Here is a 125529-nt window from a genome sequence, read left to right as displayed (position 1 = left end):
AGCGTGTATCACCGTGTGGGGACCGCTTGCGGGAGGTTCACAAACCGAGCACATCTGTGTTACCAGCACCCAGAAAGAAGGCAGGTCCAGCCTCCCAGGAGCCCCCCCACCCCCAGCTTGTGTCCCTTCCGGGCCCCGCCCACCACCAAGGGTAAAGACCCACGGCCAGAGCCCCGGGCGTCCTGGCTTCCAACACCACACCGGTTTGTCACTTTTTTAGCAGCTTTATTGCGACGTGACTCTCACGCCACACAATCCCCAGCTCAGTGGCTTTCAGCACGTTGACGTGTGTACCACCACGGCCACCTTCGGAACGTTTTCACCACCCCGCAGAGAAACTCCGGACCCTTTATCCATCACCTCCCGCCCACCCCAGCCCCCTGGCAACCCCTATTCGGCTGTGTCTCTGTGGGTTTGCCTACCCGGAACGTTTCGAGTTAAGCGGAATTGTCTACTCTGTGGTCCTTTGTGCCCGACTTCTCTCACTTAGCGTAAGGTTTTCAGGGTTCACCCATGTGGAGGCATGTGTTGGTACAGACTGTCTTTGTACCTTATATAAATAGAAGTATGTCATATGTCCTCTTTGAGTCTGGCTTTGGGCTCTGTATTATGTCTGTGAAACCCTTGTCTGCTTTCTCCTGGAGGCGTACGGGATTCTTCTCTTCTCTTTCTTTCTTTTCTTTTGTTTGCTATATAGTATTCCGTCGGGGACGATGCCGTAACTGATCTGTTCGCTCTCTTTCTAAGTTTATTTGTTTTGAGAGAAAAAGGGGTGGGGGAGGGGCAGAGAGAGAGAGAGAGAGAGAGACACACAGAGAGAGAGACTCCCGAACGGGCCCCGTGCTGTCAGCACAGAGTGGGACGCGGGGCTCGATCCCACAGACCGTGAGATCGCGGCCTGAGCCAACATCAAGAGTCAGACGCTCAACCGACCGAGCACCCCGGGCGCCCGTCACCCGTTACCGCTCTAGACAGAGCTTTCGGCTAGGTGCTGTCTCAGGCTGACACGAACAGAGCTTCTCTGAACGTTCTGGCCCACGCCTTTTGTCGAACACTCATACCGTGTCTCTGGGCGCACGAGTGCGGGCCCCAGGGCGTTTGTGCGTACCGAGATGTCAGAAACCGCGTTCGGGGTGGCTTACGGCACACCTGGGGCTCCCTGGCTCCCCGCCCCCCGCTCTCAGCCGCCGACTCGCCAGCCCGACCCCGTGTGCCGTCTCCCCACCCAGCAGCCCCCACGAAGCCCACACGGGCCGCAAAGGACAAGGGCCCGGGGGTCGGTGTTTTCCTTGGGCTGTGTTAGCACGTGTGGTTTCTCGGACCCGGCTCTGAAACTGTATTCCTTTCAGAGGCCAGAAATACTCCGGCGTGGCTTGCTCTAAAAGGGGAAACACATTTTAAAATTCCAATCTGCCCAGGTCTTAGAATGATTTAGAACATTCCAGCTGTCGAGAGGACGGCGCTCACCAGGAACAGTGACTTACAGTCCCCGGTTCCCACTGGGAGTCCTGACTCCACTCACCCCCGGGATGCAAAGCGTATTTCGGGGGGTGGGGCGGGCTGGGCTAGGGTTATTCCCACTTCGTACATGAGGAGAGTGAGGCCCAGAGGCGCGGAGCCACTTGCCCGAGATCACACAGCTTCTAAGGGACAGAGCTGGAACCAGAGCTGGGGAATGACGGCGCCCGCCTCCCCAAACTGCCGTGGGGCGACCGGGGCCCCTCTGAATACAGACGCACCGCCCCCGCGGAAGGTACGGGAGGGACCGTCTGTTTCTCCCCGGCTGCTCCCCGAATGGCTCCTGCCTTGAAGAAGTATGTATTTTCGGAAAGCTGAGGCTTGGGACCTTCTCCAGCCCACCCCCTCTATTTAACAGGTGGAGGGGCCGAGGCCCGGGGACCTGGCTCTTTCCAGGCCGCACGCACGCGGCGTCGGGGGGGACCTCTCAGCTGAAAGCTCTTCCAAGCCCTCGGGAAAGGCGGGTTTATGGTTTCGAGGCCAAGGTGCCCTTGTCCAGGAGCTCTAGTATTCCTTCCTGACCCCAGGCCTTGCTCGGGACCCCGGGGCTCGGCTCCCGTGAGGACCGGCCCTGGCCTCACGAGAGAACCAGAGCAAGTCTGATGCTCTGGGCGGTCTCCCGAGGCTCCGGGCTCGCCCCCCGAAGGGGCGCAGGTGGGGGGCAGGCAGGAGGCCAGGATCAGGCCCCCGGGGTCCCGCGGCAACTCGGGCTGGGCACCCTGACGTGCCTTCCAGAAAGACTATCTCTCTGTGGGGCCACCCGCGACCCTGCACGGCCATTAATATTTATCGGGCCTGAAAGCCGAGCCACTGGAGAGGGGAAAACGGCCATGAACAGGTGGCGTGGTGGCTGGCACCCCGGCCCGGGCTGTGGGCAGCTGGGGGGGCTTAGCGGAGGGGAAGGGGGCGGGTGAGGCGGGCTGAGCGGGAGGCCACTTCCGGGGGCAAAGATCTAAGAGCAAGGCAAACACATGGTCAAGGAAGAGAACATCGCATTATAGGAAGCGGCCGGGTGCGTGCGGCCAGAGGGTGGGGAGGAGTCGGGGTGGGGGGCCCTGGCTCGGGGTGGAAGCCGAGGTTGGGGGAGGGGCAGCAGAGGCCTCCCCCCTGCTCCCCCTCTGTGGGCGCCTCACATCTGCTCTCCTCTCCGCTGGAGCCCGCGTGATCTTTTCAAAAGTGCAAATCCGGCCGCGGCCTCCCTCCTACGTAAAACCTCCTTCTCAGGTTTCATGGCTCTCAGGTGGTCAGACCCCCTCTTTGCCGGAGCCTGAGCAGGTCCCCCGGAGACCCGAGGACTCCGCTTGGCCGCTTCCGCCCTCCCGGTGCTTTGGCCTTTCTAGGAGGCACGACGCGCTTGGCCTCACAGGGCCTTTGCACGTGCTGTCGCGGTTGTCGGGAACGGGAACTTGCTTCCCTCCCCTCTGTGCCTGTTTAATTCCTGCCTGTGCCAGACATAAGCCGTTCCTCACCCTTCTCCTGCTCTGCGGGCAGGCCCTGCAAACTCCATACCCCAGCTTCCCCCGCCGTGTGACTACCCGCTAGGTTCAGCCAATGGAGGCCCTGGAGGGAGACCCAGCGACGGACAGAGAGAGAGGCCGGGTATTTCTTCCTTTCTCTTCTCCTCTCCTCTCTCCCCTCTCCACGTCTCTCCCTCTCTGCTTCGGGCAGCGTCTCCAGAAAGGGCATATTTCTGCTGTGGCTCCAGTAACACTCCTCTCTGTCCCTCCAGCCTGGGCGGGGAGGGGGGAGGTGACAGCAGCTCTCTGTGGTTCCTAATCTCCTGCTCCTCTTACAACGGGCTTATCACTTTTGTAACCAGGTCCCTTCATTTAATCCCCTCTCCTGAGCCACCTGGGGCGGGTGTCCTTTTCCTGATGGTGCCCGGTTCATCTTTGGGTTCCTGAGGGAGGGTCTAGACCTCACGGGAGCCCTCTCTGGTCCTCAGGCCTGGCTCGGGAACCGCTGGGGTATGCTAGGTGATTTCTTTTCCTTCTGGGCACTTCGTGCCGTTCGCAGTTGTGAATTCATGAGTGTGGTTATTCGATTCACATCTGTCTCCCCCCACCCCCACCCCCAAAATTTGCAAGCTCCGTGAGAGTAAGGGCCAGACATTTGTTGTTGTTCAACACTGTATCTCTAGCACCAGAACCTAGCATAATGCCCAGCACTGACGGGGCACTCAGTAAGCATTTGCTGAAGAATGCACAGATGGATGGATGGATGGATGGATGGATGGATGGATGGATGAGGAGAGATGTGAGGAATTCATCCAATCAGAATCACTTATTCTAGGTGAATCTTTTTTTTCCCCCTTTCTCATAAGGTCACTAGATAGACCGCTTGGAGAAACTCATCATTCATTCATTCGTTCAACTATGATTTATTGAGCACCTACTGGGTACCAGGATGAATGAATGGATGCGTGCATGGGTGGATGGATGGTTGGATGGATGGATAGATGGATGGATGCATGGATGGATGGATGGATGGATGGATGGAAGGAAAGAAGAGGGATAATGGATGGGTAGGTGGTTGGCTGATGGATGATGGATGGATGGATGGAAAGAGGAAGGATGGATGGATGGATGGATGAACAGATGGAAGGAAAGAAGAGGGATAATGGATGGTTGGCTGGCTGGTTGGCTGATGGATGGATGGATGGAAAGAGGAAGGATGGATGGATGGATGGATGGACAGATGGAAGGCAAGAAGAGGGATAATGGATGGTTGGCTGGCTGGTCGGCTGATGGATGGATGGATGGAAAGAGGAAGGATGGATGGATGGATGGATGGACAGATGGAAGGAAAGAAGAGGGATTATGGCTGGTTGGCCGGCTGGTTGGCTGGCTGGCTGGCTGATGGGTGGATGGATGGATAGATGGATGGATGGAAAGAAGATGGATGGATGGAAGGAAAAATAGGGGATGATGGATGGGTGAGTAGCTGACTGGATGGATGGATGGATGGATGGACAGAGGGAAGGAAAGAGGAGGGATGACGGATAGATGAGTTGCTGGTGGGAGGAAGGAAGAATTTACTCCTCGAAAAAAAAGGAAAGCAGCAAGGGAAGACGGACAGGCTGCATTAAGATAAAAGATACAACTATTCTTTTGAGGAGAAGCACAGGGAGGGGGGTGGCTGTGCTCACATGGGACCTTTGTCCTGTGTCCCTGAAATATGCAAGAAGGCCAGGCTCCGAGAAGGGAGTGGGCAGGAGAGGTAGCTTCTGAACTGAGCTCTGTGACCCAAAATTAATGGCTTGGGTCTGAAGAGCCCATTCCCAGCCATGACTTTGAGGCCAACAGGGTGTGGCCGGTAGTCCCCGGGCTGCTCCAGAGACTTGGGGCTCCTGAACCGGCGGTGTCTACATGCATCTGGCAGCAGGATGCAGAGGCAAAAACTGAGACAAAACAGAGACCTTGGAGCCCCCGGGCCCCCATTATCATGGACAGCATTTCCCTTGACCCCAGTCTCCGGGGCGCAGGGCAGAAAGTCTCCAGCTTGAAGAGCCCCAGGATCGCCACGAGTCTGCTTGGCAAGCTGATGCCTGGAGTATCCGGGGACCCCCGAGGCAGGGGGCACGGACCACAGTTCGAAAAACACAGATATCAGGGGCACCTGGGCGGCTCAGTCAGTTAAGCGTCCAACTCTTGATTTGTGGCTCAGGTCATGGTCTTGAGGTTCACGCGTTCGAGCCCCGTGCCGAGCTCTCCGCTGACAGCATAAAGGCTGCTTGGGATTCTCTCTCTCTCTCTCTCTCTCTCTCTCTCTCTGTCTCGCTGTCTCTCTCACTGACCCTCCTCCACTCACTCTTTCTCAAAAATAAACTTTTAAAAGAAAAACAGGTTTACACGTTTTGTTTTGTTTTTTTTTTTTTTAAAGAAAGAAAAACACTGACATCACTGGGTCTCAGATCGTATCAGGAAAGAGCGGGGAGGGAGGCAGGGGGGCAGTACGTGCTTGAACTTGGTAGCCAAGGACCGGGGTTCAACTCTGACCCCCTGAGCCTCCGTGTTTCCACCTGTGAACAGGGCACAGTGCCCTCTCTCGGTGTTGATGTGACTACTACATACAAAACACCAGCAGAGAGGGTTCCACACCCAGCAAATGTCCAGCTCCCAACACATCCACCCAGTTAAAACCCAAGAGCACACCTCCGTGACACCAGACGAGTTCCGGAATTCACAATTCCGCGGCTAACCCCGCACAGTGTTACTGCACGCCTCAGTGGGGTCCGACACGACACCTTGAACCAAACTCACGGATATTTCTACAGCAAAACATGTGAATCTTCGCGCTGAGGCAGGGAAACAGAGGCTATAAACGGCCTCACGTCAGTTCGGGGCAGATCTCTGTGACCGATCGGGTTCCGCGCAAACTTCGTTTCTCGAGCTTTTGCGATTTGGGCATTTCCGATGAGGGGCTGGGTCCCGGGTCAAGACACAGGCGACCCAAATGATTGCCACGGTAGCCTCGCTGTTGATGGAGAGGATTACACCAATACTGTGCAAGCAAAAGCTTGGAAAACACGATCTGCACGTCCACGGAAAGAAGACAGGACACCGAGAGTCGATGTACCTGCCAGGGGGGTGGCTTCCTTCTACAGGTGGTGGTTTCCTTCTTTTTGTTTACAGGTGTTTTGTATTTTCATTCTACCATGAACCGTGCATATATATTGGTTTGTGATTTTTTTTTTTAAATAATAGGAGCTTCAAATCTTTAAAAAAATTTTGATGTTTATTTTTGAGAGAGACAGAGGGTGAGCCGGGAGGGGCAGAGAGAGAGGGAGACACAGAATCCGAAGCGGGCTCCGGGCTCCGAGCTGTCAGCACAGAGCCCGACGCGGGGCTCGAACCCACGAACCGTGAGATCATGACCCGAGCTGAAGTCGGACGCTTAACTGACAGAGGCCCCCAGGCGCCCTGGGAGCCTCAAATCTTTAAATGCCCACAGACTTGGTGACATTTCACTCTGGGGGGGCAGTGGTGGGCCAGGGGTGTGGGGAGACTCAGGAGCAGATGGGCACACGGGCCCGCTCGGGTCTCCTCTGGGGGTGACCCAAGCCCCCTTGGCTTTGTTCGCCTGAGTTTCGCTTTCCCTCCAGCCTCTGAGGAGATGCTGGCTTCCCCACCAGCGCAGGCCTGCAGGCTGCAGGGGTGCACGGAGCCCAGGGAGGAGGAGAGACAGGCCGAGAGGCAGGCGGGAGGGTGGAGGGGGGGGCAGGCGGCAGAGGGGCCACTGGGTGGGAGCTGCTGTGCCACAGCCACCCCTCCGACAGGTGGCCTGCCATCTGTTCCGACTCCCCACCCAAGCCACGTGTCCAGCCCTCTTGAGTTTAACTTTGGCTGTGCACGCGGCCTGAGTTCATACAGCCAGAAAAAGAACTCGCTGAGCGCGGGCCGGGCAGAGGACGGATCGCGGGTCGCTTGTCCCCTAGGAGCGAGGCTAAAAATGACCAGGGACCTTGGAAAGTCCCCGTGCTCAGGCCCTGACCTGCAGTTCTCCGTACTGCGTTCCCCGAGTTTAGCCTAAAAGCTTTTCAGAGCTGGGCGCACCCGTCGTTTACCTGACAGACACTGAAAGGCAGGCCCAGAGAGGCAAAGGGGATCACACAGCTTAACATCGGTCGATTCGCTCATTGATTCCCCGTTTATCAACTGGGCTCCCTGCCGGCTGCAGAAATAAGGCCTCGGGGAGCCTATAAATCCAGCGGGGAGACGCCATATAGACAGCAAAATTTAACAGAGTTCCCTAGCCCTGCCCCTGAACACCCGAGAGAGTGAAACTCTCTGAGCCTCAACGTCCCCACTTCTCAGAGCGGTGGTATGAAAGGTCACCGCCCTGGGGGCTACGGGCTGGTCCTTTCACTCAGCTTCCGCATCACAGACTTTTATTTTATTCTTGGGACAACCTTGTGCGGGGTCACGATCATCGGCCCTTTGCAGATGGGGGAAGGGACACGCAAAGGGTTTTGCCAGCAGGCGCGGGGCAAGCCCAGACACAGACCCGAGTCCCTTGGATCCCCAGCTGCCCCACCTCGACCCTCTGAGGGGCCCCTCCTCCTTCCTCTCTGAATCTGCCTCCACCCTGGAAGGGAACATGTTGGAACCTGTCACCAGGGCAGGGCCCAGCTGTCACCCTCCCAGCTGCTGGGACCCTGGTGTGTGGCCGCCAGGGCCAGGACACCGGGGGACGCCGGGGGGGGGGGGGGGGCGGGGAACGCGTGCAGCTTCTGACCCACCCGAAGCAGGGAGGGAGGCCGGGCAGGAGCCACAGTTACAGCGTTCTACCCTGTGCTACTCTCTGCCCCCTCGCAGGCCCCTTCCTCCAGGCAGCCGGCCCGGCCTGACCCCTTGCTTCCCGCCAGGCCACGTACCTCCCCCACACTGGACCAAGGGACGCGCAGAGAGCCCTTGGTGGGGGCTTCCGGGTGGGAACTGCCTGCCTGGAAGGAACCCCAGGAGCCTGACACCGAGCCCGGGATGCACGGCGGCTCGTCAGTGCGTGCTGATTCTCACAAGTCACCGTTGCAAGAGTGCTTCGTGAGGAGGCACTGAGAGCCCTGAGCTCGTGCCTGCCCTCCGGGCCTCCCATCAAAGGGCAGGTGCTCCTGGCACAGCACTGCCCTTGCCAGGCAGGATGGTCGGTGGGGAATGATTGGCTGACGTTTACTGCGGACATCTGTGCGGCCACGGGCTGTGGTCTCAGCCTCCCTGGGAGACGACGACCTTGAACCTGGAGACACACAGTAACTGACACAGGCCGAGAATTCAGGTCGGTCACCTCCGAAGCTACGTCTGGCCCGCTGGGCTCTGTCTTTTTGAATAGATAGCTATTCTGGGCGGGCTGGTGGCTCTGGAGTCCGGTTCGGCCAGCCCTGCCCGGGTTGGGGGGGGGAGCCTCTGACCTCTGGGGTCCTGCCAGTGGCCTCAATCCTCAAAGCTGTTGGGGGCTCCCCAGCAGCTCATCCAGACAGGGGCCAAGAAGGGGAGTATGGTGGGCACTCGACTGGGAAGGTCCCATGAGGGGACAAGGGAGGCCGGAGGCTGCACCAAGGGGTGGGGCCCGGGCCTGGACACCCCCTCCCAAAGGGCCCCAGGACACGCAGAGTGGGAGCCCTTGAAACGGACGCAGGGCCTTCCCTCCAGTGCTCAGGGCCCTGGAAACACAGGGAGAGGGAAAGGCAGCCAGCTGCAGGGGGGCGGGGAGCGGGAGGGCCCGTCCCGGGAAAGGCCTGCCTGCCAGGCCCTGGCCTCCCTGGGCCGAATGCCTCTTCCCACCGGCCCACAGGCGCCAGAGCCGGCCTGGGAAGGAGCCGCGCCAGGTCAGGGCAGGCCCGTCCCCTCCTTCGGGTCCCCGCCCTGAGAAGGGCTTTCTTCCCACCAGAGCCAGAAGCAGACAGAGACACCAGAGAGAGGCAGAGACAGAGAGCTACAGAGAGAGACAGAGCTACAGAGAGACAGAAACAGACACCAGAGAGAGACAGTCAGGGAAAGGCAGACACTCATCAAAGACCGAGGCAGAGAGAGAGAGAGAACAGAAACAAAGAGACAGTAGGAGGTACAGAAACAAAACGAGACAGATACAGAGACAGAGATGGATAGAAACAGAGAGAGACAGAGACATCCAAAGACAGACGTGGGTGCACAGACAGACAAAACGACCTCACCTACATGGTGAAACACAGAGACAGAGATACAGACACAGGGAGACACACACACACACACACACACACACACACACACACGGCGACCCAGCACCTCCCCGACAGAGACCTGTCCACGGCCCTTGCCAGCCTGTCACCCGCATCACCTCGAATCGGCCCCTTGTTGGGGGAGCAGCTGGTGTAGACCCTGGGGCCGTCCCGGGGGCGGTGACCCGAGACTGCGGGTGCCCCGGCCGCCCAGACCGTCCCCGACATCAGTGTTGTACGTTCTGACCCACACTTGCTCGGGCCGATTCCTTGCACGTCAGAACCCCGGCTCTGCCTTCGCCCGCTGACAGACCCGGGTCAACGGACAGCACCTCTCGGAGCCTCAGTTTCCTCCTTTCCAGGTGGAGAGGGGGTGGCCGTGGACCCGCCAGGGGGAAGTGATGCGCCTCAGCAGGTGCCACCGGGCTGACCGCCCCGCCGTGCGGACATGTCTACACCACCAGCATGAAGAATGCCGGGGGTCAGGCCCCCAGGGTCCAGACGGAGGCCTGGCCACCGGTCCCAGGGAGGGTGCGGCCTCGGGCCCGGGTTCTACACGGAGCCTCCGGGTCTGGGCTCTACGCTCCATCCAGGGTATATCAGGGGGGTCACAAGCCTCGGGCAGCAGGACCTCCTACGTGCCGGCCCCGCGGGCTCAGCTTGGGGCAGACTCAGACTCCGGGCAGAATAGAGGGGCTCAGCCTGCCCCGTCCGGAGAACGGGGACCAGAGTGGGGCCAGGAAGGACTGTGGGTGTGGGGGCAGGGACACACAGCTGCTTTTCTTGAGCCGATTCTACGGAGGCGCGGTGTATTCGCTAAGACGGGTCTGTTTCAAGTAAGTTCAGGGGCACCTGGGGGGCCCAGTCAGTCAAGCGCTGACACTTGATTTCGGCTCGGGTCATGACCTCACGCTTTGTGAATTCCAGCCCCACACCCGGCTCCGAGCTGGCAGTGCGGAGCCTGCTCGGGATTCTCTCTCTCTCTCTCTCTCTCTCTCAAAATAAATAAACTTAAAAAAATAAGTCAAGGCTGACACCCGTATACACCTGTGTGGCCACCGCCCCCATCCAAACGACACTTCCGTCACCCCCGAAATCTTGCCTGGTGCCCCTCCCCGGCCCCTGAAAAGCACTGATCTGCTCTCTGTCACTGCACGTCTGGCTTTTCGAGAACTTCGTACAAACGGAGCCACCCGCACTCTCGGGTCTGGGTTCCTTCACTCCGCGTCGGGTTTCTGAGATCGTTCCGAGGCCCCGGGGGACTCTGTCACCCCTCCCTCTCTGTGGAGGGACAGGACCCTGCCCCACGAGGAGCACGGCACGCTCGCCCTGTCCCTGCACATCTGACCTGTTTCCGGTGTGGCTTACCAGCTCTTGGTGTCCACACGCGCTCTCGTTTCTCTCGGGTGAAGGTCTCGGGGGGGGAATTTCTGGGTCACGGGCAGGTGTGGCCCTTAGGCCAATAGCGGGTTTGGTTGCGGTTTCCAATTGTCTTTAAAATGGGGGTGAAAAAGTGGAAACAACTCAGACGCCCCCAAGCAGGCGGATGGATAAACAAAACGGAGTCTATCCACACGGCGGAGCATTATTCGGCGGTAAAAAGGTGCGAAGTCCTAACACCCACTACGGCGTGGCTGGACGGCGCAAACACCCCGCTGAGCGACGGAAGCCGGACACACAGGGAGCGCCGTGGGGGGGTCCATCGGCGTGAACTGTCCAGAACTGGCGAATCCTTAGAGCCAGAAAGCAGACCGCGGTGGCCGGGAGTTGGGGAGGGGGCGGGGGTGAGTGCTGCTGGGCACAGGGTCTCCTTTCCGGGTGATGGAATGTTCTGGAATTAGGTACAGATGTGGTTGCCCAAGCCGGAGAATGCCCCACAGGCCACAGAATCGCGCATATTAAAACGGTGAAGGGGCCCCTGGGTGGCCCCGTCCGTTAAGCTTCCGACTTTGGCTCAGGTCACGTTCTCACGGTTCGTGGGTTCGAGCCCCGTGTCGGGCTCTGTGCTGACAGCTCAGAATCTACAGCCCACTTGGGATTTTGTGTGTGTGTGTGTGTGTGTGTGTGTGTCTCTCTCTGCCCCTCCCCAGCTGGCACACTCTCTCTCTCAAAAATAAATAAACATTTAAAAAAATAAAATACAATAAAATGGTTACAATAGTGAATTTTAGATGATGTGAATTTTGCCCCAACTTTCAAAAGGGGAGAAAATCTGGCAGGAATAACGCCTTCTTCACAGAAGAAGGTGGGGAGGGTGAACAAGATGGCCCACAGAAGCACTGAGCGCAGGGCTGGGCACCCAGTGCCCAGGATAAAGGACTGAGATGTTCAGGGCTCTTGTCTGCTTATTCCCAGGAATGGCTCTCTCCCCCGGGCCTGGAACATAGTAGGTACTCAACCAACCGCCTGGCACGTAGTAGGTGCTCAACCAACATTTGTTAACCCCGAGTAGCTAGCTTTCTGACCACGATCTCCCCAGGCCCTCAGGCCAATCCCTGCCAGGAAAAAATGGTAATGAGCGTGTTTATAATGCTACTCTGACCTTCACGTTCATTATCTTCAAGAAATCTTCAAAACAATCCCATCCGATGGGAATCTTTTAACATTTATTATTATTAATCTCCCCGTGTTTACTGAGAAGGAAACCAGGAGAGGTTGAGGAACCCGCCCAAGGTCAGCCACCGACCGGCCCAGGCTGGCAGACTTGTGAGCCCGTGGGGCTAGGTGAGCAGGCCGCCACGGTCAGCCGGCCCGCACCCCCAGGCAGGACACACATCTGGGGGGCTCAGGGCCTCCACGGAGGGGCACATGTGCCCCGGGCCCCCTTTGCAGGCCGCCCTCTGCCCTCTGGAATTTAATAGATCTGAGGGGAGGGGACGCCAAGCAGTGTCCCTGTGAGCTCCCAGCGGGTGGCAGGATGTGGCCTGCTTGGGACCACCCCCCCCCCCCCCCCCCCCCCCCCCCGCCGAGCCAGGAGGAAGGACCGCGAGGCGGCCTGGCAACAGGAAGTTCCCAGGGACTCCAGTCTGTTCCAAGTCGCGGGGAAAGAGGAGGTAAGGAAAGCATAGCGAGAAATAAGCCAGGGAAACCCGCGTGCGTGGGCGTCTGTCTCCAGGTGGCCAAACCTCTCCCGTGGACTCAGCCATCGGCCTCTCGTGCCCGGCCCTAGGTGGCCACCTCGACCCCCTGGCGGTTGTCCCGAGACCTCGCTCTTGGCCGCGTCTCAGCCGCGCCGGCCCCGCCCCACGCGGTCATACCACTTGTCGCCTGGATTGGAGGCCGGTGTCCCGCGGGGGCCTCCCCTTCCCCACCCCACCCCCACCTCCCGCTGCCCTTCACACACACACACACACACACACACACACACACACACACGGGCTCCCCCCCCCCCTCCCCAGCCAACCCATCAGCACGCCGCTGCCCCACTCGGCCTTCCAAAAAAGTCCATTTTGCTCACATCGCTCCCTTGCCCTCCAACCGTCTGTGGCTCCCTGGTGCCTCAGGGAGGCATTTTGGAGATGGGCTCCACGCAAGGCCTCGAGCCAGGATTTCTGGATTTGCATCCTGGCCCAGCCACAGACGAGCTGAGCGGGGTCAGGCAAGCCACCGGGCCTCACTCCGTCCATCTGGAGAATGGAACAACGATGGCGCCTCCGACACCATGTGATCGGTGTCGCTGCTCCTGCCCCATCACGGCGACGTCTGCCTGTTGCCCCCCGCCCCTCCAGAGGCACACCGCCTTCTATGGCTCAGCTTGTCCCCCCAGCCTGGCCCCCCGGCCCGCGGGGTCGCCCTCTTCTGCCTCCCGATTCTCTGTGGGTCAGACAGGCAGGCGGGAGCCAAAGCACTTGGAAACCTTACTGAAATGCAGATTCTGGGGGCGCCTGGGGGGCCTCAGTCGGCTCAGGTCACGATCTCACAGTTCATGAGATCAAGCCCCGTGTTGGGCTCCGCGCTGACAGTGCGGAACCTGCTTGGGATTCTCTCTTTCTCTCTCTCTCAAAATCAATAAATAAACTTAAAAAAAAAAAAAAAAGACATGCAGGGTCTGACTCAGCGGGTCTGGGGGCGGGGTGGCACTGAGATTTCCATCACCTAGCCCGGGGGGCATCCTGACTCAACAGTCCTGGGTCCGATCGCCCGGCACCGAGCTAGCGGGCTGGGAGGCAGAGAGAGGACAGACTCAGCCAACCACTGCCCGTGCTGTCGAGGGCACGGCCCCTCCATCAGTGGGGGAGGAGTCATACGGCCCCTCAATGGTGTGAGTCCTGGCTGCCCCCCCCCCAGAGCAGACCCGGGCTGGTACATAGCCGGCTCGAGGTCACTGGTCAGATTCAAGGGCCATTATGGCAGAAAGGGCGCCTTTGGGGGGTGGGGATGGGGGGGCTCTGTCCATCCCCAACCCCAGCCAGCAGCTCCATCCGTGGGCACAGCTCGGCTGCCCCTACTTCTCCCTCGCGTGGGACCCCGGGCCTCCGGCTGTCTCCCCCGCACCCCACCCCACTCGTTCATCCATTCTACATCCATCCATTAAGCGCCTGCTGTGTGCTGCAGTGACATCCCCACTGCTGCTGTCCCCACAATCGCCCTTCTTGGGACATCCTTCCCTTGCTCACCTGGGATGGGCCGTCTGCCCCTAAGTGTGAAAGGATCTGGCCTGGGTATCTGGGTTGCCCCAGTGCAATCACGAGGTTCTTAGAAGAGGGAGGCCAGAGAGTCAGAAGCAGAGAGAGGGAAAATGAGGCCGCTGGGAGGCTGGCTTTAAAGACGGAGGGCGAGGCGGCAGGCCAAGGAAGGCAGTGGCCCCTGGAAGCTGGAAAAAGTAGGCGCACGGATTTCCCCTGGGGTGCCCAGAAGGAACGAGCTACGCTGCCAGCCTCAGCTGGCCCCCGAGACCCACGTCAGGCGCCCGACCCGCAGCGGCGTAAGAGGATACGTCTGTGATGCTTGAAGCCACCGTGACTGTGGCCGGTTGTCACAGCAGCCACAGGACACTCGTACCCTGCCCTCGACGTCCCCTGGGGTCCTGACCACACCTCCCCTCCCTTCCCCGCCCCAGCCTGCCCAGCGCCGAGGACTGAAGGAGAGCCCACACGGGGCCTCGGCCACCTCTGGGCTCCCGTGCCCTCACCGGCTAGTCCTACTAGCTTTCTTCCCCTGCCTGCCATTGTTAGCCACTTATCACGCCTCTGCATCGCACCTCACATCTAATTGGAATTTCCTCAAAGGCAGGAAACCTGATTTAGGGCTCTTTGTCTCTCCCACAGCACCCGGTGCAGTGTGGGCTTAGCCGGACCACACGCGGCCTCCCCACCCTCTCGGCCCTGGGGTCGGCCTCATGCCCTCTGGACGCAAAGCTCCCACTTGTTCTCAAGCTCAGCACAGCATCAACGAGAAAGTCACCTCTTCCGAGAGGTACTCTCGGATCGCCTCCTGGAGATGCCCCCACGTAGCATGCCCCCCGCTGGAAATCATTTCGTTTATTGCTTAGGTTTTTTTCCAGAACCTTCTTGGGGACAGCACTGTGCCCCCGCTGAGGGGGGGAATCCACAGCGCCCTCACAGAAAGAGGACGACCGATGTCCCTGCTTCTAGCCCAGCCCCACCTGACCAGCTGGGTGACGTTGGGTGAGCCGCGACCCTTCCCTGAGTCTAGGGGCTTCGTCTGTAAAGTGCCAATGACAGCACCTGGCTGTCAGGACGCCGAGGGCCAAATAAGACGCCCAGGCTGGTGGCCCGACACGGTCCCGCCCACAGCAGGTGACCAGTTAACGGCAGCTCTTGTTTTCACCAAGGTGAACCCCGGCCCACTGCCAGGAGGAGGTGGCTTTCCCTGGCAATGGACAGACAGCCCACGGCTGTCCTCTCCTCCTCCCTCCAGCGGGGCCGAGGGTCGGGGGAGACCCAGAGCTTCCGGGCCCCACCACTGGGCGGGGGCGGGGAGGGGGGGCACTCTCCCGGGGAGCCGGCATTGCTCAGAGCAGGACAGGGCCTCGTCCAAGGTCACGTAGCCACATTGCCCACCTGCCCTCCACTCTGGTCCACGGGGCAGACAAGCAGGGCTCAGAGGCATCTGGAAGGTGGATAGAAACACCCCAATCGGTCCCCTGTTCGGCAGTAACGGGAATCGGACGACAGCTGTTGTCAAAGGTCCCCGGGCTCCAGGCATGTGCGTGGGCACAATGGTGGGGGGGGGGGGGGTGCCGGGTGTTGCTGGTGGTGGGACAGAGGCACCAAAGAGGCTTGGGGGCTCAAGAGGTGTTTTCCCCAGTCACCCTGGGGCAGGAATCAGGTTGCTGACCCCCACCTCCGCCCGGAGCCCTGTGCTAAGGCCCCGGCCGGCTTCTCATAGAACCACCGGGGCCCCGTCCGGATCCAGGCCACAGGGAACGCGGACGAGCCTAGGACGTTTGGCGACAGGACACGTTATGTGGCCTTGGCTGGGGTTTGGAGGCTGCAGGGAGGCAGGCCGGGCCCCTGGGGTATCGTAGCCTTGAGCCACAGAGCCTTTCGGGAGGTGGCCTGTCGTGGTTGGGGGCGTGGTGGGCCGGCTGGATGCCTCCCCTCCCCCACCACCCCCCCCCCCGTCCCCCGACGCCCATTTATTGAGCCCCTCCTGGCCGCTCGGCACTGGGTGGACACTATTTGTATAAATATAATTCCGTTTTGGCCAGCGTGTGTCCTTACTCTCAGCCAAAAGCAGTTTGAGGCCAGGAGTGACAAGCCTCACATGTTCTCGGCGCAGGGGGGTTCCAAAGGGCCCTTCTGATGAGGAGGGGGACACGTCCCGAGGTCCCTGAGGTCCCAGATGTCATGTCTGCTGGATGCAAAGAGCAGACGAGCCGACGGCCAGCTGGGGTCAGGAGAGCCTGCCACCGTCAGAGCCACGGCACCCCCTGCAGAGGATGCTGGGGGGCGGCCCCCACCCAGAGCCTGGAGGCCGGTGGGCAGGGCCCTGGAGGTCCCGAGGCCCAATGAGCAGAGAGCACCCACTTCCTGCATAGGCCCTCTCCCCAAGGTCCCCTTTGCTTTGAGCGACGCCCCCCCTTCTGCTGCCTGCTGGGCCTGACCCTGACCCTGGCCGGGCAGCACGGGGCTCTCCGGGGAGCATTTCCACAAAGCCCCGTCCGGCCCCTGGGCTGCTGCAGGAAATCCTGGAGGCCAGCATGACAATGCATTGCTTCCGGCCGCCAAGTGGTCCCCGAGCACAGGAACGAGGTGCCAGTGGACCTAATTCTTCCCAAAGGGACAGGGCCAGGCGGTCCCCAGGGATGCCGGGGGTAGAAAGGTTGCTGTGGGTGAAGGGAGGGCATTTAGGCCTCTGAGGGACAGCCTTCCTAACAGCCCCCTTCCTCATGGTACTCCTCTGCTCACACACCTTCTGTGGCTCCCGACTGCCCAAGGGATCCAGTCTAGACACCGAGGCTCGGTATTCAAGGCTTTCTCAGGCCTCCCCACCGATGGGAGCCTTCTCTCCAGCGAGGCCCCTCTCTGTCTCCAAACATTCCAGCCCCGACCCCTTGAGGCCTTGGGCCCCACCATCCCGCCTGCCTGGGAGACCACCGTCCCTCTCGCTATCTCGCCTCCGATCGTCGGTCAAGCTTGTTCCGTGCTAATCGTGATCGGTTCCGACAGCTCCTCTAACTCAAATGTGGCCTGAAACCCCCCGGGTCGTTCCCACAGGGAAGACGCGCACGGCTGGTCCTGCCTCTGCTGTGGTGACCCGGGGCCTCTGGTGCCCCGCTGACGAATTGGGGAGAGCGGCCTTGTGGGTTGGTACACAGGCTGCCCGGCAGGTCAGACGGGATCGGCAGGTGCTAACCACCACCGTCGTGGTCCGCAGGACAACAGCTCCGAAGAGATCCACACCCGAAACCCCGAAACCTGCGAATTCGTGACCTTACCTGCCAAAGGACCTCGCAGAGGTAATGGAAGGATCTCGAGATGGAGACCACGTCCCGGCTTGGGGGGGGGGGGGGGGCCATGTCGTCACGAGGGTCCTTGTAGGAGGACAGCAGGAGAGCCCGAGTCAGAAGACACGTGTGACAGAAGTAGGGTCAGAGAGCAAGAGACGGGCAGGTGCTTCTCGGCTGGCCCTGAGAATTCGGGAAGAGGTCTCGAGCCCAGGAGTGCAGGTGCCCTGGGGAAAGGGCAGAAGAGTCCCCCCTGGATTCCCCAGAAGGAGCGCAGTCCTGCCCACACCCTCGTGTTAGGGCTGCTGACCCCCAGAACGGCAAGACAATAAATCGGTGTTGTCGCCGGCCACACCTCTTGTGCCGATTTGTCAGGGCGGCCGCACCCACGTGGACGCCTGGTTCAGTCCTCAGGGCCGGCCCGGGAGGGAGGCGTGGCCATTTCTGGTCTCCACCACCTCACGAGGGGGGACTCTGGACCGGTGGTCTCCGTGCGCTGTCCCCCCGGGGCTCGCCTTGTTCCCGAACTTTTTCTGACGAGACCGTTTACATTCATGTCAGGTCACGTCGCCGTATTTCGCGTTGTGTCGTGACCGTTGCGTTTCACCGTACTGAATCTCCTCGCCGCGTGTCTCTTTGCCCACCTGCCAAGTTGTCGGGCGTCCTGAGGTCAGGGGAGGTGTCCTCTCTGGATCCCGGAGCCCGAACCTGGTGTGAGCGCACAGGTGCCTCGCCACGCGGGGATGATTGTGTCGTCCTTAACGCGCTTCCCTGTAAAATCACCTGGGAGTTAAAGAAAACAAAAGGCAAACTAAAAACAAACCAAAAAAAGGCCACAACACCTTTCCCAGGCTGCACCTGAACACATCAAATCGAACCTTCTGGGGTTGGGGACCCGGTAAGAGTATATTTTAAAGCTCGCCAAGGGCCATCAGTGTGCTATACGCCAAGATCTCCTTCCCCCGTCCTGGCTTATTTCATCTTTGTGGCAGCCAGCCCCACGAGGCAGGAACACTCATCATCCACATCGTACGCCTGAGATGGATGAGGCACAGAGAGGCCCATTAACCTGCTCAAGGTCACACAGCTAGTAAGCAGTAGGACCAAAGGCATCAACCCGGGCACGTTGGCGCTTGGGCCCCACGCTTAAGATTTTACCAGTGATATTATTTAGAATAAAAAAGAGCCTGAAAAACCTCAACCTAAAATTCATAGGGGAAATTCCAAAACAATCTCCAGAATGAAGAGCAAACCTGGAGGAGGGTCACTGCCCTGATTTCTTTTTTTTTTTTTTTTTTTTAATTTTTTTTTTCAACGTTTTTTATTTATTTTTGGGACAGAGAGAGACAGAGCATGAAGGGGGGAGGGGCAGAGAGAGAGGGAGACACAGAATCGGAAACAGGCTCCAGGCTCCGAGCCATCAGCCCAGAGCCTGACGCGGGGCTCGAACTCACGGACCGCGAGATCGTGACCTGGCTGAAGTCGGACGCTTAACCGACTGCGCCACCCAGGCGCCCCTGCCCTGATTTCAAAACCTGGCACAAACCTACAGTCACTCAGGCTGGGTGGTGAGGGAAGACACATAGATCAATGGAAGAGAACCGAGAGTCCAGAAATAAAACCCTCACCTCTACAGTCAACCGATTTTCAACAAGGGTTCCAAGATCGCTTAATGGGGAAAAGAATAGTCTTTTCAACAAATAGGGCTGGGATAACTCGACAGCCATATGCACAAGGATGGAGCATGACCCCTACCTCACACCATACACTCAAACTTAAAAAGGAATCCAAGACTTACGTGCCAAAATGGATAAAACTAAAAAACTCTTAGAAGAGGGGCGCCTGGGTGGCTCAGTCGGTCAAGCGTCTGACTTTAGCTCAGGGGTTCATGGGTTCGAGCCCCGCGTTGGGCTCTGTGCTGACAGCTCAGAGCCCGGAGCCTGCTTCGGATTCTGAGTCTCCCCCCCCCCCCCCCGCCCCTCCCGCACTCACACTCTATCTGTCTCTCTTAAAAATAAACATTAAAAAAAAAAAAACTCTTAGAAGAAAACTTAGGGGAAAATCCTCATAACTGTGGGTTACGCAATGGCTCTCTGAAATGACACTGAAAGGACAAATAACGAAAGAGAAAACAGGGAAATCGAGCTTTGTCAGAACTGAAAACTTTCCCGCTCCAAAGGTGACCACCAAGAAAGTGAAAAGACAACTCACAGAGCGGGAGAAAATATGTGCAAATCGCGTATCTGATAAGGGACCTGTATTCAGAACACATGGCCGTCACCAAAAAGGCAGATAGAAACAAGGGTTAGTGAGGACGTAGAGAGAATTGAGCCTTCACACACGGCTGAGAGGCGTGTAACATGGGCGGCCACTCTGGAGAACCTGGCAGAGCCTCAGGAGGCTAAACGTGGACTTATAATATGACCCTGCAACCCGGAGACCTGAAAACATACACCCGCACAAAATCCTATACGCAGACGATTCCAACAGCCTTATTCATAATAGCCCAACGTGGAAACCACCCAACGGCCATCAATGGATGAACGGATCGACCAAAATGGTCTAGCCACGCACTGAAATATTACGCGGCCACAAAAAAGAGGAAAGGACACCACCGACGACCTTTGACAACATCACACGGGGTGAAAGAAGCCAGTCACGAAAGGCCACACACGGTAGGATTCCATCTGTCTGGAGAAATAGCCAGTGTAGGCCAATCCCAAGGGACAGGGGGGAGCTTACAGGTAGCGTAGGGATACCGACTTGGATGAAAATGGGGAAGGACGGTGAGAACAGAATAGAGAATTTCTTTCCAGGTTGACGGAAATGTTCCCGAATTAGCTGGTGGTGAAGGCGTCACAACCTGCGACTATACTGAGAAACACCGAATCGAGTACACGTGACCCGTGTGGCCTGTGACTTAGACCTCAGTGACACTGTTACAAATTGAAAAGCAGATCAACTTTTAGCTGGCCCCATCATTATTAACTTCTTTTTTTTTTTTTTTTAACTTTATTTATTTTGAGAGAGAGAGAGAGAGAGTGTGTGGGTGGGGCAGAGAGAGGTAGAGAGACAATCCCGAGCAGAATCCCCGTGTGGGACTCGAACTCACAGACCGTGAGATCATGACCAGAGACGAAACCAAGAGTCGGATGCTTCACCGACCGAGCCCCCCAGGTATCCCCGTTAACTTCCGTGTGGACGATGCCCCTCACGGCCCACACTGCTCACGCAGCCACGCTCTCAGCCACTATGCCACAACACCTTGAACACGCACAAAGCCTCTGGGCAAGGGGGTGCTCAGAGAACGGGAATTCTCTTCCCCATGCCCTTCCTGCAGGCGGAGTTCATGGTCCTGCAGTCTGCCCCCCCCTTTATTTATTTTTTATTTTTATATAGTTTTTAATGTTTATTTATTTTTGAGAAACAGAGAGTGCGAGCAGGGGAGGGACGGAGAAAGAGGGAGACACAGAATCCGAAACAGGCTCCGTGAGCTGTCAGCCCACAGCCTGACGTGGGGCTCGAACCCACAAAACTATGAGATCACGACCCGAGCCGAAACCGAGAGTCAGACGCTCAACCGACCGAACACCCCCGCCCCAGGCGCCCCTAGTGCAGTGGTTTTTAAACACACACACACATACACACACACACACACACACACACGTATAAATATATATGTGCATTACTACTTAGGGACCATGTGAAAATAGACTCCCACCCAAGACAAACAACTCTGTTCCATCAATAAATACATTGTAAGGACAGAGAGGGAGGGGGAGAGGAGAGACAGAAACAGAGATAGGGACAGAGGGAGAGAGAGAGAGACGGGAGAGAGAAAGAGAGGGACAGAAAGGAACAAAGGAGAAGCCTACGGTCTGTATGTTAAGCGTCTATGTTAGATTAACCCTCCACGGCGTGGACCTTAGTTGGATCCTGACTCAAACAAACGACCGAGCCCCCCAGGTATCCCTGGGGTGGGAGGCAGTGTTAAGAGGGAAAGAAATGAGCACGTCTCCGCTCCCCGAATGCAGCGTCTTCGTCGAACCTTTGTGGGACTTGCCTTCCCCGGGCCGGGCCCGCAGCAGACGGCAGGCCGAGGTTGAGTTCGATGGGCTCCTTAATGCTTCAGTTTTAGCCCTGGGGTGACAGCGACAGGCCTTCTCGATAGCTGTGGGTGTTCTTCCCAGGATCCGTGTGTCTCCTTCCCCGGAGGCCCCTTCTCCAAACGCCGCTTTGTAGGACCGGGAGGCCACATCGCCAACCAGCCTCCCCTGCTGCCCGAAAGCACCTCGCAGGGAGAGATTTGGTTGTTGAAAATATTTTAAATATTTTTTAAAGCCAGGCTATTCGTGCAACGGCTTTCATAGTCAAATAGATTATACATTTTCACCTTTCGATTAAAAAAAAAAAAAAAAAGGGGCGCCTGGGTGGCTCAGTCGCTTAAACCTCCGACTTTGGCTCCGGGGAGGATCTCGAGGCTCGCGGGTTCGAGCCCCGCGTCGGGCTCTGCGCTGACAGCTGAGCCTGCTTGGGATTCTCTCTCTCCTCTCTCTCTGCCCCTCCCTCCTTGCACTTTCTCTCTCTCAAAAATAAATACACATTAAAAAGAAAATCCGATGAAGATACAGAAGACGCAGATGTCTCTGAACTGGAATCTGATTGTGACGCTGAGGTTTCAATCCCCCAGTGGTTCCTGGGTCCCCGGTGTCCCTTCGTCACCTCTGCCCTGGGGACGCTGACCTTCCGTGGCCCTCGAAGGTGTCTGCTCCCTCTTGTCTCCAGCCCTTGCGTGGGTTGTTCCCACTGCCTGGGACACCGTATTCCCGCTGTGCCAACCCCCTTTCTCCTGGCTCTTACTCATCTTTCCGTTTTCAGCTTAGATGTCTCCTCCTCCAGGAAGCCCTCCTGATTGTTCCAAGACGAGGTTAGGTGCCCCTCATTAAGGACTCCTGCAGCCCCCCACAGCTGCTCCTATATTTTGTATTTAAATACGTGGTTGACTGTTCCCCTTGCTAACTAGGCCCCGACGAGGGTGGAGACTCTGAGGTCTCCTGGCTTAACCTGCTGTCCCACCTCAGGGCCTCTACCCAGCCAGGCCACCATCACCTCTGCTTCCCTGATTATGGCTGGCTCCTCCCAATCTCTGTCCCAAGACAGAGCTCTCTCTGCTCTGTCTTTAGGAGAGTGGTCTTCCTAAAATGCAGGCCAGATGGTGACGCTCCCTTGCGTCGGCCCACGGAATAGCTTCCCTCTACTCTTCGAACAAAGCTCAAGGTCCCGGCCAGGGCCCACGGGATTCCCATGATCAGGTCCTGTGCCCCCACCGCCTCCTGTTCCTCTCTCCTTGCTCCCTCCATCAAAGCCCCACAGCTTCCGTTCAGGCCCTAGACCCCACCAAGCCTTTTCTACCTCAGGGCCTTTGCACGTGATCTCCCCACTGCCTGGAGCATCGTTTCCCCCACTCACGAGGGGAGACCTCTCTTCCTGCCCGGCCCGGGGTTAGAGGCGCCCCACCCGTCTGAAACAGGCTGATCTCGGCCTCATGGGTTCTGGTGCCTAGCTTCTTTATAGGCCCACCCTAATCATAATGACTTGCATTCACTGACTGGATTTGTTTTATTCCTAACATGCCAGTAAAGTGAAGGAGGCAGGGACACTCTGTCCGGCACTGTTATAATCCAGGTACCTGGCACGGGCCTCGACCCGGGACGATTCGGTCACTGTGAACAAAACCGAAACGAAACAAAACAAAACCAAAAACGAATACACGGCTGAAGGGGACGTTCTGGCTGAGCCTGGGGGATGGCCGAGAGCCTCAGGACTTCTCTGCTCTCCTGGCTTCGAGGAGACGGGACTAACAGCCCTGCCCTGCCGCCCCGGGGCCAGCCAGCCTTCCCTGGTGAGGCTTTCCATTTGCCGAAGAGCTGATACTTTTATTTTTCTTTTTAATTTTTTTTTTTTAATTATTTTTTCAACGTTTTTTATTTATTTTTGGGACAGAGAGAGACAGAGCATGAACGGGGGAGGGTCAGAGAGAGAGGGAGACACAGAATCGGAAGCAGGCTCCAGGCTCCGAGCCATCAGCCCAGAGCCTGACGCGGGGCTCGAACTCACGGACCGCGAGATCGTGACCTGGCTGGTCAGACGCTTAACCGACTGCGCCACCCAGGCGCCCCTCTTTTTAATTTTTTTTAATGTTTCTTTTTTTGAGATAGAGAGAGAAAGAGAAAGCAAGTAGGGGAGGGACAGAGGGAGAGGGAGACACAGAATCGGAAGCAGGCTCCAGGCTCCGAGCCGTCCGCACAGAGCCCGGCGCGGGGCTTGAACCCATGAACCGCGAGATCGTGACCTGAGCCGAAGTCAGACGCCTCACCGACTGAGCCGCCCAGGCGCCCCAAGAGTTGTCACTTGTAAACAAAATAAATACGACATAAAGTGTCCTGGTGGTGAGGGTTTCAGCAGGTAATGGGAGGAGGGTGCCACACACAGACAGATAGACGGATGGATAGACAGACGGCCAGGAAGCCACGGGCTGCCAGCACCCAGCTGGCTGGGGCTGGGGGGTTTGTGGCTGCGGCTGGCAGTGGCTCACAGCTCTGGGGGGGTCCGTGAAGCCCTCTCTGCAGCCGTGCCCAACTCGGCAGCCAGCGTCACGGCCCGGGAGCACCAGGAAAGTTCTGGAGGCTGCAGGGTCATCTCTCTCTCTTTAGAGGCCCGAGAGGAAGGGGTGCAACACGGGATGGGGGCGGGTAGGGACCGCAGCTGTCCCCCTTCCCCATCCGCCACCCCCTGTCGTCTTCCAGCAGAAAGCCTAGGTGTGTCCAAAATAATGCTGTTTGTTCAGGATCTTGCCCCCTGCTCAGTTGCAAAGGTGGGGCTTAAGGCCGAGCTCCTCCAAGGAGAAGACGCGAAGTCTCGGGGAGGGGAGGAGAGACGAGAGACACGGAGGGGAGGGAGGAAGTGGGGGAGGGGTAACCACTGCTGAGCCCTAATCAGAGAAGCCCCAGCACCCCCCCCCCCAATCACGTCCCCAACCTAAAACCACCCCAGAGGCCCCCTCCCTGGGCTTGGCAGGCCAGCCTGGCCGGGGGGACCCCGCCCTGGGCCCAGGCCGTCCCCTCCCTCCTGGACGAGGCTGGTTACACAACCGCCTCCGTGGCAGCCGGCCAGGAGCGGTCACACGGGGCAGCTTTGCGGGAGGGGTGCGTAGGGGGGGCGGCGCTTCCCAGACCCGGGCTGTCGCCACCGCCGCCCCCCCCTCCCCCCGCCCCGTGAGCTTGGCCGGGAGTCAGCTCTTCGGCCCACTGGCTCGACCAGACTGATCCAGAGTGTTCCCAGATGTGCGCTGCGGGTAATAAAAAGGCGAGAGCTGGTTCCTGTCAGCAGCGGGGAGCTCCAGGAGGCGACCCCCAGCAGCCGCCCTGCCGGGCAGATGTTTGCAACGTGTGCTCTAGCGGCGGGGAAGGGAGGCCCGGGGCATCGGGACAGCCCGGCCACCGCACCGCGACCGCACAGGAGGCGTCACCACACCCCTTCTCTGTGGACACATGGCAGAAGGGGGGGGGGGGGTCCCAGAGCCATCGGGGGGCGGGGGGGGGGGGGTGGTGCGTTCCCCCTGCCTGACCGACCCCACACAGCCCGCTCCCCTCACCCCACCTTGGACATGGCCTGGGTGTGGCCATCTGGCAGGGTTTGCCCAGAACCCCCACCCCCTGCCGGTGACACTGCGGCCCCGACCTTGGGGAATGGGCTTCTGCTGGCCCCGACCTTGAGGTTCAGGGGGCAGGTGCCAATCACCAGAGTTTGCCTTTGCCTCTAGGCAACGAGGACCGGTTCTGGCCAATCACAATTCGCCATTCTCCCAGACACTGCGATTGGTGCAGGGAGGGGCATGTGACCTAAGGAGGACCAATCGGAAGTCCTTCCCTGAGATTTTTTTTCCTAGGTGGGCGGAGGTGCGGGGAAGTACCAGCCTGAGCCCCGCACCTTGTGCGATGCAATACCGGGATGATGTTCCTGTTCCCCAAAACGGCTCTGCGGGCGGGGGCGGGGGAGGGGGAGGGGGGCTGGGGTCCAGAGCTCCTGCAGCAGGTCGGTGCCCGCGCCCGCTCGCCAGCCAGGCGGAGCCCCAAGGGGTCTCTGCAGGGCCGCTTCTAGTTCTGGAGCCGCGACGCTGGCTCCTTCGCCGGGCCTGTGGGCACAGGAACCACCCTGGGTGACCCACTGACCGGGAGCATCAGAGCACCACGAAAAGGGAGCGTCTGGAAGGGGCGGGGGTGGGGGGCAGCTGCCGCGTGCACTGCGGCGAGGAGGGGGACCGTTTCCGCAGGTCCTGCAGCTTCCCTGCCTATTTTCGCTTTAAAACGCAGGCTGAGGACGATCAGAGCAACCTCGCCGGGTCAGGCCCTGGCAAAGCCGCTGAACGGTGGAGAAGTTAAATGAGGGCAGGCCTGCGCGGCCCTCTCGGAGCAGGAAGCGGGCCAAACCAAGGCCAAGTCCTGGAGGAAACAGAGGATTCTTTCCCTTAACCCTCGCGCTGACCTTTTGGGGATGGCCTGAACCTCCTTCCTTTCTTTCCCGCTTGTGGGAACACCAAGAAGCACTTTGATTCCATCAGGACAGCTTCTCTCCTCCTCACAACCACTGTCCCTTCCCCACCAGGCACCCCCGAGTCAGGGACTGTGTCGCACTCACTTTTCAGACGAAGAGACGGAGGGTCCGAGTGGCGATGAATCTGCTCAGGAATACGGCTGCTAATGCCTGACAGGACTGAGGCCCGGACGCGGCGCTCCTGACCCCCAGGCCAAAGTGGGGGGGTGGTCAGCAGTCCGGCAGGACTTTCCTCAGCAGGACAGTGGCTCCGACTGATTAGGCTTTGCTGGGGGGGCTGGGAGGGACAGACACCCGCCCCCGGGAGCTGCCCCGCGTCTTGCGTAACCTGTAACCCCCCGGTCCTGTGGCTTGACTGCGGTCCTTGCCTCCCTTCTCCTCGCTTCCGCGCCCCTCCTGCCCTCCGCTCCACGTTCCCCTGACCGCCCGGCTCCCGGGAGACGTCTGCCCCCCAGGTGTAGGTGGTGACCCCCCACCACCCCCACCCCCAGCGTCCATCCTGGAGAAACTTCAGAAGGAAGCAACGTAGTCGCTGTGGCCTCCCCCTAAGAACTGCCGTTTGGGCAAAGGCCACTCTACTTTCTGCGTTGTTGGGGTATTACTGGAGCCAGGAGGTGGGCAGGGGTGGGGGGTGGGGATCCGGCCGTGACCCCTGCATCTCTACCAGGCGCAGATGCGGCCCGAACATGCTGGGCCCCGCCGAGCCCCGGGGTTCGCAGAGCCTCTGTGAGGCAGGACGGTCGCGTGGTCAGTCACTCCCGGTTGGGAGGCAGACGTGTCTGAGCACTTTTTTTTTGAAAGATACATATATTTTTTATTTCATTCATTTATTTACTTATATTTTAATGTTTATGTATTTTTGGGAGAGACAGAGAGCAAGCGGGGGAGGGGCAGAGAGACAGGGAGACACAGAATCCGAAACAGGCTCTGGGCTCAGAGCTGTCAGCACAGAGCCCGACGCGGGACTCGAACCCCCGAACCGTGAGATGGTGACCTGAGCCGCAGTCGGCCGCCTCAACTGACTGAGTCACCCAGGCACCCCAAAGATAGACATTTTTTAAAGTTTATTTGTTTATTTTGAGAGGGAGGGAGAAAGCATGAGACAGGGAGGGGCAGAGAGAGGGGAGAGAGAGCCCCAAGCGGGCTCTGAGCTGTCGGCGCTGAGCCCGACGCTGGGCTCGAACCCACAAAGCCGTGCGACCAAGACCGAGCCGAAACCCAGAGTCGTGCACCTACGACTGAGCCCCCCGGGCGCCTCGGATGTGCCTGAGCCTAAACCCTGCCCGCAGCTGGTAACCTCAGTCACGTCCCCCATGTGGCAGGTGGGGGTGACAGCTGCCTCAGGGCTGCTGGGCAAAGCCCGAGCGAGTCGGGGAGGAGGGCACCCACACGGACGAGCCCCCCCCTTCTCAACACCCACCCCTGCCAAGCGTGACAAGCGAGTCAGGCACCCGGGCCCCAGCCAGCACCACCCCTGTGCTCAACTCCCTGCTCGTCACCTCCTTCCAGGGGGAACTGCCCTGACAGCCTGCGGGTGGTGGCGGGCAGAAAGTGGAGCGGCCCGGCCAGCAGGGTGGGGGCCGGGAAGAGAAGGGGCGGCCACAGGAAAGGTGTGGCCGGAACCCCCGGAGCCAGCAGCTGGGAGGAAGGAGTCGCCAGGTGGGTCCCGCCCTTGGAAGGCGGTGCTGGGCGGGCAGGGGGCCAGGCCACTTGGCAAGGGCGTTCTGGCCTCCGGAGACCCCGGGATGTCCTTCGGGACAGAGAGCCGAGCATTGTCCCTGATCACAAGAGGTTCTGGCTGGTGGCTTTCACACGGTCCACGGTGTCCCGGGGCCTGTGGGAGCTGGCTCCGATTCCCCTGGCTCGGTGGGGTTTCACACGGTGGCCCCTCCATCTGCCACCGTCCCCGGGCTCGGTGCCACGTGGGCGTCAGACAAGGCGTGAGGGGAGGGGAGGCGGCCTTAGCCTTCGCGCATAAGCACAGTGGTTCATTCGATCTGCATTAATGAGCGCCTACTGTATGCCGGGCCCTGTACCAGCACTGGGGAGGGAGTGATAGCAACTGTATATATAGTTGACCCTGGAAACAACACAGGAGTTAGGGGTCCCTACCTCCCCCCACCCCTGCAGGCGAAAATCCACGTATAACTTTTGACTCCCCCGAAACTTAACCGCTAAGAGCCTACAGAAGGCTCACCGATGACAGAAGCAACCAATCAACACCTACTTTGGACGTAATGTGTGTTATACGCTGTATTCTTGCAATAAAGTAGGCTAGAGAGAAGAAAAGGTTATTAAGAAAATCAAAATGGGGCGCCTGGGGGGCTCCGTCGGTGAAGCGTCCGACTTGGGCTCGGGTCACGATCTCGCGGTCCGTGAGTTCGAGCCCCGCGTCGGGCTCTGGGCTGACGGCTCGGAGCCTGGATGGAGCCCGCTTCGGATTCTGTGTCTCCCTCTCTCTCTGCCCCTCCCCCGCTCACGCTCTATCTCTCTGTGTCTCTCAAAAATAAATGCACGTTAAAAAAAAAAAACTCTAAAGAAAATCATGAGGAGGAGACATTGATAGCACTGTATTCATTGGGGAAACAAACGCCACACCTAAGTGGACCCGTGCAGTTCAAGCCCGCGTTGTTCGAGGGCCAGCTGTATCATCCCCTCCCCCGCTATTCCTTTTATTCCCTTCTGACCCGTCACTGCTGTTTGTCTTTGAGGTTAGAAACTGGGGTGGGGCCACGTCACAAGCCAATTAAATCATGGGATGAGCCCGTGGGGTACCCGGGCTCCGGAAGGCGGTCCCAAGTTCAAATCTGCTTATGCATCAGGGCTGCTTATCATCAGGGTTGCCACGGGTCAGTTGCTTAGGTTGCACAATGCGCAAAGAACCACATCCAAGGGGATGCTGTTTGCATCGGGGACATCTTTATAATTTAAACACATATTTCTGTATGTTTATTATCGCCTTACTGATGGGAAAGCTGGGCTATGTGCACATCAATTATGTCAATTTTCTGTCAGACAGCAACAGAGGAACTCGATCTAACAGTCCCTGTAATGCAATGGTCGTAATCGTTCCTAACAGTTGGTATGACAATTTTGAATTCTTCATTATTTTATGTTCAACAGTTTATAGAGAATGACTTTACACTTGATATACACTTAAGCTTGCTTGCTTTCTTTCTTTCTTTCTTTCTTTCTTTCTTTCTTTTGAATGTTTATTTGAGAGAGAGAGAGAGAGAGAGAGAGAGGGCACAAGTGGGGGAGGGACAGAGAGAGAGGGAGACACAGAAGCAGAAGCAGGCCCCGGGCTCCGAGCTGTCAGTGCAGAGCCCGACGCGGGGCTCGAACTCATGAGCTGTGAGATCGTGACCTGAGCCCAGTCGGACGCTTCGCCGACTGAGCCCCCAGGCGCCCCAACGTAAACTCTTCCTAAGGAGCCTGGGCCAGATTGTTCACCTCTCTGAGCCTCAGGTCCACATCTGTCTTAGGGACCTGATGGCCTGTCCCTTGCGGGGCATATGCCAGGGACCCGGGAGCGTAACAGAAGTCCGTGCACACGGCTGCTGCTCGGGAAACGTGCTGGTGGTCATTCTCCGCAGCCACGCAGCCCTCCTGGAAACTCGCTCTGCAAAGCGGAGGCAGCTTGGTGCCTCAGTTTACCCGCCCCAGAAGCAGAGGCGGCTGCCCCCGGGATCACAGTCACAGGAGGACGCTCTGTGTTTACAGAGCCCTATTCCACCGGGGCTGAAATTCTTGCCCCTGCGTATCTCCAAATTTGGGCCTGCCCAGTCTCTCGACCCCGTTTCCTGTCCCCCGCCCCCGCCCCTCTCTGCCACTGGTGGGGGCCGTCCCCAGAGCCCCCAGAAGCTGCCCGAAGAGGAAATCCTTTTCCTCCGCTTCCAAGGCTGGAAGCTACAGAATGTTTCTCCCGGAATGTTTTGGCTTCCACGTTGCAGAATGTTCTAGCCTCATCAGCCACAGGTCGGCCGCAGGCTCCCCACCCCCTTTCCCTCCCTCCGGGCTGGCAATTCTTTGGCCAAAGCCTTGCGTGGACCTCCCCTCCCCTCTCCCCTGCGCTGGCTCCGCCTACACCACCCCTGCTCGTAGGTTTGCTGCGAGCAGAACAACATATGCCAAGGAGCCCAGAAGAACAGACCGGAAATTACCCAAACTCGCCCACAGCTGATCCTTTCCAAAACTAGAGACGCCGGGGTAGCAGAAACATGACAGCCTGTGGCCCCCAACACGACGCAGCGGGGGAGGACAGACACAGATCCGAAGGGCTACATCGGATCCTGCCTTGGCCTTTGCAAAGAAGAACCCGGTTCTCCATTCACTTGGCTCCTACCCCTCCCCTCTTGGCAGCCGAATAATTCAATATTCATGCATTTTCTCCTTCCCCTAAGAAAGCGATAAGTCTGATTTCTGCTCACACACAGAAAAAGTGCCCCAAGGCGAGGGGTTGGAGCCGAATTTCAGTTGAAGACATCCATTCACGGATGAAAACACCCTTCACCTTTACTGCTGTGAATTTCCCAGATACACACGGTCAAGACAATCGGAGAATTATGAGGCTCCAGGACCAATTAGGGCTGTTTGTGTTGACGTAAAGTCTGGGGGAATTTTTTTCTTGCCCTTGCAAGTATTTATGATACTGACAGATGCGACGGGGAAAAAAAAAAGAAGGAAAAAGAAAAAAAAAAAAAAAATCCCAGAACAGGAATAAGCCTGTGGGGCCACGTGGATAAGGAGTCCATGTGAAAAGCCGTCTCTGGTTTTGTTCGGGCCGCCAGATCCGCCACTGCCGGCGTCTCGAGTCCGGGAAAGAAACATGCCTACTGTGTGCCGACGCCTTCCCCGGGCACGGGACCGGGAGGAGGCGGCTGGAGGGCAGCGACGTAATTTTCTCCGGGCGACAAGAGCAGGGGCTGGGGTTTGAGCGCCGGTCTTCCAGCTGCCGAGACCCCCGCCCCGTGTGAAATTCTGTTCCACGCGGGCCCTACTGTGTGCAGAGCTCGGCGGGGTGAAGGGGTGCGCAGCCAAGGCCCCCGCGAGCGGCCACGCGGCGCGAGGGAAAGCTGTCATCCTTGGGACTCGGCCCCGAAACAAGTCTCTCCTGGGCACGAGGAAGGTGCCACGCGGGCGGGGTCCCCGTGCCGCTCGCAAATCTGCCTGGAGCCGGGGTTGGCCGCTGCTGGGCTCGAATGCACCCGCAACCTTCCAGAAGAGAGGCATTCAGCACCTACCGTGTGCACAGGGACTGGGTGACGGTGTAAGCACGGAGGCCTGGACAAGCGAGCCATGCCTGTGACCTCAGTGTCCCGTCTGGGAAATGGGGACAAGGCGAGAAGCAGGTTGCCGTGAGGACGCCCCGAGACGAAGCAGCAGGGGATTCCCATGGGTTTATGCGGCCAGAGGCCGGGGTTCAAATCCCGCCCCAACCCCTTACTGGACGATCTCAGGCCCGCAAGTTACCCCCTCTGCGTCTGTCTCCACATCTGGAAAATGGGATGGTAATAGCTACGCACAGGGCTGCTGTGAGGTTCAAGAGTGTTGGGGCGCCTGGGGGGCTCAGTCGGTTAGGCATCAGACTTTGGCTCAGGTCACGATCTCGCGGTTCGTGGGTTCGAGCCCCGCGTCGGGCTCCGTGCTGATGGCTCGGAGCCTGGAGCCCGCTTCGGATTCTGGGTCTCCCTCTCACTCTGCCCCTCCCCTGCTCTCTCTCTCTCTCTTGCAAAAATAAATAATGAGAAAAAAAATTCTATAATTTGTTAGACAGTATATACAAGTTTTACGTAGTTTTCTGTATACATGTTATACTTTATAATATAAAGATTGTGTGTGCTCGTGGGGAAGGAACGCTGTATACAAAATCCCTGAACACCATCTGGGCACATAGAGAATGGTCAGTTAAGGCGGGTGTTATTATCATTGGCCGGTAGATCAATGAGAGCCATGGGGAATATCCGCGCGAGGGGGGGGGGGGGTCACGCTTAGCAAAGTTCTGTTTTAGGCAAATTAAGAAGTAAAGATACAGAAGCCAGGATCACTAGCCCAAGCAGTATCTGTGAATATTTTTTTTTAATGTTTTTATTTATTTTTGAGAGACAGGGAGAGAGACAGAGCGTGAGCAGGGGAGGGGCACAGAGAGAGGGAGACCCAGAATCCGAAGCGGGCTCCAGGCTCCGAGCTGTCAGCACAGAGCCCGACGCGGGGCTCGAACTCACAAACGATGAGATCGTGACCTGAGCCGAAGTCGGACGCTTGGCGGATTGACCCCCCTCCCCCCGGGCACCCCTTGTGCAGAAGTACCTTTGTTGGGGAGGGGAAGATGCTCCGGCCGGGGGACAGAGTCCCAGGCCAGGGCACATGGCTCGTGGAATGCAGCCAGCCACTCTCACAGAGTGAACAACCTGCCCAACTGTACCCAGCAGCCCTGGCCAAGAAGAAAGGACGGAATGACTGTCCTCCAAATTTCTTTGCCTTCCTGGCTCAGCCCCCACAACCCCCTCCACCGAGCGGGCAGCTCTGAGGCTGGAAACCCACGCAGCAGATGGGAAGGCTTCCCAGCTGGCATGTGTGTGTGGGTGGGTGGAGAGGGGGAGGGCGTAGCGACTTCCTGTGCCCCAATCCCAGCGAGCTCGCTCTCTGACCACATTTTTCCACCTCGCTTTTTGCCTTAGAATGCGCTCACACGTCTTGAGATCTAGATTGTTTTTTGTGAATGGAATGTAATTTGAGAGCCGGAGAGGAAAGTTCAGACGGAGAAGGTGTCCCTCTCCGTGAGAAAGGCAAGCCGGGCGGGCCCCGCGGGGTCCCTGGCGGCCAGGGCCGCCGGTGAGATGGACAGGGCCAGGTGGGGAAGGTCACGGGTGCTGGCAGGGGCGAAACTGGAGAGGCCGGCCTCCTCCCTCAGCTCCCCCACCGCGTGGCGGCCCCTCCAGCCGCATCTTCTGGGCTGTGCGCTGATCGAGCTCCAGGGCGGGACCACCCACGGAGAAGCCGACCTCTGCCCGGGCGGGGGCACCCGGGGGCCGTGGCCTCTCCTACCGGGGCTCCGGCGGCGACTTCCATCCCGCAGTGTGGGCCCAGCCCCCGCGCTGAGCAGCACTCATTCATTCATTCGTTCAAAAACTGTTACCGACGGGCTGACCTCGAGCCAGGAACTGCACCGGGCACCGGGTACTGCCGTGAAGGAGACAGCGCAGCCCCCCGCCCTCGGGGACTGGCGGGAAATGCAGCCCACCCGTGACTCTGAGCCTCAGCACGGACCGGGGGTTTCCTGCGGGTGTAAAATCGTTCAGTCCTTCCAGCAACTCTAGAAAGACATCATTACCGACCACTTTAGAGATGAGGAAATCGAGGCCCAGAGCGATTAAACGGCTCCCACAAAAACAGAGTCAGCAAGGCTGGACCAGGTCCGCTCGACCCCTGGCCCGAGGGTTTAACCGTTGCCCTTCCGGCAGCGAAGGCTCAGCTACGGGCAGGCGCAGGCTCCCTGGGCTCCCCGGGTTGTGGGGAGGCCTGGGGAGGCCAGGCTCCCGCCAGAGTCGCATCGCTCCCAAAGCCACCGGGAAAGGAGGGTGAATTGGGGGGAAATCATGGAACTTCCCAAGGCTCCTGTCTTCATAAACGGAGGATAGTAACCCTCACTGAAGGGTGAATGTGAGGATTAAGCAAAGTTCATCACAGGTAAAGTGCTCAGTACAGTTTCTGGTATATAGCAACGTTTAATAAACGCCGCTTGCACAGTGGACAACCCGCCCAACAGTACGCGGCAGTACCCTCTCTAACCTCTTTCACGAAAAGGCTTACATTCAAACTGAGAGGACCCAGCAAGGGCTGGCTTTGAAGGGCAGAAAGATTTGGATGGTGTTTAGACCTCCAGAGAGAAACAAAGAGGTGGCCATCTCAGACTTCCCTGCTGTTCCTGACATGCCTGTGTTTGTGCGCAACTGTGCTCAAAACGTACCGGCCCCTTCCCTGGACGGTCCGGGCCACAGAAATAACCCCCGGCAAGAAGACCTTGAAGAAGAGGTTGCAGTTACCGGCTTTGAAAGCCTGGAAAGTTTCAAAGGCATGAATACCGTATAGACTTTCCAGGACTTCTGAGTGGGGAAAGCTGTGAAACATCTAAAGCTCCCATTTCCCGGCTCTTTCCTCTGCCTTGCTTTTATTTATTTATTAAAAAAAAAATTTTTTTTTAACGTTTATTTATTATCGAGAGACAGACACAGAGTGTGAGCAGGGAAGGGGCCGAGAGAGGGGGAGACACGGAACCCGAAGCAGCTTCCAGGCTCCGAGCCGTCAGCACGGAGCCCGACGCGGGGCTCGAAGCCGTGAACCGCGAGATCGTGACCTCAGCCGAAGTCGGACGCTCAACCGACTGGGGCCCCCCAGGCGCCCCTCCTCTGCCTTGTTTCTGATGTTAAGATATAATCCACGTATGGTGACGTTCACCATTTTAGGGCGCACAGCTCGGCGGTTTTTAATGGCTTCACAAGCATCACATACGTAGTTCAGGCCGTTTTCATCACCCCCGGACGAAACCGCGCGGGCTTCGGCGTCACCCCACTCTCCCTCCCCCAGCCCCGGCCACCCGGAATCTCCTTTCCTGTCTCCGCGACGTCCCTGTTGCTGACACGTCACGTAAACGCAGTCACGCAGCACGCAGTCCCAGCCCGTGTCAGGGCTCCGTTCCTGTTTGGAGCCGACCCACGTCCCTCGCGCGGTGGGGCCCACGTCTTGTCCATCCGTTCACCCGCTGACGGGTCTCTGGGTCGCGGGCACTTTCCGGCTCCCGGGGACAACGGCACTGCTGCGGAGGTCTGCACGCCCGGCTCCGCACGGCCGCTTCCACCTGCCCTGGGTCGAGTCCCCGGGAGGGGGACGGCCGGGTCACAAGGCCGGTCCGGGCGTCACCTCTGGAGGAGAGGCCCCAGCGGCCTCCCGGGTCTCTGTCCCCGCCGGCAGCGCACGTGGGCTCTGACTTCTCCGCGTCCTCGCCCAGGCTGGTCACTGTCCCTCTTTCTGCTCCCACACGTGGGGGTGGGGGGCGACTCCCTCTTGACTCTTAACTCCCTCGCCTACAGGATCGTCTGAACGAAGCCCTCGCCCCCCCGACCCAGCCCCGCCATGCTCTGGTTTGACTGGGGCCTCCCGCCGGCCGGACGGAGGCCCCAGGAAATCAGGGCACGCACCTGTCTTGTGTGCCGCGGTCCCCGAGGCCCGGAGCAGCTGCTCAAAACGAATCGCGTTGACTGAGTCCTGACTGCACATGCTTCGCGATCTAAAGATCGCCTGTCGGTTGGAGGCGGGAGGGCCACACCGAGGCCGGCGCCGCGTGGAAATTTCCAAGTCCTCAGCTCCGCTCCGATCGCTAGCCGCCACTCCAGGCCCCCGCCGGGGCGGACCTCGTCCTCGCAGTGACCGCCCCGGGAGGGACTCGGGGTCGGGGCGGGGGAGACCGCCGGGCCCCGGGGTTGCGGCTCTGCTCCCGGATGGCGCCCCGGCCTGGCCGAGGCCCGGCCCCCGCGACTCGGCCTCGGGGGTGGTCATCTCGGCCAAATGTGGCGCGGGGTCGATTCATCGGGGCGGGTGTGCCGGGGCCGCCCCGGGGAGAGAGGAAACCCGAGCGCCCAGCACTTACCGTTTAAAGAAAAAAGTTCAGCACAGCGACGCTGAGCCGTCCCCGTGGGATCAGGGAGCCTGCGGGGAGGTCACCCTTTGTTCCCGCTGACGGAGGCGGCCTGGGCTTGGACGGGGGCCGCGGGCTGCAGCGGAACCCTGAAGTCAGCAGAGTTTGTCTTGGGTGCCTTCCCACTTTCCTGGCTCACATCCCCCCCCCCCCCTCCCCGTGCTCCCCGCTCTGCCAGAAAGTTCCTACCCTGGGCCCGGCCAGTCCACCCGGCTCCAGGACCAGGAATAAAATCGCCCTGGAGCCCTGACTCTGCGCCAGAACCTGTCAGCGTGCCGCGATATGGCTTATCCCTCCCGCGAGGGAGGAGGCTGACGTACTCGTCCCATTTGACAGACGAGAACACTGAGGCCTGCAGCAGGTCAGAACCGGTCCGCGGGCCCGCGACTGGGAAGCAGAGGGGCTGCTCTGGCTCTGGGGGGGGAGTCCCCAAAAGGGGGGCTGGGGGTCGGCGCGGAATAGTCGATGTGTCTGTAGAAAGCGTGGGACCGCTCGGTGCTGGTTTCCCACGGGGGGGGAGGGGGGGACGGGGGCGGGGATGCCCTGGGGATTCCGTCCTACTAAGCGAAAGGGTCCCGAACCGATGGGCCAAAAGTCCTCAGGGAGACCTTCCCCCGCGAGGTGCGCTGAGCCCCCAGGAAGGCTGCTGGCGTCGCGTTCGCACGGTTAGAAATTTTACTTCTCCCCCTGGCCGCCGCTGCGATGCATCCTGACGTGCTGTGCGTCAGACCCTCGGCGAATGCCAAGGCTGGTTGTTCCCGGACGTGGCCCCCGGGCACAGGGCAGGTGCTTCACGTCCAGGTACGTGTCCTGTCGTGGAATATCGCACAGTCATTAAAAAGTGGCCGGCCGAGGCCAACCTCGACGGTGGGTACGCAGATCGCCATGTCCTATGGTTTCCCACGGTTCCATATATTTGAAATCTTTTTTTTTTTTTTTTTTCATTTATTTTGAGAAAGAGAGAGCAGGGGAGGGGCAGAGAGAGAGGGAGAGAGGACCCCAAGCGGGATCCACAGCGACAGGGCAGAGCCTGACGCGGGGCTTGACCCCACAGGCCGGGAGATCATGACCCGACTCAAAGTCGAGAGTCAGACGCTTAACTGACTGAGCCACCCACGCGCCCCTTGAAATCCTTCTTAATAACAAAAATCACACCAAGGCAGAGTTTATAAGACACAGCACGGGAATGCCTGTGATCTGCAGAGTTTAGGAAATTATAAAAATTATTTACCCGGGACGCCTGGGTGGCTCAGGCCGTTAAGCCTCCGACTTCGGCTCAGGTCACGATCTCACGGTTCGTGGGTTCGGGCCCCGCGTCGGGCTCTGGGCTGACGGCTCAGAGCCTGGAACCTGCTTCACATTCTGTGTCTCCCTCTCTCTCTGCCCCTCCCTTGCTCGTGCTCTGTCTCTCTCTCAAAAATAAATAAACGTTAAAAAAAAAAAAAAAGCATTTACAAAAGACATAGTAAAGAAACGTATCTAAATGTCACTCCCTGGATGGCAGATTATGGGCTTTTCTCTCTACTTACGTTTCTGGATTTTCTCTTCTTTTCTTTCTTTTTTTAAGCAGGCTCCACGCCTAGCGCGGAGCCCAACTTGGGACTTGAACTCACGACCCTGAGGTCAAGACCTGAGCAGAGATGGAGCTTCAACGACTGAGCCACCCAGGCGCCCCCCTCTGGATTTTCTATAATCAGGGGGAAATGCTTTGTGAAAAATGTAAGTAAGACGCGTCCCCAGGGTTTTACGCTCCCCTCCACCCTTTCCTGTCCTCCTTTCCTAGGGACATGGCAATTGCTCCTAAACTGTCTTCCCTTTGCCTAGAAGGGATCAAGGCTTTCCCATTGTACAGAAGTGTTTGGGCGGCCAGGGGCTCAGCAGGAGCAAAGAGGGGAGCTGGGGCTGGGCTCCCCGGAGCGGGGGGTCCAGAGATAGCGCCCAGCCGGCTGCCCGTCAGAAAGCGATACGCAAGTCAGAGTACAGGGCCCTCGGTCTCCAGGGCGGCACAGATGGGAGGACACTCGGTCTCGCCCTCATACAGATCAGAACACGAGATTCAGAGACGGACGGTGACCCGAGGCAGGTCACACAGCACGGTTCCCCCAGGACAAGGGCCTCCCCCCGGGGGCCCTTCCCGCAGCCCTCCTGGACTTTTCTGTCAGGTGGACCCGGAGAGCAGCTACCCCAGCCCCTTCCCGACTTGTGCATCATCGGGTTTTGAAATCATCCCCGGGTTTTCCAAAGGAAACATATTTTGGGTTTTCTTTGCTTTCTTCTGCTCATTTGAAGAAATCCGAGAGTCCTTTCCTAATTGTCTGGTCAAGACTGCAGACGGGCAGTGAGGCACGCCACAAAAATGATGCCGAGCCCAGGGAGCCCGCTGGCCTGGAGGAAGGACATCAGGCCTGTCACTGGTGCTGGGTCAGCACATGAACTCTGAGTTCCAGAGAGCACAGGGTGTTTGCCAAGCTCCCCAGATCCCTGACGTTGGGCCCCTGTTGGGAAAGACCGAGGGAGTCCACATCGAGCTCCCTGAGGCCGGGACTCTTGTGGGCGTGGGTACAAACTGAGTCCCTGGGGAGTTGGTAGCTGTGAGGCCTGCCAAAAGTCAGGCCCTGCAGCCTAGGCTACATTCCCCAGCCTCCTTTGCAGCTAGGCGTGTGGCTGTATGACTGGGTTCTGGCCGACGGGATGTGAGCACAAAGTGATGTGCACAACTTAAGTCAAGGAAGGGGCCTGGTCTTCTTTGCCTCGCCCCGCCCCCTTCTTCTGAGCAGATAGAAGGTGGATGTGATGGCTGGAGTTCCAGCAGCTATTTTGGACCAGGAGACAACTCTAGGAGTAGAAGCCAATAGAGGAAAGAGAAGGGCTCTGACATCATGACATCATACAGGTGAGAAATCAATGTCCATATTCTTAAAGCCATGGTTATTCGGAGTTTCCTTTTACTTGTAACCAGTACTATTTCTAAATGATGCATCGTGTTTTTGGCCGGGGGTGAAGTTCCAGCCAGTTGCAGAGGGGCTGCAGGGGACCTACCATGTGTGAGAGGCTGGGGCAAGCATGAAGACAGAAAGATAATTATTATGCACAACAGTAATTGTGACATGTATCACTCTGTGTACAGCACTTAGCCCAGTACCTGGCACAGAGTAAGAGCCCAATAAATGTTAGCAACTGTATTGTCCTTACAGGTGATTAAACCATGTATCCCGGCACGGAAGATACAAAGCCCAGGGGGAGGAGACATTTGACCATGGCCCTAAAGATGGAACAAGAAAGAGCAGGGGGACCTGGGTGGCTCAGTCGGTTGAGCGTCGGACTTCAGCTCAGGTCACGATCTCGTGGTTCGTGGGTTCGAGGCCCGTGTCAGGCTCTGTGCTGACGGCTCAGCGCCTGGAGCCTGCTTCAGATTCTGTGTCTCCCCCTCTCTCTGCCCTTCCCTGCTCACGTTCTGTCTCTCTCTCCCTCCCCAAAATAAATAAACGTTAAGAAATTAAAAAAAAAAAAAAAGCAAGTGACATCATCAGGAAATGCGGCAAAGAGCTTCATGGGTGTTTCACAAGATGCCCTTGGAAGCCAGGAGAACAGTCACGACCCACCCTCACTATACGGGTGAGGACACTGGGCCTCCGAGAGGGCACGTGCCGCCCCAAGGCACCCAGGAGGGACGGATTTGAACTGGGACAGTCTGGCTCCACGGTCCTCCTCCCTGAGGGTCTGTGGGCTGGGAATCAGGGCTCAGGCCACGGGGAAAACAGCAGCAAAGAGCCGGGGCAAAGTGCCGGGGGTCCGGTCGGGGGCTCAGGGCCCCCGTCCGGGAGTGGGCAGCACGAGGAAGCCGCTGAGGGCGGTGGGGGCGCCAGGGTCAGCGCCCCCCGGACAGGCGCCCGCAGAGTCTTCTCGTCCTCCGTGGCCAGCCCCAGAGAGGGGACAAACGGCTACACTTGGAATTTGAAGGGAGTTTCCTGTGGCTGGTGGAGCAAATGACCACAAATGTCGTGGCTGAAACAGCACACATTTATTATCTCACGTCCTGGAGGTCAGAAGTCAGAGTCGGGCGGGGAGGGGCGGGGAAGGGCGGGCAGGGTGAGACCCCCACCCCCACACCTTTCAGGGCCGCCCGTCACCTAGAGCTGGGCCGCTCTGGTTTACCGTCGGCTGCTCTTTGCCAGTCTGAGGCCCAGCAACCGGGCACAAACTCTGCCGTCCCCCCTGCCGGCCACACCCGGCCGGGGCTGGCCCGACGCCCCCCAGCGCGGGCGCGTTTGGGATGGAGCCATCTCCCGGGGGTCTGGACCACCCTGCCGCTTTCCCCCACCAGGACCCGGCTGGCAGCTCTACCCATCCCCGGTGCCACTGGGGCCTCTCGGCACGACCCCCGGGACCCCCGCACACACACCCCCCCCCAAGCCGGACTCAGAATCGGAAGGAACGCCGGGGCCCGGCGGGACCGCGAAACCACTGCCGACCGTGGGGTCCGCAGCGCCCCCGAGGTGAACCCCCTCCCTGAGTTCGTGCGCTGGCCCCCCGGCTTCGCCCAGTCCGCGAAATGTCAGCACAGGGTGAGGCGGCTGCTGGAAAACGAAAGTCAGTCTCTGCACTGACAACGTCTGAGGCCAGATCCCGGGAGGGAAGAGCTCCCTGAGCCCAGCAAGGTCGGGCTACATGTGGGGACACGTGTAGGGGCAGGCCCTCTGCCCATGTGGACCTTATGCCCCCATCCCTCCCTGGGTTACTAAGGCCAGACACAGAGGGTCCCTTCCCAACATCTCCCCAAGGTGACCTTATGAGGGAAGTTGCCGTCCCCGCTTCACGGATGAAGAAACTGAGACTCAGTGGGGCAGTGGGGGCGTCCTGGCCTGTCCTGAGTCCCAGCCAGGAGCCCGGACTCGGGCCCCCGGACAGAAAGCTCCACGAGGCAAGGACCTGTGTGCTCACGTAGGGACGTGTCCCTTCCAGCAGCCGGGAGCCAGGGCGGAGGGGACACTCAGGACACCTAATCCTGGACAGAGGATCAACTTCGCCCAGACCCAGGGCCACCGGGGAGAGCTCCTCCCAAGGGTGAAACCTGATGTTCCAGGAGACATCAATGACCCCAATGGAGGCCCGTCCCCTAAAACGACTGGCCCAGAGGCCACAACAACGTCAGAATCGAGCCAGCTAAAGACAGCAGGTGACCCTGGGTTGGATCCTGGAGCAGGAGAAAATGATGTTTGCTTCTTCACGAGAACGACTTTACCGGGACAAGCGTGAATTCTGAACAAAGTCTGTAGATGAGATAATAGAATAATACTGTGTAAGCAGAGGTAATTTCCTGATTTTGCCGTCTGTTCTGTGGCCGCGTAAGAGGCCGGTCGTGCTCTTAGGAAACACACACGAAGGGTCTGGGTCCGAGGGGGCGTCGGGTCCACAACTCGCTGTCCGGGGGTTCAGAAAATAAACTACGCGGAAAGAGGGAGAGAGGGCGATGAGACAAACTCAGTAAAATGTTCGCAATCGGGGAGTCTGTGTGAAAGAGTCTTGCGTTGTTTCTGTACGACTGAAGTTATTTCCAAATAAAAAGTTGCAAAATAGAAAAGTCAGTATCCTGGAAGAAAAAAAAAAAAAAAGGCTGAGGGCACTTCCCACTCTAAGGAGACGAAGAATCGGGCAGGGATCGCAGGCCCTCCTGAGTCGGCAGGGACCCACATGCGACAATGGGGGACGCGTGAATTTCCGGACAGGGTACTGGATGCCAGCACTGCGTCCGTGCTAACTTCCTGGGTGTGACAGTCCCATGAGGTCTCCTAGGAGACCGTCCTTGCTCTCTGCGGGCCCACGCTGGATTCTGGGCAAAGGGTCAGGAGGTCTGCGTCCCTCCCTGTCTCCTAGCTGTTCTCCCTCTGGCCGCAAGATGTCTCTAGGTGGCCCTACGACAAGGTGGTTTCCATTTTTCAAGGTTCCTAAAAGCCTCTAAGACGTGAATTCAAACGTCGCCCTTCCTCTCCCACCCGCTGCTTTCTGCCATCTGGGCTCAGGCCGTGCTTTCTTGCGTGTGCTTCCTGCCCTGTGTTTCCAGGTCCCCGGGCCGCTCTGCCCGCGCCACCCGGGAGGTGCCCATTAGGGGGTCTCTGCTGCCCTCCTGTGGCCACTGTCTGCAACACAGACGCCCGTCCCCAGCGGCCGAACCCCGACCCGGTTCCCGTAGCTTCTCCTCATCCTAGAAGAGCCGGGGTCTCCAGGGAAACAGAACCAGGCAGGTAGATGACAGACTTATCGTAAGGGGTTGGCTCGTGGGGTCGTGAGGGCTGACAAGTCCAAAATCCAGCGAGCAGGCTGGAAACTTAGGCCGGAGCTGACGCTGCGTCCTCGAGACTTTCTTCGTCCCCGGGAAACCTCAGTTTGGCTCGAAAGGCCTGCGACTGATTGCATGAGGCCCACCCAGGGCACGGAGGACCACCTCCCGCACAGAAAGTCAGCCAATGGTGGGCGCTGACCACAGCCACCAGACGCCTTCCCGGGGACCCCTGCACCCGAGCCTGACGGGCTACTGGAAACCCTGAGGGCGAGGTGGTCGACCCAGGAATGCGACCCCAGGACTCGGTTACCTGAAAAGCTGACATTAAAAAATTTTTTTTATCTTTATTCATCTTCCGGAGAGAAACAGGGCGCAAGCAGGGGAGGGGCAGAGAGAGAGGGAGACACAGAATCTGAAGCAGGCTCTGGGCTCTGAGCTGTCAGCACAGAGCCTGACATGGGGCTCAAACTCACAGACCGTGAGATCATGGCCTGAACCGAAATCAAGAGCCAGACGCTCAGCCGACTCAGCCTCCCGGGTGCCCCTCCAACTCCTGCTTTTTAAAAGAAAACCCACCCTGGGGCGCCTGGGTGGCGCAGTCGGTTAGGCGTCCGACTTCAGCCAGGTCACGATCTCGCGGCCCGTGAGTTCGAGCCCCGCGTCAGGCTCTGGGCTGATGGCTCGGAGCCTGGAGCCTGTTTCCGATTCTGTGTCTCCCTCTCTCTCTGCCCCTCCCCCGTTCATGCTCTGTCTCTCTCTGTCCCAAAATAAATAAAAAACGTTGAAAAAAAAAAAAAAAAAAAAAAAAAAAAAAAAAAAGAAAAAACCCACCCTTTGGGAGGAGAGAGTCTGTTACGGCTTCTGAGTGAGTCAGGAGCGAATGCGAAACGGCCACACAGGGCTCCCCGGGTCTGGCTATCACGGGGATTATCTGCATGAGTCCTTAATGAAGAAGCTGGAGAGAGACAGAAAGACAGAGACAGAGAGGGGGGCAGGGGGAGGGAGAGAGAGGGAAGGAGGGAGGGAGGGACACACAGGGAGGTCTGGATGCTGCTGGCAGGGGACAGGGCTGAGGAAGGGCACCAGATTTAGTGACCACAACGAGGCAGTGGCTGGAAAGGCGAGAGGGAGGGACGGAAACAGAGGCCACTTGTCCTCCAAAGTTCTACTAAGCGGGAGCAGACGAGAGGAGGGCTGGGGAAGTCAGCTGGGAGAGCTTCTCCGCGAGGAGAGGCGCACTCACGCGCAGCCGGCAGGAAGGAGCGCTGAGGGACAAGGACCCAGAGCGGGGATGCTTCTCTGGCCAAGGACCCGAGAAGGTGCCGGGGACGGGACCCAGAACCCCCGGGGCAAAGGGGCCTCCTCCGCTGTGGGCACCTCTCGACCTGGACGAGACTCGCAGCCGGGCCTGCTCAGGAGGGGACTAACCGTCCAAAGGGATAATCAAAAGTGTAGGGCGCAGGTGTGAGGTCAGAGGACCGGGACAGCAGGCAGGTCACCGGCCCCCAGCGGAGGTCTGTCCTATTGCGCGGCGGCCAGAGGTCCGAAGTCAAGGTGCGGGCAGGGCCGAGCTCCCTCCGAGGGCGCCAGGGGACGGTCTGGAGCCTTGTCCAGCTCCGGTCTTGCCGGCGGTCCCTGGCCAGTGGCCACATCCCTCCAGTCTCAGCCCCTGGGTCACACGGCCGTGTCCCCGTGCCTCTGCCTTCTCTTCTTACGGGGACACCAGTTGCTGGACTAGAGCCCCCCTACCCCAGCACGACCCCTGTCGCTAATGACATCTGCAAAGACCCTCTTTCCCAATAAGGCCGCTTTCAGAGGTTCTAGGTGGACATTGGGGGAGACGTTATTCAACTCAGTGCAGCCCCCACGAGCGAAGGGAGCCAAGGATGTGAGAGGGAGCCGAGCAGGTGCCCAGCTTCGTACAGGGAAGAGCCGCGTGATGGCCGGCAGGGCCTAGGCGCGCGGGTCGCAGGAGGCGGTGGGTCCCACGTGGATCTACGCAGGAGGAAGCTGAGTCGTGCTCACGCACTGCTCAGGGTCCACGGGAACACGGGGTAGGGAGGGGGCAGGCAGCAGCCACGGGGGAGCCGTCACCACCTCGGGGGTCCGGCCCCTGCCCTGTCCCTTTACCCTCACACCAGAGACTTCTATTTAAAAAAAAAAAAATTAATGTTTATTTATTTTTGAGAGAGAGAGAGAGAGAAAGCAGGGGAGGGGTAGAGAGAGAGGGAGACACAGAATCCGAAGCAGGCTCCAGGCTCCGAGCTGTCAGCACAGAGCCCCACGCGGGGCTCGAACTCACGGACCGCGAGATCGCGACCTGAGCCGAAGTCGGACGCTTCACAACTAAGCCCCCCAGGCGCCCCCAGACTTCTTTCTTCTAAGCATAGGCAAGGCAAGGAGGTATTGTCAGGGTCCCCTTTTACAGAGGCGGTGAGCCCAAGGTCACACAGTAGGGCTGGGGGCTGGGGGCTGAGCCTGTGTTCAGCCGACTCTTAAAGTCCCTGCTTTTATAGGTGCTTTTGAAAAAACGCTCTCCACTGTGGAAACCTCCAGACAGGCAAGGCGAACACGGTCGTCTGGGGAGTCCCACAGCGGCGACAGGTGCCAACGTTCTGCTCTCCGTGTTTGCCCCGCACCTGCCCCTCTTCTCACCCGGCCTCTGACACCGTTGCTACTTGAGTACTTCCTTTCTGTAGGTAAAACGTACATGCCCTGAAACGAACAAACCTTACAATTAGTACAACGTGTTGTAAGTTAGTACAATTTTCTAGGTGGCCTGGGGTTTTCTTTTTGTGTCTTTATTTTCTCGCTTTTCTAACAATGGGCTGGTACTGTTTTTATAATAAGGGGGAAAATAATGAAATGGTGATTGAAACGTTAAAGGAGTTCCTTTAGGCTGGTGTCCTATCCCCTCCGTTCAGCGACAAGGCTCCGGGACCCCCCCAGGCCGACTGTGTTTTCCCACACACCCCTCTTGAGCCTCTTGGTCCCTCCTAGGACCCTGCCGGCCACTCCCAGACTTTGGGGAAGGCTGGGTGGCCGCCCCTCGTGGCTAGGAAGGGCCCTGGGCAAGCAGGGGCTGAGGCACGGCAAGCTGCCCTAACTCCGGTCCCTGCTGCCTCTCGGGGAACCCCCACCTTCAGACGAGGAGTGGGGGCTCCCTGGGACGCCTCCCCCCAGCTGACGCAAGGCTGGGCGGGGCTGGCCCGGGGACAGGTTGCCAGGCAAGCAGCTGGGGCTCCTCCCAGGGTAGCTGTGGGTGGCCACGTTGCCCGGCGACCAGGTGGCAGCGTCCTTTGAGCCGAGACGGCGCAGCTGCGCCCAGCCCTGCCGGCTTCCCCCAGGGACCCCCGGGGCCCTGTCCCTATTCCCTTAGCCCAGAACAGCTGGTGCCTCAGGTCACAATGAGCGTCGTTCTGTCCAGGTGAGCGGCTCTGCGCTGGCCCTGGCCGGGAGGGAGGGGGCAGCAGGGTTCGGGGGCCTGATGCACCAAGAGGGATGGGGGCGGCCGGCGGTAAGGGGCGCTCTCCCTCCCACACGACCCCACCTCAAGGTCAGGGGAAGACGGGGCTCCAGACCAGGGAGGCTTCCAGAAGCTGACCTCTGCTTCTCCAACATTACTGTCCACAGCTCCGGGGAGGCCAAATTCACAGGGTCCAAGCCCTCTGTCCCTCACTCATGTCCACTTGGAAAATCTCCCTTCGAGCCTCAGGGCCCAGCAGACAACATCCCCCTGTGGGGTCGTCCCTGACCACACTCCTCTGGCCAGATTCTACTGATGCTCTCCTACAGCGCGCCTGCCCCTTACCCATTCGTTTTGATGCCTGGTTGCTCTGAGGGTCACACACTCAAGGCTGCCTCGGGACCACCCGGTGAACTTCTTTAAAAACGCAGCCCCGTTAATAACAGGGGAAACCGTGTGTGCTCCGAGCAGAGGAAACAGGGGAATTCTCTACACTTTCCACGTCGTTTTCCTGCAAACCTGAAACTGGCCCCCTAAAAAGGTTTACTCTTTTTTTTAATGTTTATTTTTGAGAGAGACAGAGAGACAGAGCGTGAGCAGGGGAGGGGCAGAGAGAGAGAGGGAGACACAGACTCAGAAGCAGGCTCCAGGCTCCGAGCCGTCAGCCCAGAGCCCGACGCGGGGCTCGAACTCACGAACCGTGAGATCATGACCTGAGCCGAAGTCGGACGCTCAACCGACTGAGCCACCCAGGCGCACCTAAAGTTTATTCATTTAAAAAAAAAAAAAAAAAAAAAAAAACCTTCAGGGTTCGGAGAGAGGAGAGAATTTCCACAGCTGGGGGGAAAGGCAAACTCAGGGGATTTGGAGGAAGAGGCCATCGCAGCTAGGAAAAGAAGAATAACTCTGCCAGGAATAGAAAAGCCCCACTCAGGGTCCCAGGGAGGGTAAGACTGGATTTGGAGCCAAAGCAGCCTTTGCATTCCCGCCGGCCGCTTGACCAGCCCTGCCGCCTGGCCGGTCTCCCGAATCTGCCTCGATGGAACCGGGAGGGAGGGACCGGGCGCCTGACCGGGCGCAGGGTGGCTGTCCCGACCGGGGCCCAGAACGGCCTCTCGGGCCCCACCTCCCCAGGGACAGCCAGGTGAGGGTGATGGAGGACACGGTGACCGACGCCGAGAAGCACTTGGGCCAGTTCTGCTCGATGCTGGCTGCCTACACCCGCAAGACGGCCCAGGTGCGGGACAAGGCCGACCGGCTGGTCAAACAGCTCACCGACTTCGCCAACACCGAGCACCCTGACATGCGGGCCACCTTGAGGAGCTTCGCCGAGGACCTGGCCAAAGTCCAGGATTACCGGCAGGCCGAGGTAGGCGGGGTGGCCCCGGGGGGATCCCTCGCGGGGGTCAGGTCTGAGGGCGGAAGCCGCGCTCCGCTGCTTCTAAAAAGGTTTACATACGTCCCAAAGGGACAGAGAAAGGATTTCTCATCGCAGGTTTTCTAAAAAGAAAATGCTGGAAGGGAAGCAGGGAGGAAAGTCCCTCTGCCTTTGGACTCCTGGGAAAACATATATATCTTTTCTTCTAGATTCGTGTTTATCCCACAGGATAAGGAAAAGGAACGGGCATGGGGGGATTCTAAGACGGGACTCCCATCCGTCAGGCCAAATTTTCAGGCCACTGGGCGTCAAGGCATCGGCCTCACCCGGGAATTTGCTAGAAATGCAGGTTCCTGGGCCTCACGGAGAACCTGCTGAGTCAGCACCCCTGGGGGCGGTGCCTGGCAATCAGGGTCTTAAGGAGCCTGGGGGGGAAGGGGTCGGGGACTCCTACACCTGGCAGTTAGGCACTGACTCGGGCCTGTGAGGCATCCGCCCCAAGACCATGCTGTGCCCTCGGGGGCTGCATAGCGCACTTGGCTCAGTCGGGTCTGAATCCCCTGCCCTTCTGGGCTCCCAGTGGGTCTGTTTAGCCCCCGCGTGAGATCGTGAGGCAGGCTGGAGAACTGAAAGAGCCATGGGTCCCAATGAACCGTCACGAAACCCTCAGTGGGCACAGTCATTATACCCATTTCACAGGTGAGGAAACAAGGCTCGTGGGATGAAATGTGCTGCCGGAGCCTTTGGGAGGTCGAGCCCTGAGCTCAGGCGGCGCTCACAACCCTAAGGGACGAGGGACCGCGTCCCGGGCGTCCACAGCCCCCCACGGGCTCCTGCCACGCACCCACCCACGGGTGTGCCCGCGGCGCTCTATCCGTGCAGCCGCCAAGCCTCCCCGGTTCTGTCCGCTCTGACTCCCTGCCTGTCCACACTCCCCCAGGTCGAGAGGCTGGAGACCAAGGTCATCAGCCCCCTGAAACTCTACGGGGCCCACATCAAGCAGACGCGGGTAAGCGGGGGGGGGGGGGCGGCGGGGGGCACCGGCCGACCGGGAGTGGCCCATCTGGACATGCACGACGCAGCCCTCCTCCCTCCTTTAGGCCGAGATCAAGAAGTTAAAGCAAGTCCAGAAGAACGAGATCAAGCAACTGGCAAAGCTGGGGAAACTGAGGCAGAAGTCACCGTCGGATCGGCTAACGATTGTATCCTTCCCTGGGCCGTGGGCCCCTGGGCCGTGGGCCCGAGGCTGCCGGGCCACACTGGGCGTCCGTCACAGGCGTCCTCTGGGCAGGGGCTGCCGAGTCACCTGGCTCCTTAACAGCACCCTCCCCAGTCCCAGGTGAGTGCCCCGCATGTGTCTGGGCAAGGCCGAGCCCCGTGCAGGTGACGGACGACCTCCCCAAAGAGCCAGGTGAACCTTTACCTGCGCAGGTGCGTGCACAGCCCTGGGCTCAGGATGCGAGTCAGAGGTGCGGGGCCAGCAGTGGGCTGGGGGCACTTCGAACTTGTAGCCCCACTGCCATCATCTAGATGAGGAAGCCGAGGCCGAAAGACGTGACCTGCCTTAGGTCACGCCAGGGAGGTAAGGGGCAGGCGTGGAGCTCCACTCCGAGGGTGCCCGGCGTGGGACCGGGTCATACGAATTGGCTAATTACCTAAAGAACGTTCCACGTGCGGGAATTAATGATCATCGACAGCGCAGCACCTGTTAGGATAGCTCGGCAGGTGCCCCCCGTTTGATGCAAAGCCGCTGCGATCGCCGTCCCCCGTGACAGGCAGAGAAAGTGAGGCTCAGAGAGGTTTAGCGACTTGCCCGGGGTCACGCGGCTAGTCAGCAGGTCTGTCCGAGCAGCGCCTGCCCCTTCCACCACGGTCGCACTCGGCCTTTCCTCCGATGACCAAACTGGCGAGAGGCGTCCGTGAGGCAGGGAGCTGACCCAGAGGAAGACCTGAAAATGATCCAGAATAGTGTCCAAAGGCCAGAACCACCCCGTGACACTTCCCACCTCCGGAGCCAGGCAGAGACCAGCGTGCAGAGGGCCTCGGTGGATGCCAGCCACACCACCCACCGGCTGGGGGAGAGGATTGAAGCCTTCCAGAAGCGGAAGCTGACAGATCTTCAGGTAGCTGTGGTCGCCCTGTGGTAGACGTGCTCTGGCCTCTAGGAGTGCATGTGTGTGTGTGCGTGAGCCCGTGCCTGTCTGCGGGAGTATGCGTGTGCACGTGTGTGTGAGCGCAGATGCGTGTACGTGAGCGTGGGCGAACACCCGTTGCCCAGACGGCTCTCAGAGCCCCGGCTCCCAGGACGATTAATCCTGGCCCGATCTAGCCGCTCAGCGCTCACAGCCCCGCCTCTGAGCACCCGGGCCCGGCTCCCCGCCAGGCCAGTTCGGCAGACTCCGTCCCCCGACCCCCTCCTCGCCACGGAGGGACCCGCAGCCTTTGCCCTCACTCCCTCCTCCTTTCCTCACCCTCCGCCGAGCCCAGCCGTGGTTAGGCGCAGGGGGCTGGGCACGGGAGCTTCCTCCTCACGCACCCCTGCCGCCGGCACTGCAACCCAGACTCCTGGGCCCAGAGCCCCGGCTGGTCACAGAGGTCCCTGCACCCACTCTCGATCCCCCATCCGGTCCATTTCCCAAGTTGCAGCCCCGGGGACCTCACAAAAGGCAGCTGAAACTTGTCTCGCCTGGGTTTAATGCCCTCCCACAGCTTCCCTGATTCTAAAGATAAAGGTGGAAATCCTCCCCAAGCCTCCGGAAGCCCCAGCCCAGCCTTATCTTGGACGCATCACTCCAAGCTCAAGGGCGCCAACCCCCCGACGCACCCCAGTGCCTTTGCACAGGCTGTGCCCCTCTGCCAGGAAGGCTTAGCCCTTACTCTGCATCAAGGTGACACCCCCTCATCTCCAGCGAAACTCACCTGGACCCCCAGCCCAGTCCGGCCCTGACGTCGATTCACTGCTCTGCTCCCTCTGGGGTCAGTTATCCCGGGGCGTGGCGGATAGGTTAATTGTATTTTTAATTCCCTCATTAATCCAACACATGTTAAATACACACCTACTATGTGCCAGGCGCTGTGCCTGGTGCCGGGACACCATAGCCAGAAAAGGAAGGCCCCTGTCCTCATGAAGTTGCCACCCCGGGGAAGACCCATGACGCACGCCATTCGTTAGGGAGTGGAGAGCGTGGGGGGCGACTTGCTGTTCCATGCCTGCCCCCCGACGCTGTGCGCCACAGGGCACGCACACGTGGGGCACGGCACGGCGCCTGGCTGTCGTGTCCCCCTGCCGGGTCCCTGCACAGGGTCCAGGGCCTGGCACTTAGCAGTACTCAGTGAACGTCTGGGAGACGAACGAACAAGTAACGCACAAGCGGGAGCGGTGATGGTCGCTGGTGCTCCGCCTCTGTGCGGCAGGCAGGACCCGAAGTCACCAGCAGGCCACCATCAGGCATCTGCTGTTTATGAGGCCCGCGGGGTGCCAGCGAGAGTTGAGCACAAGAGGCTTGGGCTCCCCAGTTAGGGGCCAACAAACGCACGCAGTTGAAAGCGGGCACCCTTTGAACTTTGGGGATTAAGTTTGGAAGAGGCACTTATCCAGACCATCCCCTAAAAAGCGCTCCCAGTTCCGCAAGAGAAAAACAAGAAACAAACAAACAAACAAAAAACCCCTCAGAACTGGAAAAAATGATTACCACCGTATCGGGGTTAGGTCACGTTTCTGTATGTACAATGATCACATTGACAAAAGAGCTCTCTGGCTCCTGTGAGAGCACGTGAGTGATGCTTTCGTCCGGGGGTCCACACCGCTGGGCGTGCGTCAGAAATCTGGAGGGCTGCCTCAGACGCAGATCACCCGGCGACCGGCCCGCCCTGGTTGGGCTGCAGAGTCCGCATTTCTGACAAAGTCCCCGGTGGAGCTGGTGGTGATCCGGGGACACGGACGCAACCGCCATACTGACTCACGGGGCTTGGTGAATTGGGACCACACGTGTCCCTGCCGTGCAGATGAAGTCACTGAGGGTCAGAGAGGCCACACGCCAGTAAATGGCAGAAGGTGACCACCAGGCCAGCCTCCCAGGGGCAGAAGGAAGGAGACGGGACGCACGTATCCCCATCACCACCTTGGCCTTGGCCCCTCCCCCCTCCTGTGCTCGCTTGGGGACTTCCTCTGAGCCTGCCTCCCCCAGCAGGCACTGCAATGTTTATGTGATTGGTGGGTTTCCAAACCGCCCACTCCTCCCCCAACACCGAGCCCGTGTCCTGCTGGGGCCCAAAGCAGAGTAGGCGCCTCTCCTCCTAAGCTGACACACAGTAGGAGCTTATGTGAGGCCTGGCACACAGGAGGCACTTATGTGAGGCCTGGCACACAGGAGGAGCTTATGTGAGTCCTGGCACACAGGAGGAGCTTATGTGAGGCCTGGCACACAGTAGGAGCTTATGTGAGTCCTGGCACACAGTAGGAGCTTATGTGAGGCCTGGCACACAGGAGGAGCTTATGTGAGGCCTGGCACACAGTAGGAGCTTATGTGAGGCCTGGCACACAGGAGGAGCTTATGTGAGGCCTGGCACACAGTAGGAGCTTATGTGAGTCCTGGCACACAGTAGGAGCTTATGTGAGGCCTGGCACACAGGAGGAGCTTATGTGAGGCCTGGCACACAGGAGGAGCTTATGTGAGGCCTGGCACACAGGAGGAGCTTATGTGAAGCCTGGCACACAGTAGGAGCCCCCACTGGGGCTGGGCATGCAGTGGGAACTCCGTTAGAGCTTGTTGAGCTGAGCCGAACCATCTGATCTAGAGAAATCAATATCTCTATCACAAAATTACGTTCTGGCGAGGTTCTGAGGTCTCTCCCGGAAGATCCACTCACGGCCCATGGGTGACAGAGGCCAAAGGTTTTGTAGCCATCAAGCTGCAAACACCTGTCCTCAGAAGCAAAGGCTGTGCAGATGAGCCCAGGTGACAGGGCAGAGCAAAGCGTGCCCCTTAGAGTCACCAAGAAACACGCCCTCTGCGTTTCCCGAACAATTCCTGGGCGAGGCAGCTTTTGAATGGGAACGTATTGTCTGTTCGGCAAAAACAAAAGTAACGTTGGCCTTGGACCTGCCCCATAAGGGCAAGTAACAAAGTAACAGTCCCTACCCCCATCCCCGCCCCCCCCCCCCCCCCCCCCCCCCCCCCCGCCCCGGTATTCAAGATGGCCCCAGGGCTTTGAGAATGTGGTTTATGTGATTCCGCCTGCTCTCCCCACAGAAAATTTTTTCGGACTTTGTCACTATTGAGATGGTCTTACATGCCAAAGCGGTGGAGGTATATTCCAGCGCCTTCCAGACCCTGGAGAACTACGACCCGGAGAGAGACCTCGAGGTACACATCACAAACGCTCCATTTTCTATCTGATGGTGTGGGGCTGAATTTGATTTTCAGTTGTCTCGATTCAGAAGCAGTTTTCATTGGCAACATTTTGCAATGGTTATAATTTTGAAGACTCACTCTGATGAATCCTGGGCCGCCTGGGTGGCTCGGTCGTTTGTGAAGCGTCTGACTTCGGCTCAGGCCACGATCTCATGGCTTCATGGGCTCGAGCCCTGCGTTGGGCTCTGTGCTGATGGCATGGGCCCTGCTCGGGGTTCTTTCCCTCCCTCTCTCTCTGCCCCTCCCCCTGCTCAGCACACTATCCCTGTCTCTCTCAAAAATAAATGAATAAGCTTTAAAAAAATTTAAAAAAAATTTTTAAATGTTTTATTCATTTTCTGAGAGAGGGAGAGAGCGCAGGGGAGGGACAGAGAGAGAGAGAGGGAGACATTGAATCCGAAGCAGGCTCCACGGCCTGCTGTGGGGCTTGAACTCACAAACCATGAGATCATAACCTGAGAGCTGTAGTCAGACATTTAACTGACTGAGCCGCCCAGGCGCCCCTAACAAAAATTTTTTTAAACAAACCCACGAGGGGTGCCTGGGTGGCTCGGGCAGTTGAATGTCTGACTTGATTTTGACTCAGGTCATGATCTCAGAGTTGTGAGATTGGGCCCCACCTCAAATTCTGCTCTGCCAGCACGGGGCCTGCTTGAGATTCTCTCCCTCTCCCTCCCCTACTCATTCTCTCTCTTTCAAGATAAATAATAAATAGAATTTAAAAAAAAAAACCAGACACAGGAATCAACAACGACAAAGAGCACCCCAGGCTGACGTCTGCCGTAGTTTGGATGCAGACAAAATGCGTATTATCCCTATCTGATCTGATGAAAATCAAGAGCGGACTTATCTAGAAAACACCACACCACACCCAGTGCTGGAAAACGGCTACCACTTGCTGTGGTTATCTTCTGGGGGCTCAGCTGGACGGTCTTGTGCGGGTCTTTCCTGGGTTTTCAGTCAGTTGGCAGCTGGGGCCGGAGTCACTTCAAAGGCTTCCGCACCGTATCTGGCGGATGATGGCTATTATCGGGGTACAGGACAGGCCTCTTGGTTTGCAGGGTTCAGTGCAGAATGAGACCGTGGGCCCTTCGTTCAACAATTATTAAGCGTTTCAAGGGACGCCCGGGGGGCTCAGTCGGCGGAGCGTTCGACTTCGGCTCGGGTCACGATCTCACGGTTCGTGGGTTCGAGCCCCGCGTCGGGCTCTGTGCTGACGGCTCGGAGCCTGGGGCCTGCTTCGGGTTCTGGGTCTCCCTCTCGCTCTCTGCCCCTCCCCCGCTAGTGCTCTGTCTCTGTCTCTCAAAAATGAGTAAAAACGTTAAAAATTAAAAAAACAGAATTTCAAGACGGTGACAGCAGCGTGTCAGACGGAACACAGGGTTCTTCCGCGCTCGGGGCCCAGGGCTACGGCCTGAGCCGCATGCCGCAAAGCCCGACCCGCCTGCGTCCTCAGTGGGGCCTGCAGCCCGCGTGCCTACCCTGCCCGCGGCCTCTCCGGGAGGCCCGGCAGCGGGTCGGAAGCGAGCATCCCGTGACAGAGGCAGGCGGAATAGGTACCACCTTTCACGTGTCACTCCTGCCACAGTCTATTTGTTGGGCGTGAGTCCGTCACTGAGGACACATTCAACGGGAGGAGAATCCTATCCCGGCTCCCGATGGGTGACAGGTCAAGGCATTTGCGGGAAGCTTGGAAACCACCATACGAGGTTATATGCGGACTGAACGGGCTCCGGGACCTTCGCTCACCTCTGTGACGTTCTTCTAGGGGAAAGAGCAATCTCTAATTTCCTGTGTGACTACCTGGCCCCTCCGGGCCTCAGTGTCCCCATCTATAAAGTGGGGTGGTAGGGCTACTGTACATTACAGCACAGGTGGGGGTGGTGCCGGCCGTGCACCTTCTCCCCGCCCCCACCCCACCCGTCCCGGTCTCTCCCGGCAGGATTTTAGAGCCAAGATGCACGGGCTTTACGGACATCGCGATGCTCGGCCACTCACGGACACCGTCTCCTCCCCAGCTGTCCCGTGGTCTCTCGCTGGCCAGGTGAGCGCTGGGGGTGGGGCCGTCAATCCCGCGACAAAGGGGAGGCCGTCTCAGAACAGGGGTCTGCGGGACATCCTGAGAAGGCGGCACAGCTTGGGGAGCGTGCAGCCCTCCCCCGGGGTCTGGCCTGGACTGGCCTGGAAGCGAAATCACATCAACACGTAAACCGGCCCTGTGCCGCCAGCGCCTGTCCTGAGTGCCCCCTAGAGGCGTCCTGAAGCGTGGCGGCTCGAGAGGCGAGGGCTCGGCACGGGTGGCTCCTGTGCCCTGGGGCCCACGGGTGTCAGAAGCCTGAATTTCTCAGATTTGAGGGAAGTCATAAGGTACCTATACTCCAGGGCACCCAACGAGCGCGGCAAAGCACATTTCTGGTTCTACAGGAAAACCCCTCCGTGCTCACCCGAGTGAGATAAAGGAGCAGCCTGGTACCAATCGGGGTAGGGGTAGTCACCAAGTGGGTGGGGGACAAGGGGGGCGCCGCGTCCCACAGTCGAGGGGGCAGGGAGCGTCTCGTGGCTTTCTGACAAATTCTAACGGCAGTGAAGCAAGTAAGTACGGCCCCGGCTACACCACCTGGGCCCAAACCCACTGCGCCCAAGCTGTGTGACCTCAGGACAGGTCCTTAACCTTTCTGTGCTTCAGATGCCTCGCCTGCAAAGCAGGGCGAATAGCAGTATCCCCCTGTGGGATCGTGGGGAGCGTCAGGCGAACAAACCTGCACGAAGCCCCTTAGAAAGGGCTCAGTTCTTGTCCCTGACCTCGTCATTCCCGCTTGTTATCGTTTAGAGCGCTCAGACCGCCCTACGGGGCGAGAGAAGAGAAGACGAGGAGACTCTGGAAGCCTCTGCCGAGGAAGACCTCAGAGGACGGGGGCGGACGCTCCATCAATAGGACCAGAGCTCCCCAGTCGGGAAAACGGGGGCTGACCCTGGATGCTCAGGGCTGGGGCGGGCTGGGGGGCTCTGGGTAAGGCCCGTGTCCTCTGAGCCTCAGTTTCCTCATCTGCGCAACGGGGCAATCTCGCCGACCTCAGAGGTCACTCTGGGGATCGCTGTGCCCAGCACGGTGCCGGGTACGGAGCAGGTGCTCAATAAACGGGGGGTGCCCCTTAACCTGAATCGTGCTGGGTCTCCTTTCCCACCTTGGGACCCCGGGGACTCGGGTGTTTACACCCGAGAGCGGGTTTAATGCTGACAGCGCGGCCGATTGGCCTCCAGGGCTGCGGTCACAGAGCGCCACACACTCGGGGCTCACACAACAGGAATTTACTCTCTCGAGGCTCCAGAGGCCTGAAGTCGAGAGCCAGGGGTGGGCAGGGTGGGCTCCAGGCCTCTCCCCCAGCCTCTGGGGGCCGCTGGCCATCTCTGGGGTCCCTTGGCTTATACACGGCACCCTGACCTTTGTCTCCACCCTCACGTGACCTTCTCCCTGCGTGTGTGTGTGTGGATCTGTGTCCAAACACCCTCTTTTTGTAAAGACACCAGTCTTACCGGCACAGGGATCCACCTACCCAGCGTGACCTCATCCGAACTAATCATATCTACAAAAACGCTATTTCCAAATAAGGCCACATTCTGAGGCACCGGGAGTCAGCATTTCCACATACGGGTCTGCGCGGCCACGAGTCACCCCTGACACGTGGACACGATGCGCAGGGATACCCTTGGGAACCAGGGACTCATCACGGAAGACAAGGGAGGTGGAGGGTGGCAAAGGTGGGGAAGGGAGTGAGCCCCGTGATTCTCTCATCAACAAAGTGGGGGACAGGAGACTTTCAGGGGATCGTTTGCAGGATTCGCACCCTCAGCACACTGATTTTTGTCACCCCCAATCCAGCTCCCTGGCACCTCCTCAGGGAAGCCCACCCTGATTCTACCAGGGAGAACGCTCATTCCCCAAATCACCAAAACATCCTAGGGGCACCCGGGTGGCTTAGTCGGTTCGGCATCTGACTCTTGGCTTCAGTGCGGGGCATGATCTCGCGGCCTTGTGGGTTCGAGCCCCACACGGGGCTCCGCACTGGCAGCCTGGAGCCTGCTTGGGATTCTCTCATTCTCTCTCTCTCTCTCTCTCTCTCTCTCTCTCCGCCCCTCCCCCGCCTGCACTGTCTCTGTCTCTCCCAAAAATAAACCTAAAAACTTTTTCTACTAACTACAACATTCTACACTTTCTATGCAATAATTTCTTTTTTTTTTTTTTTAAATTTTTTTTTCAACGTTTTTTATTTATTTTTGGGACAGAGAGAGACAGAGCATGAACGGGGGAGGGGCAGAGAGAGAGGGAGACACAGAATCTGAAACAGGCTCCAGGCTCCGAGCCATCAGCCCAGAGCCTGACGCGGGGCTCGAACTCACGGACCGCGAGATCGTGACCTGGCTGAAGTCGGACGCTTAACCGACTGCGCCACCCAGGCGCCCCTCTATGCAATAATTTCTAAACCAACACCTCGGAGATCGTATCGTAAGTCACACGTAGTCACGTCATAGAGCCATACATCTCCTACGTTTATACGCTCACGCGTGCACCACACACACACACACGGATGTCCGTCTTCTTTAACCTCATCCGTGTCCCGACCCCACCGACAGTTTCCGAAGGAAAATGGCCCTGCTTGGTGACCTGGCCCGCCGTCCGTGCCCGCCCCTTCCCGCTCTGGCCCCGGAGCATCGAAGGGGCGGGTGGTTCCTGATTCCGGGGTTGGACTAAATAAAGCCCGGGCCTGCCTCGCCACCCTCTCTGAAAACGCAGGTCTGGATTTTTCGGCCACTTGGGAAGAGCGGCTCTCTTTCTGGGCCCCAGAGGCACAGGTGGGCGGTGGGGTGGACAGAGCGGCTTGTGGCGGCTCTCGGGTGCCGCTGGATTTCCAGGGTCCCCCTCTCTGGGTGTGTTTTTGCTTTCTCTCTCCTCCTGATGGAAAGCGAATTCACCCGCTGCTCGCCAGGGCAACTGGTGCAGGTGCCCGCAGGGGGAGAAGGCCCCGCACGGCTTCCGGGCGGGAGGGAAGGACTGACCCGGTGAGTGGGAGCCTCGTCCACGCCCGGGCAGAGAGGAGCCGCTGCCTGGGGACAGCGGGACTTTGGTGGGGGGGCCGAGCGGCAGGGCCCGGGAGGGGTGGGGCCCACGCAGCCAGAGCTCACAGGGTCCGAGCGGAAGCCCCGGCCTTTCAGTTGAGCCACGCAGGGCCAGAGGGCCTCCGCGCAGACTGCCAGACCCGACGAGGACGCACACGTGGTGCTCGGGGGCGCAGGAGTCCCTCCTGCCCGCACCCACGCTGCCCCAGGGCGGCCAGACTCACGGCGGCCCCGATCCAAGTCCAAGAACACACAACCCAGCCGCGTGCGTCTGCCCCCACGGCCAAAGCAGACGGAGAAAGACCAACGAGCCGGAGGCGACAGGCTCCCGCCACCCAACCACACGCACATGTGCCGCCCCTGGGGCGGGGTGGCGCGGGCGGCAGGGGGAGGCCACCGGGGGGGACCCGCCAGGCACGGCGCCACCCCTGGCGGCCGCCCTCACCAGAGCCACGCCGGACACCCACGCCCGCCGCCCACTACTGAGCCCCCCGGGCCCACTGCGTCCTTCCAAGCCTCACCTCTCCGCCGCCGCTGGGTCTTCAACTCCCCCTCCTCCCGCGTCCTCACCCCCTCCTCCCACACGCTCACCTCCGCCTCTCGCGGCCTCGCCTCCTCCTTCCCCAGCTCCTGCCAGCATCCACCGGACACACGAAGCCACGAAGCCCCGGGGCACCTCCACAGCGGGGCTCGAGGTCGTGGGCGCGGCCCGCACGGTCCCAAACGCGCCTCCCCGGCCGGCCGGCGTCAGGGCGACCCAGCTCGCTCGGGTCAGCAGGCACGCGGAGACGGGGCGGGGCCCGGGAACACGCATGCGCGGGGTGCGGCGGCCGCCCCCTGTCGGCCCTCGGGGGCAGTGCGGGTCGTCCAGCCACCGGTCGAGGGCGGCCAGGGCGCCCGCTGGATCCCTTATCGCCTTGAAAGTCACACTGAACGGAGCCACCCATCCCGCCTCTTAGCCAAGGGTCGTTAAGGAACAATTCGTTGGAAACTGCATGGAATGCAATGAATGCAGCCGCAGACATGACTACGTACACCAAAACGCACTCAAAACTGTCCGCAGATGAATTTCAGATGCAAATCTACAAAAACTCTAGAATAAACACAGAAGAAAATCTACATGACCTCGGGTTTGGTGATGAGCCTCCCGCAAGACACCAAAAGACTACCCACCCCCGCACAAAAAGCAGTAACGTGTACTTTTCAAAATGAAGCTTTCCATTCCGTGAAAGACCTTGTTCGGGGACCCGGAAGGCAAGACTGGGAGAAAATATTGGCAAAGCCCGTATCAACAAAGGGTTTGTAGTCAAAATATACGAAGAACCCTCGTAACCCAACGATAAGACAACCAGCCCCACTAAAACCAGGTAAAGGTCTGAACAGACACCTCAGCAGAGAAGACACATCATCACTAGTCACACAAACATAGCTCCAAGCCATGTATCGTTAGGGAATTACAAACCAAAACCTCAATGACCTAGCATTGCACGCCTTTCAGAAGGGCCAGAGAGAGAGGGAGACACAGAATCGGAAGCAGGCTCCAGGCTCCGAGCCATCAGCCCAGAGCCCGACGCGGGGCTCGAACTCACGGACCGCGAGATCGTGACCTGAGCTGAAGTCGGACGCTCAACCGACTGAGCCGCCCAGGCGCCATGGCTGTTGACTTCTTATAATGGGAAAAAGAGAAAGCCCAACATTTCACAAAACACGTCTGTCACACCACATTGGAAGGGACCGATAAAGGCACCCTGCTCCTGTCAGGGTGCAGTTGGGCTCCGCCTACAGCTCCCCCACCGAGTCCGTGAAACACAGTGCGGAGGCAGCTTGGGTCAGAGGAAGAGTGTGGGGAATAAGGTTCGGAATTCCCTGAGCCTGCACTGATGGGTTAACAAGGCATAAAGAATTAGAAAGCCATAGGACTCTCACACCCAAGTCTGGGTAAACAAGATAGGTTAAGTATAGAGAGGGCGGGGCAAAGGCCCCAGTATAGAACAAAGGTATACGAGGTGACCAAGATTAGGTATTCAGGGCGAAAGCGTCCCCCAACTTACTACAATAGCAGAAAGCTGCTTTCACAGGCAGGAAGGACCAAATTAGGTAAGTAGCGCTATAGATCCCTGCAGCTCAAAGTTGCCCAGAGTGGAGCTAATTAGCAAAAGAAAGGTGCCTTGCTGACCCTGAGGTCGCATGCTCTGTCTTTCCTGTCCCCTGGGCCAGTTTAGATAAACAGAGGTGGTGCCTCACGTCTGCTGTGAACAACCTTCCACCCAACCCAAACCCCTTACCTGGCACATCTTCAAAACCCCCTTTGCCCCACGCCCATGAGTTAATGTTCCCGATTTCATTGTCTCTCTATGCACGCCCATCACGCTTATAAGCCTTTTGATCCTAATTAACACAGAGCAAGGACCCTCACTCGGGGCTCTTGTCTCCTCCCGGACATTAGCCTCTCTCGCATTTTTAGTCCTGCGTCCTGCTTTCTTGCTGGACAAGCGAGCACTCCAGACCCAGAGCCTACACAGAAGAGCCAGATCAGGATTCCAGCCAGAAGGGGTTCTAGGCATCCCGGAGGCACGGGCTGAGGTCCAGTCCAGGGGGCCACTCCAGCAGACCCCCACGCGGGCTGTCCCTCAGAGGGACGCTCCTCCTCCCGCGCTTCCGTGGGACATACGTGCATCTGGACAAGATGGTCGTGCTCAGCGTAAACGAGGAAACCATCTATCTGACCCCAGAAAAGAATGTTTCCTTCCGAAAAGCCACTCATGCCACTGAAAAGATCGCCAATTCTGTAAGGAGTCCTCATGGATACGTGAAAACAAAAATTAGGCAGACCGGCTTTTTTTTTTTTTTTTAAAGATAATTTATTTGCATTTCCACCTTCTGACAATCTGAGGTGCAATATAGAGACATATTTTTTTTTCTTCACAGGAAACAGTTGTGATTTTAGCACTGTTCTGAGACCTTCACCCTTGAAACGTCCTCAGCTTTAAAATACTGTTTGTAGGACATCACCCAATGGGACACAGAGTTGCGTTACCTTTATCAGTGAGAACACCCGCGGCACTGAACTCTACTTTGGGGCGACTGAAAGGCAAGGTCTGGGTGTGGCGGTGGCAAGTTCAGGTCGGAGACCCACTGGCCAAAGGAGAAAGCACGATGCACACATGTAAACCGTCACCGGAAGCCCCAGCGGAGGCCACGGTTTATAACAAAGGCGGCAGACTGACCGTGTTCTAACACATTTACGTATTTTAAGGGGTTGTGAGTCTACTGTGTGAATTTCTAGCATCTCCTAATAATCAAAGGTTTGGCTTGTGTTTCTCAAGGCGTCTGCAGAAGTGACAGTCCCAGGCTTGCGGGAGGCCTCGCCCAATGCGGTCCCCAGCACAGAGGACATCAGGACCCCACCCCTGTCAGAGCTGACGTGTGGGAACAGCGCCCGCAGTGCCTTCTCCTGTCTCCTTTCATGAGCACATGCCCAGGACCCAGGAGGGAACAGGGACAGTCCCCCAATTCTAGGACTGAGCGGTGGGTCAAGGGGGATTTAATAGGCGGCCCCTTTTGGCTCAAGTGCAACCCTTCAGGTGCAGTTCCGGAGGGTTCCAGGTTACGGCGGGCTCTGCTCTGGCTCTGCCTTGTTGAAGCCCTGGATTCTGTAGGCTGAGAGACCCCACCTGTGCGGACACCCTGTGACAGGCTTGTGCGTGGAAGGTACAGGAAGATGGGGCAAACCCAGACCATCCTGTCTTCCAGAAGTGACGAGCTTATCCCTTTCCATTAGTAACCACGAGCCCTGCAAGGACAGCACGGCCGTACTTGAATCCTGGGGACACTTGAGCCCCTTGGACACAGCTCGGTGGGGTTCCACGTACGAGCTCTGGTCGACTCGGGGAACACAGGCCAGCACCCAGGAAACAGAGCACGAGGCCCTTCCGTCCTCCCCAAGGAATGTGACTCTCGGGCCCGAGGACAACAAGGGGACCGATGATACCCCGCAGGAGGCAGCCATGGAGGACGTTCTTAGCATTGAGTGTATTTGCTGAACGGGGACACCCTGAAAACGACTCCTCTCTTTGCTACTTGGTGAACCAACACATCCCTATTCCCAGCCACACGGCGACAAGGATGTATGGGACACGTGGCCCTGTGTGGCTTTGCCCGAGGTCTGAACACTACACGTTGGTCATTAGGGGCACCTCTAGCCAATATAATTCCCCTTTTGGTGAAACTCATCCCCGAGGGTCCTGAGGCAGTCTGGGGGGGGGGGGGCAGCGGAGACATGGGAACAATGGTTCAGGAGAACTACAAGGCTGGGGGGTGGGAGGGACCCCCACCTGGCAGCTTGGGCCATGACTGGGAACAGGGAGAGAAGACAGCAGCCTGAGCTGGCGGGGGGGGGGGGGGGGGGGGTGGGGAGGGGGGGCTTCACCCCCTCCCGAGGCTGGGGCTGGGCTCCGTCCGCTCCGGCCTCCTCCCTCTGGGCCACAGACCCTCCTTCCCAAGCTTCCCCACTGTTCTGGGCAAAGGGCTCGTGCCACCCCCACCGCCACCCCCGCGGCTGCCCAGGCGTCTGCGGTTCTAGGTAATTTGGTAATAAAGCTGATCTAGCCTCACGGGTCCACCTGGATCCCCCCTAAATAAAAGCCAACCAGTTAGGAAGCTGTGACGTGCAGGAAGGCCAGGCGCCCAGCTGGTGGCCTTGACTCGCGGCTGCGGTCACCGCGGTGAGACGAAGCCGCTTACAGACCCGTTCACGGTGTGAACGCTGTCCTCGTCGCATCAAGAGCCTGCGACGGCAGGCGCTCTGCGGGACGAGCGACCCACAGAACGCAGTCCGTGGAGGAGCAAACCTCAAGGCTGGGTCTTCTCTCCACGGTAACGAACTCACTGTCTAGCTGGCCTTGGAGAAGTAAGGGGACACGCTGGTTTCAACTCCCAAAAAGGAGGGCAGGGAGAGGCGAGGCGGTCCTCTGACTCTCGCCCCGGGTCTCTGGCCTAACCCCAGCTGGGCGAGCCGGCTGACCTGAACATCCTAGGTTTTGACTTGGGTAGAGAACTCAGGAAATGGACCCTTTGCGGTTCTCCTTTTGGTAACGTAAGAGCTTCTTAGCAACCCCCCCCCCCCCTTTTTTGGCAATGAGAAAATCATAGCTGACTCCATTTCACTGTACAAATAACTTAGACTATCAGGGTCTGATACTCCTACCTTTGGTTAAACACACATGCACACACACAGCAGGCGCGATCTGAACGGTAACGGGGCCCCTCTTACACGTCTATCAATATTGCTAAAATTAAAGGCTAAACACATACGAAGCTGCGTCTCAACAACGTCCTGTTTTCCAAGCAGGGACCTTCCTATTTGAGAGGACGAGCCATCCTGGCTCACTGTGACTCACACACCCCCCTCCCCACCCGCCCCTGAGGACAGCCAGCGAAAATGAAAATCTGAAACGCCACTGAGCCTCCAGAGCTCCTGGCTTTGGACACGGTACCTACCGGGACGGGAAACTCTCTTCTTGGGTATAATCTGATGCTTTCTGCATGGAGTCTATGGTTCCTGAGTTTACAAGAAGAGCTGTTAGGGCTTTTAGAGCAAAGCATCCGTGTGTGTGCACGCCCTCTTCACACGCTGGGACCTCTGACAGTGTCCCCTGTCTGTCTGCTCTGGCCGGGCTCCGGAAGGAAGAGACCGCGTTACAGGGATAGAGGAAAACCACGGTGGGGCGGGCGGCCTGCCGGCCTGCTTTCTAGGTGACGATGGCCAGAGGCACCGGAGGGCACAATGCCACCACCAGGAGTCGGCATCATGCACTCTGAGGAGGACCCAGGTCTCTGGCAGGGTCTGAGCAATGCCGGGGTCAGACCGTAGGGACAAGGAGTGGAGGGTTGGTGGGGGGACCCAAGCAACCCTTGCTTTCACCTTCAAGGGCTATTTCAAGAGGCCTGTGTGGGCGGGGGGGGGGGGGACCTCAAGATCATTCTGAAGCTAAAGTGCTTGGAAAAGCCCAAAGCAGTCAAAGCTGCATTTCCTTCCAGAGGCAGCGTGGTCCTGCGGGCCCTACCCCAGGGGGAATATTCCGCGTCGCACCCCCCAGCACGCTGGGAAGTCTCAGAACCCACTTTCTGCCTCGGGAAATCAGACCAAACTTCTATACAAAAATCTTATATATACAAGGATAAGTCTTCTGTGCACCTTAGAATAAAGCAACGCGTTTCAACGACTAAGAGATGACTGATAAAGCCAACGACACGGCAGCTAAAGGGAGTCTTGCGGGGGGCCTCGGACAGACCCCTCTGTGTGGCCCTGATTCTGCAGATGGGCAGGGGAGCACAGCACGTCCAGGGGGCGTGGTGGAGCGGCTCAGCCGGGTACCCATCATCTGAAGCAGGCGCTGGAGGGGCCCACACACCCATTCATTTGACCTTAATTCTCGAAATGCATTCCGTGGAGGCATGCACCAGCCCTGGGGCCCAACACTGGCTGGGGGATGGAGGGACCTCCAGTCTGTGTGACCTGTCCCAGCAACAGGGCTGTGCTTTGTTTGGTGACACTGCCAGACCGGCTGCTGTCACACACTCACACACACACACACACACACACACACACACACACACACACACACGAAGCCATCATAAAAACGAACTGAGTTTCGGGACCCGGTCTTTGGCTGGCAACGTTGCTCAGATCATACCAAGCCTCACATCTCCTCTCCCGTCATCCCCAAGATGCTCGTGCCACAGCTCAGACAATGCGTGCTCGTGTCTGGAACATTCCAAGGAGGCATCCCACGAGGGAAAGCGTTCCGGCACTGGCCGGGTGGGTGACTACAAGGCATGTATTTGCTGCGGTTGAGAGGAGACCGTAAGGTAAAGGCCGAGAGTTGAGGAGGTAGAGGGGGGACACAGGAGGGGAGGACGTGGGGAAAGGAGAGAGCCCGCCAGGCCCACTTCAAGGTCAGTGCCCAAGAGGGGCGGGTGGAGGCAGAGGGATCCAGACTGATGGCCACTTTCACGCCGGGGGAGCCGCAGGCTGGACGCCTGCCATCAGGGGTCAGTCCTGCCATCAGGGGTCAGCCCTCGCGGGTCACCCCTCGCAGGGGTCAGTCACTCCCCCGCTGTGCCTGGCACAAACCCGGGGAGAAGAGCCGTGGTTCCCAGACACCAGATGGGAGACGAGGGGGCGGCTGCAGAGTCTGCAGGAAAGAGGTCACACGGCGTGCGAGCTAAGGAGCCTCACACCTGCCACCAGAAGCCGCCTCTGCCCGGCTGTCGGTAACACTGGCACAGATTTCTCCGTCATCTTTGTCTGCTTTCGGAGAGCGTGGTGGTCTCGCAGCCGCCAGAGAAACCTCTTTTTTCTGGGTCTCTTCACGGGACACACAGCCCACGCTTCCCCCAGGGAGCGAGCGGCAGAACCTTCTATGCTTCAGAAGGAAGCCGTCGGCCGAGCAGGCACGCTGCAGACACGTCTGTGCTGATGTGGCTCTAACACAGCCGCGCAGAGCCTGTGAGGTCCCCAGGGTGCCCACAGCCAGGGAAGAAGGTCCTTGCACCGCTCTCCCTCCCTCCCTAAAACATGAAGGGTGTCTTTCCTCCTGGAGCTAGCTTCCTGTGACTCCAGTTCCCGTCACACGGTGGGGACCCGACAGAGAGGCGGCGGGAGCCCCGGACCCACCTGGCCCGCCCTGAGACACCCATGGCCCCCTCGGCCTCCCCCCCCACTGTGGGAGCACGCCCTACTCCGTTCCACTGCTGAAGAAAAGGCTCCCAGATGGTCGCCAGTGACTGCCCGGGGTCACTGGCCAGCTCGTGATGTCCTTCTCTGCATCCGCATGTGCACCCCACCCTCTCTCTCTCCTGCTTGTCCGCTTGGTCCTATGTCACAGGCCTGACACTCAGGAGTATGGACAGTCACCTTGGTTTTAGCCATGTAACCCCAGGGACGCTTTGGCATGTGGATGGGGGGAGCATTCAAGGCAGAGGGTGGGTGGGGAGGTCGGGCAACCAGATTCTTCTAACTGCTAGTTCTAGAGCAGCGTGGAGTGGCTCTGGGTGCTGCTGATGTCATGCAGGGTCATCGGGTGGGGTGACAGCCAGTCGCTGGCCCAGGAGAGTGGCGGGTACCCTCAGTCCTCCTGGGGGGGTGCCTCGGGCGACCTCCCGTGGCCTACTCAGCGGTCATCTGCTCGATGTGGTCGCTCAGCAGCTTGTACTGCTCTGCAAAAGAAAACAACGTTAATTCTCGGAAGAAAGACGTCGACACGGGCAGGGAGGTCCTGCCCCCCTCATCGACCAAGCAGGATCTCGCCAGGAACGGCGAGCACTGGCTTCTGAAGACGGCCAGGGCCACCGAGCCCTCGGCGGCCAGCACGCTACACGTCTGGCTCCTGGAAGGGGGCTTCTCGGAAAGCGGGTGCCTCTTCTCGTGGAAATGACGTGAGGCCGAGGAAGGCACCGTGCTGCTGGACGAACGGCACCGGGGCACCCAGGCCCGAGTCCTACCCACCGCACAGCGCTGCCTGGTGGGCAGGGGCCAGTGTGCTTGCCCAGCACCGTGGGGCTGATGACAACATTCCGGGACGTTCCAGGGAAGCACTGGGCATTCTCCTGCCTCCTCAGGCCACTCCTCTGTGGCCCCTTTAATTTGGTGCAGGATGGAGAGCTTTTGTTTTTGTTTTTGTTTTAAAGAATACTGTGTGAATCCAAATTCATGTAAGTACTTAAGTGGAAGGCTTTTTAGGCCACAAGGGAAAGTTTTGGTAGCAGGTGGGATGACCCACAGAGGCTGTCTGCACTAGTAGATTAGGGGAGCGGACATGTAACGTAGCCTCTTTCGTTACAGAGGTCAGAGCTTCTAGAGAAACCTCGAGACCCCCTAAGCCCGCCCCCGCCTTCTCCGCCTGTCCCCATACCTCTCATGGCAGTGTGGCTCAAGAAACAAAACCAGGCATACGGTGGCCGCTTAGGGGAGGCAACTCAGGGTCGGAGCTTGGCCACGGTCAAGTTCAGAGTCTGAGCGCCAGGTTACATCTTGGTCTTTGGCGCTGTTCGTAAACACTGAGCTGGTAAGCACCCCCCCCCCCCCCCCCCCGACCAGTCCTGCTTATGCAATGACAAGTGTCCCACGCGTCTGCACAGACAGGAGAACAGGACCGGTGAACCTGCCAGACAGTGTAGCACATTTCTAATTGAAACACCGGCAATGCTTTGAGCGGGGTGGGAAACTCCCAGCAGGCTGAGCGTTTGTTCCTAAAACCTGACGCCCCCGCCCGCCTCCGGCCCCCGCTCACCCTCGTCCAGATTGCCGATCACCGCCTGCTTCTTCAGGAAGTCGCTGCACAGCTTCTGGTTCAGTCCGAACGCCAGCATGTTGTGAGTGAACGTGCTGGGGGGAAACACCCGTGAGCTAGCACCCTTTCTGTTCCCCGGGGAGGAGGGGGAGCCGGGGCCCGACACGCAGCCCCCCTGAAGGTGCTAGAAGCGGGACTCAGCGGTGGCGTCCCCGGCCAGCCGACACCCTCACCGCGAGACTGGGGTTAGGACGCGCGTTCACTAGGAACCGGAATCCAGCCTCGATGTCACTCGTCGTGTGCTTTCGAGCCATTTGAGGACACGCAGCTACGACGACGTGGTGTCATGGAGGCGTGACGCCGTCGGGGACGGCACCCCCTCTGCCAAGCGTCTCCTCTGGGGGCCCCTTGTCACCGCAGCTGGGCACCACGAGGACGGGTCTTCCCGCAGGAGAGAAGCCCAGCTCGGCCCCGCCCGCCCCCACTCAAGTCAGGGTCCCCCCGGGGTCCCGGGTGGGGTGGCCGTCCCGGGCCCTCACCCCAGCTGCCCGAAGGTGATGTTCTCGTTGAAGCGCAGGCTGTCGTTTCTCTCCTCCTGGGTCATGTGGCACCACTTCTCCCTGAAAGCACAGGTGACAGGAGAGGGTCTCAGGACCCCGTCGCATCCCCAGCCGCTCGCCCCCTGCCCTGGTCTACAGGTGCTGCCGGTGCCCGAGCGCGGCCTCCCTGACGCGGACAGGGAGCCCCGTCCCCAAAGAGCCGCTTGCTCTGCGTTCGCGCAACGCCTGCCCGGGTTCTCACACGCTGCCTGGGGAGCCCAAACACACACTTAATCGCCTCGTCCTTCCGGGGACGAGGAGACCCCAAAGCTCACACGCTTCCTACTGACCCAGAGGTGACGTGCGCTTCGTGCTCGCCCAGAACGTTCTCTAGGAGGCGAGAACACCACCCTCCGTACCCTTCTCCGTGGTTCAAGGATGGGAGGTCCCGGGCCCATCCGACAGGCAGAGAGATGGGCAGAGGGGACAGGGCCCTACCGGCGCCCCGGGGGAGCGGGCGTACAGAACCCACCGGGGAGGCTCGCAGGCTGGCGCCACGTCTCCAGGCCTCCCTGGCTCTTCGGTGGGGTCCGCACAGCCTCTCGTGGCCAGGAGGCCCGGGGAGCAGGGGAGGCTGGACGCGCCGAAGGCCACGCTGCCCTGTTAGGCGGGATCTTGGCTCTGCTGCCTTTCCCCGCCCTGGCTTCCGCGTGGCCAAGGTTTAGGCTCCGTGCCCCTCCCCAGAGCACACAGATAAGAGCCCGGTCTGTTGGGGGCCCCCGCACACCGTCCCCCACGACCACCGTGAAGAGGCGCTAGGCCTCCGGCACCAAGTGAGAGAGTAACGCGGTGTGCGTGTGGCTGTGCACGTGGAGGCCTGAGGACAGAACCGCCCGTCCCGTGTGGGGGCACAGACACCAGCCCGCACAGCGTCTGGGGTGGGGAGGGGGTTCTCTGGGCGGCATTAATCCTGTGTCGCGACTGAGAGCCGTCTCCAGCAGCTCTCTGCAGTGTGCCGTCTCCCCCTCCCCTGGCGGGGCGCCCCTGTCTCCAGGGGACCGGGGTCCGTCCAGCCCCGGCACGGACCGCTCCGTGCCCGGCCCCTCGGGCTGCCGGCAGGGGCAGATGCGTCTGTGGAGGAGACGCGCGTTTAAGCCCATTTCCCCTTAAAACTTAAGCTCTGGGTGATGAGTCTGACTCGACCAAGGTTAGGAGAGAGAAAGAAGCCGAGGGAGAGAAGAGGCGGAGTGAGGGAGTGAGGGGTGGGGGCAATGGAGAAGCCAAAGGAAGAGCAAAAGAACCAAGAACATCGAATCTTCGCTGCTGCCCACCCGCCGGGCCCAGGGCCACTCCTGCCGCTGCGGCTCAGTGGGAGGCCACAGGGCATCAGGGGCACGAGAGCCGTGAGGGGCGGGGTCACTCCCCGTCTCCTCGTGCCGATGACAAGATGCCCATGAAGAAACCCAGAATATGCTTCCAGGCATGATGCTCATCCCATCCCGTTCTCCTTCCCACCCTTTCCCTCCAGTGGTTACCCTTAGGATTGTCCAGGCCCACAAATCCCCATTCCACCACCGGGCCTGCCGTGTACAGTTGCACAGGCTGTGCAGTGCACAACCCCACACCATATAGGAATGACTCAGGGCTTCTGACCCACCTGACCTGGATGCAAAGGTGATTCTTTTTGCCATGGCTAGGGCTAGAAGTGGGACATTTAATCTGACCTCTGAAAAAAGAGGTGGGAGGTCATTAGCAAGCCACTCATCAGGTGACGCCCGCAATCGAACCAATTCCTTACAACGGAGTTCAACACCCAGTGCTGGTCGAGGTCTCACAGCACACGGAGGGCAGAGCGTGTGTCTAAACTGCCACAGTGGGAATGTGGAGGTGAGCAACAGATACCTTTGGAAAAGGAGGCTTTTCCGCCTCGGAGTATCATCAGCCGAGTTTACCAGAAAGCAGATGGAATGCTGGCCTCCCACCCTGATCTCGAAGGAACACTCGCCCTTCGACTCGCCCTTCGTCCGGGCGAGGCCCGGGGCGTGTGTGTGCGGTGGGGGCGGGGGACATGTCCTAGATGCGTGGGGTCCGACCACGTCTGCTCTGGGTGAGAGGGCCCAGGGGGCCCGGAGGCCGGCATCCCCTTGTGGGCTCCAGGCCGACCAGTCTGGAGGTGGCCGGGATGTTCCAGCCCTGCTGGGCCTCAGGCGCGGTCCTAAGAAGCCTTGCCCTCGGGAGGCCGTGGCTAGTCGCGCCCCCGCCCACAGAGACTGTGGGAATGGGGGGGCTTTGTCCTAACGGGGGCATCCCAAGCCCAATTGCCTCTTTTGTAGCCATCATAAGGCTGCCCAAGAAACAAGATTTCTCATAAAACAATAAGCACTAAAAATACATCACCGATTAAAGGAAGCACACTTTGGGAAGTTTCCAGCAAAGAAACAATCATTGTATCAGAAACCGTATTTTGAAGAGGCAGGCCTTTCACTCTGAAAATATATTACAAAACATCTCTGACAAATACGAAGGTCAAACGATTAAAGTCAGACCCCACCGTGGCTCGAAGGAAGCAGCCCCGTTCTAGGCCCTTCTCTTCAGGGACCCCCCCCTCACACACACACACACACACAGACTCCATGCCGCACGGTGGCCGGGAAGGAGGGGGCGGCTGTCCTCCCTCCCTGTGGCCCCTGCACACCTCGGCGCCTGGCCGCGGAGAGGCAGGTGCTCCGCACCCGTCCATGGCTTCGAGCCGGGACCAGGTTCCCCGGCGTGAAGTCAAGGCGGGGGGCTCGAGGGCGGCTTAGGGGGGGCCGGAGTGGCCAGGGCAAGGCTGGAGGCGCACAGAATCGGACTTCGCGGCTCACTGTCTGAACCGACCCCGGGCCTTCTGGGGTCTCGAGTGCCCTATCTGTTTCCTCTTCCTGGTGCTCTGTCCTCTGCAACCTCCCACCCGTCGCCGGCCTGTCCCAGGGCCGGGCGTGCCCCCGAGTCTGGGCTCCGCCCCCCGCGGCAGCTAGCGGGCAGCTCCCGCCCTGAGGCGGCCCTGGCGGGGACCCCGGCCCTGTAACATGAACAAAGTCACGTGGACACACACCTCTTCTTCTCCTCCTCTCCAGCATCCCCTCTGGAGCGGCAGCAGAAACAGGTAAACAGAGGAACATGTCAAAGTCATGCAAGATATGTGGATGGAAAAAAGAGAACAGCGAAAGGGGAGCGTTATTACAGGCAGAAACAGAGAGACGCAGAGAGACGGGGTACTCGAGACTGTTCGTCCGCTGGGGGCCCGACAGCTACACAAGCGGCAAGAGGAGACCCCGTCCGCCTACAAGCATCTAAGCATTTCCTGCAGCCTGGCTTCCTGGCAGAGCGTGGAATTCTCTCTCTAGAATCTCCCGGATGGTTCCAGCATCTCCCCGCTCGGCGTGCTCCCTCCGCCTCCCTCGGGAAAGGCAGCCGCAGCACGCCACAGGCCACCCCGCCCCGTCAAGGTGAGCTGCCCCCCAAAAAGAAAGGCTGCACTTGGGATCCCCCCAGTGCTAGCGGACCGGTCTTAAACGGCACGCACGTGCTCCCTCCTGCCAGGGAGAGTGACTGGGGGTGGGGGGGGGGGTCTCCCCCCGGTTAGAGAGGTTCAGGGGCTTCAGGGTCCCATGACTGGGGAGGGGGCCAATACAGGGACGCGGGACCGGGAGGGCTCTGCCGCACTTTCCTGCCCAGCCGCCATACACAGTGGGCAATGTTGGCTCGCTGTGGCCAGAGAGGCAGTGACCTCCAGCCTCGGTGCCTCCGTGGAATGGTTTACAAAAGGGGTCTCCTGACGTGGCAAGACCACCCTCGGGGATGCTGGGGAGGTCTGTTCAGGCTGCAGACCAGAGGTGCAAAGCTGAATGTAGCAGCCGTGTCTCCAGACATCAGCTCTCTGAGCAGAGTCCGCGGCGGGGGCGGCCGGCCCTGCGCCCCACAGTCCCGTGGCCGCGGTTCGTGCTCAGGATTCTGATTTCTTACAGCGACAGGCAGAGTGGAGCCTGGGGGGGTCCCGATGGTTTCATTCTGGGGGAGGAGGCGGTTTTTAGGAGGGTCAGGGCAAGTCATGCCAGAGCCCAGGGCAGAAAGCGCTCATGCAAGCTGTGGACCCCCACCCACGAAGCTGTGCGTGCCCAGGACCCTGCGGGCAGCTCGCAGGGCACCGGGGTCAGAAGGAGCTGAATGGGAGACAGACGCCGCGGACCCAGCCATCCTGCTTTCCTCTTCAGGAACCGGAAAATAAAGCCACTCCCTGGTCTTCTCCCCCAAGGCGAAGCGAGCCCAGGCGTTGCCCTACCTGGTGGTGGGAGACCGTTTTCTCCTCTCACAGTGCACAGCGTCAAAGAAAGCCGCGTTCCAGAACCTCAGCGTGTGCCTGCGAGACAGAGGTGTGCGTAAGTCCTCTCCGGGGAGGGCCGGGAGGCGGGTCCCGGCACACGGGAGGGGTAAGGACGCAGTGTCCCACATCTGTAGGAGTTTCTGATGAGTCTCAGACGCGGAGCAGAGAAGGAAAACAACGAGCATCCGCCTTTGTCCCAAACCGAGGTGGCGCTCCTGGCTTCCGGCCAAGGGTCACAACAGCACCTGCACCACTCTCCCAGGACAAAGGCGCAACGCGGGCGGTGTGTGGGCGGGACGGCGGCCGGGCGGGTGAACCCTGCATCCGTCGGGCCAGAGCCGAAGCTACCGCCCGCGGGGCACGGACGAAGGCCGTCTTCCGCTTGTCCACCCGCGCTGGGCCTCCCAGCGGAAGTGGGGCATTTGGGGGCACCTGCTGCCTTAGGTCAGGGTCTAGTAACATAAATGGGAACCCGGCACCGACAGGCCACGTGTAGAGAACAGACACGTTCCCAGGGACACACGAGTCAGAAACGTTCTCCTTAAAGAACTACGCGGAGGGCGTGTGGGCCAAATCCGGCCACTGCCCCTGTTGGTGTCAAACAGGTTCTACCGGAACACAGCCGTGCCCGGGCACACTGTCCGTGGCGGCTTTTGCACGGCAACAGTGGAGTTGAGTACTTGCCCGCAAAGCCTGAAATTTTTGTCGCTTGGCCCCTTCTAGAACGGGGTGCCAAGCCCGCTGCAGGTGATAAGGCAGCAGCCGAGTCGCAGCCCAGAAGGCCCGCGACAGAGCCCCGGACAGGTGTGACGTGGCCGGTGGCTTCTCCCTGCTTCCGCGGAACCTGGCCACGCTCCTGCGCCAAGTTCTCCCGGGGCCACAAGGCTGTCTTCGAGGGAGGGGCGTGTGGGACGCCCTGTGGGCTCTAGGTGCTGCCTCTCTGCCCGCTTGTGAGTGAACACAACCCAGGGATGGGGAGGCTCCGGAGGGACTACAGCAGCACGAGAGGTCGAACAGAGCAAGACAGAGGGCAAGGTTTCCCCTGATCCCCGGTCTCTCGTTGTAATGACGACTTTCGTCTCTGTACGTACGGAGGAAATAGCTTTACTGGGATAGAATTCACATACCATGAACTCAGTCTTTTAAAGCAGACAGTTTCACAGTTTCTAGTATATTTGGAGTTGTGCCACCATGACCACTATCTACTTCCAGAACACTCCTCATCCCCCGTCCGGCACCCCCGTACCCATTAGCAGTCTCTCCCCTCCCCCTACTCACCTACACTGCCTCCGGGGACGTGCCTCACCTGAACTGTCTCCTATGAACGGCATCAAACACCAGCTGGTCTCTTCCATCTGGCTTTTTCACCGGGCTAACTATTTTCCAGGTTCCCCCACGCTGTCACCTGTCAGTGACTCTTTAGGTGGCTGAATACCGCGTGTCGCGTTTCGCATGTCCACGCGTGGACATTTGGGCGCCCTCCACCCTTCGGCCATCACGCGCCCATGTGCATAAGGTTTGCCTTGAGGACCCGTCTTGGCTTGTTCTGAGCACACCGTCGCTCAGAGGGTAACTCGACGCGTAACACTTCGGGGAACTGCCAGGCCGTTCTACACGGCGGGCGGCCCGGTTTACATTCCCACTGGCGCCGGAGGAGGGTTCTGATCTCCCCGTGGCCTCACGGACACCTGCCGCCGCTGGCCTTTTTGATTGTGGCCCCCCTGGCAGGCAGTGACCGCAGTTGCTGGGGGAGACAACGGTGCCGGGGCTGCGGCCTTACCAGATGGGCTGCTGCTTCAGGTGCGTGTACAGGTAGATCTTTTCCCCCTTCCTCTCTTCCTCCGGGCTGCACACGGTCACTGCGGGGCGGGGGGCCGGGGTGAGAAAGACCGACCGTGGCTCTGGCTGCAGCCACGCCTTGGCGAGCCCCTCGGGGACCCTCCCGGACAAGGAGTTTGGTTCCTGAGTCCTCTCCCCAGAGAAGTTTTCCCCGGAAGTCCAACACGAAATGACCGACCGGGTGGAGAGAAGTCAGGGGTCACGCACGGCATCATATGCTGCCGGGGTGGTGGGGGGAAGGGGCCCAGATATTCAGGGGCCACTCGGTGGGGCTGCTAATGCCCAGTGGCCGGGTCACAGGACCAGGGGCGCTGTGGTGGCCACACCCGGGCCCCCGCCGGGAGCACTCACCGGTCTTCTGCGGCTTCTCCTTGGGCTTGCTCTCCTCCTCCCTGGGGGAGAGACACCACAGCGGTGACAAAGTGACCCCCTGCACATTTTCTCAGCTCTATCCAGGCTGCTGAGCCCGGATTATGTCTTGCAAGCAATGGGTACATTTACTGCGACTGTCTCTGAAAAAGTGTCATTAAAGCAACGCTACATTTACCAATTGCCAATCTTCCAGAATTGAGATGTGGCATTTAGGCTACCTTGCCCCATTTTCTCTGAATCCAAAGCTGCCTGCACCAGACGAGGAACGGAGCCAAGTCATGGTGGAAACCCGCCGTCGGAGGTGACAGTGGGGACTGCAGGGGGTGGACGGGCACCGGGAACCCGGGCACTCTCTTGCTGACGTGCCCCCTTTCCTGGGAGGTCTTCACTTCGACACCCCATTCTCAAGTGCCCCGACCCAGAAGGCTCCCAAGCTCCTGTGGGAGAACAGCTGTCCCGGGGGACAGTGGTCTCTCCACCGCCCACTGACCCTCACCAGAGGGCTTGTGATCCCGCTCCTGCCCGCAGGCAGTTTCCACACGCTCCCCATCAGTCCCCTAGGGGACACCCCTGCCCAGCAGCCAACCCAATGGCATTTGCAAAGCACAGAAAACTCGGGGTGAGGACTCAAACGGGGCCGGCCGCCACGCTTCCTGGGAGCGGCTGGCAGTCGCCCAAGGTCACCAGACTCCCCCCCTGCCAGGCCAGGGCCTCCCAGCCACCGCCACTGGCGGGCCGAACGCGGCCTCTGCCGTGGGTCCCAGAGGGACGCACACCCGGCGACACCTACTCTTGTTTCCTGACCAGGGGTCCCTTCAGCTTGGTCTCCAGCCCCCCGAAGAAGCCCTTGACGTTCTCCGTCTTGGCCGACGTGTTCTTCAGCAGCCGCTCGGCGATGTCCTTCTTCTCTGCCAGCCAGCTGTTGGCGGACTTGAGGTAGGAGTCGATGCTCCCCGCGGGTTTCTCCTTGGACTCGGGGGGCAGCAGCTGTGGCTTGCCTGGAGGGGGGAGAGGCGGGAGGGGACAGGAATGGAACCACACTGCGTGGCAGGAGCCGTTCTGTGGCGGCGGCCGCGACACGCAAAGGCCCCCAGATGCCCGGGAAGGCGGAGGGTGACGCCTACTGTGTACGAGAGGGCAGCCAGGCGCATAGGGGCTAAAAGAAACAGGTGAGGAGCCAGCCCCGAAGAAGCTGGAGGGCCTGAACCAAGAGTGTGGCTTCCCGGGAGACGACGGTAAATAGGCCAAGGCCCCCTGCAGCAAAGGGTCGCCTGCAGGACAAGGCGCCCCCTACAGGCAGAGGGTCTACCCGAGGTCAAGGCGCCCCCTACAGGTCAATAGGTCTCCTCCAGGTCAAGGCATCCCCTACAGGCAAAGGGTCTAGTCGAGGTCAAGGCGCCCCCTACAGGCCAAAGGGTCTCCTCTGAGTCAAGCTGCCCCCTTCAGGTCAAGGCACGCCTATAGATCAAGACCCTACCTCAGTCAAAGATACCCACTTTGGGGCAAAGTGCCCCCTCGGGCTAAGGTGCCGAGTGTCCCCTACTAACGTAACCTGCTCTGTGCGCAGATGTGACTCAGACGAGCCGCGTCTGCTGTTCTTTGAGAAGGAGGAGCCACGGTTTGGACCAGGGGATCCCATGGATGGAGCGCCCGCTCCCATGGATGGAGGCCAGTGCTGGCCTGGCCTCGAGCTGAGGCCGCCTGACCAGCTATCGCCAGCAGAAGCGAGGCATGGCGAGGACGGGCAGCTGGGAGCGGAGAGAGGGCGAAGCCACGCTGCAGAGGACGTGGGGTTACAGCACGAGAGCAGACCCGTGTGTCCTGGGCGGGGGGGGGTGGGAAGGGAGGCCAGGCTTAGCGCTGCCCTGACCCGGCTCTAGTCCACACATAGGCCCCAAGTGGCCTTCTGCCTACGGCGGCCTGAACGAGTCCCTCTGTCATGCCCAAGGAACTTCACGTAGGGAGCCTCGAGCTCCAATTACCAGAAAGTTCCAGCGCAATGAGCCAGAAGAGCTGTGAGATCTCGGGATGAAGAAGAACCCACACTCTTCGTGAGGGCCTCTCCAGCCCACACCCAGGGACGCTTTCCTCCCTAAGACCCTGGCCCGCTCCCCTCCCCTCTCTTCAACAGCCATCCACCTCACATTTTGCTAAAACATGAAACTGATGTCCTCACATCCCGCTATTCCCGAGTCTACCGTGAAACGTCCCACCAAACGAACCTGTTCTCTCTCCTCCTAGCTGCTGGGTGGTCTCCTCCCTACCATGGATAGTCAACCTCATGACCCACGACACAGACCGCGTCTTCTCCCGTTTTAGGAATCTCACTCATCAGGTGCTTTTGTTTTCTGGAAGCCTCACGCCTTTGCCTTTAATCGGGAGAAAACCCTCACTTGCTGTCACGTTACAGGTTGACAAGTCTGGGGTTTCCACGTTTGTCCCCACGGCCGTCGCGTCCCTGGGCCTTACCGATGTGGTAGTAGGTGAAGCACATGGTCATGAGGTTCTTGGCAGGCCCGAAGTCGTCCATCTGGTGGCACCTGATACGGGAAACGAGGCTGACTGAGTAAAAAATTGTTGTGCCTCTCCCTCAGCCTGGCCTCCCTCCCTTCGAGGCAGAACAGGAAAGGCTCAGGACGCTTAATCCTACACACAGGAGCAGCGCCAGGACTGGAAGTCGGGCCTCGGGTCTCAGGCCAAAACCACTGGCCCCAGGCCACGCGGCCCTCCAGCCCCTAGTCTCAGGAATCAGCAGTGAGTTAGAGGGCCCATGCTGTCAGTGGTTTTCAGTTACATCAGAACTGAAGTTACAGAAACTGAAGTTTCTGAGTTACGTCGGAATCACCGCGAGGGCAGTTAAGATGTGGACTCCTGGGCCCACCCCCAGAGTCTGGTTGTGTGGGTCTGGGGCAGTTGGCCTAAGAACTTGCATTTCTAACACACTGCCTTGTGAAGCTGATGTTCTGATGCTCCTGGGCCCCGGGACAGCACTTTGAGAACCACTGGGAATATGAATACCTCCCTGCCCTACGTCACTTGCTGAAAAATCTAATTAGTATACACAAGAACCTTTCTATACTCAAAAATGTTCTCCAGATGTAAAGGATTATCATTATTGTATTGTTCTTACTCTGTTAAGATGTATGAGCTACACAGAGGTCCGGTCAACTCAGCAAGCGAAAAGGGGGGGGGGGGCGGGAAATCTTCAAACAGGGGCCCCGTCTGCCGCTAGGAATGTGCACTGCGACAGCTGCAGATGTGACGGTGACGTCTACCAGCACGTGAGCCGGGGCAGATGAGGGAGAGGAACAATCTACCACCCACGGGGCATGAGTCGGAGAAACGCTGGAACGTTCAGATATCGGAACATCACAGAGCCGTCACAAATGCAGAAGTGCATGTGGGTGCAGTGCCTTTCCTGGAAAGACACAGAATCTCTGGGGTGCACACCATCCACAGGAGTCATTGTCAGGGAGAAGACCGCAGGAGCCAGGGCAGGGCTGTATAAAGGGGATCCCCTCTCCATTTTAGGCGCTGTGCCTCCCTATCCTGTGCTTCTGCACTTTTCTTTCCCGTTTAGTTCCTAACCTTGGATGAGTATTATTTAAAAAAAGAAAAAAAAAAGTCGATGGACTTTATCTAGACAGTAGGGTCAGGGCCAGTTAGCTTTCAATATAAAAAGAATACAAAACTTAACTAAACTGCCAATAAAATCATAAAAGACTATAAATAAAAGTAAAAACGAAAGGCACTCATAAGCTAGAAATTTTTTAAAAAACTCATAAACTTTAAAAATTAGTAAATATTTAAAACATATTACAAGGTTTCTTTCTTTTCTCCCAACCACAGCCAAAAATATATACGCTCACAAAGCAATGGGGGAAGATTCTGTGTTTCGGTCCGGTTGGAATTTGAAGGGAATTTCCTCCCCCCGCACCCCAATTTTATTTCAGGGAAAATTCAAAGGAAGTGGAGAATGAAATACTTCTGTTGCCAAGCGGAACAGGTGCCATCTCTGTAAAATATGGATTCGTGAGAATTCCTATCGATGTCACTGGAAGCTGAGTGGTCTCAGTGCCGGGGAGCCTGTTGTGCACAAGACAGCTGGGCCTGCTTGGAAACTGCACCTCCCCCCCCCCAGCTCGAGACCCAGAAGCCCCCCACGGGAGCCTGTCTTCAACTTGGGACATTCTGAGCGAGCGCCGGAAACATGGGGATCCTCCTTTTTAAGGTCTTTCCCCTCCAGTCCGTGCCCCACGTTCGTGGGGGAACAGAGAGAGGTGAGGGGACCTCCAGACACAGGGGGGCTAAGGGTCACAACAGCAGCTACCTTTCTGCGGGGAGGAGGGAGTTTTCAAGCCTGGAAGGACAATGGGGACATGGGGACAAGCCACGGGGCTGCTTTGAGGCCATGATGACGGAAGGAGGGTAAGCGGGGGCACAAATGACTGTCAGATCGGGGCTTCCCCCCACCCTGGCCTTTCCCACCCACGGTGCCTTGCCTCCCCTCCCCCGCATCGGTAAAGCTGCTGTCCCACGTCTCCAAGGCAGAGCCACATCCCCTCCATTTCACGCTGGGGGGAAGGGGGGGGGGGGCTGTCGCCTGCTCTGACGCAGGTCCAGGATGGATGACGTGGGTCTGGCAGCCCTAGAGCCCGCGGCCTGAGGGGGAGAGAGCCGTGACTCACTCACGTGGCCTGCCTCCCCCACGCACACCCCCTACGGGGACTACTGTGCTGTCTGTGATAAAAGGCTCCAGCGGGGCCTAATTAGCACGCAGGGCAGGCTGCACTCATCGGGTCCCATCCGATCATTAGGCGGGCGGTTGTCTATCTAGTTCGAAGCGCTCCACGGCAGGAAATCAACAAAACGCCAGCGCCCTGCGCAGGAGGGCAGGGTCAAGGGCGTGTTATCCCAGCCCGTCCCGAGGGCCCTGGCGGAGGGATCCGCTCAGGCCCAGGTGCAGTGCCCTAACCTCTCCTGCGGGGGGCCTCGGGGGAGGACCCAAACTCCCTCCCGCGAGAGCCGCACGGCCTTGCCTCTGGGTGGATGCCGGGATTTCCGAGCAGGTGCTGTAAGGCCCGGGTTAGGACGGGGCAGGACGGGGGTCGGGGGGAGACACGCTCGTAGGGCAAAGGCTGTGAGCAGCAGCACGACTTACTCGAACAGGACGACGGCGAAAGACTGCACCAGGCGGTAGAAGGTCGCCTCCGAGACGCACTTGGTATTGCAGCGCTGTCCGGGAACAGGGCAGACGCGTCACGGGGCGCGCAGGTGGCACAGGGCTTACCGCGCCGGGCACCGCTAGACACAGCGGGGCCCGCGAGCCCCCGGCGGTAGCAGCCCCGCCTGCGCTACGGAAACCGGGACCCCGAGCAGAGCGCGGGCCCGGACACACGACCGTCGCTCGGCAAAGCCCAAGCCGACGTCTTCCCGCGTCTCCTCGGAAGTGTTAGGTCCAGGGATGCGACATACCCGCCCACACAACACAGAACAGTTTGGAGGGACTAAACCCCCCAAACGGCAACACGCGCGATTTCTGGGTTGTAGATTTGTGGGTCGCTTCTCTATTTTTGCTGATCTGCATCTTCTAATTTTTCTTGGAGCCAATAAATTGTGATAAAGACACCTTAAAAGCCGGGGCGCCTGGGCGGCCCCATCGGTGAAGCCTCCGACTTGGGCTCAGGTCATGATCTCATGGTTTGTGGGTTCGAGCCCCGCATCGGGCTCTGCGCTGACGCCTCGGAGCCCGGAGCCTGCTGCGGATTCTGGGTCTCCCTCTCTCTCTGCCCCTCCCCTGCTCACGCTCTGTCTCTCTCTCCTTCAAAAATAAACATAAAAAAAAAAAATTAAAGTAAAAAATACTTTAAAAGCTAAGAGTTTAAGCTACTTTACAGAAAAAAAAGGACCTAGCAGGTATTTAAAAAAAAAAAAAATTCTTTTCTGAATTCACATGGCTGTCACCGCCTTGATGATCTTTGTAAAAACTGAATATTGTGGGTTATGGAATACAACTATGCATGGACACAGTCCACAAGCTTGCCCTTAAAAAACTTGTCCCAGGCACCTGGGTGGCTCAGTCGGTTGAGCGTCCGACTTGATTTTGGCGGTCATGATCTCATGGTCGTGAGATCGAGCCCCACGTCAGGCTCCGCACTGACTGTGGTGCCTGCCCGAGATTCTTTCTCTGTCCCGCTGCCCATCTCCCCCACTCACTTGCCCTCTCCCTCTAAAATAAAATAAATTGTAAGCAAAACACAACAAAACTAACTTGTCTGTCATTTCACGCAGTTAAAAGCCCAGTTTGCTCACGTTTCTTTCTAGCGGGGGGCATCTACACGAGCTACTTTTCCCACTTCCTGCCATTCTAACTAGGCCTTTTCAGAACATCTTTGGGTAAGTTTTACTTGTTTTCCTGCTGGGTCATTTCCCTGGACTCCTTCCTCCAAAGTGGGTGAGGCAGACGTGGCCCCAGTGTCCCAGATCACCAGCACCTGCCGTCACCACCTCTCACCTGGGCGCTCACGTATCGAGCAAACCACTCCCGGCCTTTTCCGTTCTCACTGCTACAGTACTCCCCAAACTTGGCTTTCTCCTCCTGGTCCAAGTCCTCCCTGAAAGGAACAGAGGAGAAGAAAGCAACCTTCAGTCCTCTGGAACAAACACGGCCACAGCAGGGGACAGGGGGGAGGAGGAACGAGTAAGTACTGCCCTGCCCCCCCCACACCCCCTCCCCGGCCCCGGCTCACCCCACCCTCAGGCGGCCCCCACGAGGAAATGGGGTCGTTTCTATTTCAAAGACAGGAGACTGGCTCAGGGGACCAGACACAGCAGGCGAGTGGCAAACGGGAGCTCCATCCAGACGTCCCGGCTCCAAAGCCCGTGTCCCATCCCCTCGGTCCTGCCTCCCGTGACATGGGAGCACCGGCCGGGGTCACACGACCCTCTGAGGGCCTGGTTCTCTAGCTCAGCCGCCTTCCCGCTCATTGGTGAAGTCAGCACAGAGCCACAGCACATTCCAGAACAGCTAACTTGCTCAGCCCCAGCAGCACACGCTGGGTTGATGCGGGGGGGGGGGTGGGCACGGTCAGTTACCATGAGGACCCAGCCTGCTCCCCTCTCTGACGATCCTGGCTCTGTGTGTGAGGGAGACTGGGGGACCCTGGAGGGGGTGGGGGAACAGAACGCTCCCCCGACCTCAAACCGCTTCTGATCACTCTTCGTGGAAAGCCGATACGCTACCCCACATGCGGAGGCAAAACAAAGAAGCGGCAGAAGGCTGAGGCTCAATCAGCTCGTGCGATTTTTCATTTATTTAAGGTTTTGTGGGAAACGTCTTGGTCTCACTTATCCCAAAATACCAACACCGGATGAAACAGGAGAAGGTGCCAGCCAGTTTGCAGCGATTTCTGGAATGCTCTCGAAGACGCGTCCAGCTCAGCTGTCCTTGCTCCGTACTGCTGACGGGCTGTGGCAAATATAGATCGGCCTTCCCGACAGATTAGCAGGCTTCTGGGCTTTCTCCCCTTTCATTAACTGGGTGTGCTCAGAGGAAGCTGACTCATTCCAGTGTTAGTCAAACAGAATTAGGAGGGAGCCAGATCTGCTCTCCCAGGATGCGTTCAAAATCAAACACGAATGCATGTTGGGAGAGTCCGATATTCGGATTTCACTGAGCTCTTCCCTTTTCTCTTTTTCCTTTTCTTCATGTTTTATTATTATGTATTTCAGAATTTTAAAAATATTTATTTATTTTTGAGAGAGAGACAGAGCACGAGCGGGGGAGGGGCAGAGAGAGCCGGAGACAGAATCCGAAGCAGGCTCCAGGCTCTGAGCTGCCAGTGGAGAGCCTGACGCCGGGCTCGAACCCACGAACTGTGAGATCATGACCTGAGCCGAAGTCGGACGCTGAACCCACTGAGCCACCGGGGGCCCCTGGTCTTCCCTCTTCTAACTGCAAAGAAAACGGAGATACACCTGGCAAAGGCAGGAGTCAACCTTGCCAGATTACAAACAAGGGACCCAAATCGCAGTAGGAAATAATGCCTCTCTGCACTGTGTCAACAGGCAGAAGTTCCTACTGTGTTAATAAAACTGGAAACTTATCCTGTGGGGTCCTCAGCTCCTCTCACCGAAGGGCGTGTACAGAGAGTGCAGAGGTTTGGTTAGAATGCAGATTCAGACTCAGTGGGCCTGGCGGGGGCCCGAGACCCGCACTTGCCCCAAGCTCCCGGGACGCTGACGCTGCGGGTCCACAGACCACAGACGGGTGGCAAGGCCGCCAGGGACTAGCGGGCGGCCGGGACGCAAGGCAACGGCTGACGTCGGAAGCCCAGGGCTTTGGGTTTGTGCCCCACCCCCACGTGGAGATATGGACAAGCGGGGGCCCACCCACAGACACCCCCTCCTCCGCCTGATCCCAACCCCCCTCCGCTCCGTGTGTTCCCTTGCCAGGGCGCCTATTTACACCCCAAAAAACTGCGAAGGAAAGGCAAGAGAGAGGAGCAAGCGGGGCGCCTGGGGGGCTCGGTCAGTTGGGCGTGCGACTTCGGCTGGGCTCATCATCTCGCAGTTTGTGAGTTCGAGCCCCGCGTCGGGCTCTGTGCGGACAGCATGGAGCCTGCTTGGGATTCTCTCTCCCTCTCTGTCCCCTCCCGCACGCGGGCTCTCTTTCTCTTTCAAAATAAATATATTAAAACAAAAAAAAAGAAAGAGGACCGAGGAAGGGCCCCCACCCTGGCAGCTGCTGAAGGCCCCGCTGCCCACAAGCACGAAGAGGAGTCTGGGAAACGGAAAGTTTCCGGCCTCACCGGCAGGTGCGGGAGCGCAAGCCCCACCCCGACGGAGAGCCGCGTCCCGGGGGCTCACCCGCCAGAGAAGATCTTGTCCACGTAGCCGCGCATGAATTCCCGGAGCTCCTGGGTCTCCTCGTCCTCGGCCGACTCGGCGCTCTGGTTGGAAGAGAAGGACTCGTTGGAGGAGGAGCGGCGGTACCGGTCCCAGGACGGGTGTGAGGGCAACTCGCCCATGTCATTCTCGCTGTCCGCGGACTCCGTGGTCTCGCTCTCCGAAGCCCCGTCGCCCTGCGAGCTGTCCCCATCCTGCAGCTTCGGAGGCAACGCCTCCAGGGGCGAGGGCGCGGCTGGCTCAGTCCCGAAGTCAAGCAGCGCGCCCACGGGCACCTCCGGGGCCTCCATGGTTTGGGGGGGATTCCAGGCGGGAGGGGCCGGCGGACCGCGTTCCCGGGGGCGTCAGTGGGAGCTGGAGGCCACGCACAGGAGCTGCTCGGGCGCTGCCGGCCACCAGGCGTCCTCTGGGGCGGCTCTCGCGCCCTAAGGCATCTAGAAGGGAAGGCACATCAGCGTTACCGCTGCGCCCGCGTAAGGGGAACGCAGCTCGGAGACTCCAGACTCCGCCGAATCAGCGAGGCCCCAAGATTCCCTGGATAGGGAACAGGCTCCAGACGTCCAGAATTCGGGACGTCTCTACATGGACATCATTTCGCCACCGTCTACTTTGCTGTCACAACACGCCTGGCACGTGGTAGGCACTCGGTAACTCTTTGTCGAATAAACGCACGAATACACACCAACGATCGGGATTCCTCCAAACTCAACAGACTTCCGAGGCACCGGGCCTGCTGGCCCTCCCCCTGCTCTGGGCCACCAGACTGATGCCACTAAACAAAAAGGCTGACCCCGGGCTAGAATCAGAACATCACCAAGGACACACGGGCCCGCTCCCTGCCCGTGTTGGAGTCAGCGGCCATGGGAGACGGTGTCGCCCAGCTCGGTGGGAAAAGCCGCCTCTGCTAAGCACGTGGGGCCCCTCGGCTGCCGGCCTGGCGTCTCTTCCCTCCCGGGCTCCTCTCTGCGGAGTCTTCCACTCAAGACCCAGAACCTCCGCAGGCCGCCACACAGACGTCCCTTCTCGCGTCCCTCGCACGCCCTCCGATGGCTTCTGAGTATCGTGTGCCGCCCGGACCCCCCTTCTCCTTCCTGCCCCCTCCCTGCACACAGCCGGCTGGGGGACGGCGTGCATCCGTGGCGCCCGTTCCTTCTGCCGCTCCCCCTTCCCGCTCCGTGCCTTCTTCCTGCCTCCCCCTGCCCGGATGCCGTCCATCGCCCGGGGCTGACACAGCCCCACCTCTCCCGAGCAGCTCACGCCACCCCTGTTCAAAACTATTCAGCGATTCCTCCGCGCCCCTCCGAATTTTATTTGCACCCATTTGCAATTCCGTTAGCGTCACGGGTAGATATTAGCATCTCTGCTTATCCCTCTGGAGTAAGAGCCCCTGGAGCACCTGTGTAGCCATCCAGCCTCCAGCACGGTCTCGACTAAGGGAGTGTTGGCCGCACGTCCGTGAATGCGTGGACACAGCTGCCCGGGAATGTGCTCGAAGGGCCGGGAGGGTCCACGATGGGACCGGAACCTTCGCACCTGAACGGGGTCTCCCGGCTGCCAGCTGGGGAGTCACCCACCGGTTCCGCGACCTTCCCTCCCGGGTGAGGAGCGGCAGACAGCTCAGCAGGAAGCGAGATCTCGCCCTCCTGCCGCGTCAGCTCCCCCAGACAAGAGAGACCTCGAGACCGGACACGTCCTCCTCCTCACCCTCGGCAGACCCCAAGCATCTAGCCGACAGGTGGCCAGCGACACGGCCGCAGTGCGTCTCCTGAGCGTAATTCAGTATCAGAACCGCCTTTGCTGCCTGTTAAGAGCGTGATGCTCACAAGTCGATCACGGGCTCCTCCGAATTCCCCAGCCCAGGATATTTTTAAATGCCCTGAGTCAGGGAGACGGAACGCTGGCTCCTTGCTCTTGGAGTAACAACGACACATCTTCGGTAGAGTCCTACGAAGCTTGCGCTGGCCCAAAAAAGAGAAGCGAACATCTCCACCTAAAAGAACTTTCTGGGCCAGGAGAGCAACGTGGGGTTTTCAGGGGTTCAGGAGACAGCGCTACCACTCAGAGAGGCAGAGACTGAGGAGTGATGGTCTGGAGCTGGGGGCGGCCCGGACTCCCCTCCCACCACCTGTGCCCACGGGCTCTGCTCTCTGGGCCGGGGTCTCCCCGACTGACACACTGTGGTCTAGCTTGCATTCTTTTTTTTTTTAAGTAGGCTTCATGTCCGGCATAGAGCCCCAAATGGGGCTCAAACTCATGACCCTGAGATCAAGACCTGAGCTGAGATCAAGAGTCAAGATGCTTAACCCACGGAGCCACCCAGGTGCCCCAGTCAGGCTTGAATTGTAAGATCCTTCTGGCCACCACCTTCTCAGATTCTCCAAAGCACAGAAGACCACCCCTGTAACAACACACTGGATGGTAAAAATGGGAAAATCACACATATCAGAAATCCACCCACCCCAACCCGACCGAAAACTCTGTATTCGAGTAGATGTACAAACTATTCAAATAGGCAAGTCACGAAGGAGAAATACTATTGCTAAATGCTTAGGCAATTCTTCAGCCAGCACTAATAACCACACAGGCAGATAAGCAAATTAAAACAATTCGGTGCCATTAGGTACCAAGTTAGCAGAAACTTTAAAATGCAATCTAAACGCTGATGAGGATACGGTCAAGTTAATACCCTCAAGTAACCCTGACAATAGGGATAAATAAGGCTCTAGAAACTATCTTTATTTATGTATTTGTTTATTTATTTGTCTGTTGGTTTATGTAATCTCCGCACGCACCGTGGGGCTCAAACTCATGACCCCAAGATCAAGAGTGCTGTGTTCTGACTGAGCCAGCCAGGTACGCCTGGAAAGTATTTTCTATAGCTCTTACTTTTCTATCCTCTGATCCAAGAATTCAAATGCTAGAAGTGTATCCTAAGAAAATAATTCAACTCAAAGCTAGTTACGTGGAGAAAAATGCTCCCTGTAATAACAGTATTTCTTTTTTTATTTTATGTTGATTGTTGAGAGACAGAGACAGAGAGAGACCGAGCTCGAGTAGGGGAGGGGGAGAGAAAGCGGGGGGAGACACAGAATCCGAAGCAAGTTCTAGGCTCTGAGCTGTCCGCACAGAGCCCGATGCAGGGCTCGAACCCATGAACGGTGAGATCATGACCTGACTCACGGAGCCACCCAGGGGCCCCAGCAACAACAGTATTTCTAATCCTGATAAATTGGGGGGGGGGGGGGGGTGGGATCTAAATACAGGAAACTGGCAAATAAATTCTAACAAAGTGATGCAACAGTAATCAGTGAATGATGCAGTTGGAAACAATTAGAACATGAGTGAATGATGTTCACTTCACAGCCAAGTAAACAAAACAGTCTGCAGTCAAACATATTTCCTGAGCGCCCCGCCCCCCCCACCCCCCCAACCCAGCATGCCGTCCTCTAGTCTGGCTGCTGCGAATATTGTAGGGCGTGAATTGTAATCTTCTTATGTAACAGAGAAGCATACGTACAGAAAAGGGCTGGAAAAGAAGACAAGCGCATTATAGTCCTAGCACCTTTCGATTTTGTTCTTCATCACAGGGATGCAGTTTCTGAACAAGTGAAAATTCCGAGGGAAAGGGAAACAAACTTCCGTACCTCGAGACAGTGTCACGCGGTGGGACAGGCTGCACCCACGTCCCCAAGCAGAACCCCCAGCTTCGGGGCTTCACGATCAGATCGAATTATCACAGCTATTTCTGGTCCGGCCTGAGGCTAGCAAGCGGCTCTCCCAGCGTCTCCCTAGCTCGAAATTCTGGGAGTAGGTCATCCTTTCCCAGAAGCCTCCTCCGTGGGCTCAAGAAGGAGGGAGAGGCACAAAGGGGGGGGAGAAGTGGCGGGGGACCCAGTCCTGGCGCGTGAGGGCGCCGTGGGCCACAGCGTGCAGACCCAGGCCCGCCGCAGAGCAGGGCACGGTCACCGCACACTGCCGGCCCCCGGGGCCCTCAGCCCGGGGATGCCATCCCTCGTGGCAGAGAAGGCAGGGCTGCCGAACCGGGCCACGGAGCTCAGACACCAGGGAGAAGCAGCCGCCGGTGGTAAGGGCCTCGGAAGCATCCCACCGTCTTCCTTCAGGAAGGACGCATAATTATGAGCCTCCGTGCAGGACAAGGGGACGGTCGCTCTGAACACACAGGATCCCACACCTCGCGTGACCACCTATGTCGGGCCGGCCAGAGGGAGTGGGCCCCTCGGGAACCAACTCGCTCGTCCCCGCTCAGAGCCACCAGGTGCGGCACTCGGGACCCAGCGGCACCAGATCTAAAGAGCTTTCCGAAGAACTGCGGAAATGCACTACGTGAAATCCTCCAATTCCCCAACGCGGGCAGAGAATTCGAATTCATTTCAAAACACCTCGTGGGCCGAAGAAAACACATCTGTGGATCGTGCCCCAGTGCCTTTGGAGGCTCCCGAACCCACTCCAGGGCCGCAGACTCTGAGACCTGGGGTTTTAAATCACAGCAGCATCGTTCCACCTACGCTGCCGCGTGCACATTGAAAATGCTTTTCTGTGGCCTTGAAGTAGAACACGCCTTCCTGCGAACGTACTTCCACTTCACTTCCTGGGCCTTGGGGCACAAAGTTTCCACCAACCAAATTAGACTAAAATTCTAATTCGGGGGCACCCGGGTGGCTCAGTCGGTGGAGCATCTGACTCTTGATTTCGGCTCAGGTCACGATCTCAGAGTTCGTGGGATCGAGCCCCAGGTCAGGCTCGGGGCTGAGAGCACCGAGCCTGCTTGGGATTCTCTTTCTCGCTCTCTCTGTCCCTCCTCCGCTGGCACGCGCCCTCTCTCTCTCTCTCAAAAATGAATAACAAATAAGCTTAAAAAATGTATAAAAACAAGTAAATAAAATTCAACGTCAACCTATAACCCAAAGGCCTTAACCACCCAACCTGCTCATTCAACAGGTATCTCTTTTCTTTTTGCTTCTTAAGTAGGTTTTACGTCCCACCCTGAGGTGGAGAGTCACATGTGCTGCTGACGGAGCCAGCCAGGTGCCCTCGACAAATACTTACTGAGCAGCTACTATGCGCCAGCAGCTGGGGGTCCAGTCACGGACGAGGCTGTAAGGAGCATTTGGTGTTGGGCGGGCGCAGGCTAAGAGATGGGGCGGAGGAGGGGTAAGGGGACGGGAGGGTAAGAGACACTTGATGAAACAGAAACCCAAACAAGAGCTCCAGAAGTACTGAGCGCTGCTGCGAGTCCCCAGGCGATGTCCCCGAGAGCGACGAGAAGGGCTTCTTTGGACGGGGGGTCAGGAAGGCGGATATGAGCCGAGCGGGAAGGAGCACCGGCCGAGAAGACGCGAGGGACCTCTGACACAGGAGAGTGGTCCAGGCAGAGGGAACAGCCTACACGAAGGGCCTAGGCAGCGAGGACTTTGGAAAGTTTGGGAACCAGGAGGCTGAGGGACAGCTGCGGTAGGAGTTTAGGCACAGGCATCTGTACGCACAGGACGGGAGCAAAGGGGCAGGCGGGGTCAGGCCAAGGTGGTCTCCTTCTGACCTCCTCCCCTCCCCCAACCCTCCCCGCCCCTCCCGCCACACCACCCAGGCTTTCCCGCCCTGCCCTGAGGCCCCAGCTGCAGAAGGAACTCGGAAGGAGATTGCTTTCCTGTGGCTGCTCAGCCACATCCCCACGGGGCTTTGCTCAAACTCTGCACCTTGAGCAATCAGACGAGGCTCCCTGGGGGAGAATCCGGAACTTTCCGTAACTCTGCCCCTGGCCATCCACCTCAGGCGACTCCCTCTCTTTTAGTGTCCCCAAGAACTATCAGACGTGCTGCTCTTACAAAAAGAGAAGGGCCTGCGAAGCCTCGCTCACCCAGCGTCCGTGACAGGCTGTCTCACAATCACGTCCATCCAGCTCGTCCCTCATCACGCGACGTCAGTAAATCAAGCCTTGGAGACTCACTCCCAAGCACATAGCTAGGAAGCGACAGCACCCACAATCCAACCGCAGGACCACTGCTCTTGACCACCAGGCTGGCCCCCTACAGCTCCCTCTGGGGGTACACTTCTGGAAGCGGGGTTGCTGGGTCAGAGCTTCGCACATTACTAAGCCTGACGATGGGGGCTACCAAACCACCTTCCCCGAAGTCTGTTCTGGGGCCACAGACACTCGGTGGGTTTTAGATCTGCACCCTCCTTCCGCGTGTAAGGTCGAAACCCCAACTAGCCCCCAAATTCAGAACTCTGACTCATCTGTTTCACTCGGGGTTAAGTGCGGGGCAGTGCGCGAGGAAGGGCGGGTCCGTTCTGCACACCAGGGAACTGGGACCCACGAGGCCAGCTGTGCCTCTGCAGCCGGATTGTCCCACAAGCCCCAGCCTCCGACGAAGGCGTCTGGTTTGAGTCCTTTGCCTGACGACTGACCCAGAGAAAGCCAGCCTCCTGCCTCAGGATCCAGCTCCCATCAGACTCACACTGGGAAAGTCATTCATTTTGTTTAAGTATTTTTTTTTAATGTTTGTTTTTGAGAGAGAGAGAGAGAGATCGAGCGAGCAGGGCAGGGGCAGAGAGAGAGGGACACACAGAATCCAAAGCAGGCTCCACGCTCTGAGCCCTGGGCGCAGAGCCCGACCTGGGGCTGGAACTCTCGAACCGTGAGATCGTGGCCAGAGCCAAAGTCGGACGCCCAACCGGCTGAGCCCCCCAGGTGCCCCACATCCATTTTTTAAAAGATTTTCTTTTTAAGCAATCTCTACTTTGACCGAGTAGAGCGGGGCTCACGGAGAGGTGTTCTCGTCCTCCTGGCCCACGAGGAGAGGGTGAACGAGAGCCCTGCTGTGGCAACGGTGACACGGACAACAAAGGACATCGAGGCCAATATTATCAGAAGAGCTGACGCTTTCCGAGGCACAAAAATACGTAAAAACGTTGTTTGGGACCACTCTGTCACGCGGTTGGGCAGTGCTCTGTTTTTACTCCTACTTTAGAGACGGAAGTCTGGGGCTGGGGGAGGCAGGTGCATGGCTGAGCGAGGTCACCTGGTGGGTGGGTGGGTGTGGAACAGGACCACCTGCTGTTCTAGGAGCAGAGGTCAAAGGTCCCTCGCAGCTACTGCCTGAGCTCCTGGGACATTTGGACCTCTCTCCAGCCACAACTTGGATGTCACCCGCTGGCACCTCCCGGAAAGTAGCGAGCTAACCTCCCCACAGAAAATCTGCCTTGCTTTCCCTAAGGGCTGCAGAGGGCCGGTGCAAATCAGGAAAACTGCACACCCCTGACGGATGCTGATTGCTTTACTGAAAGTCCTTGACCCTGAGACTCAAGTCCTGAGACTTTCAACCCCGCCTGCTCTGTGCGAAACAGAGAGTCCAAACAGAGAGAAGGTGAGGGTCTTGGGTGAGAAGCAGAATGTAAGGAACTCCCTCCCGCAGTCATCAGACTCACGTAAGCTCCAGGACTTAACCCTCTAAACATGGTTCACTCCCCAGACATGGGCATCCTATTGAATTCACACGGCCTTCGTCGCCTAGCATCAACTGGATGCCCTCTAGGCCTTTGTACTAAATTTTGTTAAGAAAATACAACCGGATAACCCAAGAAAAGTGTCCTTTCCTCCCCTGTGGTTGTGGACACAGGGTGTCCTGAAGCGCCTGACTGCAGGAGCCGGAATGGGAGGGCAGGGTCGGTGTGACCGGCTAAGGAGGCCAGTGGCCCTTAGCCCCTCTGCACCGGGCCGGAAACGGGGCCAGGGCTCGGCCAGGAGTCGACCGTGGGTCCGACGGCCTCTTCGGACTTGGGCACCACGTTCTTTTCCGGAGCCACGTCTTAGCCGAATGCCGCCCACCACTAGAGGGGACAGCCTAGCTAAGGGGGGGACCCCCAATCCTTCCCACATGAGGCACAGCCCAAGGAGCCGAGCCAGGATGCTTTTAACCTACAGCTGCGGTTCCCAAACTGGTGCCGGGGCACCCCGGGATACCTGAGCAAACTCACAGAGGTCCTGTGGGATATTTCAGGATTTCGAGGAAAATACAGCAATACTGGACATCTTCCAGACACAAAGCAAACTGCTGGCCCGAAGCAGTTCACAGCTTCACCGTTAGCTCTCGCTGGATTGCTTCCCGTGACCTCGTATCTTTGCGAAGCTGAATTTTCTGCAGTCTACCACAAAGAAAAGTATTGCGCAAAAGTCAACACGGGACAAGAAAAGAGAATGGCCACGTCCAGCAAAGAATGAAATAAAAAATAGTTTTTCTCATGGTGTAGTATGCTAACCAGTGGTCCCCCCTAAGTGTTCACGTCCTCATCCCCAGAACCTACATACACGTGACCTTACATGGCAGGTTGGGGGCCCTGAGTAGGGGAGATGGTCCTGGATGATCCGGGGGGGCCCACGATAACCACAGGGGTCCTCAGAAGAGGGAGGAAGAGGGGTCAGAGTCAGGGAAGGAGCTGGAACAATGGTCTTTTGCAGATGGAGGAGGGGCGTCGGGCCGAAGAATGCGGGCACCTCTGGAAGCTGGAAAACTCTAGAGACTTCCCTGGGGCCTCCAGAAGGAACCTGCCCTGCCCACACCTTGACATCAGCCCCATCACACTGCCCCCAGAACTGTGGGACAGTAAATGTGTGAGGCTGTAAGCCCCCGAGTTTGTGTAACTCGTTCAAGGGGCCGTAGGAAACTAACACAGACAGCCAGAATGTTGTTAGGACCTGAGGACCCACTGGGGTGCCTGGTGTTTGTTCTAGCCTAGGAGCGTCAGGACAAAATGAGCGAGACACTAAAGCGCTGTGAGCGTGGGGACCTCGGGCCCCGGGCCCGTGCACCAGCCACGTGAGCCTCGAGCCTGATGTGGGCTTCACGTGGATCCCTACGAACCCGACGTTTCCAGCCCTCAGTCGGGCTTGTGGGGCTCACTGGTGCCCATTTCCCTCCATCACGAACACAGCATTACAGAGAGGTCTGGAAACAGAAGGGGGGATAAAGCGTCTTGAGGCCACGGCGCCCACAAAGCCCACGTCCGTGTCCATGTATCTCTCTCTAGTTCTTCCATCGGTACCACAACCACACGAGGGAAATCTCGACGTTTGCTTTGCACCTAGCGCCTGGCTGTCCCTCTCCCGCCCGCAAACGAGCGGGTGACCTTGCCGAAGAGTCCCCTCTGGTCCACCGCACAGCGTTTATTTCAAGGTGACCTCACGGGAAGATCGACGGGGTTTGGCAGGAGTGAGGGGAGACAGACAAACCTCGGCTGAGGTTTCTGGTCTCCAGGGTGGTCTTGACATCGGTGAAGCAGATCAGCTATCAGATTACTGGCTCCCGGGTCGGTTCCCCTACAATGTGATATGATAACGGACGGTCTCCAGGAAGACTGTGCCTCCCTGAAGCTGCCCGAGCGGAGGACAGGGAGGAAGAAGAGAGAGCTAAACGCGGTCACCCTGTGGCGAATGGGCCTGCCGTGAACCATGGCTGACGGCGCGAACCCCCCTCACCTCTCCGCTCGGGAGATGCTTCCAGATCCCCCCTCGTGCACCCCGCCTGCCGCAAACAATCGGCCTCAGGGCCAGGGCTCTCCCTGCGGCTCAGGCTGCGTTTGCTCAACACCGTGCGTGCTCCCCCACGCGCCCCGACCCCCGCGGTCCCGAGTCAGAGAAGGACCCAGCGGGCCGGCCCTTGAGCCCCTCCGCACAGCTCGGTCCTCCGGCGCCCCAGCCAGACCTCGGCCACCAGCCCAGGCTGGTAGAAAGCACGCTTCCCGTTGCTCAGAACCTCTCACACACAAGACCACAACAAGGACTCTCGTGTGCCTCTCCAGGGGCTGAGCAGCCCCAGGGCTTCTGCCAAGCGAATCCGTTCATCATCTTCGGGTGATCACCGACTTCGCCTCTGAACCAGGTAGAGAATTTTGGGCCTCTTGGCCGCGAGGCCAGAGTCATTTCAGGGAACGAATACATGTCAAGTAAGAAACGTCACCAATGTCCACTTAGATGTCGCTGCGTTTGGGCAGCTGTTCAGACGTAGATTTTCTCCTGGTCAGTGTGGACCCAGGGCAACTTACAGGCCCGTGGAATCAAGGGAACAATGACCTATGTTGGGCGAGGAGCTCAGTGGGGCTTCCTGGAGCGAAAGCAAAAAAGGGAAGCGCGCTGGGCCATACGGTTCTTTTCGTTCTGACAGAGGCATCTGCAGGCTGACTTTTCCCAGACACCGGTTTTAAAAATAAAACTGTCAAGGAGGTCCTCACGTGAACAACGCTGGCGACTGTAGTGAGATCTGTAAAAGGCCTGTAGGTACTACAAGGCTCCGTAACAGAAGCAGAGACGTTGGAACGTGTATTTCTAAAGGACTCTCCAAAAGCCTGAAGGCGTGAGCTGAAGCAGCCGGGCGCAGGTGTCCATGGGCTTGGGGCACACGCCCCTCCAGGGAGAGGACAGGACGTTCCTGGCGACACAGGGAGGAAGCAGCACAAGCCTGGGGACGTTGTAACCGAGGTGCACACAGGGGCCCCTTTCCCTCAAGTACCAGATGTCCCAAAGGGCTTTGGGCAAGCACCAGACCACCAGTCGCTCCGGCCGAATTCTCTCAGATGCCAACGTTCCCATTTTACAGCCAGAATAGGAGCCGGGTGCTGCCGCTCCCAGTGGGGAGAGGACGGTCCTCCCGCTGACTCCCTCCCTCGGACGCGGGCAGCAGCGGCCTCTCAGGTGGCCGCAGGGGCTCCGCTCGTGACGACGAGGGCAGTGGCAGCTCCCGTTACGTCTCCGCAGCCATGCGCGGCCCCACCTGGCTCCCACCCAGGACGGGGCGCTCACGGGCAACCCTCTCCGAGGGTGCGTCCGAGCCGGGCACCTGGCAAGAGCGCTCTGGCCCCTGCGTGTCCGGGCGACTGTCTCGTCGGCTGTGCCCCTTCACGGCCTTGGTTTGGTGACCTCAGGACCGCGCTCCCCCAGGGGGGGCTCCCTGTGTGCCAGCAGCCTTGTCTGCTTTCCTCACTGTAGGGTCCTCGGGGCCAGGGCAGTTGTGGGGATCTCACAGGTCAGAGTTCAAAGGTGATCACAGGGCAGAGGCTGCATGTGCCCAGGCAGCTGGCCCACCCACCCGGCCCTGATCACCCGCAAACACTTCCTGCAACGCCCTTGGCCTCCCTGAAGGGAGGAAGCAGCTGAAGGAAGACTCAGAAAAACACCGCTGCCATGTTTGTTTGTTTGTTTAAATTTTTTAGTGCTTATTCTTTTTTTTTTTATTTTTTAAATTTTTTTTTTTTTTCAACGTTTTTTTATTTATTTTTGGGACAGAGAGAGACAGAGCATGAACGGGGGAGGGGCAGAGAGAGAGGGAGACACAGAATCGGAAACAGGCTCCAGGCTCTGAGCCATCAGCCCAGAGCCCGACACGGGGCTCGAACTCACGGACCGCGAGATCGTGACCTGGCTGAAGTCGGACGCTCAACCGACTGCGCCACCCAGGCGCCCCTTTAGTGCTTATTCTTGAGAGAGAGAGAGAGCAGGGTGTGTGAGCACCCTGTGTGTGAGCAGGGGAGAGGCACAGAGAGGGAAACACAGAATCTGAAACAGGCTCCAGGCTCTGAGCTGTCAGCACAGAGCCCGATGTGGGGCTTGAACCCACGAACCGCGAGATCTTGACCCGAGCCGAAGTCGGACGCTCAATGGACTGAGCCACCCAGGCGCCCCTCGCTGCCCGTATTTTTACAGCTAAAAGGAGGAAACGCGGTAGGATCACTACTGACTTTTCAGTCAATAAAGTTAACGAGGCGCCTGGGTGGCTCAGTCGGTTGAGCGTCTGACTCTTGGTTTCAGCTCAGGTCATGATCCTACGGTTTGTGCATTCAAGTCCTGCATCAGGCTCTGCACCGACAGCACGGGATTCCCTCTCCCTCTCTCTCTGCCCCTCCCCTGCTCACGCTCTATCTCTCTCAAATAAATAAAACTTTAAAAAAATAAAAATTAAACATAAAGTTTATAAGCCCTGCCCTGAGCCTTTCTGCTAGGCTGCATGGGGGAGGCACCCACCCCCTTCCTGACCTCAGTGGGCTTCCAACATAACCCAGGAGGCGAAGAAAAACGCATTCCACCAGCCAACTGAAACGAACAAACCTGTTTTCCGTGTTAGGTGCCCAGAGGAGTTCGCAGACCCAGTCTTTACGAAGTGCACACCTATTAGGGAAAAGAGGACAAGGATCTAACTGACTGTGTGGACGGGCAGGGGGCACAAGCACCACATCGGGCACGGGGGCCGGAGGACGCCCACAGGCAAGGACAGTCTCGGGAGGCCGGGTCAGTTTCTGCTACGGGAGGACAAGCACCCCGGGAAAGCGATCCTGTCGGCAGGGTCCCGACGTTTCCCGCGGGGTGGACTGTGGAACGCGGCCAGCTGCCACTGCAGCGTGACCCCGGGGGACACTTAGAACCGCCTGGTCCAAATCTGAAACCGGAGGCTTCCAAGGCGCTCAAACCGAGGGGCTACGTGTCCAGAAGCGGCCTCCTTGGAGGTGGGCTTTTGTAATACGTCCCTGACCAGAAGAGTGCAGGGTGGAGGTCTGGGGAGGGGCAGGGGCGCCTGTGGCCATTCGGGATCCACATTCCGGATCTGGGATCCCAACCACACACCCTCAAGCCGTCCATCCCAACGCAGCCCCCAGCTCCCCTGGGCTAGGACGTACCTGGCACGCTACAGGTGACACTAGATGGCTGTAGCTCCCGAGAGAGCCCAGGCTAACAGTGGACTCGGGGATCATGAGGCAGGAGCACATGTGACACACAGGACCGCTCCGAGGGCAGAGGAGGACAAAGCTGAGCGCTGGCTACAGGGGGTGCATGTAGGAAAGGGGCACCGGCGGGTGTGGGAAAAGAGCGTGGGCTCAGCCCAAGGCCCCGCACAACGCACACGCTTAGGGGTTCTGATGGGGCTGAGAGCCCACGCCGGTCAAGGGAACCGAGACTGAGTGTGTGGCTGCTGAGCGACGGATTACAGCTCCCAGCCTCTCCAGGGGAAGCCTGCGCCATCTCTCGTCTCCCAAGAAGCGATGACGGCAGGCGGGGGAGGTAAGACAAGGACAAATGTCAACCCCACTTCTGGAGGGGAAGGCGGAACACGCTGTGAATGCATTAAGTGAGATGGCCGTGCCAGGGAACAGCGAGCGGTTACTAACGGCGTCGCTGTGGGAGCACCTCGAGGGGGAGGCGGTGAGGTCACGGTCTAAGCCAGCCTCATCACGGGCGCTGTTTGTGTTTCTTTCCTACTCGTAGATCCGGGGGTCACCGTGCTAAGTGTGCATCGGGGTTGACCTTCAGCGAGGTACTTGACAAATTCATCACAGCTTTGAGGGCGAAACGGACAGACGTGTCGGGGACACTGTGTGATTAGGCAGATGTACAAAGGCTGTATTTCTTTGCCCCGAAAGGCTTGTTTTTTTGCATTTTAAGATCTCTGAAATTGGATGTCTCATCAGTGCCCTTAGGCAGGCTTATCATGATCCACTGTCACTGTCTGGGGACAAGAGCGGACCCGCTTTTATTTTTCAAAGTAACTAAAAAATAAACTAAAAGGGTGCATAAGTCGTAATTGTGTCCCTCACTGAATTCCCCAAAGTGAACAGCCCCGTGTAACCACACCCCCCTCAGGGAGTGGAGCAGCGTCGGTCCTCCTCCTGCCCCTCCCTCGGTGCTCCCGTCCTCCCCAAAGGGACACGGACGGGGTGCTCCATAAACAGCATGTTGATGGCAGAGAGGATGATATTTTACAGAAACCCATGGACTTCAGAAGAACGGGTCTCTGCATGTAAAGGAGTTCCGGAAGTCCTTGAGCCAACATACTCTGCTTCCGTCTCCCTCCTTGTAATGGACGAGAGCGATACGTGACGATAATCTACGTCGACGTAATTTTAAAGGCATTCTTTCGATAAGGACAGAATAAAAAGTCTAAGTGATTAAAAGCATTGTGTGACAGTATAAATGGCAATATGTGACCTTCCCTCATTGTGCATAAAATAACGGTGACTCTTAAAACCGATGAGGTCTTAAACTCAACGACATGTGGTGGCCTGGAAGATGGTCTACCCCTCCAGTCCGGGCTCTAACCTACATCTTCACCAATTACTCAAGCTCGAAGGTAAATAACGTGGTGACGGAGCATGTGCAGAACCCAAAGCCAGCTACCACAGGGGACGACACGATCGGGACCCAAAAAGCTCTCGGCAGACCTCAGTGGTGGGCTGCGTCTTAAGAGATGCCTCTCGATAATAAATCTGTTCGCTTTCTGCCCTTGAATAACTCACGAAATACTGGTGAGGGAGCCTGACATTTTGACAGAAACGTGCCCGATCCCAAGAGGCACTGCATGCCGCAAGTCTGCGTGTCTGACGCTAACAACAATAAAAAACCGTGTTGAAGACAGTGGCGGACCCAAAGCAGGAGTGGCGGTTTCGCCACACCCTGCTTCCACCGGTCAGGATGCTCTCAGAACATCGCGTCCAATCCTACACCGCGAAAGGAATAATCAGCCCCTCTTAGGGCAGCAACGGCGAGCAAACACGTCCAAGAGCCCACACGCGTTGTTCTCTTCAATCGCTGAGTCCAAAGCAACCCATGAGGATTCCTTGTGTGGGGAAAAAATAAACTGGCAAAGGCATTTTTAATTCAATGAATGCAAAATGCTTGTGAAGTCTTTTAAAAAAAAACAAAAAACGGAAGGAAAGAGAACCGCTGAAGATCTGGACAGTGTCCAAAAAAATAAAGACGAAAACGAGAGCCCACCTGACAATCGTGTCACGTGAGCAACAGTGGGAAAGTGGAGGAAACGTACCCGGGGAGTAAGTCACGTGTGGGGGACAGGACAGGGGTCTTCAAATTTGTGAGGAGTGGGCACCTGCCCGAGGGACCAGATGATGTCTATGTGGCTCTGGAGGGAAGAAGAGAGTCTAATGGGGGAGGTCCACCAAAGCAGCAGTCTCCCCGGCCCGATGGTGCCCCCAGCCCCCTTCCCAGGGCGGCCGGAAGCAGAGGGCAGACGTCCGCTTGTCAGCAGGTTATCAACAGGAGAGGCCCTTGGACCTCCAGGATTCGTGCCAGTGCCATTCCGAGATAACATTTTATGACGCTTAATGCGGGCCTTACCCCACCACAGCTGTCATAAAGGTCACATCCAAAGATGACCCGTATTTTATGACCTCCGGGAAGAAAGAAACATCTAAAGTGCCCACGGTGAACAGGAAAAAGACATAAGGGACCATCTGCTGGTTCCCCAGTGCGGTGAGAGGGCGAGACGGCTTTAGTTCTCCACAAAGACCTCCCCACGAAACCGTGACTCGGCCGTGTCGAATTCAATCCACTGTGACGGGTCAGGCGCTGTGTTATGTGTGGGGAAGAGCCATGGAAGAGACAAATGTCCGGCCTCGTGGAGCTTGCAGAAGGCTCCGGAACCGATTCCATTTCACCACACTGCCCCAAACAACCAAGTACCCAGGAGTTCCATTAGCCCCCCGGTGGGGGGGGGGGGGATCAGGGAGGCAGCGAGGGAGCACTCAGATTGCCCACCAAAGGCCCCTCCACAGTCCAGGATGCTAAATCTCGCAGTTCCTCACGAGTGGCCCTGAGTCCCGACACAAAAGTCACCTCCCACGAGCACCCGGATGGACATTTTGCACTTTGCTACCGTCTCACTGGTCCCAGGCACCGCCTCTGTGAACCGGTGAGCACTCTCATTTAAGGCGACAAGGAGGAGGTCGGTGACAGGTGTCTCCCATGAAGTTTCACTACAGATTCACTGAGTTGGTTCCAATACAACCAAATGTCAGAACTTACTGCAAAGCACACCCCTCCCTCGGTGAGCAGCTGTGCTTCTTTACTACAAGGACACGGCTGACAATTTGGGGACAGCTGGATTCAATTTGGATATAGCCGGACACGGCCGTCCATCGTTTTGGATAATCTGGCAACATAAATTCGTGCTGCTCCGACCCCCGGCACGGAGAGAGCCACACTTAATCGCTGGATGGGGACGGGCTCCCTAAGAGATCTGGGACTTGGCCCCTCTCCGAAGAAGCCGGGGGAGGGGAGGGACGAACTGAACAAACGCCCGCTGTCTTCGGGCTTGGGGCTCCGCTCCCGTTGGCCCAACGAAGAAACACGCACGCTGGACATCTGTGTCTCCGGGAGAAAGGGCTCTAGGCAAATCCTCCTGGACGAGGTTCACCCGGCTGGCGGTCACGGCGCTCTGCAATGCGGAGCTGGTCGGGGCTGCCCACACAGCTCTCCAACGGCCGCGTGCAGAGGGGACACCGCCGTGGGTCACAAGCAACCTGGCACAAGCTTCTGGCCGTTGGCTTCTTCAAGACACAGCTTCTGCTGTCATCTGGCTAGTTTCCTCCCCCTCTGCTCGCCCTCCCCCTCCGGCCCCTCTCCCTCCCTCTCTCTCTCTCTCTCTCTCTCTCTCTCTCTCTCTCTCTCACACACACACACACACACACACACACACACACACACAATGCCTGTGTTAATCCTTTCTTCATTTCCCTATACAAACACCTGCCTCCCTCTGGCTACATCTCTTGACACATCCCGAACCTGCTCTTCAACATGGAGAAATCTGGAATTGGTCAATGTGTTATGCGGCCGTGTGTTCAATAGGTCATTCGTGGTCTTTTGAAACGTGTAATGTTGAAACGTGTTTAACAACATTTTAAGAGTCTATTTAGTTTGTCCTAAGGAAAGAACCCAAAACATGGCCAAGGAACCTACGCGCAGCAGGAGTTAACGCAGCAAACAGAGCGACAATGTGACCGTAACCTAGATGCTCAGCGAGAAGAAAACTGTGCCAGTTCTGCTGCCTCACTGAAACGTCGCAGGCAGCGGCAATGGCAGCGTGGCGTCGGGAAAACGCTACGGTAAATGAAAATGACACGCAAAATGGAAAACCGAGACGTAAATTATTCTCTCTGGGGCTACAACTCTGCAAAAATAACGCAGGACGATGCCACGGCTACCCCGTCTGCCCTACGCTGTTGCTGGTGACGTCCAGTGAGCTAATAACGCAAAAACAAAAACAGAGACCCAGAACCAAAACACAAGTCTGAGGCACAAACGGTGAATGGTATTCACATCGGGCATCTGCGGAACGTTCGGTACGCGAACCCACAGGGAGACGGAAACCCTGAGGACGTGTCGGTATCACAGACCCGGGAAAGAAGCCACATCAGAAGCTCTGCTCTGCCCTTCACACCTGGTCTCTGTTTTCATCTGGGTCAACATGTGCAGACGGAAATTCGGTGAGACCGTCACGGGCATCAACGTCTCAGCAAAACAAGAGTTATTCTCGCAATAGAGGCTGCGCTTTATTTGAGTGAGCGAGCGAGAGAAAAGGAGACACAGGTTTACTCTATGGGATTGGCTTCCCTGTCGAGACCGAATCAGATGGCACCGCACGAGGCCACACGCGCTGGTGACAGCCTGGGCACAGACACCCGATACCCCGGAGTACAGGCTCTTTCCTCAGGGAGAAATCTCTCTCCGTGTGTACTTTTCCCAACAGCCCCGCGTGGACATGAAAGCTCATTTGCTTCTGGCCAAACGAAACAGTTCCCTGCAACCCGGCAGGCTGAGCGGGGGCCGAGGAACCGCCTGGTCACTCTGTAAGGGCAGACACCTCCCAGACACCTCGGGATGGAAGGAGGAAATCTCGAGAGACGGGGCTCCCTGGACCCTGCAGGTCGGCTGGTTCTGTTAACATCTACCCACTCCTTCAACCTTTGTTTCCCTCTTTCTCCACACAAACCACAATTTTCCTGCACCGGATACACCCCGATTTCCTCACTCCTCGGTTTGATCCAGATTTCATCGTCGAATGCTTCTAGAACACACGTCTTCTGGCTTCCCCGTGGTCGCGAGATGAAGTGAGCACACCGTGCCGTCTCACCCACCGAATGTGCTTCTGAGACCCGGCCGGGCAGCATGAGCAGAGCGGCTCTCCGAGGTCTCTGCGAGGTCTCAGTGGCAGGTAGATGAGGGAAGCGCCAGCAAAGCAGGGGGGAGTCTGCCGGCTCCCCACGCCAGGACCCCTGCCTGGACGCGCCACAACCTGACGCCCAGCAGTGTGCGTCCGTGTAGACGGCAGAGCCCCAGGGGAAGCCATGCGGTCCCGCTTGAGGAGCAGGGAAGGGGCCCCTGGTTCTCAGACACAGTGAGCCAAATCCCAGGGTGTTCCTTGTATCACGCCTCTGTCTTCTTGGCTCTTTGCACCCGGCCCCCCAGCGACTCGGCAGGAGCGGTGACAACAGCAGCTGAGGGGTCCACAGATGCCCAAAACGCTGGAGGCAGGAGCCTTCCTGTCCGTTGCAGGTGCCGCGCTCTCAAGTGGGCGAAAACCCACCAGATTTTTCTCTCTCGACCCTCCTCTCGCTTAGTCGCAGACACGAGCTAAGTTGCGGGGAGAGTGCAACAGAGCAGGAGAAGTAACGCCCCCGCTTTCTGGCGCAAGGACCAAGGGGAGGAGGGTCCTGGAACTGGAAAGTCCTGGGAACATCAGGAAGAGGGAGGAGTTCAAGGGAACCAGCCCATAAAGCTGCGGATGTGCTCCTGGGCTCACCCCAAGAGCCGCACACATCCAGACAGAATCCGCAACAGCACATCGTAGACTCTGGGCGCTGAGGTTCCGGAGAGACCGCTGCCAGAGACCGCTGGCCACGGGGTAGCACATGGGGGGCAGATCTGAACGGCACCACGAAGGCTTTGAAAACACAACTGATACTGAGGCCCACAAAAGCCGGTAGGGACTCAGAATCTGAGCGCCTGGGCCAGAGTTTCATAATGTAGTATGTGAACAGTCAGGATGAATCCAAGAATGAGGAAAATCCTCAACTCACGTGGGAAAAGGGAATCAACAGATGATGCCAAGGTCAAGGTGACACACTTACTGGAATTAGCTAAGACTTCAAAGCAGTTGTTATGAAAAGAAAAAGAAAAAAACTCCAAAAGTGAGGAGTTTGGGGAATGAAGGGAATGATAAACAGTCTCAGCAAAGGAACAGACGATATAAAGAATCAAATGGAAATTTCAGAACTAAACAAAATACAGTAACTGAAAAATTAAAAGCCACTGGCTATGCTCGACAGCAGAATTAATAGGACAAAGGTAAAAATCAGTGACCACGAGAAGCGATCGGTGAAAATGACCTAATGTGAACAACGATGAGAAAAAATGATTTTTTTTTTTAATAAAATGAACAAAGCCTTGGGGACTTGTGGGACGATACTAAAAGATCTAGCGTTTGTGTCATTAGAGTCCCAGGAGGACAGGTGAGAGAAGGCAGTCCAAAAAATCATCGGAGGGAACGACTGAAACTCCCCAAATGTGGCAAAGGACACAAGCCATCAGACTTCAGAAGCAATGTTAACACAGAAGAAATCCACAGCCACGTGCATCGTGATATACTTCCTGAAGATGAATGACAAAGAACACATTGTGAAAGCAGCCAGAGAAAAGCAACACATTACTCAACGGGGAATAAGGATTTGGTGAGTGTAGATTTCTCAACAGAAACTGGGGCAGCCAGGAGGGAGGGAAGCATCAGTTTTTAAGTGCTGAATGAAAAGAGCTGCCAGGGTAGAATTCTATAGCCAGCAAAAAAAAAAAAAAAAAAAAAAAAAAAAGGGAGGAAATCTGAGTAAATACAGGAGATTATTCTCCTCCTCTTGAGTTCTTTGAAATATGTTGGACAGTTGAAAGCAAAAATCGTAAGATTGGCTGATGAGGTTTTCAGTGTAAATGGACATAACATGTAGGACAACTACAACATGAAGGGAGAGAATAAAGACCCCTACCTCGTGGTGAGGTTTCCACTTCCCCCCTGAAGTGGTCGGATATTGATTCTAAATAAACACGAGAAATTAGGTGTGCATACTGTAATCCCTAGAGAAAACACTGAAAAACTCAAAGCAAGCAAACAAACAGCTATAGTTCACCCTTGAGCAGTTCAGTGTGAATAGCATGGGTTCACTCATGCACAGGTTTCTTCCAATCAGCACAGGACAGTACTGTAATATTTTCTTTTCTTTGTGATTTTCTTAATAGCGTTTTCTTTTTTATAGCTTACTACGTCGTGAGAATACAACATATGATAGATATATAAAATATGTATTAATCAACTGTTTATGTTGTCAGTAAGGCTTCGGGGCAACAGTAGGTTATTACTAGTTCAGTTTTGGGGGAGTCAAAAGTTATATATGAGTTTCTGTGCAGGGGATTGGTACCCCTACTCCCCATGTTGTTAAAGGGTCAACTGTATAAAGTTAAACAACTCAATAGATACAATGGGATGTTAAAACACTCAAATAATCCTGGAGAACACAGGAAAAGGGACAGAGAGGAGAGAAAACTACATGGAACAATGAGAAAACAACAATAGAATGGGAAACTTATTAAAGTTTTATCCAAACTTATTAATAACCAGGTCAGGTATAAATTGTGCACACACACACCAATTAAATAACAGAGACGATCAGAATGGATAAAAAGACATGACCTAGCTACATGTTACCTACAAGAAATTCACTTCAAATATAATCATATTAGATTAACAATAGAAGGAGACAAAAGAAATATGCAAACGCTAATCAAAAGAAAGCTAGAAAGGCTGTATTAGTAACAAAGTCTAGGCTAGAGCTAGGAGAACTGCCAGGAAAAAAAGGGAACATTACATAATGATAAAAGTGTCAAGGCGTCAAAAGATGTCACAATCCTAAATATGCAGGCACTGAACAACAGAGTTTCAAAATACATGAAACAAAAATGGACAAACCTGAAAGGAGAAAGAGACAAACCCACAGTTGTAGCTGGAGACTTTAGGACTCCTCTCTGACTCGTCTATGGAAGCAGTAGACAGAAAATCAGCCGGGATACAGAGGAGTGGATCAATATCAACCACCTGGATCTCACTGACATTTATAGAACATTCCACCAAACGGCAACAGAATAAACATTCTTTCCAAGTGCACACAGCATATTCCCCAAGATAGTCCCCATCATGGCTTCTAAAACAAACCTTAGCGAATCTAAAACAACGAAATCACACAAAGCATGTTCTCTGACCATAACAGAATTAGACTAGAAATTAACAGAAGCATAGCAGGAAAATCTTCACACATTCAGAAATGAAACGGCACACCTCTACACAATCCACTGGTCAAAAAGAAAGTCTCCAAGTACACGAGAAAGTGTACCAATCTAAATGAAAGTGAAAAACAACTAATTAGAGCCTATGAAATGTAGCTAAGCCAGTGCTAAAAAAAAAAAAAAAAGACATTTACAAATGAAATTCTTATGCTAGATAAGAAAGGTCTCAAATCAATAATTATGCTTCTTTCTTAAAAACTAGAAAAGGAAGATCAAAATAACCCAAACTGGGTAGAAGAAAGGAAATAAAAAAGAGCAGAAATCAATGGGGTTAAAAAAGAGAAACAACAAACCAATAGAATCAAAAATGTCTTTTTGAAGATCATTCAACTTGATAACCCTCTAGCAAGACAGATCAAGGAAGAAAGACAGAAGACACAAATGACCAAAATCAAGAATGAACGGGAGAGACATCACTGGAGGCGTTGAAGACTTGACAAAGACGACAGGGGCACACACAAAGCCAAGAAGCTAGATGAGATGGTTAATTCCAATTCCTTACAAATCACAAACTACCTAAACTCACCCAGGATGAAACAGACAACCTAAATAGTCCCGTAACAATGAAAGAAATCGACAGACCCTTCCAAAAAAGGAAATCTCCAGGTCCAGATGGTTTCGCTGGCAAATTCTACCAGGCGTTTAAAGAAGCAGCCCCAGGGGCACCTGGGAGGCTCAGTCCATTAAGCATCCGACTTTGGCTCAGGTCATGATCTCGTGGCTCACGAGTTCGAGGCCCGCATCGGGCTCTGCGCTGACAGCTCAGAGCTTATTCTAAAGCTTATTCTAAAATTTGTATGGATAAAGAAACAACACCAATTCTACACAATCTCTTCTTGAAAATGCGTCAGGAGCTAACGTGTTCCAATTCATTTCGGGCCAGTATTCCTCCACCAAATCGAAGACAGTGCAGTACAAGAAAGCAAGCCAGTATCCTGCACGAACACAGAGGCAAACATCTTAAACGTTAACAAATCTGCCACGTAAAAAGAATGATTATGACGAAGTAGAGTTCATCCTGGGAATACAATGCAAAAATCAAACGTGATCTGCTTCGTGGACAGGAAACATAGGATCAGATCAAGCAATGCGGAAGAACAGACCTGACAAGGTTCCAACCCCATTCGTGATCACTCCCATAAACATGGTACAACACGGAAGCCTTATCTAGCGCAATGAGGCCAGGAAAAGGTATCAAAAGGCCTTGGGAAAAAATACTGGGACGGAGAAAACAATCCTTTTTATTCATAGATGGCATACCATTTAAGCAGAAAATTCCAAGGAATCTTTTTGTTAAAAAGCATGTATTTGTTGGGGCGCCTGGGTGGCGCAGTCGGTTAAGCGTCCAACTTCATCCAGGTCACGATCTCGCGGTCTGTGAGTTCGAGCCCCGCGTCAGGCTCTGAGCTGATGGCTCGGAGCCTGGAGCCTGTTTCCGATTCTGTGTCTCCATCTCTCTCTGCCCCTCCCCCGTTCATGCTCTGTCTCTCTCTGTCCCAAAAATAAATAAAAAACGTTGAAAAAAAAAAAATTAAAAAAAAAAAAAAAAAAAGCATGTATTTGTTTACGTCATCTCTACACCCAACGTGGGGCCCAAACTCACGACCCCGACATCAAGAGTCTCATGCTCCTTCGACTGAGCCAGCCAGGCGCCTTCTAAGGAATCTTTTTTTTAAAAATCCCTAGGATAGGTGACTTTTGCAGGTTTGCAAGATACAAAGACAACATAAAATTCAGTCATATTTTCACATATTAGTAATGAACATTCCAAAACTGAAGTTAAAAACAGGATAGCATTGACAATAACTCGAGGGGCGCCTGGGTGGCTCAGTCGGTTGAGCGTCCGACTTCGGCTCAGGTCACGATCTCGCGGTTCATGGGCTCGAGCCCCACGTCGGGCTCTGTGCTGACAGCTGGGAGCCCGGGGCCTGCTTTGGAATCTTTGTCCCCACCCCCCCCCCCCCCCCCGCCTCTCTCACACTCTGTCTCTCTCTCCTTCAAAAATAAACATTAAAAATATTAAAATTTATATGGATAGACAAAGGAACTAGAAGAGCTAAGACAACTTTGAAAGAGTCAAGTTGGAAGAATCATACTCTCTGATTTAAGACTTACTATGATAGGGGCGCCTGGGTGGCTTAGTCAGTTAAGTGGCCGACTTCGGCTCAGGTCATGATCTTGCAGTCCGTGAGTTCGAGCCCCGCGTCGGGCTCTGTGCTGACAGCTCAGAGCCTGGAGCCTGTTTCGGATTCTGTGTCTCCCTCTCTCTGACCCTCCCCCGTTCCTGCTCTGTCTCTCTCTGTCTCAAAAATAAATAAACGTTAGAAAAAAAAATTAAAAAAAAAAAAAAAAAGACTTACTATGATAGGTGTGGTAATCAAGACAGTGTGATGTCAGTGGGTGATAAACACACAGATCAATGAAACGGGACAGTGTCTAGAAACAGCCCCATACGAGTACAGCTGATTTGCTTTTGACAAAAGCAACACAATGGTGCAGCGATAGTCATTTCAACAGCTGGAGTTCAAACAACTGGGCACCCATGGGCAGACAGAGACATAGATGATAGACACACAGACAGATAAATACAGACACATAGACAGAGATAGACAACAGATAGATGACAGAGAGAAGGAGAAAGATATATGACGGGGCGAAGAGTTCTTAGCCGTTCTTAGCTGTAACATCGGCAGCACCCTCCGTCAAAGGAACAGTTGGCACACTTGACTTCATGACGATTAAAAGATCTTGCTGTGTGAAAATTGCCGTGCAAACAACGAAAAGGCAAGTTACAGACCGGGAGAAAATACCTGCGGGTCGCACGGCCAACGATGGACTTGCGGCCGGGATGTGGACAGAACCTCCAAACGTCCCAGTGAGAAGCAGCGGCCGACTCAGGGGCACGGGGCAGGGGGCCAGACACGGCGCGAAGACCACACGGAGGGGGAGTCGGCACGTGACAAGGCCAACGTTTCAGCCGACGGGGAGAGGCGGGTTGCAACCGCGACAAGCTAACATCCGTTCAAATGGCTAAAACAGACGATCCTGAGAGCCCCAAGCGCTGACCACGCCGAGTAACTGGAACTCCACGTGTTGCCGGTGGGGATGCCAAATGGTTTGGTGGCTGCTGCGTGTTTTCTTAAGAAACTTGTGGAGGGTTGAATGGTTTTAGATTTACGGAAAAGTCACAAAGATAGTGCCGAACGCCCACACAGCCCACATCAAGTGTCCCCTACCGCTGGCACCGTAGTTCAGTGAGGTGCATCTGTCACTGTTCATGAGCCCGTACTGGTCCATTCTGATTAACCAATGTCTCTACTTTATTCCTATTTCCTCGGCTCTTCCCTAACGTCCTTTCTCTGTTCCAGGATCCTGCGTTAGTCACCCCGTCTCCCGAGACTCCTCTCGGCTCTGACAGGTTCTCACACCTCCCTTGGCTTTGAAGACCTGGATGGTTCTGAGGAGTGTGTGTTGGGTACTTCCTAGAATGTTCCTCAACTGGGATGTGTCTGCTATTTTTCTCGTGGCTACCCTGGGGTTACTCGTGGCTACAACTGGGGTTACACTGGGGAGAGGACAAGAGGTAAAGGGCCACTGTCATCAGGTCATATCAAAGGCATACGCCACCGGAAGGACTTTGTGCCGCGGACCTTGATCACCTGGCTTGGGCAGCCCCTACTTAAGGAGCGGGTAGTTACAGTCTCCCTCCTTCAGGGCAGAGGACCCGCACACATTATTTGGAGCTCTGCATAGGAGACTCAGGTTGCTTCTCATAAAGTTAAACATCTACGTGCCACACGACCCATCAACTCCACTCCTAGGGTGTATTCAGTGAGAGCTTAGCTGACACAAAAATCTGCATGCAAATGTTTCCAGCAACTCTGTTGGCAATCGTCAAAGACGGCCACAACCCAGCGTCCATCAGCAGGTGGGTGGATAAACGAAGTACGGTTGCTTCTACAAGGATCTACCCCTCGGCGATAAAATCCCACTGCACGTAACGCCTTGGGTGAACCCCAGGTGCATTTCGCGGAGGGAAAGAAGCCATTCTCCGAAGTTCGCCTATGGTATGATTCCAGTTATAAGACGTGCTCCCAAACAGGGGCTTCGTTGGTTGCCAGGAGTTAGGGATGGAGTGGGTGTGCCCCTTGGGAGAACCCAAGGAGGTTTGGGGCGGGGGGGGGCGGTGGGGGGGGAACGGAGAAAACGTTTTGTTACCTAATTGAAAGCGGTAGCGGTTACACAAACCTACACATTTTACAACTTACAGAAATGTACTCCAAAAAAAAAGGGTGAATTTTACCATGTGTTAATGAAAAGGAAAAATAAAAGAGGTGGAAACAGCCAGCTGAGTTGCCAGAACGTAGTAGGGGCTAAGTAAATGTTAGTTCCGTTTTCTTATAAAAAAAAGTTGGGCCCAAGAGACCCAAGCCTTCAGCTGCTTGGCTGGCGCTCGCCCATCGTCCAGCCTGCTGTGTGTCCCAGAATCCTCGGTTTCTCTGCCCACACTTCTCCCAGGCATCTGTTAAGGACTACACACCCTTCCTGACATGCAGGTTCTGACCCCGGGTCCCTGGGGCAACCGAGTCAGCCACCTCAATCTCCACCAACAGCCAACCCTAAAAGATGGCACCCGTCTGCAGGTAGGCTGTCTGTCCTCTGCAGTTTTTGCGCCAATACCCTCTCCCTTGGGGAAGGAACGGTCTCCTTGCGTTGTGAGGAAAGCAAAAAACAACTGAGGATCCCGTACACAGAGAGCGGCTAGAGATGATTAAGGCAGGGGAGAAGGGCCTCCGGTGGGTAAACTCTCCAATTCCTGGGAGACAGGGTTGAGCATCAGATACGTGGGAAAGGAGCCAGAGAAGTGGGGGTGTCTACAATGCCAGAGTCCCTGCTTTTTCTGTGATTTTTTTCACGCTTCGTCTCCATGGAGGAGGCACCCGCGCATGTAGAAAGTACTGCGTGTCAAGTCAGCTTTGTTTTAAAACTAAACAGGCGAGAAAGACACTATTAGGAGAGTAGCCACAGGTAGCAGGCGTGACCGCACGGTGGAAAGAGGCACGGGGCGAGAAAGATTGAAGAGGAAACCCACAGACATGACTCCTGCCAGAGTCTCTACATAAAGCGCAAACAGCCCGAGACCAAAGTGAAGTTAAGAAGCTAGAACACAAGCAGTACCGAGCGCAGGGGTCCGGCTCGCTTCCCGAGGGCTGCCCGGCACCTGCCCACGCTTCCTTCTGGACCCTTCCCTAAGTGGGTACCCCTGGAGGACGTGCGTCGCCTGTCAGGGGTGCAGCCGTGCGCCCGACATGAGTACAAAGAGCCCGAGCCAGACGGAAGGATCAAGGTCAGTCATGCAGAGGCTCCATAGAACCGTGAGCTGACTGCCGGTCTGAGAAGGTGACGATTGTCCACGCAGCATAAAGAGGCTGGAGCACAGGCCCACACACACAGGGCAGAACCTGGTCACCTCGTCTGAGGGGACAATGACGGAGGATCGCGGAATCCTTGAGGTGGAACCCAAGGTCGGGAACTCCCTCCGCTGCGGTCTTAAAACAAGGTCACGGGCCTCTGCTCAAGCATCACACGTAAGGGCTCTTTCTCTCCCCGAAGAACCGTGCTCATCAACACCCCTGCCCAGCTCCGGACCAGCTGTGGGGCAGTTCTGTCCTCCTCTCCTCGCACTGTCACGCCCGACCCATCCAGAAGTGCACCTGTTAGAGACCATCTACCTGAGTAGAGACGGAGAATTCCTTTCTTCGTGACCTTGTGGCAGTGGTAGGAGACGGACTGCTTCCAGAGCGGCGGGTAAAGTCGAGGTCTCACCCTTCGGCATTGCAACAAAGTCAACGCAGTCAAAGCCGCTCCATTCGGGGCGACGAGGGAGAGGCCTGGTTTCTGAGTCACTGCCCTGAAAGCCTGCGACTTGCCCCGGGTGATACAGGAGACAACCACCCCGCCTTCCTGGGGGCCCACAGTCCTGGTGTGCACCGTGGCACGGGGTCGCCGCCTTCCTTCAAACCCACGTCAGCATCCAGCCCCTTCGGTACGACCAGACAAAGGCACTGAGCCGCAGAGAACCCGCCAAGCGAGCAGGAGGGAAAAAGACAAGCCTTCTGTAACCAGGGCCTTCCTTCTGCACCGCTGGGGTTTTAAGGAAACAGAGATGAAAACTTGCATACCTTCCTAAAGACACAAAGGTCCACTTTCAGGCAACTAGACGGACGTCCCCAGCTCTTGGCAGAACTAACCAAGCAGACAGAAGAGAGCGTGGCCTGCGAGCCGCGAAGGGCAGCGCCCGCGTCCTCGGAGGCAATGTGGCTGGGGGTTCAGGGGTCACACTCTCTTTGCTCGGCCACAGCCCGACCCAAACCTCTGCCAGTCATCAGCCCGTCCCTCCACCTCAGGGCCTGGTCCAGGGACAGTCACACACCAAGGCTCAGGAGAAGCCAGGGATGGCGGTCCCGGTTCCCCTGCCGGGACTGTGGATGAGCCAGGGCCATTTCCGGACCGCCACCGCCTCCACGGCCTGCTTTGTTTGTTTTCTTTCCCGGAGTGATCTGCCCCACTTCCTAACTGCCGTTCCTTTACTGAGCAAATGAGAATATCTTCCTAAAATCCCATTCCGGACTCTCAGTGTCAACCCGAGATCAAGTATGCTTTTTTTGGACTCAGAATCCCCGAAAACATGACACGGAGGAAGGTGTCATTTCAGCGAGTGCCTCTGGCCAGACCGTCCCTGCTGGGTTGTTCCAATGATCAGAGAGAGACGGAGAGACAGAAGGACAAACAGAGGGGGAGAGAGGGACAGGGAGACACATACACGAGGACATTCCATGCTGGATCTAATGACAGAGCGTCATCGATTCTGCAAAGTCTGAGATGTGAAACGAGAGGTCTTGCTTTCTAACATTTTAAAGGTTTTTTATACCACCCATTAGAGAAGCTATACCGAATCACATTTTTCGAAAATTTCTTCCTCTTACAAAGTTCGTATTTGAATAAAAGGATGGTATTTTCAGGGGCGCCCGGGCGGGGGAGGGGTTCAGTCTGTTGAGCATCTGACTCTTGATTTCAGCTCAGGTCATGATCCCGGGGTCGTGGGATCGAGCCCCGCATCAGGCTCTGTGCTGAGTGTGGGGCCTGCTTGAGATTCTCTCTCTCTTTCTCTCTCACTCGCTCGCTCTCCTTCTGCCCCTCTTCCCAGTTCGTGCACACTCTAAAAACGTTTTTTATTAAAAGAAGAAAAAAAGGACGGCATTTTCAGACACCTCAAAAGTTACCACTCTTCCCTCTCCCGTGCACACGTGGGCGTCCCGCCACACCCGAGTGCCACTGTGGTTCCGTGTCCCGTGCTCTCTAGAAGGTCAAAGCCACGCTTCCTGCTGCTGCTTTAGTTAACGCGATGGCGTGAGAAAGCCAAGCCGGTTTGGGCTGCTCTTTGCCATACTGCTAAGCATTACCATTATGTAATGCTTTTTGATAGTTAAATGACAATTACAACTAACGTTCATCGTGTGTTTGCGACCCACCGGGCGCTGAGCTAACGCTCTCTGCGATAAGCTGACCTAATGCTCCCGTGACACGTGGGCTAGGTCTGTTAGTATTCCTGTTTTTGTGGTTTTAGAAACTTCAAGGCTTAGGAAGGTTAGACAGCTGTCTAAAGCCACAGAGCCCAAATGAAAGAGGCTAGATAAACCCAAGCAGAGCCAGACTCCACAGCCGTACTGCAATGCAAGCAGGGAAGTGGGCCGACCTGGGGTCCAGATGAGGACCCTCCAGACATCTGCAGGACACCGGTGTGGATCGACCCTCTCTTACCCGTCTCTACGGGAGAAGATGGGGCAGGCGACGTCGGATTTAGATATTTATTCCACAGCATTTAAAGGGGTTGCCTGATTCCTATTTCAGGAGAGATCAGCAAACAAGGAAGGTTCGGCACTGTTCACCCACAAATGCTAGGTTTTCCGTGCCTGCAGGAAAGGAAGCGAACGACTGAAAAATCCCAGTACTAAAGGAGACGCTTGGAAAGCAGCGGGAACAAAAGAGTCATGCCCTAAATAATTCTAGACCTTGTTTTGCTCAAATAAAATTCCATGATGTGAGGGGCGCCTGGGTGGCTCAGTCGGTTGAGCGGCCGACTTTGGCTCAGGTCGTGATCTCGCGGTTCATGGGTTCGAGCCCCGCGGCGGGCTCCGTGCTGACAGCTCGGAGCCTAGAGCCTGCCTCGGATTCTGGGTCTCCCTCTCTCTCTGCCCCAACCCACTCGCATTCTGTCTCTGTCTCTCTCAGAAATAAATAAACGTTAAAAAAAATTTTTTTAATTCCATGATGTGAGAGGGTCGGATGAAACTTTAGATTTCCGGGAGCTGGTGGGGGGATGGCAGACAGACAAGAAAGGGGCAGGGAGGGAAGCTCAGGCAAAACACGTAAATATCTAATAGAAGCCTGCTGGTCAGACAAGGGAACGTACCCCCAGCAGAGAACACAGCGCCAAGCGGCAGGCGATGCCCCTCACGCACACAGCTAATTACACGAATTCAGATCTCGCTGGAGACGCGGGTAGGGTAACAAACATCGCCGACTCTGGTACAACTTCGGCTTGTATTTGCAGGTACGGGTAGTTGACGCTTAAAGCACATGGCGGGGGAGGTGGGGGCGAGTGCCGACCCCTCACGCGGTTGCAAATCTGCGTATAACTTCTGCCTCCCCCAAAACTTAACGACTCATAACCTACTGTTGCCCAGAAGCCTTACATCTGGCGTAAACAGTCTACTAACATGTGTTTTATATGTTATGGGGATCATATATACTACTTTTTTTTAACTGTTTTAACATTTATTTATTACTGAGAGACAGAGAGAGACAGAGCATGAGCATGGGAGGGGCAGAGAGAGAGGGAGACACAGATTCCGAAGCGGGCTCCAGGCTCTGAGCTGTCAGCACAGAGCCCGACACGGGGCTCGAACTCACAGACCGCGGGATCATGCCCTGAGTTTAAGTCGGACGTTTAGCCGACTGAGCTACCCAGACGCCCCAGTGGATCATATGTACTGTTCTTACAATAAAGTTAGCTAGATAAAAGAAAACACTATTTAAAACATCATAAAGAAGAAAAAATACAGTTATGGTACTGTACTGTATTTGTTTAAAAAAAAAATATATATATATATATATATATCGGGGCGCCTGGGTGGCTCAGTCGGTTGGGCGTCCGACTTTGGCTCAGGTCACGATCTCACAGTCCGTGAGTTCGAGCCCCGCGTCGGGCTCTGTGCTGACGGCTCAGAGCCTGGAGCCTGTTTCAGATTCTGTGTCTCCCTCTCTCTGACCCTCCCCCATTCATGCTCTGTCTCTCTCTGTCTCAAAAATAAATAAACATTAAAAAAAAATAAAATAGAATAAAATAAAATAAAATAAAATAAAATAAAATAAAATAAAATAAAATAAAATAAAAAATAATATATGTGTATATATATATATATATATATATATATATACATAGATATATATCTGCATATATGTAACCGGTTCAGTTCAAGCCCATTGAACCTGTTGTTCAAGAGTCAACGTATTCCCCAAAACCTGAAAATTGAAATGTATATAGTTCATCACTTTTCTACCCCCAATAATAAGGGAGCTGAATTCTCTTACTTGTGGGGAGGGGACTTAATGTATCACGAGAATTAAAATGCATATAATTCTGTGCTCCAATCCTGCTTTGGAGTCTAAATGAGCATTTTTTCAAAGCGTAGCTGGCACGTTTATGCGCATGTAACTGAAAAGAAATCAGTTTCTGCCGCGGCTTTGCTCAGAACGTATCCAAATAGCTTTCAGGGGGCGCTTCGAGCGTATTGATCCACGGTTCTCGAGACACAGGCTTTTCCAGATGTCTGCTCTGCAGAATGCTAGCTCCCGGTTTCCAAGGGAAGCTGATTTTCTTTCGTCTCAAGTGCTCTCGCTGAGGGCAATTTTGTTGCGTCTACACTTGTAGGAAAAGAACCAACAAGCAGGGGCAGGTTGAACCTGAGAGAGAGAAGGGAACAAAAAGATGGGGTCTGCACAGAATCTGTCGCATCTGCAGAGGCTCATACCCTTCCTGACGTTATCCGAGGCGACGCAGACGCACTGGCCTACAGCAGGCCTTCTCGACGGCAGGGCCATCGGCGCTCGGGCGGGTCACTCCTCGCCGCGGGGACTGTCCTGGGTGTGTGCTGCAAGGTGTCTAGAGCATCTCTGGCCTCTACCCCCGGATGCCAGACGCACCCCGCGGGTGTACCGGTCAAAAATGTCTCTAGATGTTTCTCCAGTTGAAATCTCTGATCTATATCAACTCCGAGCAGCAAACATCGCCAAAGAATCTCAATCGGGTGAAAACCCTTCCTAGTGAAAAGCTTTGCTCTTTGGTTATCATGGTACCCCACCCCTCCCCCAAACAAATCCGATAAAAAGTGATCACAGGAGACCTTGGACAGACAATACCTAAGTCTCTGTGCGAACAGATAATATTGTTGGTCACAGGAAACCTTGGGCATCGAGTTCCTCTGATTAAAACTGGCTCCGGGGGCGCCAGGGTGGCTCGGTCGGTTGAGCGTCCGACTTCAGCTCAGGTCACGATCTCATGGTTTGCGAGTTCGAGCCCCGCGTCGGGCTCTGTGCTGACAGCTCGGAGCCTGGAGCCTGCTTCGGGTTCTGTGTCTCCCTCTCTCTCCACTCCACCCCTGCTGGTGCTCTGTCTCTCTGTCTTTCAAAAAATGAATAAACATAAAAAAAAAAACTGGCTCCGAATGCACTGGTTACATGACTGGCTCTGAACGGTAAGGTGAGGGTCTCACGCATCCTGTCACAGGCTTGCTCAATCATTCAACAAACATTAACGTGCATGTGCCATGTGCTAGGCATTGTTTCAGATGAACTAGACAAACAGTAGCCTAGCCCTCAGGGAGCTTGTGTTCTAGGCAGAGAACAAAGAGATTAAAGATATCATTACAGCCCATCATACGTGCCGTGAATAAAATAGAGCATAGCAGGGGCGCCTGGGTGGCTCAGTCGGTTAAGCGTCCGACTTCAACTCAGGTCACGATCTCGCGGTCCGTGAGTTCGAGCCCCACGTCGGGCTCTGGGCTGACGGCTCAGAGCCTGGAGCCTGCTTCCAATTCTGTGTCTCCCTCTCTCTCTGCCCCTCCCCCGTTCATGCTCTGTCTCTCTCTGTCTCAAAAATAAATAAACGTTAAAAAAAAAAATTAAAAAAAAATTTAAAAAAAAAATAGAGCATAGCACCGTCTAACATAGTAGCCGCTCGCTATGCGTGGCTAGTAAGCCCACGAAACTGTGGCTCACTGAGCTGTGCTGACCACACCAGATTTCAAACTTAGTGTGAAATGAGAATCTAAGATGTCTCGCTAATAATTTTTATACTGATTAGGTATGGGAGGGATATTTTGGATACAGTGGGTTGAACAAAATCGATTATAAAAATTAATTGAGGCTGTTTTCTTTAGTTGTTTAGTGCGGCTGCTGGCAACTTAATATAATACACGCGGCTCACCCTGTATTTCTACTGGGCAGCGCTGGGCCAGGGAAACCAGATGGACGTAGGCAGCTCCTTCGGCCTGAGGCACCAGGGAGGGTCATTCTACCATCTGGAGGACCAGCATCCCAGCCTGAGGAAATGGCTCTGCAGTGGCCGTGAACCTGGCCCATTAAAGCAGGAGTGAGGCAGTGTGGCTCAGCGGGGGAGACCCAGGGAGGGAGGGAAGGAGCGGAGGCTGTGGCACGGCTACAAGCCAGGCCCGAGGCAGGGGCTTGGAGGCCAAGCTAAGGGGCTAGGATTTCATCCCAGGAGCAGTGGGAGAGCACTGGAGGGTTTACCTCCGGGGAACATCACGACCTGATCTATGCTTTGCAAAGACGCTACATCCTGGTGGCCGTGTGGGGACAAGAGTTGCGTTCGAGCGAGAGGAGAAGGGGTGGGAGGCACCGATCCCGTGGGACCCCTCGGCGTTTGGCCACCCGGGGTCAGCTGGCAGGATTCCTTAGAAGAGGCGAGGACATCGGAGATGCTACTCTTCTCCCATAGGAGAGATAAGTCTGGTTAATCCTACTTACGCGGAAATTTCGATTATATGTAATACCTCTTTCCTCCATAAGAGCAGATAAGTGAGGTATTTTTGTATTATCCAAATGGAGCCTCGGGATTCTCAGAGCGATCCTGCTGCTTAATGAAGTTCAGCTAATCTGCCCCCTCTCGGAGGAGGGAGGGTTTTAGACTCGCTTGCCTCGGCTAACTGGTTTCCTACCTCCTCCTACCACCACAAATTGAGTTTTTAAAATTGGTTTGTTTGGTTTTTCTAGGTTTGTCGTTGTTTTGATCACATTTAACGCGTGTACTTCATTCCTGATATCTACTATTAACTCAAAGTCGGGTTTTCTGTTCTCATGAGGCTTTCACCCCTTTTAACTGGGCCCCATTTTTGTATCTCGGCCACATGGGTTCGCCCCCAAATCCCCTCGCTCAACGGTGTCAGCAAACAGCAGCTCGTGGAGCTCGTTTGCTCTGGTATTTTCCGTTTGCCGCCTGCTCCGCGGTTGCTAGATTCTCGTCTTTTCCCCAGCTCGTTGGTCATTTTTGCCACCGGTGAGTCATTTGCTCTGAGTCATGCCTGGCTGTGATGCAAAGGCTAGGAAAATGCCTCCGAACGCACCTGCTTTGCGAAAGGACGTCACGGAGGGATATGGTGTTCTTCTAAGTGGACTCGGTGATTAAGAGAAAAATACCCCCCTCCCCTCCCCTCCAGATGTGCCATTTCCTCCAGCACGTGCTGTAGATTATTCCTATGGTGGGACGGGTCTTGGTCATTCGTCTTGGGTGCCGAGAGGCCAGAGACCATTTCTGGAACGAGCCCAGAAAAGCCGAGGAGGAAAGCAGGTGCTCCCGACATAGCGCACCTGCTCCGTGGAACAAGGCCAACCCCCACGTGCAGGCCACACGCGAACGCTCCCGTCCAGAGCTAGGAAGACGCTGCTTTACCCGGGACCGCTATGCCATACATAACACAAGGGAAGGTGACAACCGTCCCCGACCGGAGGAAACCAGGGAGACAGAGGAACCTAACGTGGGGCCCGGACCGGACGCTGGGACAGAAACACAAGCTGCCGGGATCTGCACGCCGACTCGGCCCTTGCGGGCGGCCTGACGGCAGGCCTCAGTTTTCTCATCTGTGCCGCTGGCCTCAGAAGCCCACATTTCACGTCACAGACATGTTTCTTCTGAGCACCTTCCTTCCACATATGAAACTCGTGGCAGAGGTGCCGTCATCAGCTCCTGACACATGGGACCGAATCGGCCCGTCAGGTGCCCACGAAAAGGGTTCTGGAAACACAGGAAGAAGGAACAGAAGGCAGGGACGAAAGCACAGCCCTCAGGGTGTGTGTGTGGGGGGGGGGGGGGGGGTCGGTCAGGGACATTACAGGGGACATCAGATCCAGAAGGAGACAGAGGAAACTGGTGGTGACGGGTGCCCCTGGGGAGAGGGTCGGGGAGGCAGAGGGAAGAGCCACTTTGCACCAGACATCTTTTTTTATCGTCTGAATTTTGTCCCATCTGCATGTATTACCTAGACCAAAAATTAATTAAATTAAATAAGGGAGAGAATATCTCCCCGAATAAGGTGAGACAGAGCCAGAAATAAAAAGGTCTCGAAAGGCAAAGGTGCAAATGATTTCAGACATTTTGCTGGCAGCCTGCCCTGCTCTCACGCACCCTCCCCCTCTCCCCCCGGCCCTCAAAATGAAAGAAGTTTCCCTGTGAATTCCTGGACGGCTCATGCTCAGGACATCAGCAATACTTTTTCAGGCCATAATCTAAGACACTGAACACCAGAACTCTTGAAGCCTTATGGAAAAGACTTTGGATCGCTGGAAAAGCCCGACAAGGGGAAATGCAGGTTCTCCTAATGTTGCGGCATGCATCCAAGCCGGCCACGGGCGGTCTAGTGCTGGGGTGACAGGGCTCTGCTGCCCCCCACATTTCTCTGTGCCATCATGACAAGGACAAGGGAGGAAATGGTCCCTCCAGGGCTCCTGCAGGGCCATCAGACATCCCCCGTCCTACCCCGGGCTTGCACTGCTAGTAAGACCTGTCCCAGCAGGCAAGGGAGGGCTGGGGAGGCCACGGGCCTTGCAATCAGATGCAGGAGATTCACCTTGTCCTCGTGACCTCGGGCAAGTCACACAATTGCTCAGACCCTCGGCCTCCTCACCTGGGACACGTGCAGATCACCTCTTAGCTTGCAAGTTGTAAGGACCATGATGCTTTTTTTTTTAATACTTAAAAAAAATTTTTTTTATGTTTATTTATTTTTGAGAGACAGAGAGAGACAGAGCATGAGCCGGGGAGGAGCAGAGAGAGAGGGAGACACAGAATCCGAAGCAGGCTCCAGGCTCTGAGCTGTCAGCACAGCTCCTGATGCGGGGCTTGAACCCAAAGACTGTGAGATCATGACCTGGGCCGAAGTCAGGGGAGGGGCAGAGAGAGAGGGAGACAGAATCCAAAGCAAGCTCCAGGCTCCAAGCCATCAGCACAGAGCCTGATGCGGGGCTCGAACTCACGAACTGTGGGATCATGACCTGAGCTGAAGTCAGACGCTCAATTGACTGAGCCACCCAGGTGCCCCAGGACCATGATGCTTTATGTAAAAATATCCAAATCCATGCCATTATCCCTAAAAAGAACCCAGCGCCTCCTGCCAGTTTCTCCCTTTAAAATGTCACTGGATCTTGAAGTGAGAAGGTGTTATGCATTGAATTGCGTCCCCTAAAAAGATATGTTGAAGTCCTAACCCCCGGAACCTGCAAACATGACCTTATTTGGAAATAGGGTCTTTGCAGATGTAATTAAATTAAGATAAAGTCATAATGGAATATGACCAATTTGATGGTATCCTTAGAAGAAACAGAAACAGGGGCGCCTGGGTGGCTCAGTCGGTTAAGCGTCCGACTTCGGCTCAGGTCACGATCTCGCGGTCCACGAATTCGAGCCCCGCGTCGGGCTCTGGGCTGATGGCTCAGAGCCTGGAGCCTCCTTCCGATTCTGTGTTTCCCTCTCTCTCTGCCCTCCCCCGTTCATGCTGTGTCTCTCTCTGTCTCAAAAATAAATAAACGTTAAAAAAAAAAAATTAAAAAAAAAAAAGAAAAATAAAGAAAAAATAAATAAATAAATAAATAAATAAATAAAAGAAGAAACAGAAACACACACACACACACACACACACACACACACACACAGCGAGAAGAACGCTCCAAGGCTAGACACACCAATGATTGCTGGGACCCACAAGAGGCCGAGAGGGAGGCACAAACAGATCCTCCCTCTGAACCCCCAAAAAGGAAGCAACCTTGTCAGTGCCTTGATTTTGGACTCCTAGTCTCTAAAACTGTGAGAGAATAAATATACATTGTCTTAAGCCACCAAGCCTGTGGTGCTTTGTTACAGCAGCCCCAGGGCACTAGCATAAGTTATCTGGTTTTCCTAGCTATCTAATGCTTGAATTATCTTGCCCCATGGCTGGCTAGTCAGCTCGTGTCTGACTGTCTCTAGCGCAAGAAAACCAACTTGGTATCTACCAAGGCAGCAATCCCTCCCATCTTTGAAAAGATCTGTCACAAAAATCATTCATTCAACAAATATCAATTGAACACCTACTATATGCCAGGCACTATTTGGGGCACTGTTGATACAGTGGTAAATGGGCAGCACGTAATAAAAGCATTCTCAAAGAAGGACATCTGTGACACTGTTATGAAAAAAGAAAACACCATAAAGTAATAAAGTGGGTGGGCTGGGGACCAGGCAGAAACTATTTTAATTGTCAGGGAAGTTCTACGGATGTGACATTAGAGCAGTTGACTTGAATGACAGGGAGCCAGCCATGGGGAAATCTGGCAGAAGGAACAGTGAGTGCAAAGGCCCTGAGGCAGTTAGAGTTTTCCTCGTCCGCCACCCGGAAGAGAAATGCGGTGGTTGTGAAACCCGAGGAGCTGACCCAGTAGTGTTGTTTATTTGACGCGGTATTTTATACGTGGCATCGTCTGGGTTATGGCGACTTTTTTTTTTATTTTATTGTTTTTTAAACAGGGCACAGCTGTTCTCATTAGGAAAGAACAAGCTTTAATCCCGCTTTCTAGATCTGGGCAGCGAGATCCGGAAAAGGACTTCAGGGTGGGTAGAGTGAGGCAGAGTGAGCTGGATGTGTGCAAGGCACAGGAAGAAGGTGGGGCTTTTGTGAGTGCTAAGTGATGAAGCTGGAGACACAAGCAAGGTCAACTAGCCCCCCCCCCCCCCCCCAAGCAGACCACAGTGAGCAGTTTGAATTCGCTCCCCAGAGTACTGGCAGGCCACTGGGGAGGGGTATGGTTCAATTCCGGCACGATAAAGGCCTTAAAACTAAAGTCTCTCTAACTTTAGACAGAGAGCTTGTGTCCTTTGGTTCTTGGGCCCCTATAAAACAAGTTTAATAAATGACAGCCCTAAACCTTCTGGGATCATGGCTCCCCAGGTTCTCAGGCTTACCCAGCCATAATTCATTCACCACTGTAGCAATTTCCAAGGAATAGTCTTGATTTTTTTTTTTCTCTGCCCTTTATTAAATGTGATGTCCAGAAAAGAACACGATATCCTCAGCATGGAGTAGATTGGACCTCTATCACCTTTCTTCTTCAGATCTGTACATCTCCTGTCGTGCCCTTTTAATTGTCATTCTGTTTTGTGCCATTGCCTGCTGAAACAGATCTCAGATAACCGCCCCCCCCCACCCCCTCCCCAAAGTCCTTTTCCGGATCTCGCTGCCCAGATCTAGAAAGCGGGATTAAAGCTTGTTTTTTCCTAATGAGAACAGCTGTGCCCTGTTTAAAAAACAATAAAAAAAAAAAAAGTTGCCATAACCCAGACGATGCCACGTATAAAATACCGCGTCAAATAAACAACACTACTGGGTCAGCTCCTCGGGTTTCACAACCACCGCATTTCTCTTCCGGGTGGCGGGCGAGGAAAACTCTAAGGGCAAGTTTCCCTAGAATCGCCTTGCTCTCTCGCCCCACCCAGCTGAAGACACCTAGACTATTTGGAAACACCAAGCCATGGAGCAAGAGATCCCTTGCGATCATACTTCCTACTAGATTTCTCTAAGACGGAGAAACAAATCTGAGTAGACGCGGACCCTCAGGCTTGGGTGGGGATGTGGTGAAGGCCACGGGAGCTAAGCTGACTCCGTGACTGAGACGGGCGGGGGGGGGGGGGGGGGGGGAGAGAAGGACGCGCGGCCAGCCCCCGGGCCACATCTGTCCCCCCACCGCACCCCACTCCACAGGCCGATGGCAGGCTGCTGCATCTGGCGTCCGATGGCTAGGTCTAACATTTCACTCTGCCCCCTTGTACCTAAGAGACTTTGGGCAGTCGCCTGGTCTCAGTTTCCTCATCTGCGACATGGGCACGAAACACCCCCTATCATGCCAAGTTTCTTGCGAAAATCAACCGAGATTTTGTGCCAGAGCCCTTTGTAAAGTACTCTGTCACATCAAAGTGGGGGGTTAGCATCAGCAACAGGGTTTTACTCCTTCCTTTGCATGTTTTTCCTGCTGCTGGTTGAATTTTCATGACTTTGTTGTTTTCTTTTTTTTTTTTTTAGATCTTCCCAGGTTGCTTTTGATGTTTCTTTCAACCTGATTATTTTCTTTTTTGAGGAAGGAAGCGGGGGGGGGGGGGGGGGGGAGCATGTAGAATGAGTCATTCCATCCTAAACCTTTCATAGGGTTTGTCCTAAAAGGTGTCCTCTCTTGGGGTCCCCATGAATCAATTTACCTCGGAAGAACCGAAGTTAATTGTCATAGAGAGAATCACTCTTCTTCACTTTCTAGAATTCCGTAGCAAATTATTTAAGGTTTGTAATTTATTCACGTCACTGAGTGGTAGCTTTGGTCACTGCCCTTAGGTGTTACATTCTCAAATAATTCAGACTATCTGCACGTTAGCTGACGCAGGCCATACAAAAGACAAACCCCGCAAAAACAAAACAACAACAGAAAAACCCACGGGAACGTATCCCAGAACCACGCAAGAGGCTAGAGACGATATGCTAATCACTAAGAGCGCTACATGTGAGTCCTAGGCCATCTTCAGTTCTTTTATGGAAAAAGAAAATCTCACGAGGCAACTTTTTCGCTGTGAATTGATCTCAGAAGCCTTTCGCCCCCTGTCCACAGGCGTAAGCAGTCCTACTTCTGAACAAAACGGAACTAAAAACAGGTGACCGTGGGAGGGAGAGACTCTGAACAAAGCGAGCACACAAACTTCCACCCAGAAACGTGTCAAAGACCTGGAGAAGCGCTCATGCACAACCAATCACCATCTTCCTTGTGTTTTTTTCTTTGCTTAATTCCGCGGTTCTGTATCTTGGCTCCCCTGGCTTAGGTTCCGGGAGCGGGTGCCTCTCACGAATCAGAAACATTAGCGTTAGGTGACAGCGGCCTGGGGGGCAGCCTGGTCCCTGACAGCGGTCTGCGTGCCTCCAGCCCTGACTCACCTGTGCCAGCTCAGAGGCGAGCTCCTGCTCAGTCTGCAGGTCGGCACCCGTGCCCCACGCTGACCCACAGAGTTCCGGGAGCTGGCTGGCGCCCACCGCCAAGTCCTCCTCCCGAGTGCAATCCGGGGGCAACCTCGCGAAGCACAAACCCCCGGACACGCGGGAAAACGCACCCGGCTCCAGGAAGACCACCTGCCGTCCCTTCCGGTCCCGGGGCTTCTGGTTCAGTCCACCCCGAACCAGTCCAGCTGTTGGAGCTCCCAGCGCTGCGCCTGGGCTGCCGTGCCCTCTGCAAACCTCTGTGCCTACTGACCCGCACCGGTGGACGGGGGAGCGCCGCGAAGGCACGCGCACAGTTGTCGCCCCCCCCCACCCCGTCCAGAGCCCCAGACCCTGCCCCCCTCCCCCCACCGTGCCTCCCCCGCCGGCCACCCGGGAGCAGAGACGCAGCCAACTTAAGACTGAACACACAGCACGACTTGGCAAATGTCTTTCCCCTCCTGGTTCCGGGCACCCCCCTCCCAGCAGTCTGGGGGCTCTTCTTCCCCCAGGACCCAGGGGCCGACTCCACCCCAAAGCCACCTGGCGACAACCATCTGCCACCGGGGGGGTGGGGACCCCTTGTCCATCCTCCCCCAGGCGCTGCACTGCCCCCCCCCCGCGGGCTCCCGGCTCCCCTCCCACCCTCTCCCCCCGGCACGCGCGGACCCCGCAGAAGCTCCCGACCCCCGACCCCGCGTCATCCGGCCGCCCCCTCCTCCTCCCAAGCCCCTCACCCGCCGGCCCTCGGAGAGCCCCGCGCCGCCCGGACAGCTGACGCGTTTCCCTCTCGCAGGCGCTGGCGGGAGCCTCTCTCACCGCGGCGGGCGCCGGCCGACCGGTCGGACCGGGGAGCGAGCGGGCGCCTCCGGGCTCCGCGCTGCGGCCACTGCGCGGGCCTGCGAGCCGGGTCCTTCCGAGGCGACAGCCGCGGGAGCTGTCAGTCAGCCGGCCGTGCCCGCCCCCCTCCCGGCGCCGTCTGCGCAGGCGCGAGAGCGGCCCCGCCCCCGCCCCGCGCGGGCGGCCCGAGAGCGGGTCACGTGACGGGGAGGGGCCGATGCTGGCTGCTGGCGCCCGGCGCCCGGCGCCCGGCGCCCGGCGCGGTCAGGGTCCCGACCCCGGCCCCGAATCTCTCGGGGCCGCGACTGTGCCTGGACGGGAGGCCTGGGCCCGCCGTCCCCGGAAGCACGCTCGGAGTCCAACTGTGGATCCCGTTTCCTGGATCTGCTCAAAACTAGGGTTCCCCCCTGGGGACCGGCCGTTCCGCGAGCGCGGGAGAGGGGGATTTGGTGATTTGGGTGGGGGGACCCGGGAGCCCTGGCAGGGAGCGGGGGGGGGGGAATAAGGCCTGGCTCTGGTTGCTTCCGGGCCCGGATCGTCTCCACCTTTAAGACGAGGATGTCATTTGCCATTTCCTGCCCGCCCATGCCAGAGTTAGGGTGAAGTCTTGACGTTAATGAACACACTTTTCAAACAAGTCAGGCAACGGTGCATGGTATATACAAGGGCAATCTGCGGCCTGATTTATTTTTTCAAAGGGGTCATCTTAAAAGCTGATGGATCCCACTTCACTTGCACCAAAAGTTCTAGGCGAGTCTGCAATTTTTCGGCACAGTAAACAACTTTAGGCCCTTTGGTTTCTGCTGCTTCTACACCTCTAAAATTAAAAAAAAAGAAAAAGGTAAAAATAGGAGTGTCTCCTATGGGAAATAGGAGGTCTCCCACTCCCGATAATACTGGGGTTATGTCAAACTTGGTTCCAGCACCAGCAAAATAGAGAATATGTTTCCAGAGAGAGGACTCACGTTCTCCAAACACATTTCCACGGCTACATCGCGGAACTCTAATGCCCCTTCTGGTGGCTGCTTGTATGAAATAAAGCCCTGTCTAGGGGCACCCGAGTGCTCAGTGGGTTAAGCAGCCCACTCTTGATTTCGGGGCAGGTCTGGATCTCATGGTTCAGAAGGCAAGGAGGGCAGCAGCCCCTGACCTGACTCTGGTGATAATGACTATTCAGTAAAGCTGGAAGATGGGAGCTCATTCAGGGTCAGATTCCATTTGGGGAACGTGTGACTTCTCCTCAAGAGATTCACATGAACCCTGTCTCTCCATGCCTCATAAAAGGTATTCTGATCTTGCCAGAAGGGTGGACAGAGGCAGATGCGTGGCCATTAAACAAAGATGGAGAGAAAGTAAGTTCTGCCAACCACAGGCCAGTGAACTAGATATGGGCGTGGGAAATATTCAGGACAGATTACTAACAAAAAACCATTTGACCCCTCAGAAGAGGAAGCACCGATGACCAAGTTGTGCTGGGTTAACCATACTCCTGTTGTGAAACGCACGAATTGCTGAATCAGGAAATCGGATAGAAATCGTGTATTTGGACCCGGAAGCTGTATTTATCAGGATTCTTTCAGTTGTAAGTGGCAGAACTCCATTCAAACTGGTTTTTCAAAAAAAAAGGGACTACATCGGCTCACATAACTCACCTAACTTCTGGGGCTGGCCCAGCAAGATCCAGGGGCGCCGATGATGTCATCAGAACTTGATGTCACTCCCGCTATTTGACCACCTCCCTCGGAGCTGGCTTCGTTCTCGGATTAGGGGCTTTTACATAAAGTGGTCTCCAGTAGCAACAGACCTATGTTCTTTCAACTTAGCAACCTCAGGGGGGAAAGGACTCTGTCCTTCAGTATTTCCAGCAAGTGACCTAGGATTTGATCTAAATGGGCCAACGTTCCTTGTGTGCTCAGCCCTTTGAACCAACCTCTGAGGCCAGGTTGTTGGGATGACGGGATTGGCCATACTCAGACACGAGTGAAGATAAGCTCCGCTCTGCTACTTGGGTGGGGAGGGCGGGTCCCCACAGGCAAATGAGGAAGGAGACGGATTCTGGGCAGGTGGCGGAATGCAACCAGATATCCAGGACAAAGCATTTGCTGAGATTATCTCGTGGTATTGTGCAAAGGTGGGAGAAATAGTAAGTTTATTGGATGGCTGAATCAATATTCACAAACCACTTTGAGTAGGGGATGGTTCTGGAAACCAATTACACAGATAAACGAGGTGATATGACTTGGCATCCCTTCTGTTTTCCGCTGCCTGTCATGTCTATTTCCACCTCCCCTTTGTAACATATTGCCACAAACGCTGTGGCTTTAAAAGGACATGGACTTAGTATCTTACAGCTCTGGAGTCAGACCCTAAAATCGAGGTATCAGCAGGGCATCTTTCCTTCTGGAGGCCCCAGGGGAGGAGGGCCTCCTCGCCTTTTCCAGCTTCTGGGGGCCGGGTGCATCCCTTGGCTGGGGCGCCGTCCTCCATCTTCG

General features: G+C 56.8%; 2 protein-coding genes and 1 long non-coding RNA gene across 11 annotated transcripts; 1 reads left to right on the top strand and 2 right to left on the bottom strand.

Annotated features, from left to right (window-relative positions):
- Nucleotides 1-17190: 17190 nt before the first annotated feature.
- LOC122209196 lies at nt 17191-57836 on the bottom strand. The gene is made up of 3 exons (XR_006197489.1): nt 57675-57836; nt 17768-17906; nt 17191-17350 (listed from the first exon to the last, which is right to left on the bottom strand). It is a non-coding gene; the product is annotated as an uncharacterized LOC122209196 (long non-coding RNA).
- CIBAR2 (CBY1 interacting BAR domain containing 2) lies at nt 44985-55019 on the top strand. 2 transcript variants are annotated; one of them, XM_042920957.1, is made up of 9 exons: nt 44985-45137; nt 46311-46545; nt 47495-47563; nt 47655-47756; nt 47888-47893; nt 48573-48677; nt 51807-51920; nt 53911-54012; nt 54799-55019. In XM_042920957.1, the coding sequence occupies exons 1-9, from the start codon at nt 45118-45120 to the stop codon at nt 54901-54903; spliced, it is 858 nt and encodes a 285-aa protein (XP_042776891.1). In that variant the 5' UTR covers nt 44985-45117; the 3' UTR covers nt 54904-55019. The 2 variants fall into 2 exon arrangements, with proteins under 2 accessions (XP_042776891.1, XP_042776890.1); XM_042920956.1 differs by having other exon boundaries at nt 48483-48677.
- Nucleotides 57837-63749: 5913 nt separating the features above from the next.
- KIAA0513 (KIAA0513 ortholog) lies at nt 63750-123156 on the bottom strand. 8 transcript variants are annotated; one of them, XM_042920811.1, is made up of 16 exons: nt 123017-123155; nt 94512-94571; nt 90392-90559; nt 82358-82830; nt 80004-80103; nt 78651-78724; nt 75959-76029; nt 74280-74487; nt 73469-73509; nt 73059-73137; nt 71237-71314; nt 70921-70965; nt 70010-70039; nt 66916-66996; nt 66377-66471; nt 63750-65303 (listed from the first exon to the last, which is right to left on the bottom strand). In XM_042920811.1, exons 4-16 carry the CDS (start codon nt 82684-82686, stop codon nt 65254-65256), a joined length of 1281 nt encoding a protein of 426 aa, XP_042776745.1. In that variant the 5' UTR covers nt 82687-82830; nt 90392-90559; nt 94512-94571; nt 123017-123155; the 3' UTR covers nt 63750-65253. The 8 variants fall into 8 exon arrangements, with proteins under 8 accessions (XP_042776745.1, XP_042776742.1, XP_042776746.1 ...); XM_042920808.1 differs by lacking the exons at nt 90392-90559; nt 94512-94571; XM_042920812.1 differs by lacking the exons at nt 90392-90559; nt 94512-94571; nt 123017-123155 and adding an exon at nt 122935-123008.
- Between the last annotated feature and the right edge of the window lie 2373 nt (nt 123157-125529).

The sequence above is a fragment of the Panthera leo genome, chromosome E2 (assembly GCF_018350215.1).
Source record: "Panthera leo isolate Ple1 chromosome E2, P.leo_Ple1_pat1.1, whole genome shotgun sequence".
Taxonomy (NCBI): domain Eukaryota; kingdom Metazoa; phylum Chordata; class Mammalia; order Carnivora; family Felidae; genus Panthera; species Panthera leo.
Note: the sequence above shows the minus strand (reverse complement) of the source record. Positions and strands in the feature narration are given on the sequence as shown.

Coding starts and splice junctions, on each gene's coding strand:
- CIBAR2 (XM_042920956.1), top strand. CDS start 45,118: ATGAGCGTCGTTCTGTCCAG. Junction 45,138..46,310: donor ATGAGCGTCGTTCTGTCCAG/GTGAGCGGCTCT, acceptor CCACCTCCCCAG/GGACAGCCAGGTGAGGGTGA. Junction 47,564..47,654: donor CCCACATCAAGCAGACGCGG/GTAAGCGGGGGG, acceptor TCCCTCCTTTAG/GCCGAGATCAAGAAGTTAAA.
- KIAA0513 (XM_042920811.1), bottom strand. CDS start 82,686: ATGGAGGCCCCGGAGGTGCCCGTGGGCGCGCTGCTTGACTTCGGGACT. Junction 71,315..73,058: donor CTGAAGCAGCAGCCCATCTG/GTAAGGCCGCAG, acceptor TCTGTCTCGCAG/GCACACGCTGAGGTTCTGGA. Junction 66,997..70,009: donor GGAGAGGAGGAGAAGAAGAG/GTGTGTGTCCAC, acceptor CTGTGCTTTCAG/GGAGAAGTGGTGCCACATGA.